The 119152-nt window shown below is 36.4% G+C and overlaps 14 protein-coding genes and 1 long non-coding RNA gene across 18 annotated transcripts; 7 read left to right on the top strand and 8 right to left on the bottom strand.

The window, feature by feature from the left end:
* The first annotated feature begins 1856 nt into the window (after nucleotides 1-1856).
* On the top strand, nucleotides 1857-5684 carry LOC122021498 (alpha-galactosidase-like). Its single transcript, XM_042579619.1, has 15 exons — nucleotides 1857-2083; nucleotides 2161-2219; nucleotides 2950-3006; nucleotides 3114-3148; nucleotides 3256-3359; nucleotides 3505-3580; nucleotides 3675-3733; nucleotides 3804-3869; nucleotides 3976-4059; nucleotides 4163-4227; nucleotides 4486-4568; nucleotides 4664-4754; nucleotides 4854-4900; nucleotides 4973-5113; nucleotides 5207-5684. The coding sequence occupies exons 1-15, from the start codon at nucleotides 1908-1910 to the stop codon at nucleotides 5291-5293; spliced, it is 1230 nt and encodes a 409-aa protein (XP_042435553.1). The 5' UTR covers nucleotides 1857-1907; the 3' UTR covers nucleotides 5294-5684.
* A 912-nt stretch (nucleotides 5685-6596) lies between these two features.
* LOC122020428 (WAT1-related protein At3g02690, chloroplastic-like) lies at nucleotides 6597-25216 on the bottom strand. Its single transcript, XM_042578351.1, has 7 exons — nucleotides 24506-25216; nucleotides 24334-24381; nucleotides 22970-23092; nucleotides 8213-8362; nucleotides 7522-7693; nucleotides 7388-7448; nucleotides 6597-7179 (listed from the first exon to the last, which is right to left on the bottom strand). Exons 1-7 carry the CDS (start codon nucleotides 25121-25123, stop codon nucleotides 7071-7073), a joined length of 1281 nt encoding a protein of 426 aa, XP_042434285.1. The 5' UTR covers nucleotides 25124-25216; the 3' UTR covers nucleotides 6597-7070.
* A 3229-nt stretch (nucleotides 25217-28445) lies between these two features.
* On the bottom strand, nucleotides 28446-29223 carry LOC122021935 (ferredoxin-thioredoxin reductase, variable chain-like). The gene has a single exon (XM_042580124.1). The coding sequence runs from the start codon at nucleotides 29120-29122 to the stop codon at nucleotides 28646-28648; it is 477 nt and encodes a 158-aa protein (XP_042436058.1). The 5' UTR covers nucleotides 29123-29223; the 3' UTR covers nucleotides 28446-28645.
* Nucleotides 29224-29429: 206 nt separating this feature from the next.
* On the bottom strand, nucleotides 29430-36910 carry LOC122020392 (HBS1-like protein). 3 transcript variants are annotated; one of them, XM_042578310.1, is made up of 11 exons: nucleotides 36637-36910; nucleotides 35237-35352; nucleotides 34930-35076; nucleotides 34646-34774; nucleotides 33261-33571; nucleotides 33053-33163; nucleotides 32419-32909; nucleotides 31218-31383; nucleotides 30047-30286; nucleotides 29817-29951; nucleotides 29430-29745 (listed from the first exon to the last, which is right to left on the bottom strand). In XM_042578310.1, the coding sequence occupies exons 2-11, from the start codon at nucleotides 35346-35348 to the stop codon at nucleotides 29614-29616; spliced, it is 1974 nt and encodes a 657-aa protein (XP_042434244.1). In that variant the 5' UTR covers nucleotides 35349-35352; nucleotides 36637-36910; the 3' UTR covers nucleotides 29430-29613. The 3 variants fall into 3 exon arrangements, with proteins under 3 accessions (XP_042434244.1, XP_042434245.1, XP_042434246.1); XM_042578311.1 differs by having other exon boundaries at nucleotides 36642-36910; XM_042578312.1 differs by lacking the exons at nucleotides 35237-35352; nucleotides 36637-36910 and having other exon boundaries at nucleotides 34646-34841.
* Nucleotides 36911-40859: 3949 nt separating this feature from the next.
* LOC122018564 (ethylene-responsive transcription factor ERF054-like) lies at nucleotides 40860-42829 on the top strand. Its single transcript, XM_042575912.1, has one exon. The coding sequence runs from the start codon at nucleotides 41055-41057 to the stop codon at nucleotides 42315-42317; it is 1263 nt and encodes a 420-aa protein (XP_042431846.1). The 5' UTR covers nucleotides 40860-41054; the 3' UTR covers nucleotides 42318-42829.
* A 2826-nt stretch (nucleotides 42830-45655) lies between these two features.
* On the top strand, nucleotides 45656-54413 carry LOC122018563 (trafficking protein particle complex subunit 13-like). Its single transcript, XM_042575911.1, has 12 exons — nucleotides 45656-46061; nucleotides 46148-46232; nucleotides 47577-47707; nucleotides 47796-47898; nucleotides 48121-48135; nucleotides 50898-51043; nucleotides 51162-51357; nucleotides 52330-52404; nucleotides 53183-53299; nucleotides 53679-53723; nucleotides 54011-54109; nucleotides 54204-54413. The coding sequence occupies exons 1-12, from the start codon at nucleotides 45751-45753 to the stop codon at nucleotides 54231-54233; spliced, it is 1353 nt and encodes a 450-aa protein (XP_042431845.1). The 5' UTR covers nucleotides 45656-45750; the 3' UTR covers nucleotides 54234-54413.
* Nucleotides 54414-54701: 288 nt separating this feature from the next.
* On the bottom strand, nucleotides 54702-57816 carry LOC122020934 (microtubule-associated protein RP/EB family member 1C-like). The gene is made up of 6 exons (XM_042578987.1): nucleotides 57623-57816; nucleotides 57361-57516; nucleotides 56169-56275; nucleotides 55622-55838; nucleotides 55409-55522; nucleotides 54702-55163 (listed from the first exon to the last, which is right to left on the bottom strand). The coding sequence occupies exons 1-6, from the start codon at nucleotides 57710-57712 to the stop codon at nucleotides 54846-54848; spliced, it is 1002 nt and encodes a 333-aa protein (XP_042434921.1). The 5' UTR covers nucleotides 57713-57816; the 3' UTR covers nucleotides 54702-54845.
* Nucleotides 57817-59267: 1451 nt separating this feature from the next.
* Nucleotides 59268-64174, bottom strand: LOC122019789 (ultraviolet-B receptor UVR8-like). The gene is made up of 6 exons (XM_042577309.1): nucleotides 63251-64174; nucleotides 62790-62999; nucleotides 62592-62702; nucleotides 61128-61496; nucleotides 60922-61029; nucleotides 59268-59922 (listed from the first exon to the last, which is right to left on the bottom strand). Exons 1-6 carry the CDS (start codon nucleotides 63587-63589, stop codon nucleotides 59581-59583), a joined length of 1479 nt encoding a protein of 492 aa, XP_042433243.1. The 5' UTR covers nucleotides 63590-64174; the 3' UTR covers nucleotides 59268-59580.
* Nucleotides 64175-70940: 6766 nt separating this feature from the next.
* Nucleotides 70941-73752, top strand: LOC122019778. The gene is made up of 4 exons (XM_042577290.1): nucleotides 70941-72836; nucleotides 72929-73162; nucleotides 73255-73374; nucleotides 73466-73752. The coding sequence occupies exons 1-4, from the start codon at nucleotides 71619-71621 to the stop codon at nucleotides 73514-73516; spliced, it is 1623 nt and encodes a 540-aa protein (XP_042433224.1). The 5' UTR covers nucleotides 70941-71618; the 3' UTR covers nucleotides 73517-73752.
* A 135-nt stretch (nucleotides 73753-73887) lies between these two features.
* On the bottom strand, nucleotides 73888-74978 carry LOC122019779 (expansin-A12-like). Its single transcript, XM_042577291.1, has 3 exons — nucleotides 74823-74978; nucleotides 74421-74736; nucleotides 73888-74356 (listed from the first exon to the last, which is right to left on the bottom strand). The coding sequence occupies exons 1-3, from the start codon at nucleotides 74950-74952 to the stop codon at nucleotides 74038-74040; spliced, it is 765 nt and encodes a 254-aa protein (XP_042433225.1). The 5' UTR covers nucleotides 74953-74978; the 3' UTR covers nucleotides 73888-74037.
* Nucleotides 74979-76462: 1484 nt separating this feature from the next.
* LOC122020634 lies at nucleotides 76463-79151 on the bottom strand. Its single transcript, XR_006122269.1, has 3 exons — nucleotides 78936-79151; nucleotides 78074-78134; nucleotides 76463-76747 (listed from the first exon to the last, which is right to left on the bottom strand). It is a non-coding gene; the product is annotated as an uncharacterized LOC122020634 (long non-coding RNA).
* A 4277-nt stretch (nucleotides 79152-83428) lies between these two features.
* On the top strand, nucleotides 83429-85139 carry LOC122020230 (probable galacturonosyltransferase-like 3). Its single transcript, XM_042578064.1, has one exon. The coding sequence runs from the start codon at nucleotides 83505-83507 to the stop codon at nucleotides 84519-84521; it is 1017 nt and encodes a 338-aa protein (XP_042433998.1). The 5' UTR covers nucleotides 83429-83504; the 3' UTR covers nucleotides 84522-85139.
* A 231-nt stretch (nucleotides 85140-85370) lies between these two features.
* Nucleotides 85371-87487, top strand: LOC122020231 (salutaridine reductase-like). Of its 2 annotated transcripts, none has more exons than XM_042578065.1 (5): nucleotides 85371-86160; nucleotides 86233-86482; nucleotides 86565-86639; nucleotides 86707-86898; nucleotides 86965-87487. In XM_042578065.1, the coding sequence occupies exons 1-5, from the start codon at nucleotides 86126-86128 to the stop codon at nucleotides 87340-87342; spliced, it is 930 nt and encodes a 309-aa protein (XP_042433999.1). In that variant the 5' UTR covers nucleotides 85371-86125; the 3' UTR covers nucleotides 87343-87487. The 2 variants fall into 2 exon arrangements, with proteins under 2 accessions (XP_042433999.1, XP_042434000.1); XM_042578066.1 differs by having other exon boundaries at nucleotides 85379-86160; nucleotides 86239-86482.
* Nucleotides 87488-87673: 186 nt separating this feature from the next.
* LOC122019730 (DEAD-box ATP-dependent RNA helicase 8-like) lies at nucleotides 87674-95503 on the top strand. Its single transcript, XM_042577225.1, has 10 exons — nucleotides 87674-88203; nucleotides 89370-89430; nucleotides 89958-90192; nucleotides 90766-91004; nucleotides 91227-91478; nucleotides 91556-91736; nucleotides 93366-93454; nucleotides 93847-93920; nucleotides 94027-94178; nucleotides 95254-95503. The coding sequence occupies exons 1-9, from the start codon at nucleotides 87941-87943 to the stop codon at nucleotides 94103-94105; spliced, it is 1473 nt and encodes a 490-aa protein (XP_042433159.1). The 5' UTR covers nucleotides 87674-87940; the 3' UTR covers nucleotides 94106-94178; nucleotides 95254-95503.
* A 12035-nt stretch (nucleotides 95504-107538) lies between these two features.
* On the bottom strand, nucleotides 107539-108090 carry LOC122021424 (B3 domain-containing protein At1g05920-like). Its single transcript, XM_042579545.1, has one exon. The coding sequence runs from the start codon at nucleotides 108088-108090 to the stop codon at nucleotides 107539-107541; it is 552 nt and encodes a 183-aa protein (XP_042435479.1).
* Nucleotides 108091-119152: the final 11062 nt, after the last annotated feature.

Raw genomic sequence — 119152 nt, 5'->3', positions numbered from 1 at the left:
TTGACTGATTTCGACTGGCTGGCTACAGGTCAAGTCGATGTTCATCAAATCAATATCAGGTTGGATTTTAATCAGGTCAGTTTTTTTCAAGTCGGACTTTAATAGACTGACTGTCTTCAAGTCGACTTTGACTTAAGGTCTTCTTTTGGTTGACTCGGTCGGAGCTTGGTTTGATCTTAATTGGACTTGGTCAGACTCTGACTCAACCTGAGCTTGATAAACCCTGGCCCGAGTCAGTTTGACTTAACCCAAATTTTTATTAACTTGGTCTCCCAACTCAGTTTGATTTTTAACTTGATGGTGCACTTGCCTCACCATATCACCATTAAAGAGCAAAACTCTCGTATTGTCTTGTCCTCGTATGGCTTTCTATTTTGGCAGATATGTAATTGACATCCGCCAAATAGAAGTCACATTTTAGATGACATTCGAAAGATTTGAAAAACTAACGCACTCCAAATCTTGTTCAGAAACCCAAGATACAGAATCTGTTCAGCACCCAGCCCAGATCTTGTTCAATTGAATTCGATCACTATAAAATCTTTTATATTGTATCAACAAAAAGAAAATAATTATTCATTTTAATGCTCAGGAATCCCAAGTCTGATACGATATCAGACTCAAATTTAAAGAGAAACCCCAGTATGTAATCGAATTGCATAAAAATGTGAATCTACCCATTAGACTAGTATAGTTTTGTTCTTCGTTGTGGATATACATCGACTAATTCTCTTGAACTAGATAAGATTTGTGCTCTGATGATAAGACGATGCTTGCCTCAGCAGTAGTCCTCCTCATGATAAGCACTACTTGTCCAGAACCGTAAGAGACTAGCTAGTGAAAGACCAAATGCGACAACTTTAATTCGATCTTAGCCCCAACCATAGTCCAGCGCAGCCAATTAAGACAAAGATTTCAAACGTAAGTGCTTGTCGGTCGTAACAAGCCAATTTGAATATAGAAGTTGACTTGATGCTTAATTTGTCAACGTTAGATGCTCTATCCACTAGCTGAATCGATCAAGATCTAAGCCGGAAATTCTTATCTTTGAGAGATGGACGACACAAGGAAGTTGAGACGATCGAGAAAGCAAATCAAATGTATAGAGCTCTTTTAAATGAATACAATCTTGTTTCCTAACTGCATGGTTCTATTACCTGTTCATATCAACAATAACTGGACCCCATTAAAAGCTAACGCGATAATTAATTAGGTAATATATCCCATTTTAGTATGTATTAATAAAAGCAACTCCATTAAAATAATATTAAGCCTTTGCGACCGTAGACGGCAAAGTGAGGTGCCATTTCACCAACCACACGCAATTTATTATTATCACAAACCTACAACTAAAAAAAAAAAAAAACTAAACTAATTGGTAAAATGAAAATTTATATTGAATGCAAGCATGCAACTACAATCAAATCGCCTTACCTTAACCATTCATTTCACATGGGCTTAATCCTGTGATTAAGCCACGCATTGATTAGCTACCTATTTCGTGGTCGTGCTGAAAAGAGAAAACCATGACCCGTTGCGACTAGCTCACTTTAGTTGCAGCACGTTCTAACGCAATCAATCGAACAGCGACGCGGAGACCACCGAGTCGTTCACGCGATACCGCACTGGTCAATCCTACGTAGTTAAATTGCTATATTAATTATTATTATTATCATTATTATTTAAAAAAAAAAAAGAATTAAGTCGTCTTGTATTGTAGAACAGATATAGCGAGTGGGTACTGGCGGATTGACACTACAAGGGAAAAGTGGAGCCCACCACCTCCATGCTCCATGCATCCACTGGCTACTGCATATATCTTTAACTCTATATATAGACACACACATGGTGGTGTGCGCAGTAGATCGAACTAGTGGTCTTTCAGCTTCAATTTTGTGAAGAGCACGATGTGCCGTCTTCGCATTCTCCTCTCCCTCTCCTTCTTCTGCCTGTTGCTTTCGGCGGCGGTGGCGGTGGCGGCAGCGACGACGGCCTCGGGCGGAGATGCCTCCGGGATGGCCGCCTCCGACAGGCGGCGCCGCCGAGCTCTGGGCAATGGCCTCGGAAGAACTCCTCCCATGGGGTGCGTGTATTTTAATTATTTTATATTTTTTTAATTATTATTGAGGAGAATATTAATGCTATAAATTGATGGATCAGGTGGAATAGTTGGAATCATTTCCAGTGCAACATCAACGAGAATCTCATAAGAGAAACCGGTACGAAATTTTGTCGATCGTATAAAATTTGGATCTTAGAACGATTTTTAAAATCATTTTCCTATACATGTTATGTTATAGGAAAATGATAAGATAAATATAACGTATTACTCAATTAAGTAATCATCAAGGTTGGTTGATGATTAGGGAGGAGAGAATAAAAATACATAATTTTTTTTATTAATTCGATTTTCGAAATACTGGTTCAGAACAATATAATAATATTTTAGAATCAAGCAGCAAAAAAAAAAAAAAAAGACATTAATTTATTTAATTATTTGAAGTGTTGACACTTGACCTAATGCTGCTGCCCGTGATGTGAGATAAAGGCACGAATGGGGTGGTCCAGCTTGCTGGTTACTTAAAAGTCAACATTTGAGATTAAAAGGGCAAAAAAAGTCGTCCACTACGTGTTAGTCTGCCTAATATATCGCACGCGTCTAATTAATTAATATTAATCCCAAGTTACAAATTAAGTGTTAAATCATATTAATCGAAAATAAAACTTGCTTAGCTTTTAAGTTTTAAAGGCAATAAAAGAAGAATTTTATTTTATTTTTTAAAAATATATATATAATTTATAAAATATGCCTTCTTTTAATTATTGTTAAGAAATAGTCTCCTCTTGTGACTGGCTAACTATAATCATAATGGCGTATAGTTTGGCATTTAACAAAATAATTAATCATGATAGAATTAATTGTTATTAATTATGATACAAACATTGCAGCTGATGCATTGGTGAGCACAGGCCTGGCGGGATTGGGATACAATTACGTCAACATAGGTGGACTAATCATCTCCTTAATCTTTTATTTATTTACTAATCTAACTAATCCATAAGAAACTCCGTTTAATCAGAAATCAACTAACTAAGTTATGATTTGTAAACAGATGATTGCTGGGGAGAGCCAAACAGAGACTATCAGGTGAGAATATTTTTCTATATTCCAGTGGTTTTTTTAAAAATCTTTTAGACCATACTTTCTACCTAATTTATTATTTTAAATATTCTATATATTTTCTCACTGATCAGGGAAATTTAGTTTCTAAGAGATCAACATTTCCATCCGGTATAAAGAATCTTGCAGACTACGTCCATGCAAGAGGGTTAAAACTGGGGATCTACAGTGATGCAGGGTATATATATGTTCTTTTTTAGTTATCAATTATATATATATATATAGCAACGAAAAATGAATGAACAAATAAAATGGAAATTAATTCATTCATCAAAATTATTTTTGTCAGAGAGGGGTATTTAATGAATTATTGTAAATTCCAGGGCGCAAACATGCAGCAGAACTATGCCGGGATCACTGGGATATGAAGATCATGATGCAAAAACGTTCGCCAATTGGGTATATATGCAACAATACGCCTTCTTTTTATATATTTCCATTGGAATTAAGACGTTTTCTTTTTTAATAATAATAATAATAATTTCAATTTCAGGGGGTTGATTACTTAAAGTATGACAACTGTAATAGCCCTGGCACAAGTCCAAGAGGAAGGTAGCTTATTAGTCTTTGTTATTATTAATATTGAGATTTAAACAAATTTAATGAGTTACACTGCACACAGATATGCAAAGATGAGCAATGCTCTGCAAAACTCTGGCAGGAATATTTTCTTCTCCCTTTGCGAATGGTAAATTAAATCATTTATTTATTTTCAGTGTTATAAATTTGTTTAAAAAAATTTTAAAAAATGAGTTTTTTTCCTGTGAAAATATATATAAATAAATAAATTACAGGGGTGTGGAGGACCCTGCAACTTGGGCAAGCAGCATAGGGAACAGTTGGAGGACGACGGGGGATATTTTTGATAGCTGGGGAAGGTTCATTAATTGTTTTAGTTAAAGAATTTTAACAATTTAATTCAAAATTAATTAAATTTTAATTTATTTAATTTATTATTATTTATTATTTTTGTAATATTAGCATGTCATCCCGTGCTGATGAGAACGACAGGTGGGCATCCTACTCCAGGCCCGGCGGATGGAATGGTAATTTTCTTTTCCTTATTTTTCTCCCCATTTAAAATTGGAGAAAATATTATTTATTTATTTATTTATTTATAAAAGATAGATAATTAGATATAGTTTGAAGCTCCAAACTGAATTTTCATAGTTTGAAGGGGTAAAAGTAAAAGAGGAGAGAGTGCAAATAATTAATGTTAAAAAGAACCTCCGATTATTGATTATTATTGTTGTTGATATTGAAGTTACGGACTCTTATATATTACTTTGCGAATAATTGTGTAGATCCCGACATGCTAGAAGTCGGCAACGGTGGAATGACAACCGAAGAGTATCGATCTCATTTTAGCATATGGGCCTTAGTCAAGGTAATTAGCTGCTATTTAATTACAAACTAACGAATAACTAAAATGAGTGACTTGATTAAATTTAAGAATTTAAGCAATAGAAATCCAATTTTTAGGCGCCTTTGTTGATCGGGTGTGACGTGAGATACATCAGCAGCGCTGCATTAGAGATTCTGAGCAACGAAGAGGTCATCGCAGTTAATCAAGGTACCCAACTTGTAATTTTCATAACGTTTTGGACTTCCCTGTCAAATTCCTCTCGATTAATGCAAAATTCCGAATTCTCTGTGGACTTTTGCTAAACAGATTCGCAGGGAGTCCAAGGGAAGAAGGTGGTGGGAGGATCGTCACAGGTAATTTATTTACAATTAAATAATGTTTTATAGGATTTTTAAAATAAAATAAAATAAAATATGCATGTGCAGGTTTGGGCAGGCCCATTAAGCGGCGGAAGGGTGGCGGTGGTCCTCTGGAACCGAGGCGACTCGCCGGCGACGATCACCGTGAGCTGGTCGGACGTCGGGCTTATGCCCTTTACCGTCGCCACCGCTCGTGATCTGTGGGCGGTAAGCTTGTCTCCGACGACGAATTTTCTTGTTCAAGATTATTTCAGAATTAGAACATAAATCACTGTTTCTGTGTTCTTAATTAATCCTCAGCACTCGACCTTCGGGCCGTTTAGAGGGCAGATGAGCAGCGACGTAGCAGGCCATGCCTGCAAGATGTATGTTCTCACCCCGCAATAGAAGACGGCAATCTAATGCATTAAAAGGAGAAGATAGAGATCATTAAGCCAAAGCTCAATTTGCTCACAGATTTTTATCAAGATATATAACGTAGTATTTATGTATGAAGTTATTGCAGTCCATTGATTAGGTAGTAGGTGAATGTTCCTACTATTTAATTTCAAGATATATAACTTCATTTGATGGAGGAGAAATAAAACTGGGGGTGTTTGTTCGACAGAGATTTGTTTACTGAAAAGTATCTGTTTATGATCTTTCTTGTAATGTAAGTTTCTGTGAAACTGATAGCCACAATGGGGAGTCAGTTTCAGAGTTGGAGCTGAGGAGACTCTTATTATTTCAAATATATATAATTAATTATAATTTCTTCCTGATGGAAACTTAATACCAACCTGTAGCTTTCTCCTCCAACTCCAACTCAAATCTTGCTGTCCAGAAAAACCACAGTCACAGAAGATAAAATTATTCAGAAAAAAAATGATAAATAAATGAAAAGTAAATTAAAAAAATGGGGTGCAGACTCTGATACATTAGAACAAGGAATATATTAGAACATGGATAATCTCATCATTTAGTTAATCACATGCACTGATACATTTGCAGGTCGATAGATAGATTGATTGGATCGGACAGGTAGCAAAGTGGGATCTTGCAAAAGTGAGCCACCAAACCAAGATTCCAATTTATTGATAGTTGAAACTCTAACAAACAATAATTCTTTCGTGCAGAAGAAGATGAAGATTGGTGACATATCAGAGGATTTCAGTTAAAGGGTACTTGAGAAAGACACATGACCAAGAGCTAAGAAGTGTTTTTCTTCTCAAAATCTTATCAATTGCTTGAGAAGGCAAGCTAACCAACCTGTCCGCTAATGGAGTACGTTGCATTTTCTTATTTAACTACCAGACTTCACTCACACAGTAATGTTTAGAGAGAAAGTTATCTAAACAAAGGAATCATTAAAGGCAAAATCTGCCAGTTTCACAGTCCTGCTCTCACCAAAGTGGTTGTTGCTACAATCAACACAATTTGCAATTTACAATTGTCGATGCAGTTTCACATAGGTCCATTGCCAAAATTTGAACAGTTCACGTTGTATGGTAATCGACTTGTGTTTTGCAGACTCTCCTAGGGCAGCATAATTAAGCAAGGAATTAGAAGAAGCATAGATTTTAAAATAGTGCGAAGATTACCAGACCATGTTTGAGTTCACAACAGCATTCCAGACCTTTGAATCTCTGATCAAGGAAGGTGAAGCAGACTTGATCAAGTCAGGCCTTCATTATGACATACATTAGGCAAGTATAAAACTCGTAAATCATCATGGTAATTCTTGAAGTTTCGGACACATTCATATACAAAAATTACAGGATACTGAACGCAGTTTGGTTAATATTCCTTGCAGAGGGCTAAAAAGGCACAAATACAATTTGGTATGAATTAAATGTATACATTTGTATGTATTGTGAGATTGAATGCAGTCATGCCAATCTTGTGATTGATTCTACATGATCAACTGCAAAACCAACTTTATTGACCATTGGAGATCAACCGACATTGCCTGTTTTATCCCTCAACTCAGTTTTGAACTTCGGGCAAACCTCAGTTGAGAGCTTGACTATTCACGAAATTATATAAATGGGAACTTCTAGCCTTTTTGTATGCCTTGATTCCAAAAAATACTTTCCCAATTCTAGATGCTGTGTGTCTCGAATAAGTAACACCTTCATTTCCTATACCAAATAGTCAAATACCGCAGTATCACATGCTCCTTCATTCATGCTTTGTCAACCGTGCCTCTGTAGTTTACCATATAAATACCTACTATGGTGATTAAAGCACCAAGAAACTGGATCGAGGAAAATGTTTCGCCAAGGTAGAGGTACCTGGGGATAGTGTGTGCATTGTTAGTCAAGAACATAATGCGTGTAAATTTTGATGATCAAGCAACAACTATTTGCAATGAAGCGGCTCAGTGATACATTAGATATTGAATAATAATAATCCTACTTAAACTAGATTAGATTTGGAAGAAGAAAATACCCTTTCTGAATACAAGATAGTAAATACCGAAAGGGGTCATGGAGTTCATACCCAAAAATTGAGGCAAACATTGGTGTTAGAAAAGTGAGAGAGCTAAGTCTTGTCAAGCTACCTGCATGTATACAAGAGGCCTATAGGGTGAATTCCACAACAAAAAAGCATAGATGAAGATAGAGAAATCTAACCTCTAGTTGCAAAGTAGAAAAATACACCATAGCTGATTGCACTTCCAAATAAAGAGGTGTAGCAAAGAGCAAGAATATCGGCAGCAGTAAGATCAACTAATTTTCCATTCATAGCAGGGTCGTGGTTGAGAACAGAAATAGCCAACATAGGAAGCCCTCCAATAACCATGTGCTGAATCAAATTAAGTTAAACTTGGTTGAGCACTAATCAAAAGCCAAAACTTATCTGTAGAGAAAATGATAGAAATCCAATCAGTGAGCAAGGCTGTAATTGAAACAACTAAACTAAATTTTCAAGAAAGTTCGTTGATATAGTTAGACCAATATTGACTTATTCTCTTCTAACCAGCTAACCAATACCCAAAATGTCCATTCATTCCCTCAGATCTCCTTTTCAATTCTTCAAATTGGGGTCATTTATATTTTTAAGGCAGCAGTGATACAGCATAGGATGGAGAAAGCTAGCATATTCACATGCATGTATCGTTGAAGTTTAAATATTTTTAGTTTTTAGTCATGCTCCAGAAATTGTTTAAGATGACTCAGATCCTAAATTGAGTCGAACTAATGTTGTCCCATCAAGAACAGGCAAAATAAAGAATTCAGTTAATGCCGCCGCCATCAAACAGGCATTGGCTATCAATGGCCAGAACAATCAGCCTTAGATTAAATTACTTCAGTGTCTGCATACCCATCCAGTTGCCATGACAGGATCAGAGTACTTGGACACCCAGCGGACCATAACAGTTCCCACTGCCATGCTTTGTGCTGCAAGAAGCATCCACCACTCCCCACTGCCCCATATTGAAGAACTACTCCCCTCAAATGAAAGTGCTGGAACCTGTACGGTAGACATCCAGGTAAATGTAAGAAAGCAATTAGTTATTATAAGTAAATTTTCTGTATATTTGCTCATAGATGTAAATACCAAAGCTCTAGGAAACAATATAACTGTCTAAAACAGAAATATAAGTAGAAGCTTGACAAACAAAAAAATTGTACTGCCTAAACTGACTTATGTAGATTGCATTGTATAAAATGGTCAAGAAAACATCCGACAAGAAATTGAAGTTTACCTCAATATAGTTACATGATTACATCCACAACAAACTAAACGAAGAGTAGGTCATATCAATTAAACATAGAGCAAATAAAAATGTAAAAAAAAAAAAAACAAAGGCTTTTCAAATGAAACCACAAATTAGGTTCTGAAATCCATAAAAAAAGAAATTACTAACTGTAGTTTCGGAACTCTTGTTCAGAGATTCACAGAATTCAAAGTTAACATGGTAGGAAAGACTACATAGAATCAGGAGCTTCCTAATGAGGAAAGGCATAAAGAAGACCCTTTCTTAGGTAAATGAAAAATAAAAAATTCTGGCTCACTCCTACATTATACTATGAAAAATCTAAATCAAATTGAATGACAAATTTCGCCTATGACTAACAATTTGTACCTCCATTGCTCTACCACAAGTGCATATCTAGTTTCACTGTATCACATAGACTATATAGTATTAAATGACAAGAAGTCATGACTAATGGGGACGTCTACATAATTTTACTCAGTTGCAATATATAAAGCAACTAATGTTAGTATTATTCAGATCTCCTAAATCTATTTTACTCTAATTGACTCAACTTGCCTAACTAAAATTTTTATTGATTGTCATTGAACATGTTCATATCATTTTAACATGTTTTTCTCATTTTATTGATAGATATTGGAGCTACATTTTAATTTCTTTGAGATAGATAGTAGTTTCAAATAATAGTGTTTTTTTCTACTCTTCCTAGAAACCTCACAAATGTTGGTGCAATATCCCTCAGGTCAAGGTTGACCTGGTTGACCAAGCTTGAGTCTTGGTTTGGGTTTCGATGTTTGACAATGCAGTTGTGCATTTGGGGAGATTGTTTGGTGCAATTCGCCTCTGATCAAGGTCTGGTCAGGTTGGTTGAAGAAGAGTCAAGTAGCTCAAGGTTGACCGGATACTTGACTGAGAATTCCTAACTGGGATGTTAGGCAGTAAGGAAATCCTGGTGAGTGAAGCCAGGTGAAAGACCTAGTGAGTGAAGCCAGGCAGAGGAAAGTCCTAGTAGTGAAGCTAGGCAGTTGGAAGTCCTGGTGAGTGAAGCCAGGCAGAGGAAAGTCCTAGTGAGTGAAGCTAGGCAGTTGAAAGTCCTGGTGAGTGAAGCCAGGTGAAAGTCCTAGTGAGTGAAGCTAGGCAGTTGGAAGTCCTGGTGAGTGAAGCCAGGCAGATGAGAAAATCCTGGTGAGTGAAGCCAGGTGAAAGTCCTAGTGAGTGAAGCTAGGCAGTTGGAAGTCCTAGTGAGTGAAGCTAGGCAGAATGGAAGTCTTGGTGAGTGAAGCCAGGCACGGGAGAAATCCAGATGGGTCAAGGTTGACCAGACATCTGGTGAAAGTCCAAGTAGGTCAAGGGAGTGACCAGATACTTGGCAAGATGAAGAAAAATCCAAGTGGGTCAAAGGGATTGACCGGACACTTGGTGAGGGAGTCCTAGCAGGTCAAGGGTGACTGGATGCTAGGCATGATGTTCCAACAGGTCAAGGATTGACCGGATGTTGGTTTGGGGGATTTGGGACTTGGTTTTGGGCAAAAACCAACAACTGGATCGATCAGCCGATCGATTGGCTGGAGCCCAATCGATCGGTCAATCGATTGGGGTGTCCCCGCGAGAAGCCTTCGTCCCAATCGATCAGTGGATCGATTGGGAGGCACGCTCGCCTGCTGGATCGATCAGTGGATCGATCCAGAGGTCCCAATCGATCAGTGGATCGATTGGGAGCTGCGACTTCGCGCGATAAGCGATCACAGAGGCGCTCTGGATCGATCAGTGGATCGATCCAAAGCCTCCCCGATCGATTGGGAGCATTCCAATCGATCGGGATCCGACCGTTGGCGTCGATAAAGGCCGCAGGTGTTCATTTCCTTCGACATCGCTTCACACGATTCATCACCGATCTACAGCAGATTCTCCACAGCAATCTATCACTCTCAACGCTAGTTCTTGAAGGATCTTGGAGGTTCTTCCAAGTCAAGAGGCGTGACTACTACAAGAAGAAGAAGCTAGGGTTAGGGCTTTTGTACTCATTGTAAGCTTGTGCTTGTATTTCATTACCTTTCCCTTTCTTCTTGTATTGAGAGTCTTGTAGGGCTTCTCCGCCTTTGGTAGTAATCATAAAGAAGCATTTTATTAGTGGAGGGTGCGTGAGTAGGTGTGGATCCTTGGACTAGTCACCTCTTGTGAGGTGGATACCAAGTAAACCATCCTGTTAGCGTTGTGTGTTTTTGTTTCTTGTATTTCCGCTGCATATCTCTGAAGAAACAAGCAACGACGAGCACCTAGCACGCGAAGAGCTATTCACCCCCCCCCCCCCCTCTCTAGCTACTTTTCGGTCCCAAGAACAAATACAAATTAATATTCTCAAATCAACTAATCTACCTTTTCTATATGTTTTTCTTAACTATCCAATGCTCTGATCCAAAATTGGTTCGTTATACCATAATATTCTACAATTTTTTTAGACTAAGAAGCTAACAATAATCTCACAAGAAACTTCTTTATTTTAACACTCACTGATTATTCTATTAATTATAATTTCATAAATGTCACCTCCTTATTGAATATAGTTGGCGATACATAAAATTCTCGCTTGAAAATATTTCTCATTTATCCATCTTAGATATCTAATAGATGAAACACAACATGGTGGATAAGCAAATCAAGTAGGAACAATAAAATAACAATCATCATGGTAATGGGTTGTTCATACCATCAAAACATTGATATGCGCCTCCACTCAGTGATTATGGAGTAGAACCAACCAAACACAAGGTCCATTTTGATAACATGAAACCTATTACAACCGAATCTAAGTTGTAGTCTAAGAGGGCAAGGAGTGACCGTCGAAGCATAGAGCCCAAAAAAGTGCAAGTAAAATACACACTGAATAGAGCAAATGTGATTGGGCCATGAGTGTAAGATGCTTTATTGGATTAAGTACTCAAAGCAATGAGGCATTTTTTGATGGAATTGATTAGGTTCTCGGCAAGAATTTCATAATTAAACATGTAAAATACCGGAAATAGGCGAATATTAATAAGGGAATTTTTCGAAATTTTTGGAAATTTTCCGGGAATTTTTCGGAGCTCGTATGGACGAGTTAACGGGGATAAAAACGGGGCCGGGAAAAGCCTGTTTAGGCTACCCCATTTAAATGAGGAAAAGTTTGCTTTTTCTTTTATTTCTTTCTTTATTTTTTTTTTTTTTTATTATTTCCTCCGTTTTTCTCTTTGTCGCCGTTTCTTCCTTGCCGAGCCACTCCCGCAAGCCCGACTTCTCCCCCCGTGCCCTAACCGGCCGCACGGGCGGTATCTCCTCCCCGAGAGCACAAAACCCTCGGCCACTTCTTAAATTTTTCTTCTTCTCACCACTGCCGAAGTTTCTTCTTCTTCCTTGACTCTGAATTGGCGCCGACTCCTCCTCCTCTTTGGGCTCGCGACACCGCCGGCGACCCATCTCCTTTCTTCTTACCGCCGGCCAAAGCCAAGCAGTGCTGATCAAGCCGCCGACCTCCTCTGTGCCGCGACGCTACTGCCTCCTCTTCTTCGAGCCTGATCTCTGCCCACCGACGCTGAGTTGTGCCCTAGTCGCCACTGCCGCCTTCTACTGCCGATCCTCTGCCCTATTTGTAAGCCGAGGCTTTTGGATTGGGTCTTCTTCTTCCTTTTCCTCCCAGTTCAAGACTGCTCCTTCTCAGCCCTAGCCGACGCCACTACTGCTTGTTGGAGGGGAAGGGTTAGCCGACCATCAGGTTCTGCCGAGCCCTAGAATTTCCACTGTCGGATTCTTTCTTCATCCATCGCAGCAACCAATTCAGCTTTGGGTAAGATTGATCTATATAAGAGTTAAATTGAGTATATGGCATGAAGGCCAATTGTTGCTTACTGCACAATTTCGGCAGTGGGTTTCCCGGATCGCGTGCAACAGTAGAGTGCTACGGGTCGGATACAAGAATCGCTAAAGAGGAAGCGATTGACACCAATTTGGGTAAGACGTGGTTGATATCAAATTTGGTAGGGATTGGAGTTGTGTTTGTGAATATGGGTGCATTGATCGTTTAGTAGTAAATTTTTAAATATGGATTTGTGATTTTGCTGGTTCATGTAGGTTGGATAATTGTAGCATGTCAGTGTAAAAGGGATACAAATTGACTAAGTGTGAATTAGGTTTATGTTCATGTATTAATTAGGGTTTTGCCCTAATTCAGGGTTAGAGATTTTTGTTTAGCTATTTATTAGAATTGTAGCTAAATAAAAACGTATGTTTGATATCACAGGATTTTGACGCGAGACGAGTATCTCGGAGTCGGAATTGGACTTTTCTTTTATCGGAGGCGGGTACTTTTGACTTTTTGTCTTTGATATGCTTAGTAATGAAATTAACATATTGCATCAGTTGTGTTTCTTATCTGTTTCGGTTAATCACTACCCAAATCTTGGTACGTGCTTGATTGATTGATTGATTTGCATCTCATGTATATTACTGTTTATACATGCTTATAGGGGTAGTGATATACCATGCTTCACCATGTTCGGGACCTAGGTTTTATACCTTGTACCTTTGATTCGATATGATTCGTTGACCTAGGGTGCACTTTTCATATATATGGATTATGTCGGGATGTTTATATGGTTATTGCCATGCATCATTTGCATGATTGCGCGATAGTCCGCTCCATTATTGTTGAGCACATCGCCGGTTACATGGATCTGCACACACCACCACGGGTTAGTGGTCGATTCAGGCAGAGTGTGTTGCAGGGACTCTGTTAGGCACCGTTGGTCCGCCACGGGTAGTGTGACACAACGTGTTATCCGCGAGGATTCCTCCCGTCATCGTGTACTCGAGCATTGCGCGCCCCCATTTATGATTTGGGGTAGGAGGATAGGTGTACTACGATCCCGTCCACTCGGTCACTCATCGGGAGTAGTGATACAGTTGTCACAGCACTACCCACTCGGCCTCACTATTGTGTGAGATGATCGTGGCGTCGGGGTGACCAGACTCATCATCGCATCATATGCATGATCGTTTATTGCTGTGTTTGTGGTTCTGCGATTTATATCGCGATATTGTTGGATACTATGTTTGACATACGTGATTCCTATACCACTCGACCTTATATTCGGGACTGGTTGATTCTCTGCTTACTTGGATGCATTTTTATCTTTCTTATCGAGACTGTACGCATGATTAGTACTAGGTGTTGTTTCTTTACTTTGTATCAATTGTACCTGCCGAGTGTTGGACTCACCCCGCCTCCATTGTTGATATTTTCAGGTTGATCTGTTGGAGAGAGTTCCAGTTGCTGGTCCCTGCGACCTCGAGGATGTGATTGGTTTTCGTTTGGTTTCCTTTTCTGTTCTAGACTGCTTGAACTTGTTATGTTCGGATTTATTTACTTATGGACATAGTATAGATTTTATTATATCGATGGATTTGGATTTGGTTTTATTCTATTACATGCCTGCCTAGAGGTGAGTTCGTCGGTTTGAGCTTTACGAGTGTAGTGGAGTAGGGTGGATTCAGTCGGTATTATTTTGTTTATTATTATTAACTGCGTGGTTGTGTTGAATTTTAGACTATATATAAGCTGCGTGGTGATGTTTTATTTTGTTGTTATTATTTCACCGCTGTGTGAGGTATTTTGAGATGTAGAAAGTTTGATTGTCCACCGGGGAGATCGAAATTTTCTCGACAGGACTCCTCCGGGCGTGACAATTTAGTGGTATCAGAGCGAGGTTTTACGATCTTTTGTTTCGTATTTTGGATTTTCGGGATTTATCTGATACCAATTTATTTGGTATCAGAGCGGGTTATGATACCTGCTTTTGGTGTTCTGGATATTTGGGTTAGCCAGGTTTGCGAGTCAAACTGGGCATTATCGGATTTTCGATATGGTTATGTTTCGGATTTCCGTTTCGGATTTATTTGGATTTCCGGCGATATGTACGTTCGGAATTTTGAGATCAAATTGGGGACTGGACAGCGACGGAACATCTCCAGACGGCAAATAGGTATGTTGTTATTTTATGTTGGTTATATTGATATTGATATCTGTAATTTAATTTAACAGATATGAGACGATCTACTCGTATTGCTGCGAGACGTGGTGCTGGACGACCACGTGCGAGGACCACGGGATCTCTGGATATGCCAGAGATGCTCATCGATGTCGATCGAGGCAGACTCGGGATGCGGAGCATCGGGCCTCAAATCCCGATAGCTCGTAGAGATACCTATTTTAGCCACACCGCGGTATCCACGCCCCTTTCGTACCATCGTGGGTACCATTGGTGTACCCGACATCCGCCCAGACAACAGTATTCAAGACCATCGCCACATGGACCCTGTGACACCGGTGACACTGCCTCTGATGGCAATGCCCACATCCGTACCTTTTCCTACCGTACCTCCGGTTGCCACCACTTTTGTTCCCAGGCAGTACCACCGATGCTCCAGACATAAGAGCATCGGAGTTCCTCCTCCGGTTTATTCCGCGGTACCACCAGTAGTATCATTCCTGCAGCCGTCCCGGCACAGCTCACTGATATTGTCGCTGCACGAGCTAGGATTCCAGCACTGGCCGAGTCGATGAAGACTCGTTTCACTCTTTTCCGCGGGGATCTCGATCCGAGTATGGCTCTGTCGTGAATAGAGACTATGGAGCAAACTTTCTTCTATACGGCTTGCTCGAGTGGGAGAAAGCAGTGGTCGCTTACCATTTACGGATGAAGCTAATGCCGGTGGGTTACTCAGCAATAATAACTTACTTGAAACATTCGGAGAAGAGGCGTTTGCAGTTTTAGATGACGCCCACATTGGTTCCCCATCAGAAGAGGGCACCCAAAAAAGCCTTCTGAATTCCTTGTTGGCTCAGCTGATTTGTCGTTTATAGCTCAGAACTACAAAGCTTTCGTTCATCTCAATGTACAGCTTGCCGGATTAGGGATTACATCTTACTCGATGCATTGAATCGAGCTTTGATGATAGAGTTAGCTCGGCAGACAGCATATCCGGACAGGAAAAGAAAGCATACGGGTCAGACTTCAGGGCAGGTCCAGCAGACACAGGTGACAGGACAGCATCAGGGCAGGGTACTTCAGGGGCGTCTCGTAGGCCTCAGAAATCAGGGCGGTCTTCTTGAGGACGTTCCGGTTTTCTCAGCAGAACCAGCAACCACCTTCCGGTGATACTCATTGTTTCAGATGTGGATCCAGAGATCACCTCACCCTAGCTTGCTCTCTGGTATTGCAAATTGCCGGGCACCTGAGCCGAGATTGTCAGTGAAGGCTCGGACACGGCCCGGAGGGTCGGTCGGAGGGGTCTAGTCATCACGGCATATCGAGGAGGGCGGCCCGATCTTCACGTCGGCGAGCAGCTCCCTCGACAGCATTGCCATGCTTCGGGAGTACTCGGTGCTTTATAGACCCCAGTTTTGCTCCGGACCATATTATCCGACTCGGACGATCTGTCGGCCAGTGCGATAGTATCACCACCATCCTCTCGGTCTTATCCGCACATAGTCCAGCGCTCGATGGCAAGAATACCGGCAAGATTACCACCTCCTCCTCCGAGAGGCGGGTCGTGTTCATGCTATTACCAGAGAGGATGCTCAGCGGGCCGACGGATCCATTTTCCGCAGACGATTTCCATTTATGCATTTTCCGCTGATATTTTGATTGATACTCGTAGTTCGCACTCTTTTATATCCCGTACCTTTATGCGGGAGATTGGTAGATTACCCACTCTTAGGTTGCGGCGATTGATTCTCTCTACCGTCCGGTGATACTTTAGACGCCACCCAGGAGATCGAGGTTGCCGTTAGACTTTGGCAACATAATACTTACAGTAGATCTTCTAGTATTGAGATGGTCGAGTTTGATGTCATTCTTGGCATGGATTGGTTGTGTATCATGCTACCGTTGATTGCCGGACGAGGGTGGTCACCTTCCGGCCTCGAACCAACCCTCGTGGAGTTTCACCGGCATCGAGACGACGGCATCTCGATTATTTCGGCGATTCAGGCGCAGAGCTGCTGTCTCATGGTTTCTGTTGTCGTTGATCGATCTTGAGGACAGTAGTAGTTCGCAGCTCTCCGACGTTCCTGTTGTCCGGGAATACCCAGATGTATTTCCATAGGAGCTGCCAGGTTTGCCTCCCAGAAGACCAGTGGAGTTCGCTATTGAGCTGATTCCGGGAACCGCGCCGACATCGAAAGCTCCGTATCGTATGGCACCAAAAGAGTTGAACAGTGAAGGTTCAACTCCAGGAGCTTTAGATAGGGGATTCATTCGCCCTAGTGTTTCACCATGGGATTCTCCGATTCTATTTGTCAAGAAGAAAGACGGCACCATGAGGTTATGTATTGACTACAGACAGAGACCGTCAGAAATAAATATCCATTACCACGGATCGAGGATTTGTTTGATCACCGAGGTACAGCAGTGTATTCTAAGATTGATCCGCGATCCGGATATCATCGAGAGTCGAGACTCGAGATATTCGATGGCCGCACTCGATACGGTCATTATGAGTTTTGGTAATGCCATTTGGGCTTACCAATGCTCCAGCAGTGTTTATGGACTTGATGAACCGCGTCTTTCTGGAGTATCTGGATCGGTTTGTTATTGTTTTCATTGATGACATATTGGTCTACTCGCGTTCCAGCACAGCATCTTCGCACATCTTGGAGATTCTTCGACGACATCACCGCCAAGTTCAAGTGTGCATTCGGCTATCCTCGATTGGTTTTCGGGACACGTGGTTTCTAGCGGTATTTCATTGATCCTCGGAAGGTCGAGGTACACCGTTGGGAGCACCAAGTCGCCAGAGATCCAGCTCGATTGGCGGATATTACCGACGTTTTGTCGAGGGATTCTCGCGTATTGCTATGCCGCCACGTCTTACCGGGAAAGGCGTGAAGTTTACATGGTCCGAGGATTGCGAGACAAGCTGGAGCGGAGATTAGTGTCGGCTCAGTTTTTACCTTCTGGAGAGGATGGATTTGTACTTTACACCGACGCATCTCTTCAGGGTTTGGGCGCTGTTCTGATGCAGCACGGCAGAGTAGTCTCTTATGCTTCTCGTCAGCTGAAGGAGCATGAGAAGAACTACCTAGTTCATGACTTGGAGTTAGCTGCCATCATCTTTGCTCTGAAGCTTTGGCGTCATCATTTATACGGTATCACATTTGAGATTCTCACTGATCATAAGAGTCTCAAATACATTTTCACTCAGAAGGAGCTTAATCTCCGACAGAGGAGATGGATGGAGTTCCTGAAGGACTACGATTGTACCATTAGCTACCACCCGAGAAAAGCTAATGTGGTTGCCGATGCGCTCAGCAGGAAGTCCAGAGGGACTTTAACTTGCCACCGGATTTCGGTTACGGATTTGATTCAGAGTTTTTCTGAGTTAGACCTGGAGGAGCAGGGACCGACAGAGCAGGGTATTCTTGTTACCATGGTTGCTCAGTCGTCGATCAGGACGAGGATCCGAGAGGCATAGTGGTATTCAAATTTCTTGTTCATTAGGAGGCAGGTAGCTTCTGGGCAGAAGACTGCTCAGTCGTCGATCAGGACGAAGATCCGAAAGTCACAGATGGTGATCAGCATTTGCAGTTCATTAGCAGTCAGATAGCTTCCGGGCAGCAGACCGAGTTTACACGAGACGAGGAGGGTATCATATACTTCCGAGGCAGATTATGCGTACCTCAGTCTCATCCGGTCTTACAGGAGCTACTTCAGGAGGCACACCGTTCTCGATTTGCGATCCATCCAGGCGGGACTCGTATGTATCGAGACTTGAGGCGTTCCTATTGGTGGAACGGCATGAAGAAAGACATCGCGGATTTCGTAGCTAGATGTCTTGTCTGTCAGCAGGTGAAGGCTGAACACCAAAGACCTGCAGGATTACTTCAGCGGATTCCTATTCCTGAGTGGAAGTGGGATCACATTACCATGGACTTTGTGGTAGGATTGCCGAGGACACGACGAGGCCATGACGCGATTTGGGTAATCGTAGATCGATTAACCAAATCCGCGCACTTCTTAGCGATTCGGAAGACTGATTCCCTGGATCGATTGGCAGATCTGTATTAGAGATTATCGAGACTACATGGTGTTCCATGAGTATTATTTCGGATAGAGATCCACGGTTCACGCCTCATTTCGGCGAGTCTGCGGCAGCCTTGGGCACACGGCTTTCAAGATCTGACTTTCCATCCATGCGGATGGGACGGAGCGGACCATTCAGACTTTAGAGGACCTGCTGAGGTCATGTGTTATGGATTTCAGAGGCAGTTGGGAGGACCATCTGCCGTTGGTAGAGTTTGCCTACAACAACAGCTTTCATTCGGCTATCCAGATGGCACCGTTTGAGGCGTTGTATGGTAGACCTTGTCGGACACCCGTCCTATGGGATGAGGTTGGAGAGGCCCAGTTGTTGGGTCCTCATAGAGTTCAGCAGGATGCGGAGTTGGTCCGTATTATCAGATGGAGGATGTCAGAGGCGCAGGACCGCCAGAAGAGTTATGCTGATCGGAGACGTAGACCACTAGAGTTCTCTGTGAGCGACCATGTATTTCTGCGAGTTTCACCCACGAAAGGGGTGAAGAGATTTGGCCTCAGAGGTAAGCTGGCTCCGCGGTATATTGGCCCTTTCGAGATCTTGGAGAGGATCGGAGCGGTAGCTTACCGACTGGCACTACCACCGTCCCTGTCAGGTGTTCACGATGTATTCCACGTATCGATGCTGAGGAGATACGTACCTGATTCGACACATGTACTGGCAGATATTCCAGTTCCAGTTCAGCCTGACATTACATATGAGGAGGTTCCGGTACGGATTCTGGACCAGAAAGAGCGTCAGTTGCGGAACAAGACTATCCGGCTGGTTAAATTCGGATGGCAGCATCATTCGGACGAGGAGGCTACTTGGGAGCTCGAGGACACTATCCGAGCTCGATATCCCCATCTTTTCACTTGAGGTATGTGATTTAGTTTACCGTTCAGCATTTATACTTCCTATCTATGGTTAGTACTTGCTGATGTAGATAATGAAATTTGGGGACCAAATTTTATAAGTGGGGGAGAATGTAAAATACCGGAAATAGGCCAATATTAATAAGGGAATTTTCCGAAATTTTTGGAAATTTTCCGGGAATTTTTCTGAGCTCGTACGGACGAGTTAACGGGGATAAAAACGGGACCGGGAAAAGCCTGTTTAGGCTACCCCATTTAAATGAGGAAAAGTTTGCTTTTTCTTTTATTTCTTTCTTTATTTGTTTTTTTTTTTATTATTTCCTCCGTTTTTCTCTTTGTCGCCGTTTCTTCCTTGCCGAGCCACTCCCGCAAGCCCGACTTCTCCCCCCGTGCCCTAACCGGCCGCACAGGCGGTTTCTCCTCCCTGAGAGCACAAAACCCTCGGCCACTTCTTAAATTTTACTTCTTCTCACCACTGCCGAAGTTTCTTCTTCTTCCTTGACTCTGAATTGGCGCCGACTCCTCCTCCTCTTTGGGCTCGCGACACCGCCGGCGACCCATCTCCTTTCTTCTTACCGCCGGCCAAAGCCAAGCAGTGCTGATCAAGCCGCCGACCTCCTCTGTGCCGCGACGCTACTGCCTCCTCTTCTTCGAGCCTGATCTCTGCCCACCGACGCTGAGTTGTGCCCTAGTCGCCACTGCCGCCTTCTACTGCCGATCCTCTGCCCTATTTGTAAGCCGAGGCTTTTGGATTGGGTCTTCTTCTTCCTTTTCCTCCCTGTTCAAGACTGCTCCTTCTCAGCCCTAGCCGACGCCACTACTGCTTGTTGGAGGGGAAGGGTTAGTCGACCATCAGGTTCTGCCGAGCCCTAGAATTTCCACTGTCGGGTTCTTTCTTCATCCATCGCAGCAACCAATTCAGCTTTGGGTAAGATTGATCTATATAAGAGTTAAATTGAGTATATGGCATGAAGGTCAATTGTTGCTTACTGCACAATTTCGGCAGTGGGTTTCCCGGATCGCGTGCAACAGTAGAGTGCTGCTGGTCGGATACAAGAATCGCTAAAGAGGAAGCGATTGACACCAATTTGGGTAAGACGTGGTTGATATCAAATTTGGTAGGGATTGGAGTTGTGTTTGTGAATATGGGTGCATTGATCGTTTAGTAGTAAATTTTTAAATATGGATTTGTGATTTTGCTGATTCATGTAGGTTGGATAATTGTAGCATGTCAGTGTAAAAGGGATACAAATTGACTAAGTGTGAATTAAGTTTATATTCATGTATTAATTAGGGTTTTGCCCTAATTCAGGGTTAGAGATTTTTGTTTAGCTATTTATTAGAATTGTAGCTAAATAAAAACGTATGTGTGATATCACAGGATTTTGACGCGAGACGAGTATCTCGGAGTCGGAATTGGACTTTTCTTTTATCGGAGGCGGGTACTTTTGACTTTTTGTCTTTGATATGCTTAGTAATGAAATTAACATATTGCATCAGTTGTGTTTCTTATCTGTTTCGGTTAATCACTACCCAAATCTTGGTACGTGCTTGATTGATTGATTGATTTGCATCTCATGTATATTTTACCTGTTTATACATGCTTATAGGGGGTAGTGATATACCATGCTTCACCATGTTCAGGACCTAGGTTTTTATACCTTCTGTGTACCTTTGATTCGATATGATTCGTTGACCTAGGGTGCACTTTTCTATATATATGGATTATGTCAGGATGTTTATATGGTTATTGCCATGCATCATTTGCATGATTGCATGCTGTGCGATAGTCCGCTCCATTATTGTTGAGCACATCGCCAGTTACATGGATCTGCACACACCACCACTCATGGGTTAGTGGTCGATTCAGGCAGAGTGTGTTGCAGCAGGGACTCTGTTAGGCACCGTTGGTCCGCTCATGGGTAGTGTGACACAACGTGTTATCCGGCAGGGATTCCTCCCCGTCTTTGAGTACCGGGAGATGAGAGCATTGCGCTCCCCCATTTATGATTTGGGGTAGGAGGATAGGTGTACTCCGACAGCATCCCGTCCACTCGGTCACTCATCAGGAGTAGTGACGACAGAGTGCACGGTTGTCACAGCCCTACCCACTCGGCCTCACTATTGTGTGTGAGATGATCGACTGGCGTCAGGGGTGACCAGGACGCATCATTGGCATCATATGCATGATGCATTTATTGCTTGTGTTTGCTGCATTTATATGCTGCATATTGTTTGGATACCTATGTTTGACATGCATACAGGATTCCTATACCACTCGGACTGTTTGACCTTATACTCAGGACCTGGTTAGTACAGCATTCTCCTGTTTACTTCAGATGCATTTTTATCTTTCTTATCAGGAGACTGTACGCTAGGTGTTGTTTCTTTACTTTGCATATCAATTGTACCTGCTGAGTGTTGGACTCACCCCGCCTCCATTGTTGATATTTTCAGGTTGATGCTGTCAGGAGAGAGTTCCAGTTGCTGGTCCCTGCAGACCTCGAGGATGTGATTGGTTTTTCGTTTGGTTTCCTTTTCTGTTCTAGACTGTTTGAACTTGTTATGTTCTGGATTTATTTACTTATGGACATGGTATAGATTTTATTATATCGATGGATTTGGATTTGGTTTTTATTCTACTACATGCCTGCTTGGACGACAGAAGAGGTGAGTTCGTCGGATTTGAGCTTTACGAGTGTAGTGGAGTAGGGTGGATTTCGAGTCAGAGTATTATTTTACTGTTTAATTATCTTAACTGCGTGGTTGTGACAGCCAGAGGCTGAATAGACTATATATAACTGCGTGGTGATGTTTTATTTTGTTGTTATTATTCCAGCCGCCTGTGGCTGAGGTATTTGTGAGATGTAGAAAAGTTTCAGATTGTCCATCGTACAGGGGAGATGCTGCCGAAATTTTCTCGGACAGGGACTCCTCTGGGGCGTGACAAAGCATGCTCGGTGTGGTCCATGTGGGGCAATCAGAGATGGGTAAACTTTCAGAAAATTTCCCACCTTGAAATCAAATTCCACCTTGGGGCAAAATCTAATAATGATAGATATTGGCCAAAGTGGGCAATTGATGTTGGTGAGTAATTCATATAGCCTATGATTATCTTCATGAGCAAGCAAAATTTCTAAGTGATATAAAAATTAACAAAGGATAAATTTTAGTTAATATCTTCAGAATGAACAAGTCAACATCAAATATTGAGATCATATATCTGTCTCTTCTGTAATACATCAAAATCTGATCAAATCAATATGCAGCATACAACTTTGTAGTATAGCTTGCGTTAATTGTCACTAATGGTTTCAATTAAGCCTAGAAAATATGACCTCGAGACAAGAGTAATTGACACAGCCGATAGAATTTAACCTCAAGAAAAAGAAGTCCAATGATGCCAAGAACAAGTCCTGCAGCTCCAATGGCACCAATTGATTCACCAAATAAGATTGTAGCAAGTATGGCAACTGTTAAAGGCTGTGAATCAATGATAACCTGCAAGTATTCCAAACACAAAATTAAAGTTACAGCTAAGACGGAAAAAAAACTTCTCTTGACAGACGTGAGGATTATCAATCCTAACTATTAAATAGTTTTCTATTTATAGATATAACCCAAAAAAGTGCCGTAGATATCCACTCAGAAGAAACATACATGTTTTTACATAGTGGAGACATTATGCCACATGCAAGTAATTCTCATAAGAAATATGAAGAGAAGCTCATCAAATATCAGAAAAAATTCAAACAAGAACCACTGGCCACCTTGAACAGAGAATTTGCAAATACTTCAGAGAAGTACAACAGGTGTTTTATGCTGAGACTGCATAGTTTGTTGATTAAAGCATCCAACGATTGGTAGAAGAATACATCTCGACTTCTGACTGTAAGACAGGGCACTCATCAAGGAATTGGTTCTTGCCTCAGACTAAGCATTTCCTTCCTATGAAAAAGAAAGGATTGTAGGACAGCAATTCTTGGTCACACATACTGCATGATACAAGCTAGGTACATCAAAGGATAGGACTCAAACCCATATATATGAAGCATATCTCATGTGTCTGATACCAATGCTGCAAACGTTGGGAAAACTTCTTATACTCACAGGAAATAAACCAACAAGATAATTTTGGATTATGATATATCTGAATAAATATTCAAACACATTGCATTCTACAATTTATTATTATTATTAGGAATTTGAGGTCATGTAACTCATGTTGGGTATAGGGTGGAATGGATTATTCCTTATGCAATTCCATTTTGGAATTTAGATTAACCAATTTAAGGTCTCTAGGAAATAAAATGGAACTACAATTCAATTTCATCCATTCCATAGTTTAAGAGCTAGAGGGGTGCCTAGGGTGAGCGTAATCACCTTGCTACAAAAGAGTTGGAATGGACATTCCACCTCAATCAAAGATCATGCTATCCACTAGGGAGGATAGGCGAGCCAACCAACAAAAGTGGATAACCAGGTGGGGAGAAGGTTTGACTATGTTAGTGGTGCCAAAAAAACGATGGATTAAATATTAGGATTGTCTATCTTCGTACTGCAAAAACTAAATTTGAGTTTATAAGAAATTAAATACTGGAGAATTTTGCATGATATCCTGGTTGAACGAGTTTATTAGGATAGCTGCCAAAGGCATCCATGTAGAACGAAACAACATATATATATAAATTAAACTGCAAGCTAAGTAGAAGAGAGACGACTAAGAGATTTTCAAGACGTACACTACCCAACCCAGCTGACGTCTTTTGCAATCCTTCTGCAAGAAATCCCTGCAAACACATAAAACAACGAGGTTTGGTAATTACATCATGAAATCACCTAGCAAGTTCACAAAGCCAAATCTTTCCAAAGCTTACATCTTGATTGAAATAGCTTAAACTTAAGTTCCCCCACCTGAAAGAACGCACCATCCACGACGGCAAACAAAAAGATGGACAGCCAAGCCAGCGTCCCCGCCGGCAGCTTCCTACCCCTGGACGCCGCAAATCCAATCAATATCAACCCTGCGGGGATCAGGCGGAATGCGGAGACAAAGAAAGGTCCCGTCTTGGGGATCACCCCCTTCATCGCCACCATGGCCGTGCCCCAGAAGAAGAACGGAGACACAAGGAGAGCCCAGCTCAGCGCCTTTCCTACCAACCCGGCACTGAAGTCCTCCCGTTCCCCGCCTCGATCGACCTCGAAGCTCAACAGGGTCTTATTCGCAATCGGAGGCAGGAGCCGGTCGGCCTCGTCGGAGGAAGTCACATCCACCGCGTAGCACTCGACATCGGAGCCTGTGCCGACGCAGTCCACCGCGGAGGGGTATTCCGCCGTGGAGCTGGGCGGCATGGGGGGCTCCGTGGTGCTGCAGCGGGCGAGGGTCCTGCGAAACGGAAGCTTGACGCTAACTCTGACCCTAAGACCGGGAATGGAAGGGGAGAAGGAGACATGGGGATTCGGTGAAGAAGGTGGATGGTAGAAATGGGGGAGGAGGACGGAAAACGCGGTCGTTGACATCGAGCTGTGCATTTTTTTTTATTGAGCTCGAAGTAGAGAAGAAAATCGAGAAAAGCAGGCGAAATGGATAACGTGGACGGCGAGCAGAAGAACGATGGAATTTGTTAGAGAAATCCAAGGCGACACAGAAAGAGGAGGAAAGTTTCAGTTTCATCCCAAGAGTTTGAAACCATTTTCACTTCACACCTCAGAAGTTGATTAATTACATTGACCTCTCAACAAAACATGTGAGTCAGTGCAAATCTAAAATTGTTTCTAGGGGATTAGAAAATGATTATTAATTAAAAAGCCATAGGTTTAGTCGAGGCGGATCCTCAGACCACTTTCCTCCTCCCTTTACATGCATAATGCATTGATCAGGATAAATGATCTATATCTATTATATAAATAAGGATTATCATCTCCATCAATATATACAAAGGGAGTATCCTCTGGACTGCAAAAGAATCTCTTTAGGTTTAGTCATGTAAGATAATGTGTGAACTTGAGAACAACATAGATCGAGCTTGAGTGATTTTAAAAGCAAGTGACCATAATTTACTAGTTGAAAATATGAAGACATATGATTAGAATCAAGCATTCGTAAATAAGTTTGGTGTTCAGTTTAATAAGAGTTTGTTTATGTTCGTTTAATATACATAAGATTAATTAACAAACAAACTTGAACAGCTCGTTAAGTTAAATAAACAAACTTGAACATATATGTGTTCAGTTCGTTAACGTTCATGAATAATATTCACCAACTACATTCATTAATAAAACTCTTTTCAATATGTTAAATAAACAATAAAATAAAATAAATAAATAAATAAATAAATTTAAATTATCAAGCTCAATAACGAATCAAATAATTAAAAGTTTCAAACAATCAAATAAGTTTGAATTGAGAGCTTGATAATATCAAAACGAACCAAGCTCAAACCAAGCTCGAACCAAACTCAAACCAAGCTTGAACCAAACTCAAGTTAAGTTTGAATTGAGAGCTTGATATCATCTAAACGAACCAAGCTCAAAATAAGTTTCAAACAAGCTCAAGCTCATAAAAAATAAACCAAGTCAAGTTTGAATATTCATTTCAAAAGTTTGATTCATTTTAAACTCAACTTAATTACCTTATCAAATAAATTTAACCATCTCAAAACTCGACTCGACTTGTTTACAACCCTACATGTGACCATGATATTGTCGTAGGCTAGGTAACGTGACGAGCTGCAAGATTGGATTTGACTAAAATTTATTAGTTGACCATGACCAAAATTCGTGTAATGTTTGGTGAATTTTTTTCGACTAAGTCAGTTTGCCAAAATCCCACGGGTGAAACTTGATTAGATCTTAAAAATCCATTATGGTAGATACGACTATCGATCCTCGCAAATAAGAAAACAAAAAAGAAAATTCTCTGGACATGTTCCGAATTTTATTTTTAAGCTCGCAGCGACGGAAGCAAATGATTGGCTGTTTTACTTGCTCCAACGTATCTCCTGCCAATTTGCTTGCAAATCAATCAACGAACTGGAAGAACTAATCTAAACTTTGAAACCATTGTTTTCTTACAGCGCAGCTAACAGTGAAAACATCGATACAGTTCGTGTTTTCGTCGTTATCAAGCAGTGTTATGGAACAGGTATTCAGGCAAGTCATATAGATGAAAAACTGGTTCAAAAAAATCATGAATCAGCATAAGCAACAGCTTGAAACAAGTGTGAATTGTCTATTATTAGGGAAGAAGCTTCGAACCTACATGTGCAGGAACTAAAATGTCACATGAACATGATGACAAACTTCCAGCAATGTGATGTTTCTGAGCAAAGCAAAAAACTGTAAATGCAAGCCAAGCATTTTAACATGTCAGCATCCATCTTTGCTAGAAGTGCATTTCATCATGTGTAAACCTGATGACTAAAATTAGTATTGACGACTATCAAGAGGATAACAAAAGATGCCAAAATCCAAAACTAATTAGGTCTAATGACAACAATATCAAAGACGAAATATGATAAGCAGATAGTGGAGACCATCACTTAACAAAAAGTCGGAATGAGTATCCTGATGATAGAAGACTCAAAAAGAAAAAGAAAAAGAAAAAATATTAGAATGTTTGCCAAAGAATCCATGCTTGTTGTTGTTGTTGACGTTGTCATTGTTGATATGAACATGAATGCATAAGCATAGTAGCATACCATCTAGACAATCATTTATTGATAGAAAATATAAAGGAAATAGTAGGATGGCAAGTAAATTTGATCGAACGCAGTTTCTAAAGGAAACCTCCAGAGAATATCATGATAAAGAAGAATATTTAAATAATAAGAAATCAAACTAAATTCTCAAACTACATGATCTAGAAAATTAAAGATCAATACTTGTGAGGCAATAAGATTTAGTCAGCTGTGACTAAAACATGGTAACTTCCAGGACAGATAACAGTGATTAGCCATTTGAAGTCCTTCCTCCTTGTTCAAATGTATATTTGTAGAAGCAGTCTTAAAATTTCTTCAATAAATACTTACATAAGGATCCACTTAAACATTAATGCACTATTGCATGTTGTTCGAAAATTAGAGAGTTCCTCATTAATTCCATTACAACCAGAAATCTTTCTCAACAAGGAGTCATATATGCTAAGTACTTCCTTGATAGTCTCGGGAGATCCTCAAGTAGAATGGTTGGACAATTCTAGAATAGTCAATATAAAAGCAGATTTAGCTCATAAGAATGATTGATATCATCACACATGAAGATCCACTGTACATTTGCATTTTATGGCATCAAAGTTTTCACTATGCATTTAACCATGTTGTTGATTGTAACATGCTTTCTTTATAGTTGAGGGACAAAATGAAAGAAGTTTCTTTGGTTTTCCTTGCTCGTACATTTTCAAAAGATTAGGCAGCGCAGTGTTCGATGTAGCAAGTTCTCTAAGTACAAACTTGAAAATTTTTCCCAAATGAACCAACAGGAATTTTACACTATAAAACACATTTTTCCTGACAAGAAGATACCATTCCAATGCAAATTACAGGGTATAACAAGGATAACTGCAATCCAAACAGATTGCTTTGCGATACCACAATCAAGGTATTTATAGTAACACATTCAGGCCCTTGTCATTGAATAAATACACATTCCAATAGGATAAATATTAAGTAAGAATCCATTAAAAAAATGAGTGAAAGAAACCTCTCTTTACCAGCCAAAATAATATCTCAATCATAGGCGAGGGGAGGAATTAAAACAACGGATGTAAGTCATAGAAAACACATATTATGTGGATCCAATCACACAACAAGTAAACTACTATTTATTAGCAGTCCAAGAGGAAAGACGGAGAAAATTTAGAAACTTACTTCACGGCATCATGTAGCTCACCTTTTCAATTTTTCACTTTCAGCATCCTAATTCACAATTTACAGGATAATATTTTCACTGTATCATGATAAAGCTAAAGCTAAAGTATTTGCCAGTTACACCAAAGCATCTTCCTTCTCGCGAATCTGAAATCTCCATCTTAAAACCGAAAGACACATCCCGGGCTCAATCCACGTACTCGAACTCATCCTCCTTGAGATGAGAGATGAACTTGACCGGGCGGGGTTGCCCTTCGACCTCGATTTGGAACTCAATCTTGAATGGGAGATTGGCGGAGATCCTTTTCCCTTTCCAAACCCCGACATACTGCTTGATCACCCCTTCCAGGCCGTTGAGATCCAGGCCCGGAGCCTTCTGCACGTGGTAAACCTTCAGCGGCACGATGACGCGAACCCTTTTCCCGATCTTAGCCGCCGCCAGCTGCTCCTCTTCCTCTATTTCGGCAGAAGAAGAGACGTCAGCGGAGAGGACGGTCTGGCACGTGACACGGAGTCTAGCCCTAAAAGGGAGGATGGTCGCGGTGGGGCAGGGGCGGAACAAAGAGGGGCGAGAAAGAGGGGCGATTGTAGCGGCGGAGGAGAGGGACTGGAGGAAGAGCGACGGGGAGAGGGCAGCGGCTGCGGCGGTCGCCGGCGTCGGCATTATCGGGAATCCGATCTCGAATCTGGACAAGAGCGGGCGGAGAAGGGATAAGCAAAGAGCTCCACAATTTTAGGCGATCCGATGGTTGGCCCAGGAGTTTTAACTAACAAGTGGTCGGCACGCGCGGATAGTTTTAGAGACATTTTGCTAAATTTGGATGAATTATTTTTTTAAAAAAAAAATAATACTTATTTTTTACGTCATACAACTGCATTTTTAAAAAAGCAATTAATCTCACCTCTTCTAAAGTCATTTTTAAAATATACAATTAAATCAAATATTATTTTATATCTCAGTAAAAAGGTGATTAACACAAACTCATAAGTGAATTAAGAAATAAGATCGTTTGATTCTTATCTGTATGCATTTTAACAAATATCGAAACAAAATTCATAATCACACTCACTAGAAAGGTGAATCTAGACATGGTAGTAAACTCTAAATAATGTACAAGTAGCCTAGGAACATGACCTTGCTTTGATGCCTCGAGCCTACGACTTGCGCTCGACTATCCGAGTCACAATGCCGACTGCAATTGTAGTTCCTGATGACCTTAGGAATGTCCTTCCGAGGGCTTTAGATTTCGAGAACTCCTCCGCGCATACAGCTCCATCCAGTCGCACCTGCAAAGACAACCAAGTAGAGCAGCCAGATATAGCACTGAAATCTTAATAGATAGGCGACATGGTTTTACCTCTATGATGGCACTTTGTTTTCCCTTGAGGATGCGCGGTGCTGTTTTGGAAACTTTTCCAGTTTTCTGGTCCAGCAACGCTACCATCTTCGACACCCTTCCAGCCACTTTTGCGTGATGTATATGGAATTCAACCTGTATGAACCTATTTTGTTTTAATCTCTCCAAAGATGAGGGGTGGTAATTTGTCGACCGAGGTTGGACAAATGTATTAGGTTTCAAAGTCAGACCTGAGATCCAACTAGAATCGGTGTTGGAATGTCCAAGACAAGTATCTTTAGCTCCAAACAAGTAGCCACTTGCACTGGATAATCAGGATGACAGAGCACTCCACCAGCTAAAACATGGCCAGTCTCGATAGCTTGTAAGGTGACAGCTATATGATCACCAGCTCTTGCCAAATTGCAGCTGATTGAGTCTCGCTCGATGGACCGCACTGCTGCTAGCGCTCCTATAGGCATAACCAGAACCTGCACAGAAGACCAATTATCCCATAGCGAATTGTCAATCACAAAAATCATTATATTAAAAATTAGCAGCACACTACTAGATGCACAAAACAATCATGCATAGTTGAAGATCGATATGTGTGATGTAGATTTGTGGGACAACTTCAGAATGAACTTGCTGTTTACACCTTTAGAACTTTTTCATAAGAGGAAATATATCGATGACAAATATAGCGGGAATACAGGATTATGAGATTACAATATACAAAATAAAATCGCCTACGCCTAATTTCAATTAGTTTTTTTTTTCATGAAACCTTTTATTATTCACTTTATGCAGGAAGAGTAAATGAAAACAAATGTTCAGTTTTATACTTCATCCTTTTTTTGTTTATTTCCAAGAAGATTTAAGTAGTAAACTAATAGTCTATGAAATGTTTCATAGTTAGTAAGATAGCAGCAAACCAGATGGACTTGCCATGTTGGTGATCTGAGTCAACAGCAAACCCACTAATTTATGATAAATATATATAATCAAAATCATAAATGGATATTTTGCAATAAGGTTGGAGTAAGTGCACAAGGTTCCCACCATATGGAGTCTAGAACGGGTCAATGCACATAGCCTTTCCCTTGAATAGCAAAAAGGCCGTTTCAGCACTTAGAAACTTTCATGCAGTTCGCAAATGGAGCAACTCAGCAGCCTTACCATTTCCGGAAGTAATCATCATATACAAGTCAAACCTACTCTAAAGTGTTTAGTTCCAAGTTTAACGAATAGGTAAATTGTTGAGTCAATGTCAAATGCAGCAACCTAATTTTTTAAAGTATACATGGCAACATCAATTAGGCATTCTAATAGTTAACCTACATGGAAACTAATAATATGTGTGTGCATTAAGTAGACCAAAGTAGATTTTGCAATTAATGGTAAGCAGTGCCCAAATTTTACCTTTGAACCATTACGGATAGCCCCAGTCTCCAATTTTCCACAAGCTGCAACCTGCCCCATAGAGGTCTTGACAACATCACATATAGGAAGAATAAGAGACTTTGACACATCCCTCAAAGGTGTTTGCAATGAATCTATTGCATCTAACAGACAAACCCCTTGACACCTGTGTCAACTTTTTTTAGTTACAAAAAATTTAAGAACGGGTTTTCAATGTGCATACATAAGAAGGCACAGATTATTAAGGCCTTCAGAATTGAAATAAGTCTACTATTATCAACATTTTGGTGATTTACTATTCAATGCCAATAACCATAAAAATGTATGAGAATAATTGCTGATATTGCACATATACATGGAAGACCCACCAAGATAATAATAGTACTGTAAATTGCATGGCTATCTTAAATTTTAATCCCTAATATATAACCACCACCCCTCTAAACTAAAGATGTGAAAACTAGTAGTGAAATTAATAAAACACAAGTTGTGTCGCAAGAACTACAAGCTGAATAGATATTTGAGCATACTCTACATCTAAGCAGCATTTTGAGCAAACAAGCATTATTATCACCCTTCCTGAACACATGAAGAGGCAGAATTGAAATGTGTTTAATGGAGTCTTGGAAATTATCTAAAAGGTAAAGGATGCTACAGATAGTACATTTATGCATCTTTTTAAGCATATGCGCATCATTATCACCCTTCCTATATACTAGATGAGGCAGCACTCAAGTGTCCTTTATGGATACTTAAAAATGGTCCTATTATTTGTTTTCATTAACTGCTTACGTAGTTGCTTCAAAAAGCATGCCACTTCCTTATTGGAGTGCATCATAGATCTCCAAAATATTTTTTCTTTAATCAAATACAATTTGTTTGTACTTTAAGGTAGAAAGATATATTAGATCCGCTTTAGCAAATTGCCAACGGAATTATTAGTTCTATATCCACAAAAAATATTGCATATGCAAATGATCTCAAGGTGCATTCTCTTCCTCCTTTTTTTTCCTTTATCAAGCAACATACAGTACAACCCCAACAAAGTATGGTAAGAATGATGGAAGACAATATTTTCCCACATATAGCCCAAGATTATTTGCCTCATTTTCCTGCATATACTAAAATATTCAAAGAACTTAATTTTAAAGATTCAATTTTTAATCGCAATTTACGAGCAAATAAATGATACTAATCTTACCAGGAAGATAACCTAACATCAGCAGAGGTTGTAACCAGATTCTGGTTTTCTACTGCACTAAGAGGAACCCAAATGATAGAGGAATCCTTGAAACCACAGGAACGAAGAAATGCACCAAGTTGTGATTTTATAAAATCAAATCTTTCCTTAGAATACCCCACAACATCCATCTTATTAACAGCGACAATGATTTGCTCAACACCAAAACTTCTAACCAGTTGAGCATGCTCCCTTGTTTGTCCAATACCATAACCATCCATACCTGCCTCAAAGGAACCAGTCGATGCATCCACAACGAGAACGGCTGCATCAGCTTGTGCCGCACCTGAAATCATATTTGGTACAAAATCTTTGTGACCAGGAGAGTCAAGTAAAACAACATGATACTTCTTGGAGTCAAAGTATGCAACAGCAACAGTCATGGTCACTCCCCTTTCCCTCTCTTCAGTGCTCTCATCCATTGCCCATGCATAAGCAAATGAACCTTTTCCCTGCAATAAATAATGGCCTGATTATCTTCTGAATTTGTAGGAAAAAAGGATAGTAGTAGCAGGAACAGAGGGATATATGAATTATGGGCACACATCAATGTTAGCATCTAGTATATATACATATATATGCATCGTAGATATACCTTTTCTTTAGCCTCTTTTTCATATTTATGCATTTCTTTCTTAGAGACTTTTCCCAAAAGATGTAGCAATCTTCCAGATAAGGTAGATTTTCCAGAGTCCACATGACCAACCTTGTAAATTTATTAATTAATTTCATGGCAAAAAAAAAAGGTAAGATAAACAATCAGTGGAAAAAACCATGCTCGGGCTTAAGAATCAGTTTCTCACAATTGCGAGATTTAATTGCTTCAGAATTTCTGGTTCTTTCTCCATTAACATCCATTCCTCGGGTTGGTACTTGGTCTCTGAATTCACCTTTTTGTTACGAATGGGATGTTTACCCAACTTTAACTGGTTTAGATTACTGCTCAGTGGTGCTGTTAGATTCATATTCTCCCTGGAATGACTGCTCTCACTTTCACAGTCGCTACTTACTTTTGACCCATGAACAGAAGGCACAAGCATTTCATTATCTGAAGATAATACTTGAGCCTCCTTCCCTTTACTGTTGGATTCTCCCCTTCTATACTCTGGTCGTCCTATGTGAACCAGAAAAAACTTCAAGATGTTAATTTAGTAAAGCTGATGCAAATTGTGGAAGGATAATAAAAATCCAACTACCAAAACAATTACAGATAGAATAACAGATTTCATGTTGCTAGGGTAAATACCAAAATAGCAAACTTGAAAAGATAATCAAGATATTATATGATATGCAGATGATAAAGAAAATAAGCAATATAGAACAGCTAAAATACTCTTAGAGCATATTATTTGATGTATGATAATATGGAGCTAAGGTATCAAACTACGTGAGACTAATAGTGTAAGACAATTAGAGAGAAGCAAGACAGAAGGGAAGGTTAAAAAGGAGAGACAAAGAGATGCATAATTACAAAAGAGAAGTAAAGAGAAGGGACTACAAAGATGAACAAGAGAAGAGAGTGCAAAAGGGTGAGAGAGAAGAATATAGCAGAGAGAGATCTCAGTGAACAGAAAAGTGAAAGATGAAGAAGATGGAAGACAAAGCAGAGAGAAAGACAGAGAGAGGAGAGTAAAGAAGGAAGAGCATGCTCGAAGGAGTTGACAGTTTTTGCTCCAGAAAGATTGCATGATAAATTCACTATAGGCCTTTATTTATGGACTCGACTCAAGATATTGTGATATTCAAAATAATATATTAACTATCTCAGTTACTTTCAAAGAGGTGAAGCAGATTTCAAAGAAAGATGCAGTGATATGATTCAGGAACAAATTCTAGCAAAAGAATTCTTTGGATTAATAATTTCTTATGTAGTACATTGCTTTGGTGTTTCGCAGCTCGAATAATGGCTCAGTGTTCCTCACCTTCTGAACAGCATCTCATCTAACACAAGACCATAACATGCAAAGAATGACTAGCACAAGACAAAATCATGAAAAGAATGTACTCTATTAACCTATTGATGATCCATAAAAACATTGATTGCTTGTCGCAAAAAGATCAAATTCCAGCATTCTTTATATTAGTTTAGAAGAGCAGTTGCACATGATATAAAGCTCTGAGCAACCTATACCAGAAACTTTTGTAATGTCAAACATCATTGGCAGCATTAAAATGTACGATATGATACCTTGCTCATACAAATTGGGTTTTCTGCTTTTAAACTCATCAACAAGATTATTAGTTCTGGGTGCCACATATATTTGTGCATGAGACTTGGATATTGCAGATGCTCCCGTATCTTTGGTTGCAGGATTTACTGGGCAAAGAATATACTCTGTGAATAATATAGTAATATCTTCCACAAGCCTTTGTAATCGCCTTATCTTGAAGCACAGAATCATACAAGTTCATGCATATATATGCAAGCTCATGGCATATACAAATCTATTTAATTCGAAAACTTTAACACACCTTTTTGTTTGCCATGAGTGGAAGAATAGACATAAATAGCGCCACATATGTCACAACAAAATGAACTTTCATCATTGTCATATGAACAAATTGGACATTGCCAGATTCCATGCTTACTGCCATCCTTACCAGGCTTAGATGTAACATCTGTTCCAGGGAGTAATGTGTAAACCAAAAAAGAAATATTAGAAGATTTAAGAGATAGTTAGCAGCAAAATGCAAAGCCATGGCAAAATAACACAAAAACGATTGCTTAATGAACTGCATCAAATTGACACAAACCAACAAGGGAAAGAATATCACTTACTATCTTCATAGTCATCATACCCATCAACTTTTACTTCATGCTCATAATCATAGTCATCATAAGTTCCATAGTCATCATCATAATCAAGCCCATAACTGACTTTTCGAGGCATTTCCCTGAAAGATAAATTCAAGGGATCTAATATTAATAAGCAAATTAACTGGTGAAAGAATGTTATTGATCCATTGAAGCAAAAAAAAAAACAAATATACTACCAATGGAAGTTCAAGGAAGGAACTATTCATAAACTCTACCAATGATAACACTCCCAAAAAGGGGATGAAAAAGAAGTGCTTTTACTTCCATTCTGAACAGAAGATGAGTGTTAAAAGGTACACTAAGCTTCTATTTAAGTAGAGACAAATGGTTTAATTCACCCTTAACACTTACCGAAAACATCTTAAGATACCTCCATTATGGATACAAATATATAATACAAGGTAGAATAAAAAAAGTCAAGTCTTATTAGTATTAGTAGAACATCAGTAAATGTGCATGAGACGAGGAGCACCAAAAAATAACTTGACCAACAAGTTGATACGAAAAATGACCGTCACCATTTAGACAGTACCAGAGGTGTTTGTCAGTCTTTTATCTTTGTTAGGGAAGGGGATTCAAGAAGGTAGCTACAACCCACATTCTTACAAAGCAACTCTTCAGGTAAAGAGGATAGTTAGAGCAAAACCCTCAAATGCCAGAGAAAGGGAACAAGGAATTCTATAGGGAATATATCTTATAAGATAACTGACTCTTCAAATTTTCAAAAATCAGGAAATAGACCGCCATGTTTTCCGGAATAAAAAGACAGATATAAAACTCAAATCTTTCAATAAGCATGATAAAAATGAAATTTGGCACTGGTTCAACAACATGGAACATGGCAAACCACGTTTCGGAGGAGCTCATGACTTTCAAATACCAATTATGTTCTATAGACAATTGATTCTCCGAACAGAGACTATTTTAAAATTAGTTTTTCTCAGTTTGGTGCTAAGGAATATGAATTCGTTGAATAACCTCATAATGGTACACATTAAGCAACAGATAGTAATCTATCCAAAGACACTGCGAATGTACGACTGTATTCCTGAAATTTGCTAATTTTATACCTATGCAACTGAAAGGCTTACACCATGCAGCACACTCAAATCGCACTTAAGCAGACTAAGTGCAAAACATAAGATCACTAACTTCCACTTGAAACAAATTGAAGAGTAATTATAGCATGACCTGCATTAGCAACTGACAAAAATCTCGTGTTTCAAAGCTAAAGAGTTCAAAAAAAAAATCATCTTTTTTTTTAACAGAGATGAAAATGAATGAAGAAATATCGCCAAAGAGGAGCGCAAAAGGATTTAAAGAAAAATAGGTGGAAACATGATAACAGAGTGGAGAGGAACCTTGCCAGGAAGAATCGTCAGAGCCGGTTCCACTTTAAGAACGCAGACAGTGGCAATGGATAGAAGAATGGGACAGGAACCGGCTCGATCTGGAGCAATCGCGAGAACTGCGGGGCCGCGACGACGAGAAAAGGATAAATACGGCGGGGGGGAAGCCCGTGGCGGGTGGAGGAGCTAACGCAGGAGGACGTCGACGGGCGCAGGCAAAGGTGGGGGAGAAGAGAAAGGGAAGCACCCGCCGAATCCCTGCACCGAAGCGATGTTTTAGATTCGGGTTTTCAGTATCATGAGAACATCAGCGGATTTTAACAGGCCGGCCCATTGTTTTGGGCCATAGTTTTTATGATAGTAATATATACTAACGTTATTTGCATCCTAAAAGCCCCGTCGATTGGAACAATATATCTTGGGATCAATTTTGGAATTCTCAAATATTCCATTAATTAAATATTTATAATCTCATCCATTAAATATTCACTCTTCAATATCTCTAATTTCATAATAAAATATCTCAACAACTAAATATTTACATCTCACGAACATTTTATTGACTTATAAAAATACAATAGAACACATACAAATTTTTTTAAAAAAAATACTACTTCATACAATACAAATATTTTACAAATTCAAAATTGAATTACAAAAATATAAATTATATTAAATTAATAAAATACATAACTATAAACCATAGAAATTATAAATTATAATTAATAAAATAAATAATGAGCAAATAAAATAAACTATATAAATTAATTATATCTTCAATTTCCAACATTCAGTTTTGATTTTCCAACATTCGATTTTGATTATTTTTTTTCCGCTCCCAATAAAAAATCTAAAAATGTTAATTAATTTTTTTAAAACAGAAAACATAAAGAAATTAAATGGTAGCCCACTTTTTGATAGGCACTACAAAAGAAAAATCAAAGAATATAAATTTATACCCGATGATTTCTAATTCATCATATAAATATCTCATTCAATGATAGGTATTAAAGAGGAGGATATTTAAAAAAATATTCTCTCTAAATATCCCTTATTAGAGAAATTCGAATTTTCTGGACCGCACTTTCTGATTCAGAAGACGGATCATTTCATTCATAGATAGGATCTCATGGATCTCACCTATTATACAAATAGGGTCCATAAAATTTTACCTATTAATAACTCTGGGTCCAAGAACGAATTAGGAATTGTACTCCAGAGGAGCCCGGTTGTTATTAGAGATGCTTTAAGTATCAGTGTGCTTTATATATAAATTAACTCCTTTAAAAATATTAAATAGTTTTAAAAATCGTTAAAAACTGAAAATAGGTACAACGATATGCTAATTTGAGTTTATTTTTTAACTTCCAGAGGACTAACAAAATACAATAATATCAATTTAACATAACTACTAAAGTATTTAATAGAAAATCGATACTTTAGCTTCTTATCATTATCATGGATTAGTTAAGATTATTATATAATTTTGACCCAAATTATTTCATAGATGCTTTTTTTAATATGGATTAGTTAGGTTTAGATAATAAAGAACAACTCGATCAATGCTTCAATTCGAACGAGAATAGATACATCCTTTTAACGTACGTATTGATCCAACTTCACTCCATGTTAATAAATATTCATTAAATTAGACTTTCATGCTGAGCTCGACCTATAGATCATCTCATCACCCTATAGCCTAGCCTAGCATCAAGACAGAACAACGAGTTGGATAAAGTTAATTAATACCCAATTATAATTAATTATTTGTCAGCCCTAATCATCATCTCCATGCATTACCATTAATGGTGCCACCAATCCCATGCTATTATGTTAATTAATCAACAAGCAACGCAAGGACTAAGTACACGTCTTTACTTTATTTATAAAATGAGAGTTATAGTACTTGATGAAATATATACATCATGCTCAGCTCCAAGATATATGTAATTAACTCTTTAGTGCTTAATTAATCCGCAATAATTATATAAGGATAGGAGATTAGTATAGCACTATTCACAATTAAATGGATTCGAGTAAATTACATGGGAGCAAAATTATCAAAGTTTAATATTTATTTTTATATATATATAAAAAATAGGATTTTAGGGTGTAGATGAGGTGGGAGGACGGTGAGCTTGCCGTTGACTTTTCCGCGGTGACGATGGTGAAGGGCGTCTTGTCCGCCGAAAGGGAGGTGGATTCTGGACGTGACGTTGACTATCTAAATCCCAAGCCGCCGTTGCTTAAGATGCATCCAGCTGAGTAGGATAATGGTGAGTTATATAACTCGATCGGTTGCTTATCTGTTCGTGTAAATATATAGTTTCCAAGAAGAACTATATAGAGAAAATTGATTTTCTTTTTGGCTTATTTGATTTTTAATATGCCGAGCTAGGGATTTTTTTTCTTCTTTTCTTACAATCGTGGTCGAATTTACCGAACTCAGTAGTTTCTTCGTTTAAAAGATATGCGATCTAGTCTGAGAAGGATAGGGATGGATCAACTCCTGTCGGATCGTCCGTTGTTAATTTTGGCGAGTCAGCTGTTGCTGAGTAAACTATAACAACTTCATACGGCCACGCAATCTCTTTTTGTGTCCGACGGCTTCCTCCGTTCTGAATTATGCATGGCCGTCCACCGCGATCCCATCGATTGATTTTTATCCTCTTTTAGCAATATTTCGTGTTTTTATAAGATTTTGTTTTATACGAACATGATTGATACAAAAATAGAAATAAGTTCTTCAATCATCTTCCTTCTTTTGTTGTTATTAACTTTGATAGAAAATTTTAATTTTATCAGGGATATGAATTTAAAATAATTTTGGATTAATATAACGGTCTCGTACAAACTGCAGTGTACATCTCATTAAATTTGGCAAATTAAATTTTTTTAACAATGAATAATAATTTTAATTAATTGTAATAGATTATTTTTTTTTTTAAATAATTAAAGAGTCTTATATGATTAAAAATCCATTATTCTTGGTGCATCAAATTGATTATTTAAGAAGGATATAATAGAAAAATGAAATGAATAATATAGTTTCATATGATTCTGAACTTTTAGGTCCATCAAAGTCGATTGATTGACTAAAGAATTCGGAATGATATGGAATTAGATATTATATGCTTCTATAATTCTCTTGATTATATCTATATACCCTTAAATATTAATTTGATATATCATGCTAAGAATAACAAAATTTTGAACACAAATCGAATTTATTAGATACATTCATGTTTGAAAAATTATTATTCTCACTATAGCGTATAAAAATAATGTTTGAGGGCACATATATAATTAAAACAATTAGACAAGGATATAAAATTTGGTTTCATATCATTCCGATATCTCTATATTCATTAATTAGTTTCGGCTAAATCGATTGATAGACTTAGAGCGCTCAAAATAATATGGAGTAAGGGCATATATGTTCTTGTATTTATTTTGATTATATTACTATCTCGCAAATATCAATTTGATATGTCAGATCAATATTTTTTAAAATACAAATTAAATTTTTTAATTGATTACTATATTATATCCATCTAATCAATTAAACACTGTAAAAAATCATTAAAAAGTCTTCTATGATAAAAAATTTATTGTGTTATAAGGTATAGATATAATCAAAAGAACTTGATGAATACATAAAATTTGTAATTTCGAACTCTCTAGATTTATTGATTGATTTTAATGGATAGCTAAAACTGATATAAAATCAAATTTTATAATTTTTAGATTAATTATCCGAATTAATTATTACAGTATAATAATTAATTCGGAGGGGATAAAAATAGAATTAAATATGATTTTCGATATTTTGAAAAAAAAAAATTAATTGAGGAATTAAATTTCATTGCGTAAACTATGGACGGCCTTTGAGCTTAGCCAAGACACGCACTGAGCCGTAACAATGTGATTTTTTATTTTGTATTTTTTTTTAATCAAGATAACCGAACGACGCCGGCGACAGAAGTCGGAGCAGTGAGAAGAAGCCGAGAGTAAAAGAGAGGAATATTTGAGATATTTCCTCACGAATCTAAAAGCCCGCCGTGTGACTCAGCCGACGGGAATTTTAACGCGTGGTCAAAGGGAATCAGGAAGTTGACGTGTCAGGACCCAGGGCACAACCAGTTCAAAGATGTTGCGCGGCGGGCCCCGCCCACCGACTCTTCTTCGAGGGCCTAAAAAAAATATCTGCATCCTTATCGCTGTTTCACCTTGCTGCTTAAATCGCCGCCGGCTGCCCGCTCTGCGTCACCAATCCAAGCACGCAAACGAGCGCTCCAAAAATTTCTACGCTTATCGCCCTCGACCCACCTCACTGCCTCGATCACAATCGCCCCTCGCCGGCCGGTCGCCCGCTCTCTTCGCCACTTCGTCGAGCGACTCGCGTTCAATTCTGCTGCTTTGGTTCTCCCATGGAGCGACCGGCCGGCTCGGGCATGGAAGGCGAAGAAAGGAGAGGCGATGGAAGGAGGCATAAGGGGAAAGCGCAGCAGAAGCTCGTGGTGCTGCCGGAGGGAGCGCGGTCGTTCGAGGAGGCGGCCCCGGCTTCGCCTCGGCCGCTGAAGAAGATTAGAAGCCCAGATCGGTTGGGTCGCTCATCCGATCCGACCACACCGGCTTCTTCTCCGAAGCCAATCTTTCCATTCGCTTACGAGGATGCGCAGTCGCTACCGAACTCGTCGGCGTTGCGCCTATCTGCAACCGGTCTGCTCCTGCAGCAGCAGCAGCAGCAGATGATTTCTTTTTCGCAGGGTCATCCGTACCCGATCCGTGGCCATCTTCCCTCGCCATTGTTTATGGTGGAAGGAACCGCCGCGGCGACGGCAGCGGGACAACAACAGCAGATGTACCAGGAGCAGTTGCTCAAGTTCTGGAGCGAGGCGCTCAACCTGAGCCCTCGCGGTAACTTGGCGATGATGGGCCGTTTGGCGGGGCAGGAGGCGGCGGCCCGGCGTGCCGCGGTGGCGTCGATGTATCCGGGACTCTTACGTGCGGCGCCGATGTTCGCCTCCCCTGCACCCGCGCCGGCGAAGCTGTATCGAGGCGTGCGGCAGAGGCACTGGGGCAAGTGGGTGGCGGAGATCCGCATGCCGAAGAACCGGACCCGCCTCTGGCTCGGCACCTTTGACACCGCCGAGGACGCCGCCCTTGCCTACGACCGCGAGGCGTTCAAACTCAGGGGCGAGAGCGCCCGGCTCAACTTCCCCAACCTCTTCCTCGGCAAGGGCGGCTCCGCCGGCGCTAATAGCAGCAAGGAAGCACCTCCTTGCTCTTCCTTCTCCTCTGCTCCGGTTACTCATGAAACATCGAAGCAACCTCCGCAACCACAAGCCCAATCCAACACTCCAATACCTCCAGTCGCTCCTCCAATTACGGACACCAGCAGCGCTGACATGGGAAACTACGATCTCACTTCTGTCGTCGGTACAGCGGCGGCGCATCCGCCAGGAGACATGGTTTGGGGAGACGCCGAAGAAGCCTGGTTCAACACTTGGGGTCCGGGCAGCCCCGTGTGGGACGACATCGACGGAGCCAACACTCTTCTCTTCCCTTCCCAGCTCACCAGCATCGCCGAAACCGACGAGGAATACTCCAACAACCCCGCACCTCTTCCTCTTCCTCCTCCTTCCACTGCCCCTTCTCACTCTCCTCTCTTTTTTACGTGGAAGGAGTGATCACACCTCACAACCTCTCCTCTCCTTCATCTCCTCTCCTCTGTTTCATATAGGAAATTAGACAAACACATGAAGACACATTAGAACAGTTCACAGATTGCAGTCTTTTAATGCCGATCTGTGGAACTTACACTTGCGCAAGCAGAGGAGTATGATTTAAAGCATGTATTCCTCTCTGCTGCTTCTCTTCATACATTCCAAGGGCTCCCCTGTTCTGGCTGCATTTTTCAGGCCACAACAGATCGATGTCCGTCCACCTCTTGCTTCCTCATTTCATCTTTGATCGACCTCTTCCAGTCACCATGTTTAAGTTTTTAGCTTTGATCCTATCATTTAGTTGAAGTACTTATCACACAAGTCACACGCGGCCTGCAGCTTGAAGAATGCTTTAGAATTTAAACAAACATCTCTGCATTTTGTACGCAAAAAGATGGAGACAGTTTTGGGTTCTCCGTTCATGTATAAGCTTGGATATGATCGTAGTAGCCAATGCATGTTAAGTTATTAATTTATGGGTTTTTTTTTTCCCTCTCACAGTTCTTGATAATAAAATAAGGTTTGAAAACAAGGAGAATGCTGCAACGTTCTCCACAATTATGAATATGCTGAAGAAATAACCCAAGACAATTATGAAAATGGAACGTATCACTCTTTTTTTCTTCCTTTTTTGTCAAATAAATTATTTAAAAACTTGTATTGCAATCAAATTTTATTTCATAAAATTATGCCTATGATTTTAATAGTATTTTAATGATTTTGGTCCAATTAGTCTGGAGTTAGTGGAGCATGTTCTCCCTTAGTTAATTCATCAAATAAATTTGAAAGGACAAGTGAATCATAACATGACTCAAGTAGGTAGCTTGGGGTCATTATTTCAAAGGTTAGTAGTCGTCCGTGATTTATCTTTTTCGTATTGATCTTGGTACGGATTGGTGGGAATGTTGGAATGAGCGTATTTGTCTTTTGCAACTAAATATGTAGCTCGGGCATAGCGAAGGTAATGTATAAGAAGTCTTTACTAGAAAAACTAACACACAAATTTATTCATGATAATTTTAAAAACTTTTGGGTATATTAAATTGATTTAGAAATTGTAAGTGCATTTTTTTTTTTTGAAATAGGATGAACCCTGGATATGGGGCTCATTTCAATTTTTAAAGATTTAGATATTTTGGTTCTCTCCTAAGAATCAGAATGAGAATGTGTATCATAATATTGTGGAATGAGAATGAGTATAAGCTTGGATATTATTACTAAATATAATGTTTGGTTAGTTGAATATTTTCAATCATAATGAACTTAAATTTTTTTTTTTACCCTTAGAAAAAAAATAGATGGAAGATAAAGTTGAATGTGAGTAGGGGTGAGCAAAAATTCGGAAAAATCGAATTAACCGAACCGAACCAACCGAATTTAGAAATTCGGTTCGGTTAATTCGGTTTTCGATTTTTTTAAAAAAATTCGGTTCGATTTTTTATTAATTCGGTCCGGTTTCGGTTTTGAATTTTGTAATTCGGTTAAACCGAATAAGAATATTATTTTAATTAATTTTTATTTTAAAATATAATTAATTAAATAAAATCTTTATTTTTAAAGGAAAACCGAATAGGGTTTTAAAATTCGGTTAATTCGGTCGAAAACCGAATTAACCGATATTTTATCGGTTCGGCCGGTTCGGTTTCATAGGGAAATTCGGTCGGTTCGGTTGGTTGAAAAGAAATTCGGTTTATTCGGTTTTCGATTTATTCGGTTCGGTTTTGACCGAATGCTCACCCCTAAATGTGAGAGAAACATATGATGAGAGAGAAAGTGTGATGTGAAAAAATGAAGAGAGGGAAAGTGTGATGAGAGAAAATGATGAGAGAGAGCGTGATAGGAGAGATTGAAAAGAGAAAAAATATGACGAGAGAGAAAGAGCGATGGGAAAAAATGAAAAGAGAGAAAAGTGTGATGAGATAAAATAAGAGATTGAGAAGAGAAAGTATGATGAGAAAATGTGATGGGAAAAAATGAAGAGAAAAAGTGTGATGAGGAGAGAGAGTGTGTGATGGAAGAGAATGAAGAGAGAGAAAGTATGATGAGGGAAAATATAGAGAGATAAAGTATGATAAGAGAGATTGAGGAGAGAAAAAATATGATGAAAAAATGAGGAGAGAATGAAGAAAGAGAAAATAATGAGAAAGTGTGTATGTGATGAGAGAGAATACAGAGAAAAAATAATAGAGAATGGGTAATGAGAGAGAATGAGAAAAGAAAGTGTGATGGAAGAGAATGAAGAGAGAGAAAGTATGATGAGGGAAAATATAGAGAGATAAAGTATGATAAGAGAGATTGAGGAGAGAAAAAATATGATGAAAAAATGAGGAGAGAATGAAGAAAGAGAAAATAATGAGAAAGTGTGTATGTGATGAGAGAGAATACAGGAAAAAAATAATAGAGAATGGGTAACGAGAGAGAATGAGAAAAGAAAGTGTGATGGAAGAGAATGAAGAGAGAGAATGTATGATGAAATAAAATATGGAGAGAGATTATGATAAGAAAGATTGAAGAGAGAGGAAATATGATGAAAATGAGGAGAGAATGAAGAGAGTAAAATATGAGAGAGTGTGTGTGATGAGAGAGAATATAGAGAGAAAATGGTAGAGAATATGTGATGAGAGAGAATAATGAGAGAGAAAGTATGATGAGAGAGAACAAAGAGAGAGAGTGACATGAAAGAAAAATTGAACAAATATACTAAGGGTATTTTCGTTCAAAATTTATTTTTTATTCTCATTCCATCAAAACCCAAGAGAGTGGTGAGTTTCATGCACACAGATCTCCTGGACTACTTTTTTATGGTCCAGGGGATGTGCCACTCGCATTTGCGGTCGGATCACGGCCACGATCCGACCGCAAATAGTTGCGATCCCTTTCTGGGTTCACCATCCCCACCAGGTTATAGTTTTTGTTCGGTACGAACGGCCGGAGGCCGTCTGAAGGCCTCCGGTGGTGGATAAGTGGTTAGGTTACTGGGCGCCGAACGAGGGTGTCTTCCGGGCGGCATCTGGCCGTCCACTCCGAACAGAAACTATAACCTAGTGGGGATGGTGAACTCAGGAAGGGATCACAACTATTTACGGCCGGATCGCGATCATGATTCGACCGTAAATACAAGTGGCACATCCCCTCGACCACAAAAAGTGGTCAAGGAGATCCTGCCTCGGGTTTCATCTATACCAAATTTTTAAGTTTCATTCCTAAAACTTGATTTCATTTTCATCAACCAAATACAAGATTTAGAAATGAATCCATTCACTCATTCCCAAACCTAAACTAACCTTATTTGCTAAATTAAATATTAGTTTCCGCTTTTCCGTCGAGGTAAACCCTTCGTCTATCTCAGATTGAGCTCCCTCCATCGTCGCCGTCGCCGGCGTCGTACTCTGCGTCGATGTCCGGACAACTCCAGGGCGGGTCGCCGTCCAACCACTCTCTCGCCTTCCGCGTCATGCGCCTCTGCCGTCCCTCCTTCCAGGCCGAGGAAGCCGTCCTCCGCCTCCTTGATCCCCTGGACCTCCTAGCCGCCGAGGACATCCTCGTAGATCCCAGCCTCCCGCCCGACGATCTTCTCCGGATCTCCGACCCTTCCACCCCGGACGCCGTTGCCAATAGCGACTTCACATTCCGGGATCGATTCCAGATCCGTAACCCTGTCGACGCCATGGCCCTCTCCGGCCTCCTTATCGTCCCTCAATCATTCGGGTCCGACCATTGGCGTGTCTTTCTGCAGCTCTAATTAAGTTGGGCTCTGATCTTGATCCCTGTGTTCGTCTTTGTTCTGTTTGTAGAAATATTTATTTGGGCGAGACGTTCTCGAGCTACATCAGCGTCAATAACAGCTCTAAATTCGAAGCACGGGACGTGATCATTAAGGTGATTTGTTCTGGTCTTTTGCCTCTGCCGAAGTGGTGTTACAGCATGTGTTCTTTGTCTAATTGTTCACATTTTGTCCACATTGCTGTAGGATTATTGGAAACCTTTACTCTATTGTTTTCTTTACTTTTACCTAGTTACAGTTTTAAGCATGGATATCAACAAATATTTCAACGGGGAAGTTTGGATGAACATGTACCGAAAGGTGTTGTTATGTACCCTGTAATTTCTCTCTGGGATTCATACTGTTGTTTTCTGAAGAAATGTAAAGTACTATTTTCGCGAACATTAACGGAAGGAAGCATGTAGAAATCTTGTTGGACATGCTGAATGGTATTTGTATTTCCTAGTAGTAGGTTTCTAACTGCTGTCTTCAATGTATCAGTTGCAACAGGATGGAATCAGGGTTTGCTAGGACCAGTGAATTCTAGTACAATTCAAAGGAAAAACATGTAATCTTTTATTGAAGATAGACAGAAAGCTGTTAAAGATGCTGACTTGCTGGAGTAGCAAAATTATACATTAAATTGTATATGCACCCTTTGCAGTTTATTGGTCCATGTACTCCACCATTTTTTCTAAAATATCCACTCTAGTGCATAATTTGATTAATTAATTCTAATAAGTAAATACACATATTATATCATCTAAGTAATTTTATTCTCAGTTCTTCATTCGGAATTACCAAACATAATCAAATATCAGACAGCATCAGCTCTTTAGGACGAGTGTCAGGGTAACTCTACATGGTACCCACTACTAGATTAATAAGTAAGAGCCCAAGGTAGGTTGAACCAGGCCTAGCTTCTGAACCTATATCCCGAAAGTAGACTAAATGTCATATTTTGCACATATATATATGTATTGTGCATATCAACTTATATAAAGACTAAATGTCATATTCTCTGCTAAAGTGGAGAATTAAGAAAAATATGGGATGAATGGAATGACAGTAAATTACAAGGGTGCATGCAAAATCTACCATATGATGTACATAGATGCAGTTGAGTTAATTTTTAGCATTTGTGTTACAAGAGACATAGTACAGAAATGAAAGCACCGAAAACAATTAGTGGAAGTTTAATTTATTTGTGAGATCGAATTTGATTTCCATCTTGTGTTAAGCACTTTTCTGACAAAGAAATATAATGTTTTGGGCTTTTGTAATGATAGTTTGTGTGGTTGGTTGATTGAGTATAAAAATGTAAAACTAGTACAAAAGTAACGCAATGAAGATAGTCTTCCAACTGTTTCGGAATTTTGCACAATATTATTAGTTTTTCTGTATATATGTTTTACTAATCGAGTTTTGAGCCTTGACAAGTAATAATTTGTAATTCCCAGGCAGAAATTCAAACGGAAAGGCAAAGGATTCTGCTTTTGGATACGTCTAAATCACCTGTTGAATCAATACGTTCTGGTGGCAGATATGATTTCATTGTAGAGCATGATGTTAAAGAATTGGGGCCTCACACGTATGTTACTATGTTTTTACTTGCCACAATTTGATGAAAACACTAATAATAACATTTTTTAACTAGTTCTTCTTGCAACAAATTTTAGGCTTGTTTGTACTGCCCTGTACAATGATGGTGACAGCGAGCGTAAATATCTTCCTCAGTTTTTTAAATTTATTGTTAACAATCCACTTTCAGTTAGAACAAAGGTATTCTAACTTACTATTTCATTGCTGTCATTAGTATGTTGAGTACTGTTATTATGGATTCTGCTTGCTGATTAATCTTTAGCTAAAAGGGAATTCCAAAGATCTGTTTTCTGTCACTTACTTTTGTTCAATACTCTGGATCTTAATATCTTTATGCCTAATAGACTTTATTTTTTTCTTAATTTTTGAAAATGACATGTTCTCTTCTGTTTTTCTTTTCAGGTTCGCACAGTCAAGGTATGTTTTTTTCTGTGGTTTTTTACCACAATAACTTATTGTAAGTTGCTGCATTTTCCTTTGATTCTCTTTTGAATTATATCTTAAGATTGGATGCCCTCCCTAGGGAAACAAGGTATTGAATAACTTACAAATTATTTAACATGATATTGAAAACGAAAAAATTGTCTGATAATGAAGGATAAGTACTGTAGTTTCTTTATATAAGAACAAGGGAGACATACAAAATTGTGCAAACTATAGGGATATTAAACTAATAAGTCATACCATGGAAATTTAGGAAAAAGTAATAGAAAAAAGATTAAGGAAAGAGATCATGGTGACCGAAAATCAATTTAGGTTTATGCCTGGAAGGCCGACAATAGAAGTTATACATCTTGACATCTTTTTAGACAATTAATTGAAAAATATCGGGAGCAAAAATAAAATCTACACATGACATTAATTGACTTAGAAAAAGTTTATGATAGAGTCCCAAGAGAAATTATATGGAGAATTCAAGAAAAAAGAGATGTTAGCATAACATATATTGAACTAATTAAGGATATGTACGAGGATGTAATGACTAGAGTAAAGACTTCAAGCGGAGTAACTGAAGCATTTCTAGTAAAAAAATAGGATTACATCAAGGATCAGCTATAAGTCCCTATCTTTTTACATTAATTATGGACGAATTCACATATTAAAGACACAGTAACGTGGTATATGTTGTTTGCAAATGATATTGTTTTGATAGATGAAATATGTAAAGGAGTAAATGCTAAACTAGAATCTTGACGGAAAACAATGGAAGGGAAAGACTTTAGGCTTAGTAGAATAAAGACAGAATATATGAAATTTAAATTTAGCAATATTAGATATAATAAGACAATTGTTAAGATAGGAGATGACGAGTTACTCGGAACCAAAAGCTTTAGATATTTAGGATTATTTTTGTAAAATGATGGAGGAATTGAGAGAGATGTCTTACATAGAATATAAGCAGATGATTGAAATGGAGAAGAGCGTCGGGTGTTTTATATGACCGTAAAGTATTACTAAAATTTAAAGGAAAATTCTACAAAACCGCAGTTAGACCTGCTATGTTATATGAAGTTGAATGTTGGATATGACTCGAGCACATGACCAGAGGATGAGAGTTGCAGAGATGAGGATGTTAAGGTGGATGTATAGACATACGAGAATGGACAGAATAAGAAATGAGAGCATTAGAGAGAAAGTCAGAGTTATATCTATTGAGGGAAAATCTCCGAGAGACATGTTTAAGATGGTATGGGTATGTACTTAAACCACTAATAAATGCTCAGTTAGGCAATGTGAAACTATGACAAAAACGCATATCAAAGGAGGAAGAGGAAGACCAAAAAAAGACTTGATTAGCAACAATAAAACAAGATAAAATTTATTTAAATATAGATGTTGATATAGTTGGAGATAGAGTTCAATGGCGTAAAAGGATTCATATAGCCGACCCCACCTAGTAGGAAAAGGTTTGGTTGTTGTTGTTGTTGTTGTATTGGATGCCCTCCCTATAGTGGATTTTTTTTTTCCTAGGCAAATGCTGGGTTATACCATTTTTTTTTTTCTATTTCTTTGTTGAACTAACTACTAAGACTCAGTTTGTTGCTTCATTTGACTTTGAAACATTACACATAATGAGGAATCGATGTCAAATGCAATTTTTATAGAAAGAACACACTGTTCCATCCATAGTTTGCGTAGCTTCATAGGCTTTGGAGTCTAAACTTGACCATTTAATTGATAAATTTCCTTTTATTTATATTTAAGAGCAATTAGGTACAACTCCAACATATGATAAAATGAGATAAAATGGGTTGAAATGAATAATATAGACATATTTAAATACGATTAATAGTTGTCTAGTTAGAAGAGTTAAATCAATTAGAGTGGAAGTTGTAAGAGGGATAGAGTTATCCTAGAAATTTTTTGTTACTAATAAAAGGTTATTTAATTAATTTTAATTTTGTAACATTGCATAGATCTCAATGGAGGGATAAGATCTATGTAGCCAAAAATATGATAATGATCGTATATAATACTTGAGCATGAAGCTTTATAACTGAATACCCTATGTGGGACTAACCTATAGCAAATATAATTACTACTCACATATAAACCTTGTTGGTGCTATTTTTTATTTGCATCTTTACTAAATTAAATCCATTGAGTTCATTATTGGTGATGTTGGTTTCAGAGAGCATGCTAGCTATTGATCACTTAGCATCCACCAGCTATTGGCTGTCTATCTTAGTTCACTCTACCACCACTTGCTCTATACACAACATTGCATTGAAATATATGAGATATGCAAACATCTGAAAGGCTATAGGTCTAGTTTGTTGATAAATTCACTTCCTCTTTAACTATTTTGTTCCATGCTTATGATAATTATCACAATTTTTATTTTCTCCAAGGCTCAAATTTATCACTGCAACTGTGTCTTGCAAGTTAACCGTGATCTTAAAACTACATTTGCAGGTTTCAACCTTTTTCGATCATTGATATTAAAATAAATACATTGATTCTGCATTAACTAAAAAACTTTTGCCACCATTTGTGATTTATCTTTCCATAACATAGATTTGCCTTTTACACCAATTCTTCCTTTGAATAGAAAATTTGGTTTAGTTTATGTAATCTTCACGTATTCTAATGATGCTACAAGAAGATCAGATTTTTCTGTCCTATCAAATGAGATAACTCAGGTTTGCAATATGTTTATCTCACATTCTCAGTTTTAGGATAATACATATTTGGAGGCATGCATAGAGAATCACACAAAGTCAAATCTTTACATGGATCAAGTTGAATTTGAACCTTCACAACAATGGACTGCAACAAGGTTGGAAACTAGTGAATATTCTGCCGAAGCTAACTCTGAGACAAGGTGATTCAACATTTATAGAAGTTTCCTATGATCCTTGAATCTTCCTAATACAAGATTGTATTTCACCTTGTTGTTTATTGCTCTCACGAAGTTCTACTTGAATCTCAATCTCATGCAGAGGATTACTTAAGCCACCTGTTCTAATCAGAGCTGGAGGTGGAATATACAACTATCTTTATGTAATAAAGTCCACAATTGAAGAATTTGGACAATCGAAGGTTGATGGAAGCAGTATTCTTGGTAAATTTCAAATAACATGGCGAATGAACTTGGGTGAACCTGGTCGACTCCAGACTCAGCAAATCTATGGCACTGTAGTACATCACAACCTTCCTATGTGCTAACTAGCTATTAATATTTTTAGAAATTAGAAAAAGTATTTCTTTAGTTGCAATTCCTTCTATAAATCTTGATATATTTGTTCATATTACTCAGAAAATAGCAAGAAAGAATTTAATTAGGAATTATATTCTTTAGTTGAGATTCCTTCTATGGTTCATAACAAAAACTTCTTCAAATTGGTCCTTCAGATCTTATTATTTTGTCAAGATTACTGATAATATCTATCATTTCACTTTTAGTACCGGGATGTGCCAGGTTAATTTAATCTTATAAAGCAGAAATTTTTGTTTTGAGACTTTCTTTTATAGTAACATGAATGCAATTTTTAGTGATAATTTGATCTCAAATAATGGAGTTATAGAGTATCTTTAACTCTCCTAGTAATTACTAGATTGCACGTGTGGTTACTTAGCAAATTATGTAGACAATTTTCCAACTGCACAATGTTCCAACATCTTGATCTGAGTTGAAAACGGAGTGCTGTTACTAAGAAACCACAAACTTTGTAGGATTCACTATTTGTTTCAAATTGCTTCAAAATGAACTCCATCTCTCTGAGGTCATGTTTTATTTGCAATCTTACAACTTTATGTAGCTTTTCCAAATGTTCTAACTGTTCAACAACACTTAAATATCCATAATACCAGTCTTCAATTTTTGAAGCTTTATAATTGCAATCTTAACAAAATCTTCTTTTCCATGCAAAGGATCAACAGTATGAAAAGTACTTGTTGCCTTCTTGAATAATTATTTTTAATTTCTCATGTATTATTTTTTTAATCAAGTTGTAAGACCTACTCAGATTTTAGTCCTAGTTATCAATGGGCATTTTCTAAGTTTGGAATGTGTTTAGGGATAGTTAATTTTTGTCTCTGTTGCTGCAAAATAACTATATCCATATAAAGAGAGAGGATTATATTTTTTTTTGAAATTCGTCTGAACAGCCTATTACTCAGAAGGACATTGAGTTGCAGATGCTTGATATTCCGCCTATTATCATTTTGGAGAGGCCATTTCAGGTACGGATCTGTTGCTCCTTTGCTCATATGGACATAACTATGCTTATGCTACTATCCATGTTTCTTAAATTTTGAGATGGCTTTGCATTGCTCTTGAATAAAGGTCTTATCTCGTGGAAAGTTCTATTGCTTAATCCTAGCATTGTGACCTTACGGTGAACGTATTGTTGCTTTACCTGTAAATGGTATCATCAACCTACTCGCTTTTATCCTAGCATTGAGTTGTTTTAAATGCAATGCCCAATTACTTTTCCATGCAATCACTACGGTAGGATGTCTTCAGATGAGTCACCTTGATGAGAGAAATCTATGGATGTTATATACATGATGGGGTAAATAATTATCGACATTGTACTCTTCTTATGTTAGTCTAGAAGATCGTTATCACAATGTCATTCTGTATAATTTTTCACCTTAGTGCATTCCTTATAAATTTGATGACTTGATACGAATAGGTTCTTCGTCTCCACTTGGTAGATAATTTATTGATCTTAGTTGATTTCCCTGTCAATGATCCACTATCCTCTTTGTGAGTAGAACTGTGCTTTAGGACCTTTAGCCGAGTTGTTTCAGAAATGAAGATGAATCAATCTAATGTTTGTCTACTTTATTAATATAAATTGGAAAATAACTTAGAAAACTTGTCTGAAAAGAGAAGTATTGGTGCCTTAAAAAATGCATGTTCTACACTTTTCAGGAATGAGATGCTAATAAGCTGTTCACTATCTTCTACAAGTTCTTTCCATATATTCTTAACTTTTATGTTGGATTTCTTCAGGTTCATCTATCTATCACAAATCAGACAGATAGAACTCTGGGTCCATTTGAAGTTTTTACATCTCCAGGCATTTCTAATGATGAAAAGTTTGTCATGGTTAATGGAATCCAAAAGTTGGTAAGTAACACTTGCAACGATGATTGGCAAAATATGTTATTTTGTGTGTGTGTGTTTTTAAATTGTACAATATTGACAATCGATCGCCAAATCTCTGTGCACTTCTGCTTAGAGAGCGAGAAACCATGAAGGATATTTTTTTTTGTCAATTTTGTTTTTGATGATAATGATTATTATAAAAATATATGACAATTTTTTATTGCTCGTTCTACTTTCATTAATGAAAAGAAATAAATAATTAGTTGTATAATTTATCAATTAGATATGAATTTTTATATTGATTAATATAAGATATGACCATACATTCTTAACGTAATGTATTCATTGACATAATACTTTGCTAATAGTTATGATTTTACTTTATTGTATTTTACCACAGGTGCTTCCGCCATTAGAAGCTTCCAATTCAAACATCTTCGACATGGTAAGAGATCGGAAATGTATAAAAAATTTTTTTATGAATTTTCATTTTGCCACCTGAAGTTTACCCTTTTAAAAAACAATATCTATTTCAGAACTTTAAATCATCAATATACCCCTTAGGCTTTTCAAACTTTAATCATTTAACCTCTAATTATTAACACTGTTAATTCACCTATGTTAGAGATGGTAAACTGAGCGATGCAATTGTTTTTTTCCCCCTATTTTAACCAATTCAATGAACTGTAAGAGGCATATTTAAGCTGACTTGAATTTATAATTGTCAAACAGAACTTGATCGCTACTGGATTAGGTGTCCAGAAAATTTCTGGAATTACAATATTTGATGTTCGAGAGAAGAAACTGTATGATCCATTGCCTGACGTGGAGGTAATTTTTCTGTTCTTTTTTTTTGTGCATTCCTTTCTAAACCGCCGATATATAATATTGCTTATCGTTTGTACTTTCTTTCATGGGAACGCAGATCTTTGTTGATACGACGACGACGACTTGAGACTTTTTTTTCTCATGATTACTCGTGAAAAAGCAACACATTGCAGTTTGATCGAGATTTGTATCTTTGTTGCATGAAGGATAAATTTTTTGCAACAGAACTTAAAAAGTTTGTCTGAATATTCGCTTCACGTGAAAAATGTAATTTAAAGCTTGATTATAGTATTTACTTTTCAATCTATCGTTACCTGTGCTCACAATAAGTTAAATTTGCATTGTTCTTAATGTTAACACTGTTAAATGGTAGAAAAGTGAAATCGTGCACAATGCCTAATGAATTCGGTTCAGTGAATTATGTAGGGTATTAAACGAGTAGGGATAAAATAATGCGATGATAATTTGAATTTGACAATTTAAAAATTATTAAAGAATAACTAAAAAGTTCATTAGGCATTTTGACTATTTCAAAATCCTGTGTCAATTTGAAATGAAGGTAAACTTCCAGGACTAAAATGAAATTGGTCAAAAATTTATCAAGTAACCGTAAGACTAATGTCTTCAAAGTTATACATTGGCGACCAGCTTCTGGACATCAGGAGTGGTCTCTCCCGTCTCTATTCAAAAAGCTTACCAAACAAATTGTTGAACGGATTGTTGAAGGAGCAATCAACAGCTAGCTGTGGACGTCGGAGCTGCCGGAGAGCCTTCGCCTCGGGGACAGCGTAGAGCTGGCCGCCATGTTAACATCCAGCGTGCAAACATTCTTCCTCTTCTTCAGCATCTCCTGCTTCGCCTTCGGCTCCGGCTTCTCCTCTTCAGATGTCTCCTCCTCCTCAGATGTCTCCTCAGGGATTGGACTGAGAGTGCGCGGCGCTGCTTCAGTAGTTTGTAGCTGCCGTCGCGCTGCCGCCATGGCCTCTGCTTCCGCTACGACCGGCGATGACGAACTCTCATCTGCAGCGGTCAGTATCTTCTGGATGGCACCTACAATCTGCAGCAGCACAACCATGGATGGCAACCGCGACGCATGTATGAGATATTCATCAAAGCGATTATTCCGTTAGATGAGCGATGATGGTCGTTAGAAAACGAATAGACAAATTTCTTGAAAAGATTTTTCAATAATTATTTTCAAATTTTATTTTCTGAGAAATAAGACTGAAAAAAAAGAAGTGAAATATCCACAGATAAGTATCAATCAATAATTTCAATTATCAGAGGGAGAGTTGCACCTACTGGTAGATGCTCCATCTCGGGGTTCTGGCACAGGATTTCAATGTCTCTCAGCTTCCCAGAGTAGAAGGCTCTCTCTTTCTGAAGCCTATACACCAAGAGCTTCAGCCTCCTGAGCTACATCATTTTGCAACGTCCATTTAATAACACATTGGAGTTTTAGAGTAATCTAGGAGATAAATAAACAGAAAAAAAAAGTTGTGCATCTTTACTCACTAGATCATTTAAGGCATCACAAACATCAGCGCTGAGAAGTCTTGGGGCTCTCCGTGGCCTATTTCCTGCATGGCGGTCGCTTCTCTTTGTGGAACGGGACGGAGGTTGAGCTTTTGGGGCAGAAGAGGGAGATTTGGACGATGGTTGAGCGGTTGCTGCTTTCTTGCTTGTTTCTTTGCCTCCTTTGCACGCTTCCCTTCTCTCCACAGCGTTGTAGCTGTAAAAAAAGAATGGTCAGATTCACAAGAGAGGTTTTAGTTATGAATGTCCACGGCCAAACACACACAAAGCTTAGGAAACTCAGGCCACAATTTTCAGAACAATGACGTAAAATAAGAACAATGATCACTAATTTTTCCGACAAAATGACACTTTTCTTATTTTCAGAAGTGAACACGAAAGGAACATGTCAATCAGAGAAGGATAACTGAACTTCCAAAATGATGTCTATTAACCAAACAATTTTGGCATATTATCCATAAGGCCTTCTTCCTGCAAATCAATAAAATTAGTTTGGTATCAGCAAAACAAGATGTCCAGAAATTACTTGTTCATGTTGCCACCATTGACAGAACTACAGTAGCTCTTCATCCACTGCATGAACTCCAAATTATCCAAGGGCCTTCCTTTAATGAGCTTGTTTACTTCGATTTGCTAATGAGATGGGAAAATGGATTTAGTTTGACCTCGCCAATCTCTTAAAAGGGCAGGATAAGAATCGTTTTGTAGTTGTTCATTTCATTAATAGAAAAAGGGTACAAGGGGTTAGATAACAAATCATGTTGTGCAATAACATACATTTACTGAATTCAGTATGTGAAGTGCAGCATTTTCTTAAAAGAAAAAAAAATGCTGTTTAAACTGAACACGCTACATTACTTCACCATTTCTGACTATTATGAAGAGCTAAATAGAAAATATAGATTAATTTCAATTGCAGATAATTAAACATTGATCTCAAAAGATTCAAACGGTATTTAACTTCAAATGTGGATTCCTCCAACAACGTCCAAAAATTGAGAATTCCTTCATACAAAATATTAATAGGACTATAAACAAGCCAAGCCGAACCAAGCTATAGGGTGTTCAAGCGTGTTTGCTTCTAAAAATGTACACAAGGCGGAAACTTCAGGGAGTTCTGTCCAAGTTGAAAATTCTGAGAAAGACAATGTTCTAAGTAGTATTATTTCTACTGGATACCTCTGTGAAAAATTAGAACCCTTAAGATGTGGTAAGATCATTCGATAAGATGCACTCTCAAGGCTTGCAGATATCCTTGTGACGGATAAAAGGGTATGAAATGATACTTCTGACCTGGTATGAATAATGAATTGGATGATCACCATCAAAGAATCAATTTCTCTTAGATCGAAACTACAGTGAAGCCCTAAATATGTGAAATGTGCCTTCAAAGATCAATTTCTCTTAGATCAATTTCTCTTTATACATGGAAATATTTTTCTTTTACCGATGAAAAATAGCAGACTGCGCACACTTATACATGGAAATAGCTAGCGAGGTTTTGATCTCTTGCATTTACCTTTACGGATATATCATGACTATCTATCTGTTCGCCTTGGCTTGACACATAAAAATCCTCGAAAGTAATCAATGAAGTAAGAAAAACAAGAACACCAAACCTTAAAACTACGAAATTGATTCAACAACAGCATTGATCTATCGAAAGAAAGCATGGGTAAAGAAAACAAAGAAACGCGCAAAGACAGAGAAGGAAAGACCTTGGTGATATTGAGCTTATCAAAGACATCCTGAAGGACCTTGTAGTTCTGGATCATCTCGTACTCGTTCTTGGCATCAAAGTTCACCTTGTACATCGGCACCATCCCCGGGTGCACGGCATCCATCAGCTGGCACTGCACCGCCCCCGACGCCACCTGAAGAAGAAGAAGAAGAAAAAAAAAATCCCAGATCACGATTCAGGCGGAATCTTCGCGAAACCTAGCTACTCGAATCGATCGGAGAAATTGAAGAAAACAATGCCTCTTCGAGTTGGGTGAGGGCGAGATGGAGGGCGGAGTTGATCCACGGCAGGACCTCGTTCCGCCCCAAGATGAACTCCGAATTCATCATTCCAATGCTGGTTAATTGCTATTGCGCCTTCGATCGGTCGATCTTCTTGAGGGTGAACTGGTGGGCGGGATTTTGGGGTTCTGAACTGATGGAGTGGGAGTTCGACTGCCAGAGATGAAAGACTTGGGTTAGTTACTAATCCATGCTTCTCTTAATCGCGTCATGAATAGATTAAATATTAAATTAAATAGGTATAAAAATGATTATATTATGAATTTATAAGATTTAGCATTAATTTTTATGATATAAAATTATTAATAAATATTTTTTTTTGAAAAAAATAAGTATATTAATTTGTTTATGCATTTAATCTGTATTATGTCACTTTTAAAATTTATCTCAATTATATTTCAGATTTGATTAAATCATTTCGTTAGTTAGATGGCTATCTAACATTGCGTCCATATATAAATTTAAATTCGTATAACGAATATTAAAAAGGATTAAACATTGTGATTTCCTCCAAATTTCACTATTTCCCTGACAAAATACGCCGACTTAATTTATGGGTACTAGCTAAATTTAATTTCCATTTTGCAAAAGTAACTGACCATTTAACGGTATGTTTGGGAGGAGGTGAGGGAAGGGGAAGGGGAAGGGGAAGGGGAAGGAGAAGGAAGAGGAAGAGAAACTTTGAATCTTGCTGGGAAGGAGTAAAGAAATGGAAGGAAAGGTAAGGAAGGATAAATTTTAAATTTCGTTACTCATGGAAAGAGAGATTTTCTTACATCCCGAATTGAGGTGTAAAGAAGGGGAAGGAAAAACAAAAGATTTTTTATTCCAATTTTATCCCTGTTCTTAATAATTTAAGAAATGTTTCAATTTCTAATTTTGCTATGTAGTTCAATTTTCTCACCTTCTTCCTAGCTCACTTGCTCCAGATTATTAGAGGAGAGGCTCCACTAACTGAATTGAAGGGAAAAATTATTTTTGTCATCAAAATTTAAAAAGATATCTACTATTTTTTAATTTCTCTATCGAAATTTAATAAATTTTAAAGAATAGGAATTTTAACTATCAACGTTACCTTTCAAATTTTTTTATTTAAGGTTTCTAAAATCATTATTTTCATTATTTCTCATTTAATTACTTGATTATCGGTAATTCATTGTTTTATTATGAATAGTATAAAAAAATTTAATTTTTTATTAAAACACATAACTAATTTAAATGATAATATAAAAAATTAACTTTATTATTAAAAATATTTAATTTATATTTATAAAATAAATATTAATATTATGAAAATTATCTAATTTAAAAAGTAAGAGTAATTTTGTAACTTCTATTTAATCTTCATTCTCTTTTTTTTCCTCCAAAATAAAATAACACATGTTAATGTTTATCAACTTTCTCTCCCTTCCAAATAAAAAGAAGTTAAATATTTTACTTTCCTTCACTTCCCCTTCTGTTAATGAACCCTCACTCCATACAAAGGAAAAATCAAACTAAAATTGAGATAAGGGCCATTCACAAAAAACAAAAAAAAAAAACAGAAGTGAATTTCAAATAACATTTTATCATTAATAGAATCAACACCATTCACATTCGGCAATTTAGTCTAGTAATTTTCAATTCTACATTCTTATTGCAAAGAGGAAGAACGTTACAGATACCAAGATCGAGCAATCGATCCTGCAATACTTATATATTACACAACTTTGACAAATTAATGAGAAATGGAAAAGTGTTTAATAGCAGACTACACACACTTGTTCATGGTAACTTGGCTGACAAACGCCATCGGATATGATCCGTAACACCGCTACTTTTGGAAGAAAAAGGCAAGCTTGACGTTCTTGTAAGCTAAACGAAATGTAGGCACACAGACAAAAACCATAAAAAAAAAAGAAAATGCATCATCATCTTCAACCACTTGGTGCTGCTATGGCAATATCATCCATCGTCCTCTGAACCACTATTTCGGTTGGTTTTAAGGAACCTCGCATCTGTTCATGGCCGAGCTGCGCCCTTTCATTGTCCCCGAAGCCAAATACTAAACCCCTATTTGTGACACCAACTGTGTGGTAGAGTCCAGTACTGATCTGGGATACATATTGGGACCTCAAGTTATCGAGCATCCGTGGTTTCATGACCTTGTCGGAGCTTCCTCTATCAGAAAAGCCTAAGCTACCAAAACCCATCCATCCAAATGCAAAAACAGAACCTTCATCAGTAAGCACGAAAGTTTTTCTTTTCCTTGCGCACACCTGCAAGTATCCAGAATAATAATTGTTTTCAATGTGGTGTACTTCATAGGGATAGTAAAAGAAACAGGGAAAAAAGGATGCAGTATAAGTCAAAAAAGAAAAAGAAAAAAAAAAGAATGGAAGATGATATTCCTTGGATAGAATCAAAGGGGAAGAAGAATGTCATTGGTGTTTACTTAAAAGCTCACATCCTTCTCACCCAAATTCACCCTACTTCTTTGGTGGAAATAAATGGGAGGATTTGGAATAACGTAAACAAGGAATCTCATTTCCTTGTTCACCAATTTATTTCGTGTTTTCTCATTTGTCCAATTATTGTAAATACATGAAGAGTGTTTAGCAAGAAGTTCAATTACTTTGTTGTAAAGGAATACATGAAGAATTGCAAAATATACATCAACCAAGTATTTTAATTTTTGAGGTGTTGCTTGCCAAAGCTGATCGTTTGAATATCAATGGGGCAAAAAAAAAGACAAATAAATTAATAGTTGAAATTCAATCTAGAAAAAGTGCACCAAATAGAAAATAAATAACTCAATTACTTGCAACCAATTTGTGTGGATGTAGGTGTGTTGAAAAGTATGAAGAAATATCCATTAGAGAGAATGAGGGCTAGATTAAAAATGTACGGAAACAACAAAAATATCAGAATCATCCCATTAAATGTGACAACCAAACTAAGCGAAAAAACTTAAATGTTTTGCTAATATACCAAATTAGCAGTTTGTTGCTTTGTTCAATAATCCATAAGATGATTAAATGTCCAGATCTTTTAGTAAGCATAAAAGCTGTACAAAAGTTATTTCTTTTATCTTTCAAGTTAATAGGCTGTCCAATAAGAATATAGAATTTGATTTCGTATTTTTTTTGTATTTTTTTTAAGTTATTGTTATGATCAAGTATATTTGTGACCACCACAAGTTAAATAGTTCCTTTGCTGTATATTAGTAAAATTCTGTCCTTAGAATAAATGGAATAGAGGGATGAAAATAAATTAACCTGTACAGCAAGGTAACCCTTTAAACTTGTCAGTATCTCCGGAATGGTTTTATCATTCTCCTCTCCATGGCCTAAGGCTCCACAATAGCCTCTACCCCATGTATATACCTGAAAAATGGGCATGATAAATCAGTGTTTCAACATATACACGGAAGTTGGAAAAAACTTGCAATTGCAGGTTAGTATAACAATCATATCAGACATACAAAGCCACTAGAATCAAGAGCCACTGCATGCTCATCTCCAGCAGAGACCCGTAATATATGAATATTCCTCCTCTTAAATGACTGGATGGCACGGGGTACAAGTTCATCATGTTGATCTCCATGTCCAAGGCAAAAGTTGGTACAAGAACCAAAAGAATGAACAATTCCATCTTCAGTCACAGAAAATGTATAACTTGCACCAGCAGCAACCTGAAACACTTGGCCTAGCTCCTCAAAGAATTCAATAATTTTTGGAGTTGATCTATCTATGGTATCACCATGACCAAGTTGCCCATGTGCATTGCTCCCACAGGTGAACACTTGGCCTTGGACTGTAAGAAACACGGTAAAATTCAACCCAGTGGCAACCTGAAAAATAAATCCAAGTTAAAGATCATAAACAAATAACAACTTAGAAAAATTAAAGAAATAATTAAACAGTCCTGATTGTCAATATTACGATCTAGAAATTGGAATCTTATAACCATATGGTGTTCAAGCCAAATTAACCTAGTCGCTTTCAGTCACTATTCTAGGTAGGATCTTCATCCTACTGGTTACACATATGTAAGGTAATGTACTTGCATTAATAATGATAGTTTAAATGTTGATGTTTGATGATAGTAGATCATCTTTTACATGCCATAATATCAGCACAAACAGAATCCTTTTCAACTTCGTTTGTCATCTATCTTGTTCAAGTTAAAACTTGCACAAATGCACTGCTATTATAGCCTTACGGACTACATTTAAAGCAGACTTCAGATGGTTTGGAAATATTTTTTGTTGGTCCCGGTACTTTTGCGTACAACAACCATTGGAGTCATTGTTACCCTACTGTTTGAGACTGGCAATCTGTATCATTCTAGGAGTTCACAAATATAATAATTTCCATTAAATGAATAACAAAGGGGGTCAATAAATTATATACACAATATTTTATTCAAATTCTGTATTATTCAAGAGTATATTAACTCTACAAGAATAATACAGAATTTTTTGACAAATATTACAAAACATCAAACAGAATAAATATTACTTATTATGTTGAAATATAATAATTCAAGCTTGTTTTGCATTACCCTTATTTTATTCTTTTTCTGTCTTAAATATTTATTTTTATTCCCTTTAGTCCTACTGATCAGATAAGGCTGGAATTGAGGGTTTTGCCGGGGTAAATCCACCAAATAAAGTTGGGATATTATTTCAAAACAACCAAATTGTTAACTATTATGTACTTTTAGCTAACCCACCAGCATAAAATTGTCTTTCACCTCAAATTAAATATTACATTTTTCTCTTCCATAGTCTGGAAATTGAGAAAAGCCATTCAGAAGGGCACATCTTAGTAGAAATCTACAATGTAAGTCATTTATTTGCTTGTGAGTCATGGAAGTCAGAAGTATGGACTGCATGTGTAATGATATATTGGTGCTCTGTCTACGATGAGCAACAGAGATATACCTGCTTGCACGGAATTCCTTTTAGCGCTTCAATGAGTGTAGGTCTGAATATGGTTCGGCGGACTTCTCCATGACCACAACAAAATGAAGAATTATCGCCACACGTGAACACCTAGAAGAATAACAAATGCTCAAGTTAAGAAATGAACAACAATCTTTAACTGTTGTATCAAGTTTAGCAATTTTATAGAGCAATTACCTCTCCAGATTGTGTGACAAATGCTGCATGGTTGTGAGAGGCAGATATATGAATAACAGGAGAGAAAGATGGAAAATTAATACGGCTGAATGCAGTGCATTGGGTTGTATTTTGGCCGTGACCAAGTACTCCACATAAACTAGATCCACAAGAAAAGACTGATGAATCATGAAGTACTAGAGTATGATACTTTCCAGTGGTTACCTGAATCTGCATGATGAAAATGCAATTTAGCAAAAGGTACGTGCATATTTAGTGATACGGCATGAATAAAAGTTAAGTTCAGCATTTTTCTACTAAATGAAAAACAAAATGCTCAGAAGTTTTTAACCCCCATGATGATCACGAAGCATGTAGATTATATATGTCATGATTCAAATATGACAAAAAAAGGGGCTCCCACGTCAATCAATACAATCCTAGCTCAATTATACCAACAACATATAAAACAGAAGCCATACATTGCCTGCTGATGTCTCCACGCTATTGGAAGACCGCTCCACCGACTGCAAGAATCTCAGAACCTTCTTCCAATTCCTACTACAGCGGTCAAGAAGATTTTTCCGTGCAATTAGTGGGAGGGAACTGAACAAAGAGTGTGCTTGACAGAGGTAGAATGCGGCACATTCAACCATGGACTGGAATTTGCTAGGGAAAATCCCGTGAGAACCTCCAAACAGCCTACAAGTTGACTCCAAGCACGCCAGATCCACCGCGCTTAAACGCCCAGTCGTCAGTATCTCCAGAATTAAATGTGCAGGCAACTCTTCAATACAGAATCCTCGAGTGCGGTCTGCCATCGGAAGGCTCTCACTTTCTTGATGCCGTCAACCCAAAATAAGAACCCTACCGTCTCCCCAACTCCAAATTTTAAATCTTCTAGCACTGTCACAAATCACCAATCCTCCGCAAGGATGCTTCGCTTTGCGTGCTACAAAACCACATAAGCATCCGGAAACCGAAAGTGGCGGAACGAGCAGCGAAAGATTAAGAAAACGTCCAACGGAAGGAGCATGCAAGAAATAAAGCAGGCGAAATCGAAGTTCGCAGATCGTGGGGACGAATCAAGGACAAGAAGCATCAGAAGATTCAGAGGATACCGACAGGAACAATCAAGCAAAAGCAGAGAGCGGATGAATCTCCAACCCTAGCGACGGAAAACTCGAGGAGAAGAACCCAAGCAGATCGAAGCGAAGCAAAACGTCGCGGATCGAAGGGGGAAACCAAAGAGGGCCAGATCGCACTCGAATTGGGATCGAATTGAGGGCATTAAGGAAGGGGGCAGAAAGGATCGCCTCCTTTTGCGCCGACCTTCGCCTTCTGCTTCTTTAGCTCTTCCTCCGCCTTCTTTTGCGTCCCTTTTGATGACCGAGGCTTCCACTCGCCTGTGGTTTGGTCTTTTGTAAGAAGAGCACTAGTGGGCACCAGTAAAGACATCGCGGCCGTTGGTTCGGTGGGGCAGCCTCGCTCGCGACGTGTTTGTCGTCCATTCTGTCGTTTGGATGTTTCTAGACCAGGAGACGCTGCTTCGTCGCTAAGATTGACGACGATGCGAACGTGTCGCGCTTCCATTGGACAACGGAGCGAACGCTTTAACTGAAGTGGTCGCGGACGTTAAGGCGGGAGAAGCTACGAACGCGTGCCACGTCGGACGTCAGAACTCAGGGGTGGGCAAAATTAATATATCGTCGTACGAAAACGGACGGATGGATGACGATACAATTATGGAAATCGAAATATGATGATTTTTTTTATTAATAAAATAATTTAAACTAATGAAACATAACTTATCCCAAATTTGGAATAGTATCACGTCGATTATAAAATATAAATAGATAAATTATCAGAATATTTTATTTTATACGGCGGCACGTAAAAGTCAAACATTTTGCATCCGAATTAATATCAAAATTTATTAAATCAATCACATATATAAATATAAAACGGTAGACAGCTGTGAGTTTCTCATCAGCTTTATTTAGAGCAGAGGAAGGGAAACTAGGGGCATTTGGTTTATGAGATAAAGGTGGAAAATGATAATGAAAATGTAAAAGAAGAAAAAGATTGTTATTATTAATATTTGGATTATAAAAATGGATTTATAATTGGATAATGACTCGTATTCCTCCTGTAATCAATTATAGTTTTTAATTTTATCAATCAAAATTTTACTTTTAAAAGGAAGATTAACTTTACGGTAATGGTTAACAAGGGAAAAGTAATATTTATTTTAATTATAATGTTATGTTAATGGTTAAAAAGGAAAAAATAAACTTTATTTTAATTATAATGTTATGGTAATAGTTAAAAAGGAAAATAAAATAAATTAATAATAGAAGATGTGGAATTATAAATAAATTTAAATGGAAAAAATTAAAATATCTTTATCTATAATTTTAAGATGATATTTATATTATTTAAAACATAAAGAAATTGTTTTTTTAATGTATTAACTAATCAGGATAAAATGAAAAATTTGTTTGATTCTGTGTTTATTAGAAATAAATATTATTAATCACAATCATATTTATTTCAGAATTTGAACTAAATAATAATGTAATCTTGATTCTCATTCCTATTGATCCCTAATCAAATTCATTATCATTCTGATTGATAAATTTAAACCAAATGCTCACTAAAATATTTTTATATAAAAAAATTATTTAATTTAATAAATATTTTTTAAATTTTGATTAAAATCATCATCAATAAATTATAATTTCTATTTAATGACTATTATAATATTGTACGCCTATCTATTGTAAGCGGTAGACTTGCATAAGTGATTGAGTTAAATTGGTCATAGAAGCGTAGTTGAATTAGTACTAAAGTGATAGATTTATATCAATGGATAAGGGTTTGAGTCATAACTACGGTAAATAATTATCTCGCTTAGAGGGTTGCTCAATACGCGATTTACCTCCCTTCATCTCATCGTAGGACCCACGACGAGGGACATTTGGCGTGAGCGTTGTCACATTTTGCATTGGGATGGTACTCGGTGATAGAGTTGTTGCATTAGGTAAGGGTCGATTGCCACAAGGTTCATTCCCTTGAAGATTAAATGACCTCCCATTTAGGAGGGTGCTCAATATCGTAGTTTACTCCCATAATGTCGTTGTAGGACCGGTGATGAGAGACATTTAGGGTGAGTGAATCACCCATTGTTGTAGTGATTAAACATTACAAAAAATATCTGTATAGGAACGATTTATTAGGAGTAGTTTAAACATCGCTCTTGAAAATCGAACAACAGAATTGGTTTACATTAAATCATTTCAATTATCTTACCTTTCACCTTTGTTGAATAAGTTTAACAATGATTTGAATAAACGGCTACTGTAAACTAATCTTAATGATTCAACTATTAAAAGCAATTTTAAAATTGTTGATATTGGATACTTTTAGCAACGATTCTGTGTCAAATGAAGCTACTGATCATTTTTATTGCTCTAACTTCTAAGAACAATTACCAAACTATTCCTACTGAATATTTTATCATGGTTTCATGTAAAGTGTTGTTATAAATCCCTTCTATTGCTCTAATATTTTAGAATTAATTTTTAAATTGCATCTAATGTATAGTTTTAGTACCCGTTTGAATAAAGGACTACTGTAAATCACTCTTAATGATAAAACTATTAGAAGTAATTTTGAAAATATTGATATTGGGTACTTTTAGTAATGGATCTATATCAAACGCTGCTATTAACTATTTCTATTACTCCAACGTCTAGGAATAATTTTTAAACCAACATACATTGGCACTTTCCAAACCTAGATCTCCACCACCAGAAATATGAATCCTCTATATATATATATATATATATATATGTGCGCGCGCAGTTGTTCCCTTGATGATAAAAAAAATTAATTAAATATTTTTACCAAATAAATTTAGTTGATAAAAGTTAAAATTGATCAATAATATTTTTAAACATGATAATTAAAGTGTATTGTTTACTTTATTATATTTTATTTTGTAATTGTTAAATTAAATTTAATTTAATTAATTTAAAATATTTATTAGTCAAATAAATTATTCTTTAAATAAATTATAAAATCTTAATTTTATTTATATCTCTTTTCATTCTTTTACCATTTTTATTTTTATTAAAAGAAAACCTTAAGTTTATTTATACCAATTTTCTTTCTTTTTTTATTTATTTTACTTAAGCTTTTTCTCTTAATATTTCCTTCTAAACCCATAACTTTCATTTCTAGCTTCGCAAGCAACCTCTTCATTTTCCTCTATGCATCAATAAAACTATAAATCTCATGTCAAAAATATTTCCTCTTATATTTAACTATGAACCTAAATTTCACATTAAAAACTTTTCCTCTTCATCTATTCAACTCCAAAATCCTAAATCTCACTCAATAAAATCTCTTTTTTTATTCAATTTTATCAATCCTCCGACTCTGCGCTACTAGGATATACCGTTAATATTTTTAATTCATATTAAAAAAAATATTATAATATTTATTTAAAATTATTTATTTTAAAATAAAAAAATCATAGTAGATTATTTATCATGAGAATATTAACAAATATCATTATTTATTATTAAGTACAATTATTTTTAAAACATATTAACCTTATTAATTTTGTTCTATGTCTTTAATAGTCTCTAATAGCAAGTAAAGCTAACATAAATTTTTTTTCTTTCCTCTTTGGGCACCAATCAGAACCAAAGTCCTTTCCATAAGTAATTTTAATCTCATATTTCCATAGATAATCAAAATCGTTTAAACCTGGGCTTATTAAAAATAAATATACAGTAAAACAAAACTATTAATTAGTTATTAAATAGTCAACTAACATATGATATTATTTATCGACAAATGATTATAAATTAATAAATAAATGAATAAATATCTCTCTTACTCTTCTCCCAATTATTAAAAATAATAATATAATAAAAGAAACTATTGATTAGTTATTAAATAATTAACTAACATATGAAAACATTAATAGTTATAGTCTAATTGGTTAAGATCGATTATAATTTAGGAGTCTTCGAATCTCAATACTAATAAATTTCTTTTAATATCTATACATTTCTTTAAAAAAAAAAAACTTGATTCCAACAACTTGAATCGGTGGCTGGTTAATTTGGGATGAAACCGGGAAACTCGTTGACTTGGGGTCGGGTCCAGTTATGAGCCCAAGGTCAAGCCTAGTTCGGTTCAAATCTGGCTGGGGTCAGGTCTACTTATAGAAGCAGTGCTTCTATACTTATTTAAGCATTTCAAAATTGCTCTTATATCCATAGTGTATAAGAGTGATTTAAAAACCATTCTAACTTCTAACAGTTTTAGAGAGACTGAAACGCTTTTGAATTTATGATATCAGAGCATGATTCAATTTTGAATGTTGAGTTTTATATTTTTAAGATTTTCATCTTGTTGGTTTTATATTTTTAAGATTTTCATCTATTTATCATTTTTTTGAGTTTAACCAATTTGAAAGACAGCTTTGAGCTATAAGAACGTAAAGTATACCCTTATCGATTATCTTACCTTTTGTAATCATTACCTTGTTTAGATTATTGCTCGACAAGTTGAATATCGTAGAAATTTATGTATAATTGGTTAGACTCTCTTCAATTTATTTGGATTATGTAGCTAGTTCTATACCTACCTATTAATTACTCATCGAGTTGGTTTTAGCATGATGACATTTAATGAGTCAACCATATTCGTAAGCATGGTCGAGGTCGACCATGGAATTGACCCGACACGTTAAAACCTAAGCCGGAGGCAAAGAATGTTGATTCTTTTTGGCATATAAGAGTGATTTAAAATCATTCTAACATCTAAAATATTTTAGAACAATTTAAACCCCTTCTGAATTTATAACTATAGAAATGGTTTGAAATCATTGTTATTGTTATATGTATAAAGTATATAATTGGTTTCGTGCTATTCCTATAAAAAATTATAGGAGTGATTTTCCAACTTTGACCAATAGTTATGAAAATCACATCTAGGAACGGCAATAAGAGGAGTGATTTTCAAACCGATAGTAAAAATATTAGGGTAGTTGAAAATTACTTTGAAAGTAAAAAACAAAAGAATCGTTCCTATAGGAGTATTTATTTGTAGTGAGATTGAATTGGCTCCCGCGAGATAATTGAGTTATTATTTAGATGATGGATTGCTATGTAAAATCAGAGATCAAATCTCCATAGAAAAAGTTTTTTAGGAAATAAAATTCCTCTCATCTATCTAAAGAGGTCGATGAATTATTATGATTTACTCTATAAAGATATTGGGTGAGTCAATTATCTTTTGCCACAATTCACGTGGTCGAATTGATTTATTTAAACACCGGTATCATAGTTTTATAATAGTATTAGAATAAAAAAAGTTTTTAAAATGATAAATATCTTAGGCTACTGTTTACACTTTTTAAAAACTAAGAGATTCCATTTTTAACGATTTTGATAATTGTGGATGTTTGATTTTTGCCCTCAGAGTTTTTGCATTTTTGTTTATGCCATTTATTATTTTGCATAAAAATCAAAATGACACCTTTATTTTTCATTAATGTAACAAGGTTACCTAAGTTTTTTAAAATATGGAAATAACATTTCTTTCCATTTTTCATTTTGAGACTATTGTTTTTATTGGACGAACCATAAAAATATATAAAAAATAAAAAAATTATATGAAAATTATTACTAGATGTCTAGAAATTGATGGATATGAGTATGAACTTTAAGAAATATTTTCTCAATACAAAGTACCTCACATTTAAAATAAAATCAGTTTCGAATTTACCGTACAAGAAAGATCACACAAGTTGTCACTAAATAGTAAACCTTCATCAATCAGCCTTTGCCTGGGTATTACCTTTTGAAAACTGTAAACAAACTTTCTGCCATGTAGATGACTAGTCGGATGTACATCTATTCTCTAACCTTGTCCTAAAGTTGTTTTGTAATGAGGTAATGGAAGAAAATATGATTATTTTACTTTACAGCTTAGTGACATAGGGAGTACTACTTGTAATGTTCAAACATCAATCTATCCATTATCCGTAATCGTCGGTTAGCAATCATCCAATAGTAAAATCAGTGCTTGAGCAACAAACAAACTTTCCATATAAATGGAGCCCAAGAGATAGCTATTGCCCATAGTTGGAAAAACTAGTAGTCATTAGTTGTACTTTTCTTCTCGGTTACAAATTATTTCAAAAGTTTGATGTTAGTCTTTCCATAGCCTCCTTCTCGTTGCATAATTTATTCATGAATATATACCAACTTCTTGATCAAAAGGGAGGTTACTACCAAAAATCTGCACCCCTAAAATAATGGTGAAGCATCCAACTAATCCCATAGTGAATCTTTCCTAGTTTGAATGTTCAATACTATTCAGAATAGTGAAGTGTTGTTTTGTTCATGTAAGTCTGGAATGTTATAGTCTTCTTTATTTTTGGATAAGTAAATAGTCATCCATGAGATCGATGAATATTTGATGGACTAAATAAAAGACCAACAAAATTTATAGAGCTTATCAATTACCTAACTTGAAATGAAAATAATAGATACCCAAAACAAACTTTTGAAACTATTCTTATTGTTACTCAGCGTTATTATAATAATTTTAGCTAAAATTACTACACAAAGTAAAATTACCTTATCTCGTTAAAATTGCTCCATATGAATTATTATATCGGTTCAACTTGAGTAATTTTTTTTAATTGAATTAAATTTACTTTAATTTTATTATAATAATTTTATTTAAAAATATTATGATATATAATAATTTAAATTAAAATTGATACAATATTATTAATTTAGTCAAAATCACTATATTAAATTATTTTATATTGAGACCGTTCGCTTAAGATAAAATTAATATAACTAAAATAATAATATTTTTAATTAAAAAATAATATTAAATATTATTGTAATGTTTAAAAAAATGGCACACTTTGTAAAGCTATTTAATGTTTACACTTTTTTGTTAATTTTGTGGAAGCCAATGCTTAATCGTATTAAGGGGAACACCAACGAACACGTCATACGCTAGAACGTACCCGCCGGTTGATTCGGCCGTAACAAGACACGTCATGCTGAATGGGTTCCGTTGGAAATATAAGCGTAATTAAAAAAGCGGATAAATAACTCGATAGAACGAAGAAGCTGCTGCCACATATCCAGTCTCCTCTTTAGCTTGGGGATTGGTCTCGCCTTCTCGGTGGTTGTCGTCATCTTAACGAGAAGAGGAATCCGTCCGGCATCTCCTTCAAGCATCTTCCCTTTGTTTAAATTCTCCACCCAATCGATTCGCTTCCCAGGTTCGATCTCTTTTCTCTTCTCGCCGAGAGAAAAAAAAAGAGTTTTTTTTTCCACACGTTTTTCTGTTGCGATGGAGATGGCGGATTCAGTCGAGCTTCTTTCCTCCATCGGCGCATTCGAGGTGTTTCCGGCGACTAAGCGGCGAGGGATATGGGATCCGAGGGTATGCGACAGTTTGCCTCACGCTTTCTTTCAAAATTAAGCTCTTGTTACTTGTTAGGGTTTGTCAGCGTGCTTTCGAAGGATTATCTGTCAAACTTTTCTGTGATTCAATTTTTCCTTCGAAGTTGTGCGTATTCTAGGGTTTGACAGTTTGGCAGTTGTTTGAGATTTGTGAGATCTGGGGCCTTCTTGAGCGAATTCTAGAGTTTACTCTTGCCAGATGGCTGGAAATGTTCGAATACCTGCGCTTTGTTGCTTTCTTGGAATATGCTCTACTGTAGCTGGAGCGAGAGTCTTATAGGTATATTTAGTGACAATCAAAAGCAAGCACGTTTAGATTTGGTCTGAAGTATTATAGATGGTGGGAAGACAACTTATCCTTAGGAAGGAAGCACCACTGAACCTTAGAGAGGTGGCAGCAAGAACTACTCTTCGAGAGGTTCGGCAAAAGGGGCATGCGTATGTGGATCTGAGACATGCGGGAAAACGCGCAATTTTCTTCTGCACTCTCTGTCTCACCCCTTGTTACAGCGACACTGTGCTGTTTGATCATCTACAAGGAAATCTTCATGCCCGTAGGCTTGCAGCTGCCAAAGTTACTCTTTTTGGTTCCACTCCATGGCCTTTCAATGATGGTGTTCTTTTCTTTGATTGTTCTCTCCAGTCTAGCTTGCTGCCGTTGGGTTCTGATAGTCAGAATGATATGTCTTTAGTTGTTTATAACAGTTCTGGAACGGATGATGAAGTAACATCGCAATCAAAAGGCAATTTTCACAAAAACCACCATGCTTTGAATCTCTTTGAGAGTCGCCATCATAGTGAAGACCATGTCAGTGCCCTTAAATGCAATGACTCCCTGAATCCTAAGCTTAGTTTGGCTGTAAGTAGGCGTAAAACATCTTCGAGATCGACCTCTGCAGTCCAAAACATGATTTTGAATTGCAATTGGACTGAGAATACTTTGGCTATTCCTGCAGTCGTACTTAAGGAGCAGCTTTCTGACTTAGTAGTGCGACATTTAGGGGTTGGCCAGATTGCTTGCAGAATTCAGGAGAACAAGGAAGCTTGCAGTAAGATAACAAAAATATGGTGTGCTTGGCTTGGTGAAGGAGGATCTGATATACGCAATGAATTGGATGTATCCACTAACTGTGACTTTGCGATAGTTAGTTTCCCTTATGCATATGGCTTAGGTATAAAGCGTTCTTTGGATGCAGAAGAACCTCCAATGTCACCTGCTTCTTTCTTTGAAATTGATGAGGCCGCGCGCTCTAAGAAAAGGAAAACAAAATCATTCTCAGATCCAGAGGATTACTCTGAAAATCTGAATGCGTCTTGTGGGTTACCCGAGGGCAGTAATAGTTACACAACTGTGGCAGATGATCCACAACATCTCGAAAGGAGAGTTATATCTAGCAAGGTTGCCAGCAGGCACGAGTTGCGGAAGCAAAAACGTTTGGCTGCAGAAAGAACCTGTGACATTTGTGGGCAACCGATGCTCCCTGGGAAGGATGTCGCTACCCTTCTAAATTGCCATACTGGTAATTTAGCATGCAGCAGTAGGAACACTAATGGAGTGAGTAATTTATATCCGACATTTGATATTTCTTTTCCCCTTTGTTCTTGGAACCTGGGATTTTGTTAACTGACATCCTTTGTGCCACACAGGCATTTCACCCATTTCACGTATCCTGTCTCATACACTGGATCCTTCTGTGCGAGGTAGAGATGTTGGCTAATCCAAAGAAGAAGAAGAAGAACATCAGAAGACCTTCAAAGGGACGCAAAGGTAAAGCAACCCTCCAAAATAAAATTTCTTCTATCTTTTGCACAGAGTGCCAGGGTACTGGTGTGGCCATCCAAGGAGAAGAGCTTGAAAAACCAACAATTCCCTTGTCTGAGGTTTGCAATCAGTTGAACTGCTTCTTGTATAATTTCTGTTTGTTACCTTCCCTTCTTGTGATGGTTTGCTGTTCTTTTTATAATCTCTCCAGATGTTCCTATATAAACTGAAAGCAATCGAAGCTAACAAGGCATGGATGAAGCATCCTGAAATTCTTCAGAAATGCTCCACTGGACTTCATTTCCCATCTGAGCGTGTCAGCAATTGTGAGGTTAGTAGTTCATTTACTGGTATATGCCCATTGAAAACCAACACGCTTCATCTTAATATTATGTACATTTTTTTAAAAAAATCTTGAATAGGAAAACGTGAAGCCTCTAAAGCTGCTGCATTTCTTTCGGGTTGATGGGTAGGAGAAAGCTCAATATACACCAGACTCGGTGAATCAATTCACTTGTAAATATCGTTAAATCCTTTGTACTAGTTTCCTGTAATTCGGTTACGCCGGTAGAAATTAGGTAGTAACAATCGTCTGTAACAATAATTCTTCACATTGCTGTTAAGAACTCGAGCTGCATTTCTTGCGGCGTGCACTGTGTAAATGTTTCCGTATTGCTGTTCTGATTGAATGCTAGTACTTTTACTGCAATTTTCTGATCGCATATTGTGTACTCGATCGAACCGATCTTTAGGATGTGATTTTTTTCTGCCTTAATTCCAAGTGTATCACCTCTTCTTATGATTCGTTATCATTGAGGTTGTGCCCTGGGGCTATGGAATTGTTAATAAAGAGATTACAAAACCAACGTATGCGTTGTTCTGATCATAGTTTCATATTACCATTTGATAATAATGCTCTCGCAGATGAGCAATTAATTAGTCAATATTGATAAAGAAATAAGAAAAACTCCTGCTTAATTATGTAATTACTCAATTAAGAGAACTGCGCCTTGGCGACGAAGGACTGTCCGGGGGCCCAGGTAGCGGGGACGACCCCGGCGAACTCGAGCGTGCGGCCGTCACCGAGCAGGAGTCGGAAGGAGAGGGTCTGTCTCCGGTAGTCAGCGGCGGTCTGCCAGTTGGCGCCCCAGTTCCTCTGCATTGGGCTCCATGTGGTCGTCGTCGTCATCGAGCCCTTGATCCATGCCGCTCTGACGTCGCCGCTGCCGCCGACGTTGGAGAAGAGCACCAGATTGAAGTTGCCCTGCCCCCGTAGCGTGAACCGCACTCCTCCTGACCTCTTGCAACCCACCCTGCCATGCATCGCAAATATTGTTTTCTTCAACAATTAAGCACGGAATTGTTTTCTGCATGTACCTTCTATAGAGGATGGGGACGATGCCCTCATTTCCAAGTCGGGCGATGCGCGCGAAGGACGGCAGAGACATGTCGAAGTGTCGGCGCGGCGGGTTGCACCACCCGTCGCCGCCGCCGTTGTTGGGCGGGCAGAAGTTGGTGGCGGTGACAGTGACGGTGGCTCCGTGTAAGCACCACAGCGGATCGGCGGCGGCATGGCACGTGATCTCGTAGCACGCGCCGCAGGCCTGCCCCATCTGGAAAAGGGCCCCGCTCAGGGCCGCCGTGTTCAGTCCAAAGCCGGCACGCAATGTGTCGTCGTACCCACAAGCTCCGACTTAATTAATTCAGTTAATTAGAAGACCATTAAACTAATTAAGAACGTAGCCATGAATAAAAAAGAGAGAGAGAGCTACAAGTTACCAAGCGAAGTAGGATCTTGGTTAGCTCCATAGTAAGTGGCATAGGCATGGATCCACTGACCCGATTCGCCATTAATGCCATCACTGCTCCTCGGCATTGCCATGAAGATGAGTAACGAAATCAGAAGCATGGCTTTAGCTTAACTAATGAATTGAATTTGAAGTCGATATATAGATGATGCTAGTGATCGTATGTCTCTAGCTACTTATAAAGCCCAGAGCAGAAGATGGAGCGAACATGAATTAAGTGCAGCAATGGTTTTGATGTAATTTTCCTGCATCTAATTTGACGTCGGTGATATATTTAATATTTTTGTGGACTTTAATTAGTTTATATATTAATGGGTTTTGAATTAATTATTTAATTAATTATATTGTCGGACGCGGTGGATAGATCGACGCGGTTGTGAGGTGTTCTGGAGGTTGAAATCCACGTGTTTTTGTTATGAATCTAATTAATCGACCAGGGGTGGATTCGGGTTGTGTGAAATAAAAATGAAATCGAGTTTAATTATTTTTTACTATTTTTATTTTTAATGTTTGAACGTGTGAAAATGTAAAGCCATGCGCCAGACTAATTCAGCGTTAAATCGCATTTAAAAGCTGGACGTTCGGCGAACCTATGTCACATTAAAAGAGACGCGATATTTTACCATTACAAAAAAACAAAAAAGGCGCGCTATTTAATATGTCTTAATTTCCATCAATGAACCTCCACCGATATATAATTAAATAAATAAATTTAAACATCTTTAACATTTCCTTAAATTAAACAAACATAAATATATATATATATATATATATATATATATATATATATATTCAATTAATTAATATTCATGAATAATATTCACAAATCATATTTATTAATAAAACTCGTATCAATATTATTAAAAAAAAAATACTGTTTTAAGAATAATTTCTAAAAAAATTTTGTTGTAAAAATTTTTAGAATGAATTTTGCGACGAAAAAAATCTCGTCCCAAAATTCTCGTTGCTAACTTGGCGACGAATTTGGAGACGAAATTAGCGACGAATAATATTTTTATCACCAAATTCATCGCCAAGTTTGTAACAAAAATAATATTCATCGCAAATTGCTGCAAAATTATAGTGACGAATTTGACAACAAATTATAATTTTGTTGCTAAATTTATTGCAAACAACAAAAATAAAATTCATCGTAAAATTGTCATAGACAACTCTAGGACAAAAACAACTCTGGGACGAATAATATTTTCATTATAGAATTTGCAACGAATTTAGCGATAAAAATAATAATATAAAAAAATTGTAATCTACAATAAATTTATTTTAATTTCGTCCCAAATTTACAACAAATTTGGAGATGAAAATAATAAAAAAAAATTGTGTGACTACGACAAATTAAATTTCTTCCCAAATTTTATCCCAGAATCTAGACGAATAGATGGATTTGTCCCATAATCGAGACGAATTTTGGGACAAAATTTAATTTGTCACAAAATATTTACGATAATTTGGCAAAAATTATCCCTAAATCGTAAAAATTTCATCCCTAAATTTGTCGCCAAATTCATCCCTAAATCACAAAAAATTCAGCAGAACCAATTTGTTTATGTAATTTCCAATCCAATACATATAAACTTATGTACAACAAAATTAAATACCACATCCTGATTAACATTATCACATCCTATTTAACATATATACACATCTATTAATATTTGAAATCAATTTTACAATAATACAATTCTAAAGTTCTCAACAAGTTATACAAGAACTTTCTTCTTCAATACTCTAAGAACTTATATAAGTCCAATATTCCAAAAAGTAATACAGGTCCTACCCCTCCTAAAGTTATATAATTTTTTTCAAAATAAACAATACATTCATCAACTCATCTTCTTTTTCCACAAACTATCTTCCCCATCAAATCATCTTTTCCTGCATAAAAACAAACAAACAAACCAGATCAATAAAGGACACTTCAAATGCTGCCTCATCTAGTATATTTTTTGTGGATATAGAACTAATAATTCCATTGTCAATTGCTAAATTAGATCTAATGTATCCTTTTGCCTTAAAGTACAAAAAAAAATTGTATTTGATTAAAGAAAAAAACATTTTGGAGATCTATGATGCACTCCAATAAGGAAGTGGCATGTTTTTTTTGAAGCAACTACGTAAGTTAATGAAAACAAATAATAGGACCATTTTCAAGTATTCATAAAGGACACTTGAATGCTGCCTCATCTAGTATATAGGAAGGGGTGGTAATGATGCTCATATGCTCAAAAGGATGCTTAGAGGTAGAATCCTTTACCTTTTAGATAATTTCCAAGACTCCATTAAACACACTTCAATTCTGCCTCTTCATGTGTTCAGGAAGGGTGATAATATTGCTTGTATGCTCAAAATGCTGCTTAGATGTAGAGCATACTCAAATATCTATTCAGCTTGTAGTTCTCGCAACACAACTTGTGTTTTATTAATTTCACTATTAGGTTTCACATCTGTGTTTTAGTGTGGTGATGGTTATATATTAGGGATTAAGATTCAAGATAGCCATGCAATTTACAGTACTATTATTATCTTGGTGGGTCGTCCATGTATATGATATTGAGTTCAATATCATTAATTATTCTCATACAAATTTATGGTTATTGACATTGAATATCAAATCACCAAAATGTTGATAATAGTAGACTTGTTTCAATTCTGAAGGCCTTAATAATTCGTGTCTTCTTATGTATGCATATTGAAAATCCTTTCTTAAATTTTGTAACTAAAAAAAGCTGACACAGGTATCAAGGGGTTTGTCTGTTGGATGCAATAGATTCATTGCAGACACCATTGAGGGGCGTGTCAAAGTCTCTTATTCTTCCTATATGTGATGTTGTCAAGACCTCTATGGGGCAGGTTGCAACTTGTGGAAAATTGGAGACTGGGATTATCTGTCATGGTTCAAAGGTAAAATTGGACACTGCTTACCATTGATTGCAAAATCTACTTTAGTCTACTTAACCTACATAGAAACTAATAGATGTTGCCATTGATTGCCATTAACTTTACCATTGATTGCATTAACTATCAGAATGCCTAATTGATGTTGCCATGCACACACATATTATTAGTTTAAATCCTATAACCCTTTTTCTACTAAAGTTGTTTAACACCAAATATGTCTCTAGTAAGTAGAAAGTTTATTGAATTCAAATTTAATAAGTTGGAAAAATCTAACAAGCATCTTAGTAACGAACGTAGATATACCTAAAACAGGTGACGAAAAAAGAGTATCTCCAAACACACTAAGCTCACAGGAAAATGAGACCTGCACAAAAAAAATTACGAACTCAACAATCTAATATAAGGGTAACAATAATTTATAACTATTCGTAATCCAATTGAAATATATAACAAACATCATTAACATAAAGAAAACTATATTAAATATGAACCAATTTGAAATTAACGGTAATCAATCTATTCTAAATTGAATGAAATGCTTTGCAGATTCGAGGTCCATCATGTGCGTGTAAGTTTTTAGATTATTTATCAGAGATAAAATAAGATGCAAGAATCAACAATGTTATGGTTTTGGATGGCAACTTTAATGGCCGGCGTGCTTCTGGCAACTCTGTTTGCCAATGCATTACTAATCCTTGCACAGATAATTGTTCTTAAGATGAAAGTAGGAATAATCCTATTTGCCAATGCACTACTAACCTAGCACTAACAACCCTCCTCACGACGCTCACCAGCAGCCCTCCTCACGACGCTCAGCTTGACACAAATAAATTCAACTGCAAACTAAAACTCATTCAATGTCACAACTACAAAAAGCACAGGGCACATCTCAACACTAAACACAAATGAAAAAAACAAGGGAGAACGTAAATAGATCCTAGAAGCACTACGAACTTAAGCACATGCGTTGGATCAAGCGAGTGATCCACTACCAGGGGCCGGACGCGGCCACGCCCGCACACCAGGGCCCGTATGCGGCCACCAGGGGCCGAACGTGGCCACGCCCGGCCACCAGGGGCGGACGCGGCCAGCAGGAGCTGGTCGAGGGCACCCACGACCGACCGCCGTTGAGGAGGAGAAAAGAGAGAGGAGAGGGGGAGCTTACGCTTCGTCGCCTTTGCCGCCGTCTCCTTCGCCGACTTTGTCAGGGAGGGAAGATCGAAGAGAAGAAGAACGCACGATCGAGGAGGCTTCGAGGGGAGAGTGAATTAGGGATCGGGTAGTGGGGTTATTAGGAAGTCCCAAAATTTGGGGCGAAAAGAGAGTTCATCCCAAAGTTTGAGACGAAAACTGCATTCGTCCCAAAGTTTGGGACAAAAACTGCATTCCGGTCCCAAAGGAAAAAATAAAAAATAAATTAATATATTAAAATAAATTTATAAAATTCAGAATGATATTAAACAAGTTTCTATATATTAGTGTTTTTCTTTTGATCATAGAAATATTTTTTATCGATAATTTTAAACTTAATATATTGAGTGTAGTGATTTTTTTAATCTGAATCTAACTTAATTCTGGTTAAAAAATCACCATACTCAAAATATTATGTTTGAATGAGAGAAACTCAAAATATAGGTCATTTTCATGATAAAGAGAACAATACGAACCCATAGAAATTTGTTTCATGAAATTTCGATATCTCTAAGTCCATATTTAGACCTTTTTTTTTTCAATCTCGGACGAATCCTAGATTTGTCCCAAATTCTGGGACGAATCCTGAATTCATCCCAGATTTGGGATGAATCCTGGATTTGTCTTAGATTTTAGGACTAAATCTGGGACGAATCCAGAATTTGTCCTAAATTTTGCGACGACCGGCGACGGCCGGCGACGACAGCGACCACCTCAAGCTCCGACAGAGATGTAGCGCTCGCCGGTAAAAGTCGTAGGATATTTTTGTCATTTTATAATAATACGAATTACATTCCTTATAAAAATAATGGACACCAAACAAAAAAATGTAATCATCTTTGTAATCAAATATCACATACATTTCATTACCAAACATAGTAATGTAATCAAGATTACATTATATTACATTACAAATTTGATTACATTACAAGCTCAATTACATTACGCCCAACCAAACGTAGCCTAAGTGATTATTGTTCATGCAATCTAGAGATACATTATGGCTACGTTTGGTTGGGCGTAATGTAATTGAGCTTGTATTGTAATCAAATTTGTAATGAAATGTATGTAGTCTTTGATTACAAAGGTGATTACATTCTTTTGTTTGGTGTCTATTATTTTTATAAGGAATGTAATTCGTATTATTATAAAATGACAAAAATATCCACTTCTACCGGCGGGTGCTACATCTTTGTCGGAGCTTGCGGTGGCCGCTGCCGTCGGTCGCTGGCCATCGCTGGGCGTCACCGGCCGCCGATTTTGAGATGAATCTAGGTTTCGTCCCAAATTTAAAAATAATGTCTAAATATGAATTTAGAGATATCAGAATTTCATGAAACAAATTTCTATGAGTTTGTATTATTCTCCTGATCATGAAAATGACTCATCCATGATTTTGAGCCAATAAATTGAGTGTGGTAATTTTTTATTTGTGTAAGACCTAATTTTATGTTAAAAAATTATCATTCTCAATTGATTGGGTTAAAATTATGGATGGGGTCATTTTTGTGATCAGCAGAACAATACGAACTAATAGAAACTTATTTTATGAAATTCTGATATCTTTAACTCTATATTTAAGGTTTCGGATATACATTATGAGTTGAGCAAAACTCTAAATGATTGTTCGTGAAACTAGAGATACATTATGAGTTTAACAAAAATTGGAATGCCTAAATATGGAGGTAGAGATATCAGAATTTTATAAAATAAGTTCCTATAAGTTTGTATTGTTCTCCTGATCATAAAAATGACTTTGTCCAAAATTTTGACATAATATATTGAGTGCGGTACTTATTTATTTCTATATAATCTAATTTGTGTTAAAAAAAATTACCATACTCAATTTATTGGGTCAAAATTATGGATAAGGTTATTCTCATTATCAGGAGAATAATATGAATCTATAGAAACTTGTTTCATGAAATTCTGATATATTTAGGTCCGTATTTAGGTCTTCTAATGATTTTAATCTGCGAAGATTCGTCCCAGATAAAAAAAAAAAATAGAATGCCTAAATATAGAGCTTATCATATTTAGACCTTATAATTTTTAAATTTTTTTTATAATCTGGGATGAATGCAGGATTCGTGAATTTGTCATAGAATCTAGAACGAATCTTGTATTCATCGTAGAATTTGGGATGAATCCTGTATTCGTCCCAAAATTTAGGACAAATTTAGTGACGAAGATATGTTTTGTTGGAATTTGCAATAAAAATATTTTATTGTAGATTTCGTTACTAATTTGGGTATATATTTGTTTTTATTGCCAAAGTTGTTAGGATTTGGGGATGAAAAATATTTGTCCCAAATTTTCATCCCTAAATCATTGTTTTTTAGTAGCATGTTAAATAAATAATAAAATAAAATAAACAAATAAATTTAAATTATTAAGCTCAATAAAGAATCAAACAATCAAATAAGTTTGAATTGAGAGCTCGATATCATATAAATGAATCAAGCCCAAGTCAATCTTAAATTAAGAGCTTGATAACCTCTAAACAAACCAACTTTAAGCTAAGCTTCAAATAAATTTAGGCTTATAAAAAATAAATAAAGTCAAGTTTAAATAATAATTTCAAAAGCTTAATTTATCTTAAGTTCGACTTGGCTCGATTACCATATTAAATAAATTTAAACACACCCTAAAACTTAGCTCGGCTAGGTTCATTTACAAACCTAGAAATACTTGAAAAAACATGCCCATTCTAAATTTAAATGGGAATCTCGTTCCACTATCTTTCTCCTATATTTTTCAGCGTAATCACAAAACGATTTTATTTTTTAAAAATTAATTTTATTATTTTCAGAATTCTTTATATTCATAATTAGTTAATCAGACATGGAATAGGAAAATCCATATTTTTCTGCTCAATTATCAAACATCATTTATTTTTTCAACGTGACAGAAAAGTAACCTATGTGAAACTGTCATGTAATCAGAGAATCAAACATAAGACCTGATTCTATTTCAGTTTTTTTTTAATTCATCAATCAATTTTAATTTAAATGATGTTTTCTCATTCTTGATTTATATTCATATCCTCAAATATCAATTTAATACATCATATTAATAGTATTTTTTTTTTATCATAGAAGAGTTTTTAATTATTTTTTAAAAAAATATTTAATTTATCGACACAATGTAATAATCCATTAAAGTTGCTGTTCACGCTACAGCAATCAAGTAAAAAAATTGATTTGCATTTAAAAAATTATTATAATATGATGTATCAAATTGATGTTTAAGTATAAATATAATTAGTAGAATAAAATGAACATATAAGACTTAATTCTGTATCATTCTAAATTTTTTAGGTTCATTAGTCATTTTCAGCTAAAATCATTTAATGGATCTAAAAATTCAGAATGACATGAAACTATGTTTTTCTTTTGATTATATTTATATCTTCAAATATTATTTTCATAAGTCACATTAAGAACATCAATATTGAATATGAATACGTCCAAAGAATTTGATTTGTATTAAAAAAAAATTAATACTTTCAATGACATATCGAATTAATGTTTAAGGGTATAAATATAATCAGAATAATTAGATGAACATATAAGTTATTCTTCCCCATTCATAGCTCTCTAGGTCGATTTTGGTTGAAATTAATTTTTAGATTTAGAGAGCTCGGAATGATATAGAATTAGGTCATATGTGTTAATCTATTATATTTATATCCCAAATATCAATTTGATTTACTATATTATATTAAAATCATCCATAATAAGATTAAATATTTCTCCCAAATATTTGTATCCTCACATCCATATCATCAATTAAATATCTCATTCCTTAAATATCCTAAATTCCACAATTAAATATTACACAAATTAATTATTTATATCTTATTCCTTAAATATCCTAAATTCCATAATTAAATATTACACAAATTAATTATTTATATCTTATTCCTTAAATATCATAAATTTCACAATTAAATATTACACAAACTAATTATTTATGGGTTCACCTACTAAATATCTCACAATCAAATATTTCAAATTCCATCATTAAATATATTTTTAAATTTTTTTAGTTAAAAAAAACAGAGAGAGGAAAATTATTTAGGGAAATATTTGAAATTGAGAATATTTGGAAAAATATCTTAATCAAATATCCTTACAGCAGATGCTTTAAGAATAGGGGATGAATTTTTAATTATAAATTTTTTTAAAATATTTTTTAACATATTTTTAATAGATTAAAATTAACATTCCGAATAATTACTAAATGTAGTAATAGACTCAGAGATGTAAAATAAAATTAGATAATTTTAAAATTAAGTTGGATATTTTGTAAGTTTCCGTCTAATTTGCCGATAAATTGATCTTTACTTAAAAAGAAAAAGTGGGGAGGAGGAAACCGCGTCGAGCCAGCCTGGATCGGTGGATCCCCTCGTGGATGCTTCGAATCAAAGTATTTTTTTTCTTTCTATTAATATTTTATATATTGGCACAATTTTTTTTCCCAATCTCCTCCTCCTTCGCCCTCTTCTCTCCAACCTCCTCCCCCCTCGCAGCTGCCTCCAATGCCTCTTTCCGCCCTCGTCGCGGCGGTTCTTCTCCTCCTCGCCGCCTCCGGCCGGGCATTGGCGGCTTCCCAAGAGCTTCCCCTCTTCCGCGAGGCCCCTGCCTTCCGCAACGGTCCCGGCTGCGCCGCCGCCCCCACCATCCACATCGCCATGACTCTCGACGCCGCCTACCTACGGGGCTCCCTCGCCGGTGTTCTCTCCGTCCTCCGCCACGCCTCTTGTCCCGAATCCATCGCCTTCCATTTCCTCGCTACCCGGCCGCGACGTTTCCGCCCCGCCGTCGCGACCTCCTTTCCCTCCCTCGCCTTCAACGTCTACCGCTTCGATCCGGACCTCGTCCGCGGCCGCATCTCTTCCTCCGTCCGCCGCGCCCTCGACCAGCCGCTCAATTACGCGCGCATCTACCTCGCCGACATCCTCCCCAGCTCTGTCCGCCGCGTAATCTACTTCGACTCCGACCTCGTGGTGGTCGACGACGTCGCCCGCCTCTGGGCCACCGACCTCTCACCTGACCACATCCTCGCCGCCCCAGAGTACTGCCACGCCAACTTCACCTCCTACTTCACCGACCGATTCTGGTCCGACCCGGTCTTCCCCGGCCCTCTCGCTGGTCGCCGCCGCCCGCCCTGCTACTTCAACACCGGAGTCATGGTCATGGACCTCGACCGCTGGCGCGCCGGCGGGTACACCCGGAAGCTGGAGTCCTGGATGGATATCCAGAAACGCGAGGCGCGGATCTACGAGCTGGGCTCGCTGCCCCCTTTCCTACTCGTCTTCGCCGGCGAGGTCAAGGGGGTGGACCACCGGTGGAACCAGCACGGCCTCGGCGGCGACAACGTGAAGGGCCTATGCCGCGATCTTCATCCGGGGCCAGTAAGCCTCCTCCATTGGAGCGGTAAGGGAAAACCCTGGCTACGCCTCGACGCCGGCAGCCCCTGCCCCCTCGACGCGCTCTGGGCGCCCTACGATCTCCTCCGCCGCGACGACCGCGACGACCTCTTTGCCGACGTCTGACCTCTACCGCTCTTCTCTCCCTACCACCGTGCTCCGTCAGCCGGCGTCGCTGACCAGTGCGATCGGATCGGCTTACCGCTGGCGCACCGGGGCGAGCGGGCGGTTGGGTTCGACTTCGATCGAACAATTGGCACGTGACGAGTCAAAGAGTTGAACGCGTAACAGCTGGCGCCGGGTCCGTGAGCGATTAAAATGACACTGGCAACCGGCGTTAAGCGGTGATCGGTGGCTTACCTTTTCGCTTTAATTTAATTTAATTTAATTTAATTTTTACGAGTTCATCCAGTTGCATAGATAAAGTTTTCACAAATTTTGGCGGGGACTCTGAAATAATGAAGAAAGCTGACAGACAGAGATGATAGAAATTATTTTGTATTATTATTGTTTTTTTATTTTTTTTGTTATGGTGTTCCAGTTCGTTGTGGTGGAAGCCAGTGAGATGGCTGCTTTTTTATATGAAAAAAAGGCAATTTCCCCCCATTTTTAAATGGCTGTGACTTGAGAAAGGAGGGAATACTACTTGTATCTGCTGGCATCTTGTGAAGGTGGCAAGGAATCCATTGACAGTGAACTTACAAAATTGCCTCCATGAATGGATTGTTCTTTTCTGGCTCAAAATTTGTGTTGAAGTTGTTTATTGCAACTTTCTTGCACCTATAATAGTTAAAGTTCTAAATCAATTTTATTTTATAATTTTTAATATACCGTGGAATACAAAATTATATTCTCTCCACAGCTAAAAAATGTCTTTACAAACTTCATACTTCATTATTAATTATATATTGACTTCACTCACATGATTAATTTTGAGAGAAATAAATTTGAATTTTCTAGTGTTCTTATACTACAAATCTCAAATCTTGCTACAAATCTCAAATCTTATGTCCACATTGATTCTAGTTTTTTCGTCTTCAGCTTTTTAGTCTCATAAATCTCTCAAGAAACCTTATACAGGATTCTCTTATTTTAGAACAGATGATGAAGTTGATACAAGCATGCAAGTCTCTATTACTATTCTAAAGACCATTTTCTCTATTGACTTTGGGATAGATTAACGGAATAGCCTCTTGCGACGTGTGTGAAATCATGTGGACTTTCTTTCCATTGGAATTTGTAACAACCAAAGCAACCTCTGCAAGTAAACTTAACGCAGGATTCTTCAGTTTCATTTATTCAAATGATTCTGTCTCATTCAATTTAGTCAAGAAAGATTGCTATGCTATTTATTGGGGGGAATTGCGTGAGTAACTCAGTTTTCCATCTTCTTTCACTTATTAAATTTAATCTAGTTTTTTTTCCCTAATGACTTGAGAAAATTTGATTCTCCTTTTCTGTAATTGCACCACATCATTCATTTTCCGTCAGACAAATTATAGCTTAACATCTTTGACATCATCTTTGATATCTCAATAGTATCTAAAAAACAAGGTGTTACCTAATTTCTTGTTAGCTGACAACCCGTGCAGAACTTGACTGTTAGCTAGCGGAGATTGTTAGATATGGATGTATAAAAGAAGAGCTGCAGGCCTTGTTATTTCCATCAAAGGCAAGCTCGTTTAGTAACTGGCCTTCAGAGCTGTTCTAAGTCTTCTTTTTCATCAGCCATGGAAGGAAGCATCGGCAGCCCAATAGAGAGCAGGTATTTTCCAACCTCGCATGGTTTATTATTTTTAAGGTCCGTCTCTTATAGTCCAAATGTAACGATGTTTAGTTGCAGGATCGCAGTGGTTTCTGGAGGCAACAAGGGCATTGGACTGGAGATATGCAGGCAATTAGCGTCCAGCGGAGTCAGGGTGATACTGACAGCCCGAGATGTGGCACTGGGAATGGAAGCTCTGGAGAAACTGAAAGAATCTGGACTATCGAATGTAATCTTTCACCACTTGGATGTGACTGATGCCTCCAGCATCGATTCGTTGGCCGACTTCATAAAGATTCAGTTTGGAAAACTCGACATCCTTGTAACCAATCAAACTTCTTTTCGACATTGTTTATGGTGGTCAGAAAGCTATATACGCTGCAAAATAATGGTCTAATCTACAGGTAAATAATGCTGCAGTTGGAGGATTAACTGTAGACTTCAGTGCTCTAAAAGAATCGAGACCCACGGATCATGAGGTATATATGTTGATTTGTATGCTGGTTAATTAGAATTAACGTGATTCTTTTGCTCTGTTTTCGACAGAATGAACGAGACACAGGTGAGATACCTGAGTGGCTTCAGCCACATGTCGTGCAGACTTACGAAATGGCAGAACAGTGTCTGAGGACCAATTACAATGGCATTAAAGCTGTCACAGCAGCATTGATTCCGCTTCTCCAATCATCTGATGAAGGAAGGATCATCAACGTGTCATCCACCCTGGGGCAGCTTAGGGTACTGTTTTGCTCTACTTTAGCTTCGATTAATCACAGGTAAATCGTTCTTAGCTTCGGTTTGCAGGTTATTCCAAATGAAGAGCTTCAGAGGGAGCTGTCGGATGTGGATTCCCTGACAGAGGAGAGGCTGGATGAGGTGATGCAGCTGTTTCTGAAGCATTTCAAGGATGGCGAGTTGAGGAACCATGGTTGGCCAACCATGGCGGCGGCGTACAAAGTCTCTAAAGTGCTCAACAATGCCTACACTAGGGTTCTTGCCAAGAACCTCCCGAGCTTATGCGTTAACTGTGTGAATCCTGGCTTTATCAAGACGGACTTGAATTATAACAGCGGGATCTTGGGTGTTGAGGAAGGTGCCAGAGGACCGGTGCTGTTGGCACTGGGATGCCATGGAAAAGCCACTGGTCTTTTCTTTGATCAGGATAAGCTCTCAGACTTTTGACCTGTGGATGGAGCTTGTAATTGATATATATGGCAAAGCATCAGTTGTTATCAAATTGATCGAAAATGGAGTATTATTTAAATATTTGTTAAAATAATTAGAGTTTTTTTTTTTTACTTTTTTTAATGATTAACTTAATTCACCATGAAAAAGATGTAAGACCTTATTTAATTCATTTTTTTTAATTTATCACTTTGGAAAATAAAAATTAACTATAAATATCTATCATATTATTTAAAGCTCTAATCTGTCACATGGAATAAGAGCTAAAGGGTATGTCCGTAATTCCAGTGGCCTCCTTGACCTAACAAGTAAACGACGAGAAATCCCGCAGGCACTCCTCTATTTCCTTCGTCCTTCGTGCTTCGTGACGCGTGAGAGAGGGTCCAGTCCCCGTTCGCGCAGTTGAATCGAGGAATTCTATGCCTTGTTTGCTTATTCGGATCTTCCCCTGATCGCTAAACTCTAGATTTGGTCGCAGATTCTCAGTTTTTACGTGTATTTTTTGATCTCTCGTTTTTTTTTGGGAGAGATCTTCTCAAAATTGTTCTTTGATTCGTCGGACGCCGCGTGGGAGAATCGCTTAGGGAAGTGTGAGATGAACCCTCGAGGCAGGTTTCCTCCCCCCGGCATGGGTAGCGTCCGAGGGAGTAGCGGGGGCGCAAACCCTGGTTCCTATCCGAGGAATCCTCAGCAGCAACAGCAGTATGTGCAGCGGAGCCAAGTTAATAGTCAACCAAACCCGCAGTTCCAGCATCAACATCAGCAGAATCAGCAATGGTCGATGAGGAACCATATGGAGGTTGATTCTAGCGCAGGGGAATTAGCGAAACGCGTTCAGTCTGAGGTCATTGGTTCCAGGTAAATCTAACAGTGAGCATCACTGAGTTAAATTCTGGCTTTGGGTCCCTTTCCTTTATCCTTGCCAGTGTTGATATTTGCAATTACGTGGAGAACCAGATAATTATCCATTGATGGCTGTAATACTCTTGTTGTTTTCGTGCAGAGTGGTAGAAACTGTAGTCCATTTTCTTTCTTTTGGAAGTGAAATCAGCATGAGGGTGTGGCGGATTTGATTTCAAAATTCAAGCAAAATTCTGGCTTAGGCTTGTGTATTAAATGGTCCAAATTAATTGACATATTTCCTGCTAAATCTCACCCCTTTTTTTTTTTAACCTACTCAGATATAATAAATAGTCACACGTAATTTTGTTAACAGAACCACCTACTGTTCACAACTCTTCTTGCAACTTTCTTAGAGTTATGATAAGGTTTGGATACTTATTCCGATGAAGCTCTGAATTTTATACTAATAAGGTTACTTGATTTATACTAGATTTTGAGAAAAATCCAACTTTTGGAAAGTCAAGTGTAGAAAGATTTCTGATTATAGTGAAGCAAGAGATTTCTCTATCCTCCTCCTTAGAAATTCATAAGAGTACAGGTAGCATTGCATCAATTCAGTTGTTTGATGTAACTAAGTATACATTTTAAATAATTGGGACTGAAGCATTATGCTGTAATTCAATGTTCTTTGATGTAATAACCTCTTTGAAAATCTTAGGCATCATGTTTTGAACCACCGTACTTGATGCTACAGGAATGTATTATCATCTTATATCACTTTTGCACTCCTAAACTTAAGTTCTCTTTGCTCTCTCTTTACCACTTGTAATGTCAACTCTAATTAATTAAACTTGTCTAACTATATAATTTATTAATCAAACATGTCCATACCGTCCTAACATATCTTCTATGATTTCATCATCTTTTGGAGCTACGCTTAGTTGCTCCTAGATAAAAGTGTATCTGACTTTTCCCTTTTCTATTTAGCCGCACATCTATTGTAGCAACCATACCTCTGCCACAATAGTGTCATGTAGTTGGTGCACATTATTTGGACGAGTAGATCTTGTCACTTATTTAATTAATTAGAAGGGAAGTCAATTTATGTTATAACAATTGTAAGGATGTAAGCACACTTATTTTTCCATCTTTCTAGTTAACTTTTATGTTGATAATTTCAGTTCCCAAGATTGGAAAGCACAATTAAAGATTCCACCTCCTGACACACGCTACCAGACAGAGGTAAAATTGCTTTTCATCTATCTGTATGATTTCAAAAATGTATATTAACTTTTTACCTTGATCATCTCTCAAGTCAATTGATATGTCTGTTAACGTAATCCAACCAACTACTAGTATGATTAACTAAGGCCAAACAGGTATACACTGTAGAGCTTTGTATTAGAAAATGCTAAACTCCTACAGGTGGTGCATATTCATGTATAGTACTGTCTATATTTGGACTCTGCCTTCTTTTTCAGTTCAAAATGTAGTTAATACATGTATCCCTTACACCATGCTTCATATTGCCACCTATGACTTTTATCAGAACTTTTTTTTAGTTTCAGGTCTTGTTCTTTTTTTTTTTTCTTTCTATTTGGATAAAGAAGCTCATTTCATTAAGATTGCTAGATCAGTGTAAAAGTTTCTTTTGCTAGTGAATTAGACAATGAATTTTAGATAATTTGGTGGTTATCTTTTGGCTGACAAGTCATATTTGTATAAGATTATGTCTATGTTAAATATAATTGTGACAATACACTTGCTAGGATGTAACTGCAACGAAAGGAAATGAGTTTGAAGACTATTTTCTGAAACGAGAACTTCTTATGGGCATATATGAGAAGGGTTTTGAAAGGCCTTCACCTATTCAGGAAGAAAGCATCCCTATTGCACTTACTGGCAGTGACATTCTTGCCAGAGCTAAAAATGGAACTGGAAAGACAGCTGCGTTTTGTATTCCAGCACTTGAAAAAATTGACCAAGAGCACAATGCCATTCAAGGTTTTCACTCATCTTTTCTCTCTCTGCTTCTCTTTTTCACAAAGATGCTATCACTGTGCTTTGATTCTCCTCCGTGTTGGTCCTGGGTGGGCTGGTGGGGGCGCTAGGGGCGAGCGCTTCGCCTTTTGCCACATATAACTGTGCTTGATGTTTTATTTAATCAAGTGTGAACACTAGAAATTTGTTGGTTATTTTTATCCTTGTTCGTCTTCACGTTTTTTGTGTTCTTGAGCATCACTTATCTGAAGTGAGCCTGAATTCTTTATGTGCTGATTTGCTAAGGTGATATGCAAATTATCATCATTTCTGCTAGGCTGTAAATATAATGTTATGATCATTTTTCTCTTACTGTTTTTTTTTAAACTCAGACATCTTATATGCATTTTATACTATACCTGATCTGCAACGATACCATAACTCAAGATGGTAATGTGCATTGGAGACCCATGCTCATTTCTTGAGCTACATTGTTTGTATGTATGAAAATGACCTTCATTCTCAATACAATATTAGCTTTGTGTTCTGAGTTCTGTTTTTTTGGTGTCCATTAATGGATAATTATTTTGTATACAGTTGTGATATTGGTTCCAACAAGAGAATTAGCTCTTCAAACATCTCAAGTTTGTAAAGAACTTGGAAAACATCTGAAGATTCAGGTTATGGTAACTACTGGAGGAACTAGCTTGAAGGATGACATTATGCGTTTATATCAACCTGTCCACTTGCTTGTTGGAACTCCTGGCCGAATACTTGATCTTGCAAAAAAGGGAATCTGTGTTTTGAAGGACTGTTCAATGCTCATCATGGATGAGGTAATATTTTGATGCTTGATCTTACTGCACGAAATTAATTGACTATGTTTGCTTCAGTTTGGAGCATGTTAATTACGTTATTCTTTGGTTTCTATATCTATAACTGGTATTCTATTGTTTGTTAATCATATATCTTGAATATGCTTCTCATGATAGTCATTTTTGAGTCTGTCCTATTTGTCCTATATTCTGATGAAAGGACAATTTTTTATTATTTCACAGGCTGATAAACTTCTCTCTCCAGAGTTTCAACCATCAATACAGCAACTTATTCAGTTTCTTCCTGCTAATAGACAAATTTTAATGTTTTCGGCAACGTTTCCTGTTACTGTTAAGGATTTTAAAGACAGATACCTACCAAAACCATATATAATCAATCTAATGGATGAGCTCACACTGAAGGGAATAACACAATACTATGCTTTTGTAGAAGAAAGACAGAAGGTCCACTGCCTGAATACTCTTTTTTCAAAGGTTATCCTCAGTTTGGCTTTTTTGTAGTTTGAAATTCTCTATATGTCTGAAAATGACTGATTTACCTGTTTCGACAGCTTCAAATCAATCAATCTATTATATTCTGCAATTCTGTTAATCGGGTGGAACTCTTAGCAAAGAAAATCACTGAGTTGGGTTATTCTTGCTTCTACATTCATGCTAAAATGTTGCAAGATCATAGGAACCGTGTCTTCCATGACTTTCGCAATGGTGCCTGCAGGAACCTTGTTTGCACAGGTACCTTGTTTGCAATAGTCTTTTTTAGTTTTTATATGAATTGATCATTCATATTGTTATTATTATGGCTGCAACTATGTCTATCTTCTTGCAACTCGTGCACAACCAATGAGGCTTCAGTCCTATTACTTTGTGCATAGGTATTAGTTGAATAATGTCCCATGAAGATATGGTTACAAACATAATGTCTTTGGGTTATTACTTTGAGCATTGGTATTAATTGAATTGATGAAACTTTGGATGTTGTCAAGATCTAAGTATTTTTTTTTAATATAATCAATAATTGAATGAGTCAATTCGGGAGGTGAGGTCCTAATGTTTTCACTAAATTTTATTTATTTTTCAGGTGCAAAGCCTATATACGGGCATAACTTGTAAAGTGATTTCAAGTCGTGACTTAACAATTTAGAACTATTTTCTCTCTTGCCACTCCCTCATTTTCTCCTTCCTCTCATCCTCTTTTCTTCTCCTATTCTCTAAACTCCACAATAGATCGTATATTACCTTAAAATATAATGACAGGATAAGTTACATTCTGTGTTTCCTGGTTATTATAAAGATCTTGTGAGGTTATATTACTAGGACAATTGAGGCAGATGAGATGAATTGTTTCTATTTTTTTCATACTGTAATCTTTCTTGTTCCTAATTGTAGTCCCTGAGCTGAATGTGCAGATTAAAATTTGTTACTAAATTGGTTCTAGCTTTAGTTGATTTAGATGAAAATTTTTAGGGGGTGTTTGGTTTGCATGTTTTCCATTTTCATTTTCTGGAAAATGCACATTTTTTGGAAAATAGTGTTTGGTTTGCATTTTCCACATTTGTTTTCTAATAAAAGAGATAACATTTTATGGAAAAGTAAAGAATGTCTAAAAGACATTTTCTATTTTCTGGAAAATGCGCGTTTTCCATAAAATGAAAATGAAAACAGGGATAACCAAACGCCCCCTTAGATTTGAGAATGTCAATTTTTCAATTGCTTATCAGTGTTAATACACGCTTGTTAGTTTTGACAAGTTTGAAAATTTTCTGCATTTTTCTAGTTATAATACATTTGTATGGTAATTATTTCTTGAAATTATATGTACATCTTCACTCTGGCAAGCGCCTAGTGCCTCATTCAGTATAGCACTTTCATGCTATAGGGAAAATGCTTATTATTCTCAAAAGCTACTGAGGTTGTTTATCACATTGTCCCCTTTTGCATAAGATTCAGTGACCATTTTAAATTTTTAATATTGAACAAGTGAAGACTTATGTACCATGCAATTCGATAGACAAGCTTACAATTGGAGAGGAACTAGGAGAAAACTCTTCTTCTAGTTGCCTTCGATTAATATACCATCTTATGTTAACTTCCCTGGTGTAGTGTCTTGTCCTCCTTTGCCTTCATGTTGTCATTCTTGATGAGGAACTTCTGGTCCAATTACCTTGAGAATGGGATGTGAGGCAACTGCAGAGTGGAAGTTTTCTTTGGGTTATTAGATAATCTGCCATTTCTTGACTGAACAATCAGATTGTGCACTGACTAGAACTAATCATTTAGTGGCATGGACTAATTGCTTAGAAATGATGTGTTTGTTATCTACTCTTAGTATACTTCTTGTGACATTATTGGCTGTTTTTGCAGATCTCTTTACCAGAGGAATTGACATTCAAGCTGTTAATGTTGTCATCAATTTTGATTTTCCTAAGAACTCTGAAACATATCTTCACAGGGTATGATCTTGATACTTGTTTGTTTATGTTAATTGGAAATTTTTAGACACATGAACTTCTCAATTGCATTTCTTTAGTTAACATAGAAGCAGAAATTTAGAAAAATGAGCTACTATCTAATTTAGAAGTAAGTTCAAATAGAAGCAGAAATTTAGAAAAGTTGGCTACTATTGTGAGGTCCTTTAATGTAACCTTATTTTTTTAAGAAAATGCCATTTTGCTTTGAGACAGAAAAAGTGAGGTTTATGTTGTCTTTCTTCAATTTATCTGCCCTTCCAATTTACTGAACTTGATTCATCATCTAATAAATTTCGCAACCTGACTTCATGCATTAGTGTGCGGCTTTTGTATCACAAATAAGTTCCTCTAGGCTAACAATTGGTTTATTTCAGGTTGGTCGTTCAGGAAGATACGGTCACCTTGGTTTGGCTGTCAATCTTATTACCTATGAAGATCGTTTTAACTTGTATGATTACTTGCCAATCCTCAAAATGTTATTCCATCTTTTTAATTTATTTATTTTCATTGTTTTCCTGTTCCCTGATATTGGAATAAAAATTGCTTTACTGCAGGCATCGGATTGAACAAGAACTTGGAACTGAGATAAAGCAGATTCCTTCTCAGATTGATCAGGCTATATACTGTCGGTGAACAGCAGCAGTTTATGTCTCGCAGTTTGTTGGTGAATAAACTACGTGGCTACTTGTATATTTTGGCACATCAAGTATGAACTCTCACAGCTTCTCTATTTCTCAATTTATCGTAACCTAGACTCTACTTGTGTTGGCATTTGAAAAATGTGTCAAGCTGTCTACAACTATCATTTAATTTTGTGCCATGGTGCCACGGTGGCTTCGATCCTGCTTGCACAGGCAGTGCAGGAACATGACACAAGGGGTCAGTGGGGCCCACTCGAGGGTGCATACGTGGCAATCCCCTTGTGTCTCGTTCCTGCACTGCCTGTGCAGGCAGGATCGAAGCCACCATGGTGCCACTATTACAAACAATGCAAGATAATAAAAAGTCTTTTTTTTGTCTTCAAGTCTTTTTTTTTTGTCTTCTTCAACACTTTTATTCATGCCATGCTTCCATATTATCATCTTATAATTTGTGTTGTCTGTGTCACGTTTCTGCCATTATTTCAGTTTTGGTCTGATATTGTCTGCTTGGATTGCAGATTAGGTGTGATTCGTTTGTTTATTTCATAGATAAGTTAGTGATATTCTATAGACCATGAAAACACGCTAGTTATGAAAGTGGTAGATTCAGATCTAATGCTGATATTTAAGAAAGACTTGAAGTAATTAAAAATAAGTTAGCTTTGGCAAGGAAGGGGAGATATGAAGATTTTAGAGAATGAGGACAAAGTCACCTTGAATTTTTTGCCCTTTGGGATTTGGTTCTCTATCACCATTAGTGATAGTTGTATGGTTCCTTTCTGAGTTCTTAGAATAGTAGACGCTTATAGAATTTTGTAGGGTGTATGTTGTTTGGTTCACACTAAACCAAAATTTTTGGTCTCATTCGGTTTATATGTTTACCAATTCAGTTCACATTGATGGAAGCATACTAATTCAGTTTGCTCTCTAGTTAATTATAAAGCAAACTAAACCAATGCCAGATTTTTTCTAGTTCATTAAAATGTGTTTTGGTTTTATTAGTAGTATTTGTAAAAGTATTTGTAACATAATGGTGTCCTCCATTGTTATCATGGTCATTCCGGCCAAATTTTTATGTTTTAATTGTCAACATGTCTAGTGTGCCTTGCCTAACTTGTTCTTCTATGAATATACATGCAGGATTCATATTTGTCACCTTGTATGTGATGCCCAAGTGGGATTGGAAAGCAAAGTGAACTTTTATGATCATCTAAAATCGTATCATAGGCTATTTTCTAGTACACATTTGGTAACTTCCAATTGTTGTCGCTATTAACTTAGTATGTTGTTATATCACAAGTAGATACCCATAGCATGCATATTCAACAAGACCTTCAACTGTTTGCACTTCTGCTCTTTGTGCTAGTAAGCAGATGATTGTTATATGGCTTCATGCTATTCCGGTGAATGCGACACAGTTCGAGAATGCAAAGCTAGATTGCAGTGTGCATTGTGTTATAAAATATTGCATTTTGAACACTAATGCATACTTGTCCATATGTCGACGTCATAGTCCATGTGGTTGTGCTGCCTTTGCATTGTATCTCTGTACATTGTTTTTCGAATTCTTATAAATTAACTCTTGGAATGCCATATTTATATCGTTTTTAGTTTATCAATAAATGTTTACAATTTAAAACTATGATAAATATATATCAAATCGTTCTTAGTTTATCAATAAATGTTCATAATTTAAAACTATGATAAATATATATCAAATGAGGTAGAGAAAGACTAAATTTTTTTTAATAATAATAAAATAAGATAAAATTTATTTAAGTATAAATGATAATATAGTAGGAGATAGAGTTTAATAATATATAAGTATTTATATAGTTAACTCCATCTAATGAGTAAGTTTGACTGTTATTATTAGAGTCCCTAGGGTATAGTACATTTGGGGATGCATGATTTCGTGGTCCAAAGATCTAGGGGCTGTTGATGGTTATTATTATTGCCACGAAAACCCTCAGATTAATTAGTTTGTAATGAGAATATCAACATCATTTATCAAGCTCTTAATTCAAGCTTGGCTTGAGCTTGGTTCGAACTTGGCTTGAGCTTGGTTCGAGCTTGGCTTGAGCTTGGTTTAATCTTGGTTCGTTTAGATGTTATCAAACTCTCAATTCAAGATTGTTTGATTGTTTGAAATTTTTACTTATTTGATTGGTTAAGCCTAGAAAAAATATAATAAACACCAACTGAAAAAATATATTCACAGCTAATGCTCTTTTAGTCCATACATTTCCATGTCATGTCATTGCGTTACACTATTAACCGATACACACGATTCGTTCCTTCCGCCCATGCAGGCGCTACCCCTCCCCCTGATTTTGTGGAGGGAAGGGGGCAGTACCTGCGTGGGCGAGATCGCACGAACCCGGATACAACCCAATTTATGCAAAGTGTTTGCTTAGAGGAACTTGTTTCTAACAGATATTATCTCGACAAACACAAACAATAACACATTAATAATTCTTTAACATATGTTAATATATATATATATATATATATAAAAGGCCGTCTCACCATTCCCTGAGATCCTAGGCAAAATTAAATTTAAAAAATCCTTTAATATTTTTTTTTTAAAAAAATACAAATTTTTTTATTTGAGATCCTAGGCAAAATTAAATTTAAAAAATCCTTTAATATTTTTTTTTTAAAAAAATACAAATTTTTTTATTTGAATTTGGAATTGAGAATGACAGGTTTAAAAAAAATTGATTTATTTTTTAAAAATAAGATTATTTTTATATAAAATTGAGTTTTCTCGCTAATATTTAGATAATTTTTTTTAACACTGTTAAATTATTTAATCTTTTTGAAACATTAAATGTAAATAAAATTTTATTAATTTTAATTTTGATTTTTTTAAATGAGGCATTTTATTTTACGTTGTATGAAGAAAATAATCTCTGATTCATATTATTATCGAGGGGAAAAAAAGAGTGAGAAAGAAATATCATCAACGAGGGAGGAGAAGGGTGTTTTCTGAGAGTATCACCTGCGAAATAGCATAAACATACAAAATTATTAATGAGAAAAGACAAAAGACAACTAGGTATGTAAATGAGCCGAACCGAGCCGAACAATATTAGGCTCGAGCTCGGCTCGAGCTTTTATCACAATGCTCGAGCTCGGCTCGTTTTAGAATTATCAGACTCGCGAACAGTTCGAACTCGGCTCGTTATTAGCTCGATTATTAAAGTTAACGAGCCTAACTCGTTAAGCGAGCTCTGGCTCGATAAAACTGTCGAGCTCGAAATCGAGTTCGAGCTTGGCTCGATAAGATAAACGAACGAACTCGAACGAGTTTTTTACCGAATCGAGCTCCGAATAGCTCGCAAACCGTTTGGTTCATTTACATCCCTAAAGACAACGGCGAGAGAATATAAACATACAAAATTAATGAGGAGAAAAGAAATAGGTACAAAGCATTAGAAAAGAACAATTAGGATTTTTTTTAGAGATACTGAGAAGGAAAGAGTTTATTAGTTTTATAAGATATATAATTAAATAAAATAAAATTTTGACTAAGTGCAATTACGAGGAAATAAGATTAAACAAGATAAAATCTTGGCTAATTCTAATTATTAGGAAATAAGGATAAATATAATGTGTAAATAGGAATAATGAATTAATTAATAAGATGTCATTAATGGGTTAACATGATATTTATTAATGTGTATGCTATCATTAATTAATATTAATGACTAATTTAATTTTGTTAATATTTTTACTTAATTATTTAATCAATGGACCCCAATAATATTGGGGCCCTAGGCATATGCCTTAATGGTCTATGCCTTGAACCAGACATAATTAATTTGAGTAAAACCTAAAATAAAATTATGTTAGTATATTTTTTTCATTTCACACCCAAAAAAAAAAATTAAGGTTTTTTAATCATTTCCACAAATGCATTAATTAGGGGTCTAGAGTTCAAGACTAACTACAGTGTATTATTATGAATTTTTCTAATTAATTAATCAATGACCTAGAATTCGAGACTTAGTTGTGGTGTATTATTAAGAATTTTTCTCATTAATTAATTAGGGATCTAAAGTTCGAGACTCAGCTGAGGCGTATTATTAAGAATTTTTTTCATTAATCAATTAGAAATCGAGAGTTCTCTTTAGTCCCACGTCTTAGAATTGATAACAATACGAGTAGAGAAGTTTCTATAAATTGCTTAGGCGAACGATGTTAGAAAACATACTTTTCTCAGCTTTTACTAAGATCAATTATGATATTAAATTAATTTTTTACAAGGGGAGTCCATTACAGTAGCTTGCTGTTTGAATTCTTGAGCATCACCTTAGCATTCCGGATCTGGCGCACCCTTACCCAATTTATCCGCATGCATTCATATATTAGAGCATCCACAAAAATTTTATCCTAAATTTTAGATAGGGTAGCTAAAAAATCTTTGCATCAGTTATCCTATCCATTCATTAAATTATGCATTTATAAACAATACTTTTCTAAATTTAGTGAATGAATTATATTTCCTAAACATTATAGAAGAGAGGGAAGAAATAGGAAGCTGATATATGGTGTATTGAAAAGTGGATATCCAAATTTAATAAAATAATTTTTTTATCCTAAATTATACATTTTGGATAGGGAAACTGGTATGGATGCTCTTATATTACACATGCAACTGGGGACGGAGTCACATATAGCTTTGGTGGGGTAGTTGCGCCACTTTAATTTTTTATAAGTACCCCTATAGGTATATAAAATTATAAAAATATTAGAGTCTTGTCCCAAAAAAATAAATAAAAGAAGGGACAATACTCAAAAATTAAAACTATTTTCTATAGGTTAATTCTTCTTCCCTCGGATCTCTCCCTACATTGCCCCACATGGTATAAGGGGAGGGGCCTAGCTCACGCAACGCGTGTACATAATCGTTAGTATATATATATATATATATATATATATATATATATATATATATATATATATATATATAAACTTGTTACCCTGCATATCCTTACATGGGCGATGGTGGCGACAACTAACATGGCGAGTTGATATGGATAAAATTCAGTATTTTCTCCTTTTCTTCAAATTGCCCAAGTATATTTTGGCTCTCTCTACCCTTCCCTTCGTTCACGTCGTTGGTTTCCAAAACCAAAGCCCTAAACCCTCTTCCCCTCTCATCCTGCTCCTCTCTTCCTCCACGTCAGACTCTAAACCCAAGCCATCTTCTTCAACGATCAGCTTGTGTGGAGTGAGTTATTATTTTCATCCAACCTGTACTGCTCATCTCCCTCCTATCATTTTTCTACTCATGTTTCTTAATGGCGCATTCCACTGGAGTTGTAAAGGTATGTTGAGTGTTCTTCTTTTTTACTCATCATTGTTTGTAAGAACTAGTCGTTTAAAAACCACTACGAGATATAGTTTAGTGGTTGATTTAGAAGGAGCATGATGGTTCTGGTTTTCAAAAATGGACACATAGGTGGTGTTTTAAAAAACCAATACCAACATATTGTTGTTATGCAAAAAATTGAGGTTTATTCAAACGGTCACATTGTAGTTAGTTTTTGCAAACCAACACCAACCTTGGTGTTAGTTTTTGCAAACCAACTATAACGTGGTACTGTTTTTTCAATACCGGCTACAACGTTGTGCTAGTTTGTAAAAATCAACTATAACTTTGTGCTGGTTTGTAAAAACTAGCATAACATGTGATAGTTTTCTTTAATTATAGAAATATTATTTTTGCATATATACATTTGTTTATTTATGTTAATAATTTATATTTTACCATAAGATTCTAGTTATCAGTTGATGTTGGTCATAAACTCCAATGGACCAGTGTTTTATATCACTTTAATGGGTTTTTTTTTTGCCGTCCAACAATGAGGACAAGATCGTGGTTCAGTTCATTTACACGATCGACACAAAATGATCATTAAACAATCTCCTTTTGCTATTTTCTTGACATACAAGATATTAAGTAAATTCATGGTCTGCTCGTGAATATATTTCAAAGTTAGGATTTAGTATCTCAAATCTTTATATTTTTAGGTACATTTTCTAGTTTTGAAAGATAAATTTAAATTTTTAGGTGTCCCAGTAGCTTCCACTAGAAGAGATGTACTTCTGTTGCTTGGTATTTCAAGTAGAGGTGCTTCTATTATTATAAACTGAACGAATGCTTTGGGTGATCTTTTTCTTACTCACTTCTCCCATAAAAATGAACCTACTAGATCAAGAATTGAGGAGTTGCTAAACTCTATTCTCATAGAGTTGAAGTAGATGCCGACGTTTTAGTATTTTGTAAATTATATATTTTATATATATTTATTTGTGTTTTATTTTTGTCTAGTACATATAAGGTTCCATTAGGTCTTGTAGATATTATAGATAATTTTGAAAATCTAGGTAGATTCAATTAAATTGAAGTGGTTTATTAATTTATTGCTCCCCAATTATCTACCATCGAGGATCTTTTTGCATCAAATGTGACATCTCATATGACTACTTCAGTTCCATATTTTAAGGGATTTGCTGGTCTCTTAACTGTAAGTTTTTTTTAAAAAAATAAATGTGATTTTTTATATGGACATTATTATGTATGTAAGATTTCGTCTAATGTTGTATGCATGAATTTTGGAGCATGTCCCAATCCAAAAACCATATAATATTGAAGGTGCGCGAATAAATAAGTGGAGGTCTATTCTTTCCCATATTAGTAAGGTGGGAGATTGGTTGGAGCAAGTATCACCTGAAGAGGTAAATATCTAAGGTATCACCTAATTTCATATTGCAATTGTTAAATAATTATTGTTGGTTCAGATAGTCCGACTGGAGAGGGTTGAGTTGCCTGAAACACTAAAACAAGCACCTTTCTCGACTTACAACTTAGATTAATAAAGCAATTAAAACAAAATTAACAACTTAAAACAAATAAGTAAAAGGTCACTATTTACTTGGTTACAACCTAGATGGTTGTTAATCCAAGGTAGATGAAAACTCATTAAGAATCTCCTTCACTGAAGGCGGAGAACCCTTTTACACACAGTGAAAGCTCAGAAATGACTAGGAAATCGAACACCGAAGTTGTTACTTTTTTCCTAGGTCCAGGGGTCTTTTTATAGACCTGAAAAAACTTATCTACAGGCTGAAGACACCTTCCATAGGGATGGAAGGTGCCTCTAGCGAGGCCAAAGGATAAAATTTTATCCTTTCCGTAAAGGCCAAAATTGCCTCGTCGAAGGCGCCTTCCATGGCTATGGAAAGCACCTTCACATTATTCATCGAAGGCACCTTCCACAGAAGGCGCCTCCAGCCTTTGAAGGCGCCTCCAGCAGCACTTGCAGCTCCATTTCACTCCTTTGCTGCTACGATCTCCTCGGTGAATTCGGCCAACCGAATAAGGCTTACTCGAACCTAATTTCTGACCTTCTCCTCGAGTAGCCTTCCTCCCCAGCTTTTTGTCCCTCGGATTGTCATGCACATCCTTCTCGTCCACCGGTATACTCTTCCGCAGCACCTCATCCCTCAGATGCACCGAGCCCGTCGGCTCTCTCTTGTGCCGTCTTTCTCGCTAGCTGCGTCTTCCGCTCAACTTCCTATGCTCCTAAGCTCCTGCACACTTAGACACAGGGATCAAAACATAACAGGACCTAACCTAACTTGGTTGATCACACCAAAAAAACATTGGGGGTTCCAATAATCTCCCATTTTTTTTATGTGAGCAACCCGAGTTAAGTTAGGGTAAACCAATCATAAAGTAAAGATAATAAAATTATAATTACACAATAAAGTACAAAAAGATTTTTAAATTCAAATTTAAAATTTCAATTGAACTACTACCTCCCCCTAGACTTAATCTTCCCTTGTCCCCCTTTGATCACATAAAAAATGGGGTACCAAAAAAATCTAAGGTAAAAAAAAAAGTTTTAACAAAAAACATAATTTTCTAAGTGAGACTTGCAAGTAAAAAGAAATTTCTAAGTGAAATTGGTAAGAAAAAAATTCTAAGTAAAATTTGCAAGTCATGTCAACGGTAAGTCAAGCAACTGTAGTTGGCAAGTAGAGGTAAACAACTAGAGGAGAGATCCAGTGAGGACGGGTTCCCCGTTGAAGGAACTGTAGGCATCGGTTCAGCTTAGGTTCATTTGGGAAACCTAAGCTGAGACCTTGACTAGATCCTGGTATTAGGGAGACAAGATATTGTTGGAACCCTAAGGTGTTTTGATGTGATCAAACGAGTTAAGTTAGGTCATGTTTTGTCTAACCCTTGTGTCTAAGTGTACAGGAGCTTAGGAACACAAGAAGTCGAGCGGAAGACGCGACTAGCGAGAAGGACGGCACGGGAGAGAGTCGACGGGCTCGGTGCGTCCAAGGGACGCGATGACCGCGAAAGAGTACACCAGTGGACGAGAAGAACGTACGCGATGTTCGAGGGACGAGAAACCGGGAAGGAAAGCTGCTCGAGGAGAAGGCCGGAACTTGGGTTCGGGTGAGCCCTATTCCGGATGGTCGAGATCACCCAAGCTAGGCTGAACCGAAGAAGGAAAAAAGTCAATTCCTGTTAACTTTAGGGTTCCAGGCGCCCGGACCGAAGATATTGACTAGATTGAGTGAAACTCGATCTGAACGTTGAGGGATAAAATTTTATCCCCCCAGGGCGCCCCGACCAGTGCTATAAATATAGCACTGATCTGCATAGCTTATTAATCTCACTTGTAATCAGTTTTCTCTGTGCTTTCATTTCTGTTCTTTTTATTTGTGCTATCAATGCTGTAAAGAGGTTACTCCGCCCGAAGGAGATCATTAGATAGTGCGCTTACTTTCCTTGGATTAGCAATCCCCTGATTGCAAACCAAGTAAACCTCTGTGTCTGATTTGCATTTTATTAGTCTCTTTATTTTTTATTACAAACTCTTTTAAATTAGTTAAATATCCGAGAAAGGTTTGTGTTTTTTTTGTAGGGCAATTCACCCCTCCCCTCTTGTCGGCCTCCAAAGGGACCAACAGATATAATTACTACCCTTATGTTATTAATGTTGTGCTGACTCTGTTTTACAGGATAAATATATCTTTCTATTGCCTGGACTAACTTTTTGTTGTAGGGAAGAAAAGAGAAGATAAATATATTAGGTCTATTTGTAGCAGGATAAATATATTTTTCTATTGCCTAGATTAACTTTTTCTGACGACAAGAGATTGCCACGTCAGTAATGACCTAAGCATCCAAAATGAGCCTATATAAGGGCCTTCTACCAGCAGCTTCAGAACAATATTAACTACAACTTTCATATTCAAGTGTTGCTCTAAAAAAGCTCTGATGACACTGAAAGGCTGCTTCGAAGTTTATCAAGGAACAAGAAATTTCATTTTCCTCTCTATTTGTCGGTAACAAATTTTATTTTCAGGTTTTATATTCAATCATTGTAATACTTTTACGAACTGATAGTAATTGCTCAACGAAAGTGATCGACGATTGCAAGCCTTGGAGTAGGAGTCGTTACAGGCTTCGAACCAAGTAAAACCATCTATGTTAGCATTGTTTTCTATTTTCTTTATTTCGCTGCGTAACTCGTTTTCAATCGTAATTTTTGATGATTGATATTCACCCCCTTTTAGCGACTTTACGATCCTACAAAAATCATGTCTTTCCCTTACAATCACGATGAGGTCCTTATATTTGCTTTCCGTTAGAAGAGACACTTTCCTTGTTGCTCTAGATTGATTGTATAATTCCTATATTTTGGATTTAATAAAAGTTAGTTTTATTCACAGTATTAGGGAGCTTGATCATGTTATTTCCTTACCATCGTGTTAGTTTCTATGCATGCTCATGCTATGTTGATGCACAAGTCTATGATTAAGCTCAGTATATGAATTTGCATACTTATGTTTAGGTTTACTGCCATGTTTAAGTTACCATGAATGCTCATGCTATGTTGATGCACAAGTCTATGCTTAAGCTTATGTTATGAATTTGCATGCTTAGATTAAGTTTTACGATTATGTCAATATTTAAGTAGTGATCAAGTTGAGGGTAAGTGCATGATTATACTTATGTCCATGTTATTGTAATTATGATAGGGAATTGATATGAAACCGTTGCATGCATGTAGGAATGGGAAGTACATAATAAAAATCTAACATGATCACTGTATGAGTATATATAACTAGGTTTTAATGATTATGTATATTATGGATTTTATGATAAATAATGATTGTGCATGTTGTTAATTTTATTATGGGTTGAGTTATGAACCGGGGACCTAAGTCCAGGGAGCTCATCAAATCTACGTGGTTGAGTGTGATCAGTGTTCATAGTCCCGAAGCTTACCAAATCTACGTGGTTGAGTGTGACGGGTGTCCATAGTCCGGGAGCTCACCAAAATCTACGCGGTTGAGTGTAACCGGTGTTCATAGCTCGGGAGCTCACCAAAATTTATGTGGTTGAGTGGGACCGATGTCCATAGCCCAAGAGCTCACCAAATTTCATGTAGTTGAGTGTGAGCGGTGTTCTTACCCCAGGAGCTCACCTACCCCACGTGATTATGCTTATGTACATGCTCATGATTAAGTCTATTCTTATGCGTATGTTTATGCCATGCAAATATGCTTATGTCGATGCTTATGGGCGTGCTTAGGATCAAGTCTATTATTATGCCAAGTTCATTTACATACTTATGTTTATGCTCTCATGCTTTTGTCGATGTCTATGCTTATGTTCATGGTATGTTAGTAGGAAGGTTCCCATTTACCTAGAATGTGATTTTCCTTAGCACACTAGATTATAGATGCTAACTATTGCATAACATAGTTTTGAATATGTTGAGTCTCTCGACCCATAGATTTTAACCTTTTTTTTTTTTTTTTTGCATACAATGGGATGAATGAGATAGGAGACATTGACCAGTGAGCAAACTCGGGACAATGGCAGTACAACCCAAAGACCGTTTAGTTTAGTTTTCATATTATTTTATATTTTAAAATCCATTTATGTAACTTCGTTGAATTGAGAACCCGCTATAATAGTATGTGTAAGTGACATCCATAGCTATATTTATATGAATTGTTATGAAAGAAAATATAAATAATTAAAAACTAAGGAAGTTACAAATAATCTCCTAGCAATATCATGCACAATGGATAAACTATTTTCTAATTGTAATTGACGTTCAGTGTCATCATTATCCAGTACTTCTAGGGCTGTAAATGAATTAAACGTTCATAAACAAGCCTGATGTTCAGTTTGGTAAAAGCTTGTTTATGTTCTTTCAATATACATAAAATTAATTAAACAGACAAACTTGAACAGCTCGTTAAGCTAAACAAACAAGCTTGAACACATATGTGTTCAGCTTGTTAACGTTCGTGAACAACGTTCGTAAACAATGTTCACGAACCATATTCATTAATAAAACTCTTTTCAATATGCTAAATAAATAATAAAATAAAATTAAATAAATAAATAAATTTAAATTATCAAGCTCAATAATCAATCAAACAACTAAAAATTTCAAATTAAATAATCAAACAAGCTTGAATTGAGAGTTTGATAACATTTAAACGAACCAAGCTCGAACCAAGCTCAAGCCAAGCTCGAACCAAGCTCAAGTCAAGCTTGAATTGAGAGCTTGATAACATCTAAATGAACCAAGCTTAAGTCAAGGTTCAAACAAACTCAAGCTCATAAAAAATAAATCAAGCCAAGCTTGAACATTTATTTCAAAAGCTTGGTTCATTTTAAGCTTGCCTCGGCTTGGCTTGGTTACCTTATCAAGCAAGCTTGAATACCCTAAAGCTCGGCTCAGCTCGACTTATTTACATCCCTAAGTACTTCTACATAATTCCAAATATGTCTGTGTTGAAATGTTTTAAAAATTTTCTAATTGCCTCTAAATTTATGATCATCAATATAGAATACTTGTTTTGCTTGATTTTCCCTTGGGATTATGATGTAATGATAAAGTATTCAAGTTGTTGTCCAGGTGCCCGCGGTTCGATTCCTAGTTATGGTGCATTTGTTAGAATTTTTTTTCCAAATGGGATGTGTAACTAAAGGATGTTGGACTTCTTAGTCGTCTGCCGTGAATACTTTCTGATTTATCTTGATATCCAATGAGGTGGGAAAATATAAATTGTTATGCTTAACTTGCAAGAATAAAAGGATCATCTTTATACCATGTCTTGATGTATTGATGCACATGAGACCAAAACCTATCTTTAAAAAGTAAAAACTTCTTTTTTGTAGTACATTCATGCGATTTACAGTTGAATAAATATACATTATACCCAAACATATAACTCAACTCAACAATTTCCAACAACACACCAAAAAAATCCGTATCTTCTTCGTTATGAGATGATGGCACTGTAACCTCATAATTCTCATAACGGCACTGTAACCTCATAATTTTGTGTTATTCTACCTCTTATCTCATTCTTGAGAATATCATACCTTTAACTATTGTTGCATCTATGGTACATAGATGCCTCTGAAGTTATGATACAACGATAAAATATTTAAGTTATCATCCGGATATTTACGATTTGATCCCTAACTATAGAAAATTTATAGAAATGATGATATTTACGATTTGATCCCTAACTATAGAAAATTTATAGAAATTTTTTCTTTAGATGTGGTGCGCAATCAAAAGATATTGAGTTTCTTAACCGTCAGCTATGAGCACTTTCCGATTTAACCTAATGATTAATGAAAATATTTCACAGAAACGGATCAATCACCAGGACTAACCGGGTTAATCATATATGGTGTATACACGAAAATCAAGCATATATGATAATAATGAATAGAATTGAGATCCTGCTTCCTTCCTCAAACCTTCCATTTTGGTTCTAAATCATAACGAAAAATCTTTCTTAACATAATTGACCTCGAGACTCCAAATACTCCCCACATCACATTAGGAAAAAAATATTATTAGCCATTATAGTATAATTTTTTTAAAAAAATATTTAAAAATAATTTAATCAAATCATAACTTGAAAATTTACGTGATGTATGGACGAACCGCACTACAATGGTTCAATATACACCAATTACCAATTTCTTCCTCGTTGTTTCGTTAAACTAACATATTTTTTCCGACAGATTTATATTTTGAGAAAAATATCACGCTCACGTTTTGGCCGATCACCACCAATATTTCTTTCAGGTCTGCTAAATCGAGTCGTCTCTCCATCAAGCTTGAAAAGTGACATGAATGTTAATATCTCATCTATCACATAACCTTTTGCAATTGATCCGTGGAGAGTTTTACCTTAATTATTTTTAACATATTTCTTAAAGTACCCAAATAACGTTTAAAAATATACATCAGAGAAGAAACTGGCCCAGCTAACTTCACATAAAAGTGTTCATAATATATATAGAACAGAGTAGTATTGTAGCAGGTAGCTAGTCCAGCTAGCAGTTCACGGCCTCCCGATGATGAAGCAAAGTTCGCCGCCGCGGCGGAAGGCCCAGACGTCAATCTTGTCACCCTTCTTCAGCGCACTAAATGTGAGGAACAGCTTGAGCTCGTCGCCCTTGATCACGGTGCCACCGCTTCCGTTCCATCGAGTCAGCCGCAGGTAGAACACGAACCCGCACCGTGCGTACACCCGCACCGGCAGCCCTCCGTGCGCCCGCCCCGCCGCCTTCGGCTTCCTCGTCATCTCCTCTTCCTCTGCCTCCGTGCGGCTCCGCCTACTAGGCCCGCCGATGTCGTCGACGAGGTTGGCCATGGCACGCTCCTCCTCGGAGAGGAGGCCGAAGAGATTGGCCACGACGAAGTCGGTGGGAAGGTAGAGGCGGTTCTGCTGCGATACGAGGTCGGACTTCTCCACCCTCTTCGAGGCGATGAACGACACGGCAATGGCAGAGTCGTCGTCGCCGGTGCGCTGCCTCCTCGCCAAGGTGGTCACCCACTCCGGCACAGCGGCGGCGGCCCCTCCGCCGTTGGAAGACCTTCGCGTCGCCGTCATGGTGCTCTATGGATTGATTGATTAATTAAGAATGCAAGAACTAATTAAGATTGCAGTGTTATTTATAGATTTACGGGTTAGACATAATTCGCTATTGATTAGGATTTGGAATAATATTCTTTTAAGATTGACTCTGTTTCTTTTAATAAAAACATCTCGAAACATAATATAATATTTATTAACTGATCATTATGGAATTATTCTATAATAATATAAAATCTTGCCAATTGTTTCTGTTGTTCATTCTATAAATAACTTTAATTAAAAGTAAATAAAGAATAAAAAGGGAAAAAATATATATTAGGGAATGTAATAAAATAAACGACTTGAATTCAAAGTTACCAAAAGTCAATGGACGATCATAAATATTGGCTTTAAGGTAATTATGCAGTGGTTAAATATTTCAACGGTTAATCAGACATCTAATATTAATAAAAACTTTTTATAGAATCGAACTGGTTAAAAAAATTAAATACTTGAATTGCCCAAAAACACACATAAATTTTCTATTGATTATAGAAACTCCATTCTTTCACAAGAAATATTCTAATTAAACAAATTATTTGTTCAAAAAATCAAAGATATATTCTAATTTTATTTGTTAAAAAAAGGTTTTAATTTAAAAAATATTATTAATTATTTTACAAATCAACTTATGGTAATTTGTGTCAATTATTTTAATTGCATGCGTAACATGATCGACAAATCAACTTGGTAATTTAATACTAAAATTGTAGCCACGATAAACTTGTTTAAATTGTAAACTATTTTTTATTAGTTTGAAATCTAGTTTAAGGTCTAAAATTAAAAATATTGGTAAATTTGATTTTGTAAATATTGGGATTTTTTATTTTAAAAAGTTAAGTTTAATTTGATGGGAAAAAATATATAGTAAATTGATATATAAATCAATATTCTCATATATACGACTATTGGCTAAATGTCCAAAATTTATTATAAAAAATTTAAACTTAAGATTCTACAAAAATAATTTCAATTATGATCTGTATTTTAATCGCACAAGGGTAAATTGTAGATCAAAAGGATTGTAACCACTCTACGTATACTTGCTAATGCTAAAACGAGAAAATATATTATGACGCTAATTAATTTCTTAATATGCTCCTATTTGCTACCCTCCATAGAGTGGTTTAAGAAATTGAAATTGGTGTTAGAAATTAAGTGACAAAAATGCGTCCATAGGCTAGGCCTCCTGCATCAGTTTCATCGAACTCCGTGCTACTTTTGGCTTTATAGTACAATTTCGAAAGTGATGAACTCGGATTGAAATAACTTGAGCTAATTAGAGAGACTCAATAAAAAAGTATTTGCATTGCAGATTGAGTCACAAAAGAAAATACAAAAAGAGGTGGAGCATTAAGATAGTATATTAGATTTCATGATTGGTGTGTCTTTTGTCATATGATCACACGACCTTTAAGCATATAAATCTAATATATGTGCTCATGCCTTGAGTCATGCACTAGATCTGCCCCTGCCTGTTGCAGCCGCCACGACGGAATGCCCACACTTCTATCATTCTTGTCACCCTTACTTAGCGCACTCCATAAGTAGATTGGGCGTAGCAAGGATTCAAAATTAGGTGGGATCAGTCGTCGTCAATAATTGATATAATAAATTAATTATTTTAAAAATATAAATAAAATTTAAAAAAACTATGTGAATATTAATTTTCCAACAATATGAAATATAAGTATTTAATATTTAATACATTTAAAAGTATGAGAAAAAGGACTTTTGAAATTGTGCTTGTTCTACTTAAAATCGAAGTCATTAACTCCCGCTCAATATATAATCATAGAACCGGCTAAAAATATATTCTATAAGACTAAAGTTAGAAAATATGGAATTCAAGTAATACAAATAATTGACTTTCGATCAAGTCCACAATATACAAATCAAGAACTTTGACAGTTGAAGTATCAACAATTGTGAGCGAACAAGTAAAATTGAGTAATTGACCATCATTATATAAGATTTTCAAGAGGATGAAAAAAATAGTTTTGACATCATATTAATATAAGTTAAATAAAAATATGAGACGTAACCTTTATTTGTAAACTTAGATTTATGTCGCTCATTATCTGGTAAGGCAATGGCCGCTTCATGCACGATCGCTAGTAAGGTTGCTCGTCCCTTGGTGCGGCAACGTCTGCCATGCGTGCGGTCGCTTTGGAGTGATCGCACCCGAAACGGTTGCTCGTCGTTTGGCAAGGTAATGTTCGACTCATTAATGATCATCGCTCGTTACCTCATTGACCGTCACTTGAGCAGCCGATGCTCGTTGTCTCTTTGCCGGAGATGAAATTTTATTTTATTGAATAAGAAATAAAAATTTAGATTACTTTAAACAGTGAATTCCTCCTTTATTAGAGGAAGTAAGGCTAGGAGACATGGCTGTCGGTAAGTTTAAGGTAAAAATATAAAAAACAAGTTAGAATTAATAGGTTTATTAACTTATAAATATAATGACTTTTATAAAATGTATCAATCATAATTTAAAAAATAATAATTATTTTTAATTTGATATTTTAAAATTGGGAATAATCATTTATGAGGTTTATATGGGGCTGACGCATAAAAATTCAAAGTTGTTAATTAATTTTTTAAAAATAGAGGAGGGCTGGAGCCCACCCTAGTCTGATGGTGTCGGTGTGGCTGATGTATCGTAGCTTATGAGGCTGGCCGGGGCGCGCTCCTCCGGGGAGAGGAGGCCGACAAGATTGGCTGGGACGAACTGAAGTGCGTGGGAAGGTAGAGGCGGTTCTGCTACGTCACGAGGTCGGATTTCTTCATCTTCTTCTAGGCGATGAACCACACCGACACCCCAATGGCTTCGCAAGGGCCGCTCCTGATTGTTAGAGCCTCTAACGAAATTATTAATTACATTCTAATTTCATTTTTACAAATAATTATCTTAATCTATAAAATTTTATTTTAAAAAATGGGATCAGGAAATTTCTACGATTGTAAAATTTCTATAAAATTTTTTAGTTGTAAGACGAATCGTTTATCTTACTATAATTGTATAAATTTCTACTATTGGAAATAAAAATGAAGTATGAATTTTGAAATTATAAATATATATATATTTTATTTCTATGTTATTAAATTATTCGAGAATTCTATTGGTAATCAATTTTATTTAAAATAAAAAAAAATGATAAGTAGAAGTACTTACTTATCTTGAATGTTTAAATTTGGCTCATTTATAATTGAGTCAAGCTCCACAATAATATGATATTATCCACTTTGGGCTTAGACCCATAGTTTTACCCCTGTGCTCTCCCAAAAGGTCTCATTCAGTCACCCTAACATGTTCCGAGCCTCCTCGCAAGTAGCTGTATCCGTTCACCCTGACCGTTCATCTTGAACTGTTTCGGGCCTCCCTACAAGCATTCGGTCACCCTGACCTATTCCGAACCCACCTTCAACTTCGTTCAAAGCCACCCCACATTGCATCGGGTCTAGACCATGACTCTGATACCATTTGTTGTGCCCAAAGGATGTCCACATATCTCCACAATAATATGATATTGTCTATTTTGAGACTAGGCCCTATTGACTTTGCTCTTAGGCTCTCCCCAAAAGGTCTCATGTCAATGGAGATATCCTACATCTTTTTGAACTCATAATCTTTATCAAATCTTTCCAATATGGGACTTTGATTGAACCCCAACAATAACTCATGAGCTTATTCAAACTTTTATCTTAATAAATATAAATTATAAATTTAAATATTCATTAAAAACTAAATTATATATTCAGAGGAAATTATAGGATTCTTATTAAAATTTATAATTTTATTTAATAAATAAATTTAATAAATTTATCTATATTTTTTATATATACAAGGTAAAATCTATAAATTTAATATCAAAACTATTATTTTTTTCATTTAAAAGCTAACGAGCATGTTCACGAGCTAACGAGCTGAGTATTGTGAAGATTGAGCTTGATTTGTTTATCTTAACGAGCCTCATTAAACAAATTCAAACGAATATTTATTGAATCGAGCTTCGAATAGCTCATAAGCATCTTGATTCATTTACACCCCTAGAAAGTACCCTAACACACAAAGAGAGCTCGTCTCGTGATGTAGGGCGCCTTTGAAAGAGGACTTGTAATCATCGCAGTGAGGGAGGGGAGAATCGCCAGAGTGAGAGAATGAGGGTTTCGGTGAATAAATGATATCTTGCCCGATTTGCGTCTAAGAGCGGAGAGGATGGAGCACTGGGTACGTGGCACTGAGATGACTCTGGTGTTGACTGCACGAGGACTATCGAGGACTCCGAAATACAATCTGAGCGGCTGGGAGAGCCTACACACCATAAACGAACTACCACAACAGGGAGTGTTAGCAACCAAACTAGGAAAAAGATCCCCAAGAATTACCATCCGATGCTCAAGTCAGTATCTGGTAGGAGAAGATGGTGTTTGTTTCACAAAGAGACTAGAGCATAGTAGATTATGGAGTGTCATATATCTTTCCTTGTGGATGGAGACTACTTCTTATAGTATTACCGTTTGTTTATGCACGAATCTCAAAGCATTTCTAAAAAAGGCTAAGTTATAAAATGCTCTAATACCTTTTTAAAAATGAACCCATAATCCCTACACTTGACAAGGTGGAAGCTTCTAGTATATCGATAGAATATTCTCTGTCCTCCGTGACACTAAATCTCTAAAAGGAATATGAGGTCGTTAGGTTTAAGGGTCCATTATGTGTTCAACTGGTAAACTGACTGAGTCCTTCATATGGTTTGATCGGCTAACACTTGTAAGAACCACTAGGTTGGAATGAAGACTACAGCCGGAGACTCAGCCTTCACTCGAATTTTTCGCTTAGCCTTAGAGTTTAGTTGAACCAGGTGCCCAGCTTGCTCGATTGAACAATAGGTTCAGCCAACTAGATCACTTGGCCAAGTTAGTCAACAGTGCTACCTTCGAGTGATGAAGGAGTTTTGGCTCTGACTCATCGTTATTTATTCATCAGCATTCAGTGTATGTTTATCCAACCGACCCATTGGTTTGGTTGGACTCTCGGTCATGATAATCAAATTCCCTGACTCCGGGAGTTCACCTATCCTTAATTTTGACTGTCACTTCAATCCGACCTTCTTAACTTTGACCCGACTCAATGGATCATCATTCGTCATATCAATATATATATATATATATATATACACAGGTACGAAAATGATATCTTGCCCGATTTGCATTTGCATTTGTGTGCCACTGGATGCCTTGAATTGATTTTAAGGCGTCTTGAATAAAAAAATGAAAAAAAAACACTGAATGCCTTGAATCGATCCTTCACGTCTCGAATCAATTCGAGGCGTCGAATCCATTTGAGACAATGCGACGTTAAACATTATTTTTTTAATTTTTTTATTATTTCTGTTTATTTGCATTTGTTAGATAATTAACTGTTTTATTTGTTATAATTAATGATTGACTGGGTTTCTTTTTGTGATTGCATATAAAATATTATTATAATTCAATTAGGAAATGAATTACAGCCGTAAGTTATCGAGCCGTGGCGTCTTGGGTGTGTTTAAGGTAAGTATTCAATCAAATCAAATTAAATTAATTTTTTTAATAAATCAATTAAATTTTTTAAAAAATTAAATCGATATAATATCAGTTAATTGATCAAAACTAAATTAATTACTTTTAAAAAATATATAATTTTTTTTATAAAATTTGATTTCGGTCTTAAAATAGGTTTTAAAAATTTGATTAGGTTAAAAAATCTAATTAATTTAGTTTATTCAATTTAATCAAATAAAAAATATAAAAATCAAAATAGAATCGAATTAACTAATTTTTAAGGAAAAACTAAATTTCTAAATAAATAGACTGAATTAAAATTTAAATTTTATCAATTTATTCAATTACTATAATTTAATTGAATTTTTATTCGCCATCTTTAATTTGTTTCCAGCAATTATGTGAGGCTAAAATAAATTTCATATTCTATTTAATACATGACACGTGGGGTTGGTTATTCACTTCATATCTAAGACATTGGTAATCTTAAAACTACAGATATTTACTCATTATTGGCAATTTTTACATAAGATGAAATCTAACTAATGTTAATGTTTTTTTCATTAATCATGTATTTTTGAAGTATTATTATTATTCATAGTATATCACATTAAGCACTTAATGCAATGGTTTTTTTTGGAATTTTCTCTATAAAAATTAATCATGTATTTTTAAGTATTATTATCATTATTATTATTAATTTAAATAGTATTATTAATCATGTATTTTTGAAATATTATCATGTATTAGTATTATTATTAATTTCTTGTAAAAAATAATCATGTATTTTTGAAGTATTATTATTATTCATAATATCACATTAAGCACTTAATGTATTATTGGTATTCTAAAAGTAGTTCTCCATTGTTCAATTTTTATTTTGGTCAAAACTCAAATAAAATAGTATTAAAATATATAAAATTAATTTAAAAAAATATCTAAGTAAGGTAAATTAGTAAAATAATTTAAATTTACAATCAATAAATAGTTTATTAGTTTGTGCCTCTAGAAAAATATTTATTTATAGTTAATGACTTGGTTGTCTTTGAATTCGAGTAATTTATAATTGCATAAAATTAATTTTGCCCCATGTCTACTTTTATCTTCATTCCTCATTTAGTAAATTTTATCTATCATCACAAGTATAGAATTCAAAAATCTTATATAAGTAATTAGAATCCGTTGAATGAGAATGTATTACTTGAGCTAGATATGACATAGTCAGTCTAGTGGAGACAGACACATAGACCATGTCCTGAACCAAATAGGGTATAAAACAAGTGAAAGAAATGAGGCACCACTCATTATAACTACCATTGTAGCTACTAAAGGATTTAGAATTAGTTCTGAGATCAACTGTGATTTTCCGATTAATTGGGAATCATGATATACTACTAGGTGTCATTCATGATCGTTCCATAATTAAGTAATTAATTATGGACGACCAAGATAAATCAAAAACCTATTGGGTCACATGCATTACACGTCTCTAAAAGACATAAAACTAGTTAGAGAATAAGATTCTTAGATCAAGAGATAAATATTTAGTTGAACCATACATAGGACAAATATGGAAATATTTGTTAGAACGAAAGCATGGACGTGCCACATCTCTTATAAAAGAGTTAGACCCTATTTGGTGCAGTCATGAACTAATTTAGTTTAGCCATGAATCAATTTGATTTAGTTGTGAACCAAACTAAGGGGTTTATGAGTTAATTTTTTTGTTAAGGCATAATAGGTTGGATTTGAGCTTTCTAATCTAACTCATTAAAGAAGACTATATATTAATATGGTTAAGAGACCATTAATATATCATTCATTATTGACTTGATTAGGTTTTAGAAACTCAAACCCAATACCCCTCTCTCCCTCTCCCTTTCTTTCTCTCTTGTCGTCGACCACAACAAGAGGAAAACCTCTTGTTGCCGTGAGCCACCCAAAGGAAGAAAATCTTTCTTTTGCTTCTTCTTCCTCTTTGATCCTTCTCCTTTGCTTGTAGCTAGTACCTTTTGAAGGTGAATCTTGTTTTTTTAGAATTGTCTTGAAGAGGTTGATGTGGATATTGATAAAGGCGAGGTTCGATAACATCGCAAAAGGTTGATGTCATTCTCGTTATAGATCATCATTAATGTATACATAGAATAATTATTATTCAGTTTTATTTTCTTTTATGACCTTGTCTGCGTGATTATATCTTACATACGTGTGGCGTGTGATGCAATAAATTAGTTTATTTATCATTAAGTTTTCCGCTGTACATGTTTACAAAACGTGTTTTTAACACACGTTGCATCAGACATATCTCAATAGTGGTATCAGAGTCTGATCGCGCTGTGACATGATCATAAAATTATTTTACTATTTGTAATTAGTGTTATAATTAATTTTAAGATTTTTTTGAATTATTAATATTTTTTTATTTTTGAAAGTTTTCTAAATGGTTAGGAAATCCCACTTTTGGAAAAATTTTGAAATAATTTTAGAAAAAATAAATTTAGAAATATTTTATTAATTTAGAAATTATTATTTCTAGAATTTTAAGAAATATTTTATTTTTATAAAATTTCTTAATTGGTTAGATAATACCAAATTTAAAAAAATTTCAAAATTCTTTAAAAATCCAGATTTTTTAGACTGGGGAGCCTCCATTAATTTAATTATAATTTTTGTTAATTTACGTTTGATTTTGGACTCAAATAAATTGACTGGATCAAATTTCTTGGACTGGTTTCTAAGTTTGAGAATTGTTCTCAAAATTAAAAAGCTACCTTATGTCCTTGATGAGTATCTTCCTACAAGTCTTGATACTAATACAACTGCGGATCAATTATTGGTCTTATCAGAAATATAAGGATAATTTTATACTAACAAGTTGCATTATGCTAGTTGCTATGACTTTGAACTACAAAAACAACATGATCATTTAGATATTTATAAATTAGTTTATCATCTTTGTGAGTTGTTTGATGAATAAATTAGATCCGAAAGATTCGAGGTCTCTAAACTTAACTTTTTCTCAAAAGTACAGGAGGATTCGTCTGCTGTACAATTACAGCTTGTTGTCCGTATGTGGATATCATAGACCATGTGGTTGCAGTGTTGCTTTTGCATTGTATTTGTGTACATTGTTTATTCAATTAATTATCAATCAACTATTGGAACAATATATTTATATCGTTACAGCTATTAAAACTTCTCATATTTCACTAAAAAACATGAATGATGAAATTTAGCGACACATATTTTTCATCAGAAATCGGCAATAAATTTAGTGACAAAAACATATTCGTCCTAAATTAATAACAAACTTTGTAATTAAATATTTTCATCCTAGAAATAGTAATAAATAATATTTTATAAATTCGTTACCAAATAGTAATAAAATTTAATTTTCGTTCCACATTTTATGATAAATAAGATATTCGTTGCCACTTTTACCCCCCAAAAAAAATAAAATTTGTAGTAAATTTTAAGACGAATTAATAATTCTTTACATTTTCTGCTATCGACGACGAAATAATAATGTAGAAGTTTAATATAATAAGAAATCAAATCTGAGATGAATTTTGAATTTATCTTTAAATTTGGGACGAATTTATAGATTTATCCCTAAATTTGAGACGAATTCAGAATTCATCCCATAATTTAAAAAATAAAAAAATATTAAAAGGAATCGGAACCTAAATATGAATTTAGAGATATCGTAATTTTATGAAACAAATTTTCATGTGTTCATATTATTTTTCTGATTATAAAAAAACTTTCATCCATAATTTTAACAGAATATATTGAGCGTAGTGATTTTCATCGTAGAATTTGTTTTAAAATTTTTTCTATGAAAATATTTTATAAATACGTTTCAGAATTTCTGTTTTTTTTTCAAAGTGTTTATTAGCTTGAAATGAGAAGATCAATAACACCATTTTTATCATTTTAGTTTGATCGCAAGTGTCTTTAATTGTATTAGATGTGGCTAAAGTTTACTCTAGAAAAACATAATAAAAAAATAAAGAAAACTAAAAAAAATTACATGTTCTTTTATTATCCTAGCCAATACGGATAATACTGATAAGTTATTGTTCAATGAAAATCAAACTAAAAATAAATAAAAAATTTTAAAAATTGATTTTTTAATAAATCAAATAAATGATTTTTAAACAAATGGAATGGATAAAATATAAATTAATTTAATTAAAAATTAAATTAACTAAATTAATAATAATTAAATCATAAAAAATTTATCGGTTTAATTTTTTCATTTCAGTTTATTCGATTTAATTGAATAAAAAAATTAGAAATAAAAAACAAATCAAATTAATTGAAAACAATATTTTTAAATAAAGTAATAAAATATCAAAATATCGGAAGGAATTTTTAAATTCAATTGATTTAATCAAACTTTTAATCACGTATATTGATAGACAACCCATTCACCAGATGTGGCTTTGCAATCCATATACGTATAAATACTTTCAAATATTAATTTAACCTAATATATTAAGAATAATTATTTTTTAACATGAATTTATTTAAAAAATTAATTTATGTTCACAAAATTATTGCTCATAATATATTAGATTAAATTGATATTTAAGGGCATGAATATAATCATATGAACTTAACGAACTCATAGGATTTAATTTCACGTCATTCCGAGCTTTCTAGGTCCATCAACTGATTTTAGTTGAAACTCTTTAAATTACTTCGACCAAAATTAGTTGATGGACCTCGAGAGCTCGGATTGAAGTGAAACTAAGTTCCATGAGTTTGTTTAGTTCTTATTATTATATTTATTTCTTAAACATTAATTTGACCTAATATATTGAGAGATTTTTTAAATACAATTGTGTCCGAAAAAATCCAATAGTATTAAAAAAATCACTATTCTTAATATATTTGGTCAAATTAATATTTGAGGGTATTTATAGAATCAGGAGAACTAGATGCACATATAGAAACTGGTTTCATATCTGATCCGGTGATGACTCGGGAAGGCCCACCTCCAAGGAAGTTCAGCGCTTTGGTGGTCGCTAAAGTCAAGAGGTGGTCAACTAAGATACTAGCCGATCGGAATGCTATTCATCCCCGATCGTCCGGAAAAGTTCGGAGAGGGTTGGCCGAGCCTACAACGCACCGAGGCAAGGGACACTCAAGCCGGTCGCCCCAGCCATAGCCGTATGAGGTCAAAGAAGTGGTCGGTCGGACCGATCAAGGGGAATCCATTCAGACTAATAGCCGACAAATAAGACTGGGGACACTTGACAATATCCTTGTGGGAGTCGGTGCCGCCGACTGAATGCGTGAATGTACAGAAGATCGTACGGAAGAAGATTCTGCCGCCTTGGCAGAGATGCGTTTGTCCCATTATGGTAAGATGTCAGGGATCCTTTCCCGATGATAACTTTTGGGGAAAGTTTGGGAATGCGCATCTACCCGGGAAGCGTGTAGTCTATCCGTCGCAGCTCTATATAAGGAGGGGAGCCGC

This window comes from Zingiber officinale, chromosome 9A (genome assembly GCF_018446385.1).
Source record: "Zingiber officinale cultivar Zhangliang chromosome 9A, Zo_v1.1, whole genome shotgun sequence".
Taxonomy (NCBI): domain Eukaryota; kingdom Viridiplantae; phylum Streptophyta; class Magnoliopsida; order Zingiberales; family Zingiberaceae; genus Zingiber; species Zingiber officinale.
Note: the sequence above shows the minus strand (reverse complement) of the source record. Positions and strands in the feature narration are given on the sequence as shown.

Coding starts and splice junctions, on each gene's coding strand:
- LOC122021424 (XM_042579545.1), bottom strand. CDS start 108,090: ATGACGGCGACGCGAAGGTCTTCCAACGGCGGAGGGGCCGCCGCCGCT.
- LOC122021935 (XM_042580124.1), bottom strand. CDS start 29,122: ATGCCGACGCCGGCGACCGCCGCAGCCGCTGCCCTCTCCCCGTCGCTC.
- LOC122019778 (XM_042577290.1), top strand. CDS start 71,619: ATGGTGGGAAGACAACTTATCCTTAGGAAGGAAGCACCACTGAACCTT. Junction 72,837..72,928: donor GCAGTAGGAACACTAATGGA/GTGAGTAATTTA, acceptor TGTGCCACACAG/GCATTTCACCCATTTCACGT. Junction 73,375..73,465: donor AGCGTGTCAGCAATTGTGAG/GTTAGTAGTTCA, acceptor AATCTTGAATAG/GAAAACGTGAAGCCTCTAAA.
- LOC122019730 (XM_042577225.1), top strand. CDS start 87,941: ATGAACCCTCGAGGCAGGTTTCCTCCCCCCGGCATGGGTAGCGTCCGA. Junction 90,193..90,765: donor AGAGCACAATGCCATTCAAG/GTTTTCACTCAT, acceptor TTTTGTATACAG/TTGTGATATTGGTTCCAACA. Junction 93,921..94,026: donor TATGAAGATCGTTTTAACTT/GTATGATTACTT, acceptor GCTTTACTGCAG/GCATCGGATTGAACAAGAAC.
- LOC122020230 (XM_042578064.1), top strand. CDS start 83,505: ATGCCTCTTTCCGCCCTCGTCGCGGCGGTTCTTCTCCTCCTCGCCGCC.
- LOC122018564 (XM_042575912.1), top strand. CDS start 41,055: ATGGAGCGACCGGCCGGCTCGGGCATGGAAGGCGAAGAAAGGAGAGGC.
- LOC122019789 (XM_042577309.1), bottom strand. CDS start 63,589: ATGGCAGACCGCACTCGAGGATTCTGTATTGAAGAGTTGCCTGCACAT. Junction 61,497..62,591: donor AAGGAATTCCGTGCAAGCAG/GTATATCTCTGT, acceptor TTTATTTTTCAG/GTTGCCACTGGGTTGAATTT. Junction 61,030..61,127: donor CTCTTGATTCTAGTGGCTTT/GTATGTCTGATA, acceptor CCCATTTTTCAG/GTATATACATGGGGTAGAGG.
- LOC122020934 (XM_042578987.1), bottom strand. CDS start 57,712: ATGATGAATTCGGAGTTCATCTTGGGGCGGAACGAGGTCCTGCCGTGG. Junction 56,276..57,360: donor ATAAGCTCAATATCACCAAG/GTCTTTCCTTCT, acceptor CCATCTCATTAG/CAAATCGAAGTAAACAAGCT. Junction 55,164..55,408: donor CCGAGATGGAGCATCTACCA/GTAGGTGCAACT, acceptor GTGCTGCTGCAG/ATTGTAGGTGCCATCCAGAA.
- LOC122018563 (XM_042575911.1), top strand. CDS start 45,751: ATGTCCGGACAACTCCAGGGCGGGTCGCCGTCCAACCACTCTCTCGCC. Junction 51,044..51,161: donor GAAGCTAACTCTGAGACAAG/GTGATTCAACAT, acceptor AATCTCATGCAG/AGGATTACTTAAGCCACCTG. Junction 51,358..52,329: donor CTCAGCAAATCTATGGCACT/GTAGTACATCAC, acceptor TCGTCTGAACAG/CCTATTACTCAGAAGGACAT.
- LOC122020392 (XM_042578310.1), bottom strand. CDS start 35,348: ATGCCTCGAAAAGTCAGTTATGGGCTTGATTATGATGATGACTATGGA. Junction 31,384..32,418: donor GATGTTAGGTTATCTTCCTG/GTAAGATTAGTA, acceptor AAGTTGACACAG/GTGTCAAGGGGTTTGTCTGT. Junction 29,746..29,816: donor AACAAAGTGCCATCATAGAG/GTAAAACCATGT, acceptor TTGTCTTTGCAG/GTGCGACTGGATGGAGCTGT.
- LOC122019779 (XM_042577291.1), bottom strand. CDS start 74,952: ATGCTTCTGATTTCGTTACTCATCTTCATGGCAATGCCGAGGAGCAGT. Junction 74,737..74,822: donor CCAAGATCCTACTTCGCTTG/GTAACTTGTAGC, acceptor GAATTAATTAAG/TCGGAGCTTGTGGGTACGAC. Junction 74,357..74,420: donor GTCCCCATCCTCTATAGAAG/GTACATGCAGAA, acceptor GATGCATGGCAG/GGTGGGTTGCAAGAGGTCAG.
- LOC122020231 (XM_042578065.1), top strand. CDS start 86,126: ATGGAAGGAAGCATCGGCAGCCCAATAGAGAGCAG. Junction 86,640..86,706: donor CGAGACCCACGGATCATGAG/GTATATATGTTG, acceptor TGTTTTCGACAG/AATGAACGAGACACAGGTGA. Junction 86,899..86,964: donor CCACCCTGGGGCAGCTTAGG/GTACTGTTTTGC, acceptor TTCGGTTTGCAG/GTTATTCCAAATGAAGAGCT.
- LOC122021498 (XM_042579619.1), top strand. CDS start 1,908: ATGTGCCGTCTTCGCATTCTCCTCTCCCTCTCCTTCTTCTGCCTGTTG. Junction 3,360..3,504: donor GGGATCTACAGTGATGCAGG/GTATATATATGT, acceptor TGTAAATTCCAG/GGCGCAAACATGCAGCAGAA. Junction 4,228..4,485: donor CAGGCCCGGCGGATGGAATG/GTAATTTTCTTT, acceptor ATAATTGTGTAG/ATCCCGACATGCTAGAAGTC.
- LOC122020428 (XM_042578351.1), bottom strand. CDS start 25,123: ATGCACAGCTCGATGTCAACGACCGCGTTTTCCGTCCTCCTCCCCCAT. Junction 8,363..22,969: donor TTGGACTTCTTTTTCTTGAG/GTTAAATTCTAT, acceptor TCTACCGTACAG/GTTCCAGCACTTTCATTTGA. Junction 7,180..7,387: donor ATGTTTGCCTCAATTTTTGG/GTATGAACTCCA, acceptor CACTATCCCCAG/GTACCTCTACCTTGGCGAAA.